Genomic DNA, 144,179 nt, shown 5'->3' on the forward strand with positions numbered 1-144,179 from the left:
CCTGACTAATTCATGGTGTCGTGCCAATGGCAGCCTCACTTATTAACGTTCCACAGGTCTACTTCCCCTTCTGCAAATGTTTTATCATGCAGTTGCCCTATGAATTCTCTAGCTCGCATTTCTTCCTGACCGCTGCTCTTTGCAAAAATAACTGTGATAATATTAAATTTAAGCCACAGCTCCCCTTTTCTATTAATTTCTTGTTCCTGACACCTGGGATTCCAGGTTCTGCTCATGGATTTAATCCTGCCCTGTCCTCCGGGTCCTCAGCAAATGTATTCAACTCCCTCTCAATTCAGTCTCCAGCAGGGAATTGAAAGGGCAGAAAGAAAAATCACTTTTCAGTTTGTTTTCCCAAAGAATAATACAATTGCTATTTATTTATTATTTATTAAGAAAATACCTTCAAAAACCATGTTAGTTTGTGCAAGTGAAAATCCTTATTAGGTTAGAACATATCTAGAATTATATATCATGTATATTATACTAGTTTTAAATAATCTATTTTAGCATCAAGTTCTTATACAACAGATCAGTTTGAAACTGACGTTTATGTTAGGATCAATTTGTCTTGATGTTTTGAAAGTCAGATTAATTTATTTAAATCGCTTTTATTAGAAAACAAAATCCTCACTAAACTATAGGCTTGAACTGCTAAGAGTGAGATTTAAACTCACACTGTTGGGGTGCCTGAGTGGCTCAGTCAGTTGAGCATCCACCTCTTGATTTCAGCTCAGGTCATGATCTCAGGGTTGTGGGATCGAGCCCCATGCCCTGCTAATGTGCTATGTGCAGACCATGCTTAAGATTCTCTCTTTCTCTCTGCCCACCCCCCCCCCCCACACTCATGCTCTCTCTCTTCCTCTCTAAAATAAAAATAATATACTTAACATGAAAATCAGATGTTTATAAGAAAGGAAAATTACATCTATTTTATTTTGATATATGAAAAACTCTGAATCATCATTTAAGTCCTATGTTTAAATTTCCAATAACCTTTATATCGTTAAAATTATTTATCAGTGAAATATGTATCATGGCTCACCTAGGCAAAGCAGTTTCTCCTTTCAGTGTAGCATTTACATTAAAAATTAAGAATAGCATCCCTTTTATGTTAAAAGCATACTATTGTTTTAAAACACAGTTTGACAACCTTAATACAAAGGGTGACTAAAAATTACCCTGAGATCTTTGAATTATCAATGACTTAGACCTAACCAAAATAAATTCTAAAAACGTTAAGGGAAAAAATAAAAGGTATTGCAAAATGGAATTTTCTTACAGAACTGAACAGATGTATCATTGGTATGAACAGAAATTCACTAAAAATGTCTAAATACATCTGATAACCAAGTATTGCTCGAGACTGTTTAATTGGCATAGAGTACAGCAGGAAGCCTGCGGACGGCAATCGTCAGTGTTAGAGATACAGATTCTTAACCTGGTAATAAAGAATCAAGGCAAATCAGAAGGACTGTGATCAGTGAGAACGGCAACTCTACCAGCTGAGGTTAAAACCCAGACTCTGGTCTTTGCAGAACCTAAAACTGGGATTTGGCCAGTGAAGCACCCTGGTCATAGGCAAGGCATAGATGTACAAGTTCAAGTTGAATTCTCACATGAGGCCCAGAGGGCACTCCTGGGGACTCAACCCCACAATCCACCAACTTGGTTGAAGGAACATTTTAGTATTTGCTCTAAATAACTGAACTTATCCTTGAGCAAATGTGTTGTTTACCAATAGGTAGATGGCATGGAAGTAGAAATGTGGGACTCAGTATTCATTCTCTCTCTTTATCTGTCTCTCTCTCTTTGTATGTGTGTTTAGAAAATAAAAATCATGATTTTATCAACAACCTTGCAGCAGAACATAAGGCCTACAGACATCAAGTATTTTCAATATGCAGGGCTTGATATTCAGGCATCTACCGAAATGCTCCCAAGTCATAGCGGCTTGAAAGTTATTCACCATTTCACGAGATACTGGACAGTGCAGCCCCAGAGTATATATATGGTTATCGCAATGTGCACTTTAAAGCAGTAGTGTGTGTGTGTGTGTGTGTGTGTGTGTGTGTCTGTGTGCGCTCGTGAGTGTAAATCAACATTATAATTAAACAGTTTTTTGGGGTATTAGATGAGTGACTTTATTATTTAGCTATTCATTAAACCTATGATTTTCTGATTCCTTGGGAAAGCAGTATCCCAGATTATTTTATTTTATTAATGTACACTTTGAAGACATGTTTTGGATATGACCAGTAAAATTTAACAATAAAGTCAGATATATAGTCACTGATTCAAAAATAGGTATCTATATTTAAATGTTAACAAAAATATTTTGGTTGCTGATCTACCATTACATCAGGATTACTTTTTGATTTTTGTTTTGCTTCATATAATAAAGGTCTTTCGAACTGTTTAACTTTAAAAACAAACTATAATGTCCATGTATAGTAACTTCTTAACCCAGGCTACAAGTTTATAATAAAATGCACATCCAATAATTCTGAATATAAATGTCTATGAAACGTAGAGTTCACACTACTCTTTTAAGAGGAAGCCATGGTTGATTTTTGAAAGAAAAATATACAGAAGCACAAGTAGGCAAGGAACCACAGAAAACTAGAGAGAATACCTAGGCTCAATAATAAAACTCTCGGGTTTTTCTTTTAAGGTTACATATTTTTTATTTTGCATTTTCCATTTGTGCAGGAAAAACATGCAAACTGACGTAATCTGTGGGTATTTTATGATTGCGCAAGATTTCTTTTAAAAACCTTGTTTTTATTCCAGCACTATACTTTAATACCCTAGGATTAATAGAGGTCATGTCCTTTAATCTTTATACCACCATTTCTTATATGCACGAAAGAGGAATGCATGATCAGATGGCTTGCATTATCTTCAGTAACATATATTCGAGCAGAGATGATGCAATATGGGTTATTTGGAATGCTTTTAATACTCTGTATCCTTGAGAAGAAGAAAAGCAGCCCCTCACCATTAGCAACAGCCCTAGCATTATCAAGTAGGCATTGATGTTGCTAGGAGATGGCTAGGGCTCACAGCTTGGTCTTGGCATTCACCTACTGAATATATATGCATTTTGCAAAATAGCAGGATAAGGCAAGGCCACTCTGTGAATATGATGGATCAAGACAAAAGTAAGACTACTCCATAATTATGATTGAACTTAGATAAGGAAAAAACAAACAAACATGGTCTAAACCTTGAACCTAACCAAACATTTCTCTCTCGTGGGTAGGTGACTGCTGCCTCCAGCACATATTATAGTTTTAACCTTACTACATTCCTCCTGTGTTTTAGATAGGATTTGTTAAAATAGGTCACCATAGAATTACCTCTTCTTCCTGACTATATCCAATCCAGAGCAAAGTATCACGTTGTTAAACTGCTCCCCCAAATCACCTAACATAAGGCCAAACCTTTTTTTTCAATATATGAAATTTATTGTCAAATTGGTTCCCATACAACACCCAGTGCTCATCCCAAAAGGTGCCCTCCTCAATACCCATCACCCACTCTTCCCTCCCTCCCACCCCCCATCAACCCTCAGCTTGTTCTCAGTTTTTAAGAGTCTCTTATGCTTTGGCTCTCTCCCACTCTAACCTCTTTTTTTTTTTTTTTCCTTCCCCTCCCCCATGGGTTTCTGTTACGTTTCTCAGGATCCACATAAGAGTGAAACCATATGGTATCTGTCTTTCTCTGTATGGCTTATTTCACTTAGCATCACACTCTCCAGTTCCATCCATGTTGCTACAAAGGGCCATATTTCGTTCTTTCTCATTGCCATGTAGTACTCCATTGTGTATATAAACCACAATTTCTTTATCCATTCATCAGTTGATGGACATTTCGGCTCTTTCCATAATTTGGCTATTGTTGAGAGTGCTGCTATAAACATTGGGGTACAAGTGCCCCTATGCATCCGTACTCCTGTATCCCTTGGGCAAATTCCTAGCAGTGCTATTTCTGGGTCATAGGGTAGATCTATTTTTAATTTTTTGAGGAAGCTCCACACTGTTTTCCAGAGCGGCTGCACCAGTTTGCATTCCCACCAACAGTGCAAGAGGGTTCCCGTTTCTCCACATCCTCTCCAGCATCTATAGTCTCCTGATTTGTTCATTTTGGCAACTCTGACTGGCGTGAGGTGATACCTGAGTGTGGTTTTGATTGTATTTCCCTGATGAGGAGCGACGTTGAGCATCTTTTCATGTGCCTGTTGGCCACACGGATGTCTTCTTTTTTTTTTTTAATTTTTTTTAACGTTTATTTATTTTTGAGACAGAGAGAGACAGAGCATGAACGGGGGAGGGGCAGAGAGAGAGGGAGACATAGAATTGGAAGCAGGCTCCAGGCTCTGAGCCATCAGCCCAGAGCCTGACGCGGGGCTCGAACTCACGAACCGTGAGATCGCAACCTGAGCTGAAGTCAGACGCTTAACCGACTGAGCCACCCAGGCACCCCCGGATGTCTTCTTTAGAGAAGTGTCTATTCATGTTTTCTGTCCATTTCTTCACTGGGTTATTTGTTTTTCGGGTGTGGAGTTTGGTGAGCTCTTTATAGATTTTGGATACTAGCCCTTTGTCCGATATGTCACTTGCAAATATCTTTTCCCATTCCATTGGTTGCCTTTCAGTTTTGTTGGTCAGAGAGGTCTTTTCCTGCTTTCTCCTCTAGGGTTTTGATGGTTTCCTGTCTCACATTCAGGTCCTTTATCCATTTTGAGTTTATTTTTTATTAATGGTGTGAGAAAGTGGTCTAGTTTCAACCTTCTGCATGTTGCTGTCCAGTTCTCCCAGCACCATTTGTTAAAGAGACTGTCTTTTTTCCATGGGATATTCTTCCCTGCTTTGTCAAAGATAAGTTGGCCATACGTCTGTGGGTCTAGTTCTGGGGTTTCTATTCTATTCCATTGGTCTATGTGTCTGTTTCTTTGCCAATACCATGCTGTCTTGACGATTACAGCTTTGTAGTAGAGGCTAAAGTCTGGGATTGTGATGCCTCCTGCTTTGGTCTTCAAAATTACTTTGGCTATTCAGGGCCTTTTGTGGTTCCATATGAATTTTAGAATTGCTTGTTCTAGCTTCGAGAAGAATGCTGGTGCAATTTTGATTGGGATTGCATTGAATGTGTAGATAGCTTTGGGTAGTATTGACATTTTGACAATATTTATTCTTCCAATCCATGAGCACGGAATGTTTTTCCATTACTTTGTATCTTCTTCAATTACCTTCATAAGCTTTCTATAGTTTTCAGCATACAGATCTTTTACATCGTTGGTTAGGTTTATTCCTAGGTATTTTATGCTTCTTGGTGCAATTGTGAATGGGATCAGTTTCTTTATTTGTCTTTCTGTTGCTTCATTATTGGTGTATGAGAATGCAACTGATTTCTGTACATTGATTTTGTATCCTACGACTTTGCTAAATTCATGTATCAGTTCTAGCAGACTTTTGGTGGAGTCTGTCCGGTTTTCCATTTATAATATCATGTCGTCTGCAAAAAGTGAAAGCTTAACTTCATCTTTGCCAATATTGATGCCTTTGATTTCCTTTTGTTGTCTGATTGCTGATGCTAGAACTTCCAACACTATGTTAGACAACAGCGGTGAGAGTGGACATCCCTGTCGTGTTCCTGATCTCAGGGAAAAAGCTCTCAGTTTTTCCCCATTGAGGATGATGTTAGCTGTGGGCTTTTCATAAATGGCTTTTATGATCTTTAAGTATGTTCCTTCTATCACGACTTTATGAAGGGTTTTTATTAAGAAACGTTGCTGAATTTTGTCAAATGCCTTTTCTGCATCAATTGACAGGATCATAGGGTTCTTATCTTTTCTTTTATTAATGTGATGTATCACGTTGATTGATTTGCAAATACTGAACCAGACCTGCAGCCCAGGAATGAATCCCACTTGATCATGGTGAAGAATTTGTTTTATATGCTGTTGAATTCGATTTGCTAGGATCTTATTGAGAATTTTTGCATCCATATTCATCACGGATATTGGCCTGTAGTTCTCTTTTTTTACTGGGTCTCTGTCTGGTTTAGGAATCAAAGTAATACTGGCTTCATAGAATGAGTCTGGAAGTTTTTTTTCCCTTTCTATTTTTTGGAATAGCTTGAGAAGGATAGGTATTATCTCTGCTTTAAACGTCTGGTAGAACTCCCCTGGGAAGCCATCTGGTCTTGGACTCTTATTTGTTGGGATATTTTTGATAACTGATTCAATTTCATCGCTGGTTATGGGTCTGTTCAAGCTTTCTATTTCCTCCTGAATGAGTGTTGGAAGTGTGTGGGTGTTTAGGAATTTGTCCATTTCTTCCAGGTTGTCCAATTTGTTGGCATATAATTTTTCATAGTATTCCCTGATAATTGTTTGTATCTCTGAGGGATTGGTTGTAATAATTCCATTTTGCTTCATGATTTTATCTATTTGGGTCATCTCCCTTTTCTTCTTGAGAAGCCTGGCTAGAGGTTTATCAATTTTGTTTAATTTTTCAAAAAACCAACTCTTGGTTTCATTGATCTGCTCTACAGTTTTTGTAGATTGTGTATTATTTATTTCTGCTCTGATCTTTATTATTTCTCTTCGTCTGCTCGGTTTAGGCCGTCTTTCCTGTTCTGCTTGTATTTCCTTTAGGTGTGCTGTTAGATTTTGTAGTTGGGATTTTTCTTGTTTCATGAGACAGGTCTGGATTGCAATGTATTTTCCTCTCAGGACTGCCTTTGCTGCATCCCAAAGCATTTGGATTGTTGTATTTTCATTTTCGTTTGTTTCCATATATTTTTAAATTTCTTCTCTAATTGCCTGGTTAACCCACTCATTCTTTAGTAGGGTGTTCTTTAACCTCCATGCTTTTGGAGGTTTTCCAGACTTTTTCCTGTGGTTGATTTCAAGCTTCATAGCATTGTGGTCTGAAAGTATGCCTGGTATGATTTCAATTCTTTTATACTTATGAAGGGCTGTTTTGTGACCCAGTATGTGATCTATCTTGGAGAATGTGCCATGTGCACTCGAGAAGAAAGTATATTCTGTTGCTTTGGGATGCAGAGTTCTAAATATATCTGTCAAGTCCATCTGATCCAATGTAGCCTTCAGGGCCCTTGTTTCTTTATTGACCGTGTGTCTAGATAATCTATCCATTTCTGTAAGTGGAGTGTTAAAGTCCCCTGCAATTACCACGTTCTTTTCAATAAGGTTGCTTATGTTTGTGAGTAATTGTTTCATATATTTGGCGGCTCCCGTATTCGACGCATAGACATTTATAATTGTTAGCTCTTCCTGATGGATAGACCCTGTAATTATTATATAATGCCCTTCTTCATCTCTTGTTACAGCCTTTAATTTAAAGTCTAGTTTGTCTGATATAAGTATGGCTACTCCAGCTTTCTTTTGACTTCCAGTAGCATGATAAATAGTTCTCCATCCCCTCACTCTCAATCTGAAGGTGTCCTCAGGTCTAAAATGAGTCTCTTGTAGACAGTAAATAGATGGGTCTTGTTTTTTTACCCATTCTGATACCCTATATCTTTTGGTTGGCGCGTTTAGTCCATTTATGTTCAGTGTTATTATAGAAAGATATGGGTTTGTGGGGCGCCTGGGTGGCGCAGTCGGTTAAGCGTCCGACTTCAGCCAGGTCACGATCTCGCGGTCCGTGAGTTCGAGCCCCGCGTCAGGTTCTGGGCTGATGGCTCGGAGCCTGGAGCCTGTTTCCGATTCCGTGTCTCCCTCTCTCTCTGCCCCTCCCCCGTACATGCTCTGTCTCTCTCTGTCCCAAAAATAAATAAAAAAATGATGAAAAAAAAATTAAAAAAAAAAAAAAAAGAAAGATATGGGTTTAGAGTCATTGTGATGTCTGTATGTTTGATGCTTGTAGCGATGTCGCTATGTGACTTTGTCTCACAGGATCCCCCTTAGGATCTCTTGTAGAGCTGTTTTAGTGGTGATGAATTCCTTCAGTTTTTGTTTGTTTGGAAAGATCTTTATCTCTCCTTCTATTCTAAATGACAGACTTGCTGGATAAAGGATTCTCGGCTGCATATTTTTTCTGTTCATCACATGGAAGATTTCCTGCCATTCCTTTCTGGCCTGCCAAGTTTCAGTAGAGAGATCGGTCATGTGTCTTATAGGTCTCCCTTTATATGTTAGAGCACGTTTATCCCTAGCTCTTTTCAGAATTTTCTCTTTATCCTTGTATTTTGCCAGTTTCACTATGATATGTCGTGCAGAAGATCGATTCAAGTTACGTCTGAAGGGAGTTCTCTGTGCTTCTTGGATTTCAATGCCTTTTTCCTTCCCCAGATCCAGGAAGTTCTCAGCTATTATTTCTTCAAGTACACCTTCAGCACCTTTCCCTCTCTCTCCTCCTCTGGAATACCAATTTTGCGTAGATTATTTCTCTTTAGTGCATCACTTAGTTCTCTAATTTTCCCCTCATACTCCTGGATTTTTTTATCTCTCTTTTTCTCAGCTTCTTCTTTTTCCATAATTTTATCTTCTAGTTCACCTATTCTCTCCTCTGCCTCTTCAATCCGAGCTGTGGTCGTTTCCATTTTATTTTGCAGCTTGGTTATAGCATTTTTTGCTCCTCCTGACTGTTCCTTAGTCCCTTGATATCTTTAGCAATAGATTCTCTGCTGTCCCCTATACTGTTTTCAAGCCCAGAGATTAATTTTATGACTATTATTCTAAATTCACTTTCTGTTATATTGTTTAAATCCTTTCTGATCAGTTCGTTAGCTGTTATATCCTGGAGATTCTTTTGAGGGGAATTCTTCCATTTCGTCATTTTGGATAGTCTCTGGAGTGGTGCGGACCTGCAGGGCACTTCCCCTGTGCTGTCTTGAATAACTTGTGTTGGTGGGCGGGGCTGCAGTCAGACCTGATGTCTGCCCCCAGCCCACCACTGGGACCACAGTCAGACTGGTGTGTGCCTTCTCTTCCCCTCTCCTAGGGGCGGGATTCACTGTGGGGTGGCGTGGCCCTTCTGGGCTACTTGCACACTGCCAGGCTTATGGTGCTGGGGATCTGGCGTATTAGCTGGGGTGGATCGGCAAGATGCACAAGGGCAGGGGTTGGGGGGGGCAGGGTCGGCTCGCTTATCCTTCAGTGATCCTCTTTGGGAGGGGCCCTGCAGCACTGGGATGGGGTCAGACCCATCGGAGGGATGCATCCTCAGAAGCACAGCTTTGGGTGTTTGTGCAGTGCAAACAAGTTCCCTGGCAGGAACTGGTCCCCTTTGGGATTTTGGCTGTGGGATGGGCAAGGGAGATGGGCAAGGGAGATGGCGCTGGCGAGCACCTTTGATCCCCGCCAAACTGAGCTCTGTCGTCCGGGCTCAACAACTCTCCCTCCAGTTGTCCTCCAGCCTTCCTGCTCTCTGAGCAGAGCTGTTAACTTATAACCTTTCAGATGTCAAGTCCTGCTTGCTGTCAGAACACACTCCGTCAGGCCCCTCTGCTTTTGCCAGCCAAACTCGGGGGCTCTGCTTGGCCAGCAGGCCGCCTCTCTGCCCCGGCTCCCTCCCGCCAGTCCATGGATGGCGTACCGCCTCGCCGCCTTTCCTACCCTCTTTTGTGGGCCTCTCGTCTACGCTTGGCTCCGGAGACTCCGTTCTGCTAGTCTTCTGGCGGTTTCCTGGGTTACGTAGGCAGGTGTAGGGGAATCTAAGTGACCAGCAGGATGCGGTGAGCCCACCGTCCTCCTATGCCGCTATCTTCCTCACAACAAGTCAAAGCCAAATCTTAAGATTGCTTTTGAACACCTTTTTAGTGAGCCATTCCCATTGGTGTGTGTTCTCCCTCAATGCAACAGGTCATTCAGCCCCCAATTTTTTTTTCCTTTTTTTAATGTTTATTAATTTTTGAGAGAGAGAGAGAGACAGAACATGAGCAGTAGAGGGTCAGAGAGAGAAAGGGAGACACAGAATCCGAAGCAGGCTCTAGGCTCTGAGCTGTCAGCGCAGAGTCTGACATGGGGCTGGAACTCATGAACCATGAGACCATGACCCCAGCCGAAGTCAGACACTTAATTGACTGAGACACCCACGCGGCCCCAATCATCCCAACTTTTTTTTTAACTACAGGTGTATTTCTGGTAGTCTTTGGCTGGATGCCACTGAAACCTCTTCTGGAAGGTGTTTTGTTTGTTTCTGTGTGTGTGTGTGTGTGTGTGTGTGTGTGTGTGTGTAACAGAACTGTCAAATATTAGATATGTTTACATCTAAGATTTCTTCCATATCTTCTTCCTTAGGCATTTTAGAAAACTGGAATTTTAGCTTTCAGTTAAATTCAAGATTTAAAGTAGTGTTGTTCAGGACATTTCCACAAGTCAAAAGATATTAATATGAATTTTCTCTCTCTCTCAATTGCGGGACTCTTTTATATCTAAGTATGTGATAGGAATTTATATACATTCTATTTTCATTATTCCTAGATTCTATATTTTTGTATTTATCTACTCACTGAAATATATTTGTAATTCTCAAATCAAAATTGTGGCATTTTTATTTACATTTGTGGACAGGTACAGTGCAGCAAAACATTTGAGATGCTTGATAGGCATGTTTCCAGCTAAGGACAACCAAAACAATGCCCTGCCTTATTCTCTCCATTCTCATACTGTAATCAAGTGTCCTTTTGTTGGCTATTGGCTATCACATTATTCTTGTTCTTTGTGCTTTTCGTTAACGATTTTTTTTTTAATTTAAAGTAGTCTTCAAGCATAGTGCTAAGGTGCTGTCTAGTGTTCTTAAGTGCAAAGATGGCTATGATATGCCCTATGGAAAATCTGTGTGTTGGATAGGCTTTGGAAATAAGTTAGAGTGCTGAGGGCCATAGAGTTTGATGTTCACAAATCTGCACTGTATGTTAAATAAGATGTCTTTAAAAAGAAATGTAAATGAGCTGGGGAAAATAAATATATGAAAAGGAGTATAGGGTCTCCTGTGGAGTATGGGTCCTGGAAACAACCCAGGTATTTAAATGAGACCTATGAGATATTGTGTCCTAGGAAAAAATTAATGACTACAAATCTACAAATAGCCCAATATTTATAAAGCTTTAAATTTAGCTTTGAACCAGTTCATCTATTTTGGCATCAATATGATATGCCCCTACACTAACTGTATGTAATATATATAAATATATATACATATATATATGTATATATATACACACAATTTATACAGTTTATCATTAAAATGTCTAGCATTCAATAAAAATTGCAAAGCATGGCAAAAGACATGTACTGAAAATAGAAATGAAACAATAAAAATCAGATAATATAAACAGATTCATGGGTGATCCAGATATTAATTATCAAACACAGGTTACAAATTGATTAATACAAAGTGTATATTTATTACCTTGTAATTTTGAGAAAACTGATGACAAACTTGAGAATTTCATGATAAAATTGAGATTTATGAAGAATTATCTAGAATTCTAGAAATCGTTGAAATACAATTATTGAAATTAAGAACTTAATATATGGGTTTAACAGCAGATTACACTAGCAGAACAGAGTTAATAGAGTGGAAGGTGAAGTTGTTGAAAGTATACAGAATAAAACAGAGAAAAAAGATTTGGAATGAAGGACAAAACAATATGAATCACATAGGAGATGATGAAAAGTTCAAAATAAATGTACGTGGGGTTTCAGAAGGAGAGAGGAGAGGCAGAATTTAAGAAAAAAATATACAAAATGATGAAATGCATCAAGCCTCAAATTTATGACACCTAACAGATTACAAGAAGAATAAATACCAAGAAACCATATTTAAGCCTATCATAGTGAAACAATTTGAAAACAAAAATAAAAAGAAACATCCAGTTCAGCCCCAATGAAATAAAAAGGACACATGACTGTCAAAAAAGCAAAAATTAGACTGATAGCTAACTTTATAATAGAAATGGTAGAAGAAAGAAAACAATGTAGTAATGTGCTTAAAATTCTGAATGAAAATAAGTACCAACATAAAAGCATGTAGTCGACTAAAGCATCCCTTAAAAATGAAATAAATAATAAAAATATTTTCAGAAAAACAAAAATAAGAAAAATTTTCACCCATAGCGCTGCATTAAAGAATTTTCTCTTTCAGGGTTAATAAATCAAGTGATCTCTGATGGACATACCAGAAGAGGAAATAATGAAGACGACTACAAAGGGTAAATAAATGATTAAGTCCAAATGAATATCACCTGCTTATAACGTTAACAATGTTTTTGAATGTTTTAACACATGCAATATTAAAATGAATATTAAAATAGCCCATATTGGAGACAAATTCAAATTAAAAACACTGAGATACCACTGCAGCTCATTAGAATGGCTAAATGAAAGAAAGAAAGAGAGAGGGGAGAGAGAGAAAGACAGAGAATGAGAGAGAGAGAGAGAGGAGAGAATAATATGAGAACAGAAAAGCAATAGTAAGTATTGGCAAGGATAGGAGGATAGCGGATTTCTCATATAGTACTCCGGTGGGTATAAATTGGCAATTGGTAATACTAATTTGGAAAACTTTTCGTCAATATTGATACCGAGCTTATGTATACACAGTGATGTAGAAATCCCACTTCAAGATATAGTACCAACAATGAGTGTGTGCGTGCATGTGTGTGTGTGTACCAGAAGACATGTAAAAAAAATGTGCAGAGCACTACTGAGAACACCTCAAATTCAAATGGTTGCCATCAGTGTTAGAATTAGTTAAATGCCCATCAAGGCTGCAATAGATTTCAAAACGTGATCCATTCCCTCAGAGTGCAGCAATATACATTTACAAAATACTGTTCGGAAAATGGGTAGATGTATCTTCCTAGCATAATGAATGTCAAGAGAAAGTATTGAAACATGAAGAGTACATTCCATGTGACATCATTTCAATGACATTTTAAGACATATAAAAAGGAAAATTTCTGAGGAAAAAGACTAGTGTACATTTTGAAGAGCATAATGACAGTGAGAGGGCCCATGGGTAGTTTCTGGGTATTTGGTAATTAATATCTGATACGCTGATTTGTGTGATCCTGGTGTGTTGTAAGGTAAAAGCCATTGATCTGTCAATGTAAGATTTGTGAATTTTTCTTCGTTATACTTAGACCTGAAAAAGTTACCAAAAAAATCTATTTCTACCAAAAAAATTTAAGATTATATAAGCTTGTATTCAGAAAACTTGTGTTTTTAATTCGTTTTTAATTTTTTTAATGTTTCTTTACTTTTGAGAGAGAGAAAACAAAAACACAAGCAGGGGAGGGACAGAGAGAAGGAGAGGGAGACACAGTCTCTGAAGCAGCCTTCAGGCTCTGAGCTGTAAGCACAGAGCCCGACATGGGGCTCAAATTCACCTGAGATCATGACCTGAGCTGAAGTCAGAAGCTTAACTGACAGTCACTCAGGAGCCCCAGAAAACTTGTATTTTAAAGGTAGCTCCTTGGTGTATGATATTGAGAAATGAACCAGTGTCATTTACTCACTTATTTATTTGTTTATTTATTTCTTTGTTTATTCTTTAGTGTCATCTGTGTTTAATTTGTACTATAAAATCACTAAGTTCTTCTCTTGTTTTAGAATACATGAACATCTTGCATGTGACTATATATAACAATACTTGTTTAAGAAACATATGTCAAATTTCATAACAAAATATTTGAAAATCGAAGCATGTAAATCAAAGAAAAAATATTATACAGATTAATAATACGAAGACTTATCACTAATAATGATTGCATTTGTATCTTGTACCTTAATTGGGAGGAACTTAAATCATTTTAGAAAAATAGATGCTGTAAATCAAGAAACTATCTTCATATCGTTCTTGGGACACAAGTAATTTACTTGATAAAATTGTCTTTAACCGTTTTGCCCCAGTCTATATTTCAATTTATGAATCATATTATGACATACAAGAGACAATCACATTTAAAAAAAAAAGATGGTAATTGTCAATTACTAATTGAGATGTTTCCAGGCCATTGAAGCAAATGAGGGAATGAAATGAAAGGTAGAAATTAAGGAAATAAGGAGCAAAGAGAAGGCCTTTTGTGAATTCTAACACCAACAGATGGAATCCAGCTACAGATAAACCAAACTTTAAAATATCACCAATTAGGGGAAAAATAAAAAAAATAAAATAGCAACAACAAGGGAAAATTGATTTTTTACCTATTGTTTGAAACTCTTGATCAAACAAGATAAAATCAAATTCTTACCCAGCGATCTAAGTGTTGTTCTAGACTGTCATTAATTTCAATCATACTCTTACACTATCATTAAAAATATTCCAAAAATTGTATTTTAAAGCAATTGGTTTTAATTTCTCATTAGTCGAAAACAGGCAGCCCATACAACCATGAAAATGGAGTGTGTTACCCTACATAGTCCTGAGAAGCTATAAAAGTCCAAATGTGACTTCTGCTGAATTGTTCCTTAATCTAGTTGCAGACTAATGAACCAGACTGCCATTGCTTCATGAGTGCTGACCGAAGGCACTACGCTATTGGTTCAGAGACAGAGAACTTTATTACTCATGGCAGAGTAAGCAGGATGCTCATTACATTGTTGGTGCTGTGAACAAAACCCTGGAAAATGGATTCCTGGCATACTCAGCAAGAACGTTCAGGGATGCTCAGGGTCCACTGCCTCTCCCAACAGCCCTCTTGGCTTCCCAAAACATATTATGTTTAACTCTGTGGTACTGTTTACAGCGCATCGCCCTTTTGATGCATTAATTCTTTTCTTCCAACTAGACTGTGAAAACATTGAAAGAAGAGTCCGTGCATTTTTGTGACCTTAGCATCTATGGACATTAACATGAATTTGGTCTTTCCTCTGCTTCTCTATTGCTGTGTAGTGAGTCACTACAAATTTAGTAGCTTAAAGAAATAATAATTTCACTAACTCTCCTTATTTCTATGATCAGGATATCACAAAGGGCTTATCTGCGCAGTGCTGTCTCAGGATCTGAGAAGTTTGTAGCCAGATAGCTACTACTGCTAGTACTCTGTGAGCTGGAGAAGATAGGGACGATCTGGTAGTCTTCTCATTCCATGTAGCATCTGTTTTTTGTTTTTGTTTTTGTTTCTGTTTTTTTTTTTTTTTTTTTTTTTTTTTTTTTTTCCATCTGGTCTCCCATTGGGAGTAACTGTGGCTTTTCACAGCATGGATGTCTCAAGGTACTCGGATTCAGTGCTCCAAAGGGAAGTGCCCCCCAAAGTGAGACAGAGACATTTTTTCTCTCTCAGTTACTTAGCTTTAGAAGACACTCCCTTCCTGTTCAGTAGCCTACCTAGATACAGGAAGAGAACATAGGACTTCTCATAGCATGGCAGGAATAACACGATTACATTTCAACAGAGAAAATATTGTGGTCATGCTTGAAAAATACAAATTGCTATATCATTTTAGACGTTATTGTTGAAAGAAAAAAAAATAGAAGACAGGAAGTATGATACTGCGATTCAAAATAAGAAATACATATTGGTCTTCTCCATTTCTGGCACATAATTCCTAAAACCTTTTGGATTTTTCGAGTGATAAAGTTTTCTTAATATTCATAACAAATCCCTTTCAACTAGACCTGTTATATTAATGAGGTGACATTTGCAGGATTCCTAAGGATGGGGGCTGGTTCCCAGGGGAACCAACCACGGGATGAGAATGTTGGGCCTTTCAGTCCCGCCCACTGACTTCCAGGGAAGGAAGAGAGCCCAAGATTGAATTGACCACCAAAGGTTAATGAATCAATCATGCCTAGGTAACAAAGCCTCTGTAAAAACATAAAAGGATGGGCTTTGGAGAGCTCAGAGTTTGGTGAACCAAAATGATTCCTTGTGCCACTATGCTGGGCCCAAACTCCACAGAGACAGAAACTCCTTTGGTAAAAACCTCACCATATGTATTTCTTCATCTGGCTATTGATTCCTATCCTTTAATATCCTACATAATAAACCAGTAATCTAGTGAGTAAACGGGTTTCCTGAGTCCTGTGAGCTGTTCTAGTATATTAATCGAACCCAAGGAAGGGGGGTCATGGGAACCTCTGATCATAGAAATATAATTATAGTGACAAGGAAAACTATAAAACATGCATAAAATTCCTGTGATTGCATACATTTGATTATTTTATTCATATGTCGAGTACAATCGTCAATAAAATTTATATCAAATGAAGAAACTAATGGATCAATAAAAGATTGAAAATATAATGAAACACGATTGAATGTTTTAAAAAGAAAAATAAAATATGAATCTCCTAATTCTAAAATAAATTCATACATCTTAACATTATTTTACATTTTCCTTCAGGCATTAGTAGCATAGTATTATTTCGTTCTTACTGAATACTGGCAATAACTAGTAGTCCCAATAAAATAAAAAAAGCTGTTTTATTACCAGAACCAATAGAAAGGAATGAATTAGTGGAAGAGAGAAAGAATAAATAAATGAACAAATTAATTAATTAATTAATTAAATAGATGGGCGCACCCAATTTTAAATTTCAATTGGTTAACAGGTTAGACTTTTTCTCCCACACTAGAATGAATTTTTAGTGATTCCAATTGCCTTTATTTCTGAACAAAGGGTTTGTGGAGTTTCTAATACATTTTTGAGTCTTTGAAAAACATCAGAGCTATACCTTAAAATAGATATTGTCTATGTCTTATAACATTGTTGGTCAGTGGGCTTTTTATTACTTTTCTTTTGACCTTTGCAGCTTTTCCTGAGAAGTTTCTACTGTTGTAGACTGATAGGCAATTTACTTACATGTAACGTGACTCTTCCACTTGGCCCTGTAAGCGTCAACTTCTTTGAATGCCACCAGGAACTTCCCAAGTGGGTGTGAGTGACAGGTCTGCTGATAATGGAGGTCATGCCACGTGGAGATGAGGTGTTCTGGCTTTGCAGTCTTTGATGCAGCTTCGGCCTATCAATTGTTCTTTCTGCCTTGATTGCCGAGTGGGAAACCCTGTGTCTATACGGAGATGACATTATCTTGGAGTGTTTTCTGACAATATATTATGCTACAATTATGTCTATTTTTCAAGCATGTCCCTTTCCCTATGCAAACATTTCAATCCCTTTAATCAGTTTTTCAGTCAGCACATTATCTTTTTTAAAATCTAATCAGAGAGTGGCATTCTTTTACAGAAATAATATTTACTTAATTTCATGAAATACCATTTTCCTCTTTCCTCTTCAAGTCATTTTCATATTCCCTATATTTCCAGACGTGATAATAATTAGAAATATTTTGATTTAGATGTTCTTTCTTAAATGGAGTTTTGCTTTAAGGGGTATTTTGGTTTCACTACATGATTCTTTTTTTTTTTTTTAATTTTTTTTTTAACGTTTATTTATTTTTGAGACAGAGAAAGACAGAGCATGAACAGGGGAGGGGCAGAGAGAGAGGGAGACACAGAATCCTAAACAGGCTCCAGGCTCTGAGCTGTCAGCCCAGAGCCCCACGCAGGGCTCGAACCCACGGACCGTGAGATCATGACCTGAGCCGAAGTCGGACGCTTAACTGACCAAGCCACCTAGGCGCCCCTCACTACATGATTCTTAAGGCAATGCTCTTTACGTAGTAAACATAATACTAAACTGGCATCTTTGGCAGCAGTGACTCTCTCAGTATTTCTCTCTTCACCATCTGTTTTCCTGGCCAACTGAACTTCTTTATTCCTGGAAGTTACTGTGTTAGCTTCCGCAGCAGGACCTTCAAGAGGTTCTTCCTTTTTTTTCTGGAAAAATTATTATTCCCTTGACTCCAAGCAGTCCCTAAATACTCCTTCCTCATATGCTAGTTCTCCTCCTAAACATTCTTTTTCTGAAGACTGACATTCGTAGCAGTATATTAGGTTCTGATTCCATGATTCCCCAGAAATTCAAAGCCTCTCTCCCTTTTCTTCCCTTTTCCCCGTCCCCTTCCCTCTCCTTCCATCAAAACTTCCTTAACCCACTCTTACTTGGTAGACTATAAGCTTAGTGGGGACAGAAATCAAGTTTGCCTCATTACCACAGTGCCTAGTTCACTATAGGTGCTCAGTAAATAATACATGAATACATTTGAGCTCAATATTGATCCCTCTTCCTAGCCTGTATCAACATTTTGAAAAAGTGCTCTCTGGGAAAGAAGATAAAGAGGGAGTTGAGGAATTACAAAGAGAAAATGTCAACAGAAAGGAGGTGTCAGAATGGAAGGGAAGGTAGAAATGAGAAATGCTGAGGGAGACAGAATTAAGACAAGTATGTAGTGGTCTGTTCTCTATATAAAAGAAATGAGCTATAATAGGAGTGACTGAAAAGACTTCAGTTTCTAACGATATATCTGCACTTAATAAGACTAACACCAAAGATTATTTACTTTTTAAATTTTGCAGGGTGCTCTGACACATCCAATCTAATACGTCCTTATATAAACAGTGTGAATGAGTTTCGTATTTTTACCTGTGTGATAAGCGTTAGAGGTGAGAGTGAGTCTGCTCTGTGTGAATCGAGGTCTTGGTCCTTGGACGCCCCGTGAGAAAATTTACGTGAGGGTCCATGCTCCAATACAGACAGCCAGAAGGAAAGTAGCAAACACATAACAGTTTATTGAGGAGAAAGTACACTATCAAGGTGGGAGAGAGGGCAGGTTCTGTGAGGCAAAATCGGGCCCTAGGCTCTTTTGGGATTGGTTATAATCTGGTCTTTCTGGGCTGGGAGGAGTTATCGCGCTCAGTGGGTGGCCTCTAATGGACTTCCTATCATTTGGGAAATTCCCCATGCAGGCTGCCAGGGAGAGTTTTTAACCCTACAAAGTTTGTGCTGGGACAGTCAGGGCAGCCTTTCTGCACCTGCCGGGGCTGTGCCCGCATGCATTGTAAGGAGTCCAAGGGTTACCCTGGGGCAGAGGTGGAAGAGAAGAGCGCAGGCGTGCTCTGCACCTGTGACTCTTGGTTTACCCGCCCCCAAGGTCTCCGAAGCAACAATGTCAAGTTGTTAAGCATCCCCACCCCGCCCCCAATTTATAATGTGTAGCTTTTTTTTTTTTATTTAAAAAATTTTTTTTAATGTTTATTTATTTTTGAGAAAGAGAGAGACAGAGCATGACCGGGGGAGGGTCAGAGAGAGAGGGAGACACAGAATCCGAAACAGGCTCCAGGCTCTGCATGGTCAGCACAGAGCCCGACGTGGGGCTCGAACTCACGGACAGCGAGATCATGACCTGAGCCGAAGTCGGCCGCCCAACCGACTGAGCCACCCAGGCGCCCCTATAATGTGTAGCTTTCATCATCGTCCTTACCCCCCAATCCTGTCTCCTTCAAGGACTTGGGACTCTCCTCGGGGTGTTCCTTCTACGTAAACCCTCCTGTCTAGTTTCTACCTAACGTGGGTACAAAGAGTCTCTGAGAGTGTCCTATGCTTGTGGAACATGCTGGTTATCTCCTAGTCCGTTCTCTCCTGCCTGTCACCGTTTCCCCTTGCTTATTCTAGCTATTTACCGTATTGCAAAAAGAAGTTTCAAATAGCTTCCACATGTCTCTTCACTTGCTTTCCTGGCCACTTCATATCTTCCAAGGTGCTTCCAGAGTGCTCTTCTAAAATTTAAAATTTATCATTTCACCCAGCTTTAAATCTTTCTGTGGCTTCCCATCACACTCAGGTAAAGGTTGAGTATAATTTGTTGCCTGTCTTATTTATATTCCATTTTCCATTATGCCTCCCTCTTCTCCCAACACTTTTTGATTATTTATAGATGCTTGAGAATGACCTTCTCTCATACTCCTCTGGGCCTTTATACAAGTTTCTGCTGTCTAGCATGACTTTCTCCCACATTCTGCACTTGTTTAAATGCCACTTATGCTCTAACATGCAGTTCAAGTATCATCTCGGCTCACAAGTCCTTTGTATCTCTTTAACTGAATGAGTTCCCTTTCTTCTTTAGTCTTCCAAAATATGCCCATTATATCCTGCATTATAATATTTTGGTCCTTATTATAATACTCCACTCCTGTACTATACACATTTACTGAGGGCACAGACATTTCTCTGAACATATACATAGTATGAGTACTTGAATCTTGACCTGGCAGAGCACATGCATCGAGAATATGGGCTGACCACAGTGGTTTTAATCCAGATTCTTTAGGGTGTGAATGATAAACATCCATTTCAATGCTGCTTAAATAAAAGTTAACTGTATAAGAAGTGAATTTAAATGTTTGATAGAATCCAAATAAAAGTTGAACAAATAGGAACTTGGAATGATGTTTTTCTTTTCTTTTCTTTTATTTATTTATTTTTTTTCTCCACTTTTCCTTTGCTTCTGGAGTTTTAGTGCTCCAGAGGGCATATGGCCACAGCAAAGCTCCCGGTTTACACTGCTTCACTGGTACTGAGAGTAGTTAATTTGCTTTGCTGAATTCCAATTCCAAATTCCTATAGAAAGAATTATTATGAAACTTTCATAGAGATTAAACCATTTGTCACATGGCCACACTTTGGTCACTTGCTGGCATTGAGGTAAATTCAAGTAGAATTTCTTGGATAGAATCATCCCTGTTGGCTAGAACAGCTCTCTTAGAGAAAAAGGATTATTAGAAACTGAGTAAATAATTTTACATTGGTCACTAGGTTTCTCTTCTCTGCCCTTTTTTTCTTTCTTGAGGTGCCGTTCTGGTTCTTTTATTGTTTGCTAGATTCCTTTTCACCTATTTTTCTCAGATGGGGCAAGCGATACATTTTCAGTGTATATACAAATAAACTTTTTTCACTTTGTCAAATGAGTGACATCATTATTACATGTAGGATTCTGGAGGGCAGCTCTTTCCTTTTGGTCACTGTAAATGTTATTTCCCATCTTTGGGTTCCAGGGTTGGTGAAAAGAAACCAAATTTACTTATCAGGTAGCTTGTTTTCTTCTGAATAAGAGTCCTCAAAATTGTCTTTTAAGTTTTGAATTTCTTAAAGTTTGTGCTGTTTTGTTATCAGTCCTACTCAACCTAATGGCATCGCTTGCATATCCAGATCCTTGTGTATCTTAGGGACATTATTCTCCTTCTGTTGGAACAAATATTATCTCACTTCCATTCATTTCTTTCCCCCCCTCTTGTTATTTGTATATTTCCTGGATTTATCTGTCATTTTTCTTAGTTTTTCTCTGCAATTCTTATGTCTTTGATTTTTCCTCTCCTATGTTTGTCATTATTGTTTTTATTTGATATCCAAAGTCTCTAATTTAGGCCTTGACTGTAATTATTCTCACCTGCTACCAAATATTTTTGTGGGAAAATCACATATTTATATACGTAGATATGTACATATACATTAAAGACATATTGTGTATATGTGTATATACCCAAAATATAAAGATTGTAATTTGTGTTTAATTAAATGGGATTTTTTAATGATATATGTCATCTTTGCATCTTGCTTTTCTATCTTAATATTTCCATATGGAAAATACTAGGTACTTTACGAGTCAACTAATAGAGGTGTTTCTGTGTTTTTGTTTAGAGTTGCATCAAATATCTTGAATTAAGTGTACCTCAGTCTGTTGAACTGTTTGCCTGGCATAAGTCTTTATTTCTCAACTTTGGTTCATTCCTTTTAAATAGGGAGGTATCAGGATAAATTTCAGAATGGCTTTGAAGTGGGTCAAGTATGTCTGTTGAATAGAGCATTAGGCATTAAAAACATATTTAAACAGACATGTGAAAATATTCTTGTTGCCTTTGTATTTGTACAAAACTGACTGTCAAAATAGTCTGTTTTAACAAAAAGACTGAAAATACCATACCCAAATCAAGAAGAAGAAGAAGGAAAAGATTAGAGATAAATTAGAATTAAATCAGTTAAATGTTTAGTTCAGGACAAGTGAGACAGCCCAGAAAATTAACCTCAGGAAAAAACAAAACAAAACAAAACAAAACAAAGAGGAGTCAATGAACATCAAAGTTCATACATGGAAATCATGATTAAAATCACAAACCATTCATAATCAAGATCCCACAAGACAAAGTAGCAAATATTTCTAACACCCCAGTTTATATGTTCTTGAAGGGAATTACTAAATATATTTATAAGGATTAATTGTAGACTCCATACTCTTTCCTTCTTATTCTTAGAGTGGTCATATGCCAGACTAATGTTAGTAATAATATACCTAAGTATTCAATTTTCTTTTCAGTTTTAATTATTACATTGAGGTTTTTGTTAAATTTGATTAGAGGCTTTGTCAGTGTCAAACATAAATAAGAAAAAGAAAATTTTAGGCAATTTAAGAAAATAATCTGTGTTAAAATTCTCAATTTTTTCTGTGTATAAAAAAATAATTACTGTGCCTTTTCTTTTAATAGGCTGAAATAAATAATATCTTTGAGAAGTGAAAAATAATATTAGTGCATCTTGTTATAATATGATAACTAATCTTTGCAGGTTTTTTTTTTTTATTTCATCCTCAATTGGGCTAGAATAGCATACATTTCCTTTTGTAAAGTTCATTTTATGGGTTGGAAGATGAATGTACATTTTGGATTGAATTCAGTTAAAGATACTATGCATTCTAATTTTTGTCCACCAAGGCTGCGTTGATGTATATGCACGTTTGCATGCTTATATCAGATATTTATAATACCATTTATTTATTTGTGTAGTTAGTGTAATTTAGTGTATTTTTTTAGTGTATTAAGCTTATTCCATGTAATTCAGCTTTATTCAATCTCAGCTTTCATGTAGTGCTAGGTATAAAATAAAACTAAGATGTTTGTCCTTCATAATTGAAAATCAGCCATTGAAAATTATAGATATCTTTGGTGGTGAAATGTGGGTGTGACTGAAAAATGAATGACATTTTCTGACACAGTGGGATTATATGTATAGTCCATAGGTCAAATCCCATCAGCTGCCTATTTTCATATATCCTCAAAGCTATTGCTTTCTCATGGGTAAAAAAAAAATGTAATGAAGAATATTATTTCATGATACATAAAAGTTACATGAACTATAAATTTCAGTGTCCATAAAGATTGATTGGAACACAGCCACATTCATTTATATTTTCTTTGGTTGCTTCCATGGTACAACCACAGACTTGAGTAGTTACAGTGAAGGTTGTATGGCTTGCAAAACTACAAATACTTACTCTGTGATCCTTTACAAAAAAGTTTGCTGACCCTTGTGATACAAGATATAACACACACTTTTTACAACTGAAATTATATTTAAGATCTAGCTTTCATTTGAAGATCCATTGCTCACTATTAACCATGGTTTGTAATTCTCTATTTTTTCTCAGTATGAATTCTGAAATGACTAGATGAAGGCAAATTGTATGTATAACAAATGTAGGTTTTTAAAGAAAATTAAGAAATATAATAAACTATAAGCTGGATTTTTGGGTAAAAAACAGTGTATATTGATTATAACTTGTGACATTAACAGAACCTGCATAATAATGCTAGCACCAATCCATTTTTGAATGAGAAAATGTTTGTTCCATGCATATCATATGCAGGATTTAGAAGATGCTGTGGAGAATAAAAGGATGCGTAAGACACAGTTTCTGCCACAAGGTGGTTAAATTCTAGTAAAAAAGATTGTATAAGTGTGATTAATGGATATATAATAAAAATCAAAATAAGAACTACAGGGGCACCCAGATGACTCAGTCGGTTGGGCATCTGACTCTCAGTTTTGGTTCAGGTCATGATCTCATGGTTCCTGAGATCGAGCCGCCCCTCAGGCTTTGTGAGAACAGCATGGAGCCTGCTATGGATTCTCCCTCTCTTTTTCTCTCTGCCTCTCCCCTACTCTCTCTCAAAGCAAATACTCAATCTTAAAAAAATACATTTTTAATGAAAACATAAAATATAAGAAATATATTTATGAAAACATCAGTACTGGGAAATTCAGAGCCTGTTTCTCTATGTTTTGTGGGGTTTATAGAACGTGTGTCCCTGATGAACAGCTTCCATATAAACAAAAGAATAAAAAACACCTTTCCGACTCATTTTGTAAGAAAAAAAGCATTACCCAGAGTGTCATATTGCTTTTATTGAAATAAGAGTTTTTAACAGTCCATATCAAAAGTTCATTATATTTGAATAAAGTGACTCTTGCAAATACCCGATTTTATATAAAGTAAATGACTACAATCTTGGCTTCTATCTTCTCCCTAAAGACTTATGTAGAAAACAATATTAGAAAGTACCAAAGTGTAATTTTTGTGTCCATGTTGGCAAGAAACACTTTTCCAACACTTCTATACAAACAATGCATCTTAAAATAATTATGGTGAATATATTTCACTACTTTTCTAGGAAGACCCTTGTTAATTCAAACAAAATTAGTAAACCTCCACTCTTTACCTCTCATAAATGTCTTGGTTTAAGTGATTAATTACACAATCACTCAAATTATTATAGCAACTCTTTGAATAAAAGATAGTGGGTGGTTTTAATGCTGGAAATTTATTGCTAATATCAAATTTTAATTGCTGTTCTTAATTTTTGGTGGACTTTCAATAGTGGCATTTTTAAAAAGTTTTCATTTATTTATTTTGAGAGAGAGAGAGAAGGAGAGGGAGAGGGAGGGAGGGAGAGTATGTGTGAGTAGGGGAGGGGCAGAACGAGGGGGAGAGAGAGAATCTCAAGCAGCCTCAGGCCACCATGGGGCTCCAACCCACCAAGTATGGTATCATAATCTGAGCCAAAACCAAGGCTCTGATGCTTAACAGACTAAGCCACAAATCCCCGTATTTAGTTGTTTAAAGATGACACAATTATAGTACAATAAGCCTTTCCTCAATCTTGCCATCTGCTTGTCAAGGCAGAAGAAGCTCTTCAACTTTCTTAAAATACAACTCAACATCATACAAAATTAGAGGTATCACTAGTCTTATTTTGACTTCAACCACATAATTTTGCTTATTTTAATGTATGGGTCATTTTTGTAGTAACCATAATGTGATATCACAGTCATGAGGCTAGGTCTGTATATATTGTCCTGTGTATGATCATGTATCTCTTCCTGTGTTTCATAAATTAGGGATATAAGAACATAAGGATAACACCACTTCCCTAATTTTCTTTTGTTTTTGTTTGTTTGAGTGAGAGAGAGAGAGTGAGAGAGAGAGAGAGGGTGAATGAAGGGCGGAGGGAGAGGGAGACGGAGAGAGACAATCTTAAGCAGGCTACACATCTGGCACAGAGCCCTGGCAAGGAGCTCAATGTTGGGCTCGATCTCATGACTGTGAGATCATGACTTGAGCCAAAGTCAACTAATTGAGACACTCAGGCTTCCCCAATCCCTTGTTTTTCTAATTAAAATTAAATTAATTCTCATTTATTTTTTTAAATTCCGGAAGTATATATGAAAATGGTCTTTATTTTATTACTTAAAATAGCTAAATTGTTCTCTTTACTTAAGCTTTAAAATAACAAGTCTCTGAATCACATCTCTCCTTCATAACTGTATGATTTCAAAAATAGGTATAATAAAATGCATTTGCGGCCTATATGAAATTTAGAAGGCATTAGAGGCTATATTTAGATGGAAGGCTTTAATATTGATGTTAAGAATATTTAAAATACAAGATGAAGCAACAAATCTTATTGAGTATCTGGAACTGAGAATCCATAATAATGTATCAAATCATGAGGTTTTTAATAAAGAGATACTTGAATATAAACCATGTTATTTAAAAACTGAAACACGTTGATGGGTGCCTGGGTGGCTCAGTCGGTTAAGCATCCAACTTTGGCTCAGGTCATGGTCTCATAGTTTGTGAGCTTGAGCTCCAAATCAGGCCCCCTGCTGTCAGTGCAGACCCTGCCTCTGATTCTCTGTCCCTGGCCCTCTTGCCCCCTCTCTGCCCCTCTCTGCCCCTCCCCTTCTCTCCAGCATGCACACACACATGGGCTCTTTATCTCTGGGGAAAAAACAAAACTTAACAAAACAAACAAACAAACAAAAAAAACTAAACTAAATCACCTTGAGTAAATTACTGATTAATTTGAGGTTTTGTTTCCTCGCCCCTAAAATTAGGTAGGTGCTATCTAGTGAAGAAGACTGTTGTAACAAAATAATGTAGAAAAATTCTTGGCAAACAATGCTGAGCTTGAAATACTCAAACTAGTGATCTTTGCATGTTATTCTAAATAGTAGAAGTTCTAAGACTTTAATGTGCACCGTGCACCCACTTTTTACCTGGCATTTTATAGAAATGTTTCCATTATTGCCTTTAATTAAACCAGCTTGAACTAACTTGAGAGATAATATTTTATTATCTATGTCTGAAAAGTTTTATTAAGCATATTAATAAAGTAAATGTAACATTAGGATTCTTTTATCAGTGAAGACAATATTAAAGTATTAATCATGGTATCTAACTTTGGAAGGGTCCTTAGAGATCAAGAATCTATCTACTTTATAGATGAATAATAGTTAAATGATATTTCCAAAATCATTTTGCTAAATTATTCTTATGTGTTTATGAATTTTGCATATACAGTAGGCAGATCTTTTTAGTTCTGTGAAATTAAAAAGGAAATAAATAGAAAAAAGAAGTTGGAACTCAGTGAAAGTGAAACAAAGGTAGAGTATTTGATGTGCTTTAAAAAAGTTAAGTCACAAAATGAATATGTTATTGTCAAGAAATGATAGGTTTTCCTACTAGGTAAATTCTCCACTTAGTTTAGTGAACTAAGCTGCTTGCTTAGACTTAAAAGAAGCAATGTCAAATATCTGCCAGCACTCTATATGCTTGTTATATAAATGGGTTAAAGATGGACCCTGTATATTGACCCCATATTGTTTACTTCTTCAAGGCAGACTGAAACCATTAGTGCCAAAACCCAAACTCCAATTTTTACATATCCAGTTGCTTTAAATATAGCTAAAATCAGCAGGTATTTAGACATGTAAAGGCTTCCTTCTTTGCAAACCTCACACACTACACACAACACCTGCTAATCACAGATAAGATAAACCCTGGGACCAAGGAAGACCACGTGCCAGGGCTCCTGGGTGGCTCAGTCAGTTTAATGTCCAATTCCTGATCTCAGGGTCATTAGTTCAAGCCCCGCATTAGGCACTGCACTGGAAGGAAGGAAGGAGGGAAGGAAGGAAGGAAGGAAAGAAGACCTCGTGCCACTGCTGCCCTTCAGAATTCTCTGATTCCGAAGTCTTCCCTGTGCTACTAAACAACGTCAACAGGACATGTAAGCTCCCTGTGTGATCCCCTCCGAACCCAGAGCTCCCGTCCCTTCCTCCCCTTCTGGTTGGTAGTGGCTCAAGCTGTTGCCTCTAGAAGGTCACAGGCTGTGAGGGATTCACCCTCACATGCAACCTCCCAAAGCTGCCCCCAAATAAAGCTCATTATGTGCTATTGCCACCTTTTATCTTGATCAGCCCTAAATTCCTTTAACTCACTACAGAGTAAAACTTAAAAACACAGATCTTTTCACTTATTGAATTAATGAAATGTATAAAAATGTAAATGATATTTAATTTTATTTTTTAATTTTTGAAACTAACTAAACCTAAATAGTCATAGATCACATTCCCCCACTGTTTCTGTGAACCAAAAATTCTCCTGAAATTATTCTGATTTACACTCAAGTGAAAGAAAAAAATCTGATGCAACTGGTTTAGGTAACCAACGATGTAGTAACAATGCACTTGTTTCATAAATGGTATTTTAAGGATTCAGAGCAATAACCCGTAACATACTTTACACATAACATACATAACATGCATTGCATAACATTTCTTATACAATCATCATTCTTAACCCTGTCACTCACCCATTTGGTACACTTGAAGATTATAGAATTGAGAAATTCCATGGTAATAAGAGAAGGAAGGCAATTTCTTCCTTAAACCGCTAAACAAATCTTGCACTTTTGAGTATCAAAAAGAATAAGACTAAAAAAAAGTTGCATAAATTCCTTCTCATTGCAGAAGTCTCACCACACATGTTATCTTCCTTCAGAAATTGTGCCTGAAAGACTTCCTCACTCTGTAAGTTCCTTTCTTATGTTTCCCATTGATTATGGCAGTTATTAAACATTTCTAAGCTATCTATTTTCTGGCTTTTCTCCCTCACTAATTGTTATATTCAGTAAAGTCAATGGTCATGTCTTTTATCTCTTCATTCTTATAATGTGTTACATTTCCTTTTATTGTTTCTGGCATAGAGTGCTCCTTTTTTTCTTTCCTCTTCCCTTCCTTCCTTCCTTCCTTCCTTCCTTCCTTCCTTCCTTCCTTCCTTCCTTCTTTCCTTCCTTCCTCCCTCCCTCCCTCCCTCCCTCCCTCCCTTCCTTCCTTTCTTCCTTCCTTGAACAGATTTTCTTCATTTTTTTTTCCTTTTCACAACGAAATTGAACTTAATTCATTAGAATAATTTTATACAAATATTTAATTACAAGGTAATTGGGCCAACACAATGCCCATCATGGTGAGAGGGATATGTGGAAATTATATCAGAACATCCTAATATTTTAAGAAAATTAAAGTTAAATAGAAATATAAGACTTGATCAATCATAGCTTTCAGTTACGATTTTGGTACTAGGTTATGAGTCATAACAGTCATGTCACATACAGACATTGAGTTAGTTAAGGCATGTATGGAAAAAAGCAATAGGATAGGAATAATGTGACTTTGGAAAAGAATTGAATCGCTAGAAAAATGTATAACCAGGAAAGTGTAAAAAAGAGTAGTTTTCTCTTCCAGTTTTTTATTTTTTATTTTTTTTTTTTTACATTTATTTATTTTTTGCGAGACATAGAGAAGAAGAACACAAGTTGGGGAGGGGCAGAGAGAGAAGGAGACACAGAATCCGAAGGCAGGCTCCAGGTTCTGAGCTGACAGCACAGAGCCCCAGGCGGGGCTGGAACCCACAAACCGTAAGATCATGACCTGAGCCGAAGTTCGACACTCAACCAACCGAGCCACCCAAGCGCCCCTCTTCTGGTTATTTATAGCCATCTCTTGACATGTCCCTGGTTCTGAATTATTTAAAAAAGTCTTTTCATCTCTTCCTCCACAGTTAACTTTTCAAAACCTAGGTCACATAATTTCCCTTCTCAATAACCTCTTATTACTTATCATTGATTAAAGGATAAAGTCCACTAAAGACTTTCCACAGCCAACCATTTTGATCTAATTCATTACATCATTTTACCCACTGGACAAATGTTCAAAATTGTCTTTGTGTGTTGCTAAGGATGAAGTCTAACCATATCTTAGAAACAAACAACTCATCCTATTGGGTTTTCAAGATGTGTGTATGTGAAAAACACAGATACTTAAAACTTTTAAAATGTAAATTCAATTTTTTTTTATTTTTTTAAATTTTTAACGTTATTTATTTTATTTTTTTTTAGTTTTTTTTTAACGTTTATTTATTTTTGAGACAGAGAGAGACAGAGCATGAATGGGGGAGGGTCAGAGAGAGGGAGACACAGAATCTGAAACAGGCTCCGGGCTCTGAGCTGTCAGCACAGGGGCCTGATGTGGGGCTCGAACTCACGGACCGCGAGATCGTGACCTGAGCCGAAGTCGGTGCTCAACCGACTGAGCCACCCAGGCGCCCCTTAACCGTTATTTATTATTAAGAAACAGAGACAGCGTGAGCAGGGTGAGGGGCAGAGAGAAGGGGAGACACAGAATCTGAAACAGGCTCCAGGTTCTGAGCTGTCAGCACAGAGCCTGACGCGGGGCTCAAACTCACAAATCGTGAGATCATGACCTGAGGTGAAGTCGGACGCTTAACCAACTGAGCCACCCAAGCACCCTGTAAATTTAATTTTTAATATCCAAAGAGTTATCATTTAAAATATGCCAATATTTGACAAAAGGAGGCATCTTTGGAATCTAGAATATTTCAGTTTTATTGGCTTGTTAGAATTAAGCAAGTACATATACAGAAAATGCTTAGCTGTATATTTTCATATTAAAATACCTCTTATTTAAAACTGTCATCTTAGGAAATTTGTCACTTGTTTTGAAATATGGCAATGCATATTTCAAATGCTTAAAAAATCTATGTCAGAGTTTCAAATACTGGACTGTTTCATGAAAAATATTATTTGCCATAGAGATATATTTTTCAATTGAAGTGTGTATATCTCTGCAAATTGAAAATGTCCTTTTTAATATCTCAAAAGAAATGTTCCAGAATCTGACAATATTTGCACTTGATTTTAACTTATGACCTAATTTTTCACACCTGCAGTTAATGTCAGAATAATCCCGTCACTGTGATTCATTGATAGAGACCTACTTAATCACATGGTTATATTAATAATTTTTGTTACACTTTATACCTTACTGATTTTAAGAGGTCAACATTTATCATTCTGTATCTTGTCGGGCAACATTTCTCTGAGAAAGGCTAAAAATTGAATTGAGTTTTCAACTTTATTAAGACATGAGTGCCCTGGTAATGCGTAATTGGTCATGCTTGTCTCCTCTTTGCATTTACCTCTGAGTGTTTTTTTTTTTTTTTCCTGTGCGGTTTGCAAAACAGAAATCTGCATTTGCTGTAGATATTGACAGGTTTAGAAATCATCTAGTAGATGTTCTAAATGACTGAGGTTTGAAGATGTCTGGAAACAGTTATAAAAGAGAGAAATGGTTGAAGTAACCAGAAAGTTTGAACTGAGAAGAGAATAATTAAATGGGATTTGGTCATATTTTCGAATATTTGAGAACCAGGAAAATGGAATAGTGTTATACCTTTGATGTGTGGTTATAGATGTACCACAACCAAGTAAGTACCTAGGAACTCACCAACAGAATTTGGAGAGATGTCTCCAGGAGGTACTGAATTGTGCAGAAACATAGTATGTCCCAAGGATAAGAGCTTTCCAAACTTTAATGTCCATAGAAATCACCTGGGTGTCTTGTTAAAATGAGGGCTGTGACTCAGTGGATCTTGGGTGAGCCCTTAGATTTTGAATTTTTAACAAGCTCTTAGATGTTATAAATATTGCTGTTCCAGAAAGATCGCTGAGTAACAAGACCTAAGATAACTGCCAAAGAATTACCACCTATGTTCACCTGTTGGTAGTCAGGGGCAGGGAAAGGAAGTACTCAAAGATTATTAGCACTCTGTTGAAGTCCTCCCAGAAAGAAACTTTTACTGAGGAAGACACCAGGGGAGCTTTCACGGAAGCTTGAGGCTACCTAAAGAAATTTATAATCATGAGAAATCTAGGGTTTGTTTCATTCTGACTGGTGAGACTGAAGGAATAACTAGGATCTGAGTTCATGTAGGTTATTTTGGGGATAAGCAGAAATTGCAGTTTAACTCTGTTACAGATTCAAAGAAGCTAGATATCCACGCAAATATAGAAAACAGCAGTGCCCAAAGCATCCAACTAAATGAAATGAAATATTCAAGTAATCTTGGTTAAAAATCAGATGACATTTAGTATTGCATGAGAAAAAAAAAAAAAAAGTTGTCAGCCTCAGAAACAAAATGAACCTGCTGACAATTGGCAGGATCTAAATTTTGGAGCATCTAACAAAATTAATTGATTTTTCCCCCCACAACACACATACCACAGTTTGTTTATTAAATGAACTATATTATTATTTACCTTTGTATTAGAACATATCTACAGGGGCATCTGGGTGGCTCAGTCAGTTAAGCAGCCAACTTTGGCTCAGGTCATGATCTCACAGTTTGTGAGTTCGAGCCCTGTCTTGGGCTCTGTGCTGGCAGCTCAGAGCCTGGAGCCTGCTTTGGATTCTGTTTCCCTCTCTCTCTGCCCTTCCCCACTCAGGCTTTGTGTCTCTCTCTCTCTCAAAAATAAACATTAAAAAAAATTTTAAAGTATATAGAATGTATCTATTAAAGTCATGGAAGCAGTAGAATTAGGACCAGTAGAAAATAAAACAAAGCCAATTCAGCTGACTATAAGAAATTCTTTTCTTAAAACATAATGAATGTGGGGCGCCTGGGTGGCGCAGTCGGTTAAGCGTCCGACTTCAGCCAGGTCACGATCTCGCCGTCTGTGAGTTTGAGCCACGCATCAGGCTCTGGGCTGATGGCTCGGAGCCTGGAGCCTGTTTCCGATTCTGTGTCTCCTTCTCTCTCTGCCCCTCCCCCGTTCATGCTCTGTCTCTCTCTGTCCCAAAAATAAAATAAAAAAACGTTGAAAAAAAAATTAAAAAAAAAAACCAAAACATAATGAATGTGCTTAAAAACAAAACAAACAAAAAATCATAGTGGATGGCTTTACATTATGGTATACACTGCAGTTTTTGAAAACCATGGAACCACTCTACCCTTAATACATATAAGGATAGGAATTCCTGTTTTAGATTAAAACAAAACCAAAAATATACATTTAAAAATTCTTTTATATTTCTGACTTTAAGAATTTTATAATACTAAGTGAAAGCTATGAATTGTTAAGATTTTTATCATTTTATGGTCCCCACTGATTTCTACTGATGCGCCGTGCCACGATAGTTCATAAAAAAGCACCTCTAAATTGAGAATATCGCCCTTTTATTTTGAAATGTCCAGTAGATCTCTTTTTGACTCTGACAAGTCACTGTAGGGGAGGAAAACTAATTTTCTCTCTGTTATAGGTTCCTTCTCTCTCTCCCTCTCTCTCTGCCCCTACCTCCACCTGCCCTCTCTAAGAATAAATGAATAAACATTAAAAAAATTTTAAAAAATAAGAATATCCCTGGTGATTCGTATAGGCAGTGAAGGAAACTAATTACTCTATAAAGCTTGAGAAACAGCTGAAATGTTTTGTTTCATACCTCATTTATGAGCTTCTCAGTGAAGATAGCAACTTAACACATCATAGCATCATTTCTTTTATTTTGAAGATCATTTTGCTTCATCATATATAAGAAAAATAAAATATATTTTGAAGAAAATCATACAGCAGACTTGGGGATTAATGGTTGACATAAGAATTACCTTATTTAACATAGTTGAAGATATTCTCTGTCCAATTGCATGCAGAAGTCTGCATATTTTAGGACATCTTAGGTAGAGAGGGATGGTAGAAAAAATAGTTTTTCAAATGAAATTAGATTTGTGTGAGCTGGATCATTTAAAGATAATTCGACTCAGCTTTTGAGAAGTGGAATATTTTTAATTCTATTAAATGAAAAAAAAAAGCTAGTCTGGGTAGCAAATGTTGATATATTTTAAGTTAAAGCATGGATTGAGTGAAACATACACATCTTTGTGTATAACCTAAAATCAAATGCGAATTGAAGGGATAATCTATTTTAGGTATGATAGAAACATTGCCATTTATTTGGAACAGAATTTATTGGTCTTGTTTCATATTTTATCCACACACATACTGAATAAATGACACTATTGTAATTTCACCGGTCAATCTAAACAAAGAGGCTATTGCTGCTTTTCCTTTTCCTGACTTGTTTGGTTGTTAATTCCCACAGTTGTATAAAAATAAAAATGTTGTTTACAATCTGAATTGACAGTTTGGAGTGTCATGAGAGTTTCATTTGTTTTAGAAAAGTAGAAAATAGAGAAGATTCCTTTCCTCTTTACCATTTTCCAGCTTTAACTGTTCACGTAATATACCCATGACCGCTTCAAATAAACCCAATGAAAATCTTATTGAAAATAAAAAGTCATCAATAAGAATTCGTGATGTTTGGAAGCAAAAGTTTGGGCAAAATTTTCTCATGCAAAGGGGAAAAAAAAATCTCGTCTGAACTGTGTTAGTTACCTAAATTAAAAATCTCAGTAGAGTCAAATCTTAGTTGCCTAAAATTTGCTGTAATGCAATATTTCAAAATGCAAATACTGATACAACATATTGGAGTCACAGTGTTCCACCTTTGAGTTAAATGATCTTCTCTCTCTCTCTCTCTCTTTTTTAAGAGAGAGTGCATACTAGGGAGGTAGGGGCAGATGGAGAGAGAGAGAAAGAGAATCTCAAGCAGGCTCCATTCTCAATGCAGAGCCTGATGTCAGGCTCGATCTCATGCCCCTGAGATCTTGATGTGAGCCGAAATCAAGAGTTGGATGTTTATTTATTTATTTATTTATTTTTTCAATATATGAAGTTTATTGTCAAATTGGTTTCCATACAACACCCAGTGCTCATCCCAAAAGGTGCCCTCCTCATTACCTATCACCCACCCTCCCCTCCCTCCCACCCCCCATCAAGGAGTTGGATGTTTAACGGGCTGAGCCACCCAGGCATCCCTCTTCTTTTTCTCTACCTGGACTTCTGATTTTGGATACAATAAATATATTAACAAATAAACAGGAATATTACAGTATAGTTAGCAACTTTACTAACCATCATATAAAAATATTGCAAAATTATTTATATAGGTCTTTATACTTGAAAATACAGAGATTCCAGGGCTGATTCAATGTTAGCTGCTATTATTTTTCTGTTTCCTTCCAAAAAACTTTCTTTTTGACAGGAAATACGTATTTCGCTTAGAAGGCAAAAGGAAAACAGCAAGAGGAAATGTATCACTAAAAGTGATATTTTATGTCTTCATTTTGGTTATAAATAAACTCCCAATTAAAGCTCTATACATATGTTTATTCCTTCCTAAAAATGATTACTTGCTGGAATTTAGATAGTCCACAGAGTAAGCCTTTTTCCAAAATTGTAAAAGAATTTCCTTCGGAGAACAATTTGAACTATTGACTGATCTGGCATTATAAGAAGTACTGTCATATTTGACTTTGTTCTATGGGAATAGTTCACCTTTAATTGGTCAACTAAATGAGACGAGATACCTTAGCATGGTACAATCCAGGATAACATTTGATCTATGTTATAAGGTAGGCTTGGAAATAGTAAAAATACCCCAGCTGCTTCTTCTTCTTCTTCTTCTTCTTCTTCTTCTTCTTCTTCTTCTTTTGCCCTTTTCCAAAAACAGATCGAATAAGTGCATATACATTTAGGCTGCATTATCATATTCATGCATTCAGTACATACATTGATTATCTTTCAAATATAACACTTCTAGTAGTGATTACCAAGGGACTGAAATCAACCCTTCTTTGTAACACAGGGAAATCCAAACAAAATGCAAGGGTTTTGCTTAATCACATTTCAAATTTATACGAAGTAAATAATGTGCTATTTTCTTTCTGAATTGTAGTGGGTGTGCCCTGGACACTTAAAAGTTGTTAAATTTATAAAAATTCAATATTCCAACAATGTGCTGCTTCAATCTTAATTCAATCAGGATGAATTTGTATTTCAAGGGAAGAGACGGACTGTAATTATGAAGTTGTTTGATGCTCTTAAATCGATTCAGGGGCTGATGCTTGGAGCTCCAGCTGCATTATCAAAATGTCGTGTGTGGCTCTTGAATTTTCCAGAGTACTAAGGTAGTTCTCTGAAGGACAACAAAGGATGGGAAAGGAGAGAGTGTGGCTGCTGAAATGAATGCAAATGGATCTCCATTCATTTCATTCACAGCAATCTGTCACCTTTTAGTTTCTCTTTCCAGATAGAAATAGGGGATAATGCTGGAAATAGTAATGCATAAGTGGACAGGGCCTGACCATTAAAATGTTTACCGTTTCCAGAATGATGCCTGCAGATGTTACAAAATTGAAACTGGATAGGTGTTAGAATTGCTGCCGGCTTCTATTCATTTGAATGGCAGCAACCCAGAACTCTGTTTTAAGGTTTCATGTGGAGGGGCAATCCATTACCTTTTTTTTCCTTATCTAGGATCAAATAGTATTTTTGTGAGGATTACATCCCTGTGCTAAGCAGCAATAGAACCAATACTATGAGGTTTGAATGTCAGGCTTATTTCCAAATTCAACTCCTTTACAATTGCAGAGTTGACTTAGAAATTGAAATCCCAGTTATGTAATTGATTTTTTAAAGTTTTGAATAGAAAACTCTTCCTTCAAATTAAACACTGAAGAGACTCATAGGAAATAAAAAGTAGCGGGAGGGAAAAATAAATGTTTTTGCATCGTTAGAATTCTTGAAAGATTGTATGGACACCAAATAACCGGTATGATATACCAGTTTACACATACCATTTTGTGCAAATAATTTTATCAGCAGTTTTTGTAAATTATGAAAGTGAAGCATAGAAAAGATAAGTGTATTTTTTCTCCAAAAATTTACACACTTGGGTGGCTTGAGATTATAAAACAGTGATTTTTGGAGACAAAAGTCTACCTGGCTTTGAACGTTGCACTTAATATCAAGCCCAAAGAAAATAGTCATATTTGTAGAAAGACAGATTTTTTTTCTGTAATAAAAGATGGAATGAGTTCAGTAGGAAAAAAAAGTACAGAATATTGTTCTCAGGCATATTTTAAAATAATCTAGAATATTATGCCCAGGAAACAACTCTTATTGACTCATTTGCAAAGGAAGACCAGATTGTGTATGAATGGCTTCACTGTTTCTCTCCAGCCCTCCTTTAGTCCAAATTCTATAAAGAGCTGTTTATACTTACTGGTTTCAATTTTCTTTTTTTTCTTTCTTAAACCCACTTGATTCAGGCTTTTATCCCTAGACATATGTAAATATGCTTGGCAAGGTTATCAAAAAGCTCCACATTGCAGACTCCAGTGATCAGTTCCTAGTTCTCATTATATGTGAGTTAGCAGTATTTGACTCAGTGGATCACTCTTTCCTTGTTCAAACAGTTCTTCTCTTGGCCATTAAGACATCACAAGCTCCTAGGCTTCCTCCTACACAGTAGCCTCTCTTCTCATCCTCCTTGTGAGAGTTTCTCTCGGTTCCCCACCCTCTAAGCAGTTGAGTAGTCTGACTACAATCCTATCTCCGAGCTCTTCCTAGAGATCCTTTTTCATAATGCTAAATGTCTCTATATGTCAATGAGACCTCATTGTTTACCTAACATCCGAGTATCTCCCATTAACACCAGAGCTGATAATTCCATTTGGAGTTCTAAATAGGCAACTCCAACGTAACGTGTTTGGAATCAAAACCAAAATCTTAATTTCTCCCTCCTCCCCACCAATCTTGGTGCTGTTTTCCCCATCACAATTAATGGCAACAACAGCCTTCCAGACATCTGCTCCCTTGTCTTCTCCTTCTTTCTTCCTCTCTGTCACCTTAGCATATCCTACTAGTTTTATGCCTGCCTGTAAATTTCTGTAATAAACAGTACCTTATACTCACATAAAATGGTACTAGTGTTATGTGACCACACATATTGGCTTGACACTAGGCAAATGTACTTAAAGTTCAATGCAAGGCCCTGGCTACGTCTTCCAAGCAGATTGCTGTTCTTAAACTACCTTTAGAAATAGTAGGGAGCGTGTAAGACCATTACAAGTATTCAGAGCCTCAAAGTTTAATGAATACAAATAGTTTCCAGGTCTTTAAAAAGAATAAAAAATATAGATAACATGGTTTAGGATAATTAAATGCATTGCTGAACATCTTCCTATCAGGCAGAAAGCTTAAAAAGAAATAAAACTATCTGCTATTTTCATCCAAATTGCTGATGATAAACAAAGATAGTAAGTCCAAACTAGCTTCTTAGTTAGGAACAATGATACAAAAAGAAACAACAGAATCAAATGGAAGTAAGAGAAGTCATGGTCAGATGGCTTAGGAGGAAAAAAATAACAAGGGGCAATGAGACATCTCAGAATGTAAACTCTGTAGGAGTTTTCTGCTGAATCGACTGGTTTAAGAGGATGCCAGGCACTGGATGGGCATCCAAGTATTTGCCGAATGAATAAAAGTCGCAGTGACCTTTTCCAACCCCTGAGCGTGCATTTTCACATTTGCTCTGGATTCATTTAGAGGAGCTGAGACAAGAAGCAGAATTCAAAGCTGAATTAGGAGTATATAATCTCAAAGAGGATATTTTCAGAAATTTGATTCTTTTTTTTTTTTTTTTATTCTAGTCTGATGTCTTTGATTGGTCTGAAAAGTGTAAAATGTGGCAAAACTGTTTTCCTTTTGGCATTTGTAAGTTATTTAAAAATATAGCAGCTTGGACATAAAATCCTGTTTTTCCCCCTTTTTTTCTCAGGTCTGATGTTCAGTGGTTTAGTGGATGCAACCTGAGTCTCTTCCTGAGTCTTTTTTTTTTTTTTTTTTCATGTAATCTTTGAATCTTAAAAAGTATGTCAAGAATCTTGAAGATTTTAATTTTAAAGTGTCTTCAAACATTGTACACAAACTGTAAGCACTTCCTTGACTAGTAGACATCATTTGACAAGGTGTATTTTTTTTTTTTTTCCTTGATAACTGCTTCTCTAGGCTTGGGCAGGTAATCAGGTTCTGGTAAGCATTTTCTTCCCAACTAAAAATAATAAAACAATTACAATACACATTACTTGCTTCCAGATTGCTCCCATTGAACAGGATGAGGTGATTTTTCCACCATCTGATGTTTTAAGCATCCATGGATAATTGCTCCATAGGCTTATATTTAAATGATCTTTAGAAGATAACACTTTCTAAATCTCCTTTCCAGAATGTTATGCAAGTAGCATTTTTACATAATCTGCATAAGAATATAGAGCCTCACTAAAAGTTGCTGGATACCAAATGTGATGTAAAATGTGTTATTAAAATGTAAGCTCAATTTGGCAAAAATATATTTCATATCTTTTCTTATGGCTTGGCATTTATTTCTTTAGTTTCTAAAAACCTGTTTTCCTTGAGGCTAATCAGGGTCCCTACTTAGAGATGTAAGGAAGTATGTGAGATGTTTACCAAAAGGTGTCTTAATGATCTCAGGGAAATATTGAAAATATCTTTGTAGAGTTGATAGAGATATTACTTTGGAAGACAGTGAACATTTTCTTTGCATTCTCTAATTTAATAATAGACCATTGGAAATGTACAATACCCAGAATGAGGCTTATTATTTGAAGGGATTCTACATTTTGTAGAAGGAATGTGCAGGCTACTGTGTATTTTTGTGAATGATTTACCCCTTAACTGAAAGTTCAAAAATTAAGCCTGTGTTGATCTTAAGGCACAAGTGGTTATCAATCTAAGTACAAGTTTTACAAAATAAGTTTGATTTTTTTTCTATAACCATATAAAGCCTATATTGTCCCCCTAAAAATCACTGTGCAAACTTCACTTCTATGTGTTTACCCTTCAATCCACTTTGATCTTCTAACTTACTCTGAAGAAACCCCAAGTTTTTTTCAAATTATTTTCTTGTATTTGATACAGAGAAGGCAATAAAGTAAATAAAATTTGAATAACTTATTTATTTATTCACAAAGTGTATTGGGCACTGTTGGGGAGCAAGAACTCCTGTCCCCTTCACAGGTCCTTCTGGCTGGACTAAGATTCAAATTGCCGTGAGGCAGATTAACAGAAGAAAATCAAATTTAATAGCATACAGAGAATCCACACAGACATGGAAATTCCAAAGACAGTCATGCAAAATGAAGTACATATGTCATTGTGAACTAAGGAGAAGGGACTGGAGGTCTGGGACTTCAGAGGAAATGAATGTGCTTCAAAAGGTGATAAGAAAAAGAGTGGATATTTGGTAATTGGACATTTGCTCTGCCATACATATGGGTCATTCAGATAAATTTATATCTGCTAACAACCCTTATTCTGGGAAAGACCCCAATTTAGTTTCTTCTACGTAGTTAAGGAAGGCACAAAAGTTTCTCTTGAGCCCACAGGCTTTCAGTTGCTTTCAGGTCAGCATAATCTTCCTGCCAAAGTGGCCCATATTGGGGCTGCAGACTCTCAGTCCTTACAGCACTCTATTTTGCAAAGAAAAGCTTTAGGTCCTGGGGCTACAGTAATAAAACAAACAAACAAACAAACGAACAAACAACTGTCAGAATCTCTGGTTTCAAGGGGCTGACTAATAATAAATATTGTAAAATAATGCTAATGATGATGAATGTATTCAAGAAAAACAAGTAAAAAGTAGAGTAGAGGAGTGACTAGGAGTGTCCTCTTAGGGTGATTTGGAAGAAGTTCTCTGTGGGGAGGGTGTGACATTTTAGCAGAATCCTCACTGAAGCTTGGGAGCTAGCCAAGAATATAGCTGGGGGAAGAAAATGTCCCCTAAATGAAAAAAGAAATGCAAAAGTCTTGAGATAGGTGTATGCTTAGGTATGTAAGAGAGAGCAAGGAAACCAATGAGGTTGCAGAAGAGATAAAAATGGGAGGTAGGAAGCAATGAGCCAATCATACAATGCTTTGTAGCCTAGGATTTTTTTAAGGATTTGAATACTATTTGAATGCTATTGTTAGCTTTAGAAGGTTTTCAGAAATAGTTGTCTATGACCTCAAGTTTGAGATCCACTGACTTTGGGTGCCTGGCTGGCTCAGTCAGTAGAGCATGACTCTTGAGCTACAGTTGTGAGTTTGAGCCCCACACTGGGTGTAGAGATTACTTTTTAAAAAATCTTAAAATTACTGATTTGCGGCTCCCCCAATACAGCTAGTTCATTGATTGCTATTACATGTTTTCAACCTCTTCTAGACTAAGTGTAGCCTTTTTTCACCTCTACATAACACAGAGATAGGCACAATGATGATGATTACCTGAAAACGATATGTAAGAAGCTAAGGCAACTCAGATAAAATTAGCTTTGAAGTGGTGACTCATGAAAAGTGAAAATCGACCAAGATGAAGAAATAACGACATGCTTAGAAGTTGGTGATTTGGAGGGGCGCCTGGGTGGCTCAGTTGGTTGAGCGTCTGACTTCGGCTCAGGTCATGATCTCGCGGTCCGTGAGTGCAAGCCCCGCGTTGGGCTCTGTGCTGACAGCTCGGAGCCCAGAGTCTGTTTCAGATTCTGTGTCTCCCTCTCTCTCTGACCCTCCCCCGTTCATGCTCTGTCTCTCTCTGTCTGAAAAATAAATAAACGTTAAAAAAAATTAAAAAAAAAAGAAGTTGGTGATTTGGATACCAAAGTTACAGTAGGCCAAGGATTCAATATGAGAGCACTGTCAGTAAGTGTAGAGAATATATAGGTTGTAGTTATTAAAGATAACCTGAAACATATTTTAAAAATTAAGAGTTCAAACAAAAACGGATCCTAATCTGGTAGTGCCAACCCAGACATGATTAGGAATGTGACACCAAGAGGAGCTTGGAGAGAGATTTGTAGAGAGAAAAGGTGGAAGCAAAGTAAGAAGATGGTTGATTGGCCAGTAACTTAAAGCCCCGTTGGCTGTTTGTGATTCGTTATCCTTAGGTTTTAGTTTTTCTCACCTTGAAGTGTCATAGGCTTAGGTCTGGGTGCACTTATGAGGGCTACCATAACATCAAAGCCACCTCAGCCTAGTGGCCTCCTGTTTGAGTAGTTTAACAGGTGAATAATCTATTTAATGTTTGATCTATTATTGGAACATCATTATTTTATGTTCATGTTATTTTGTGAAGAGCAGAGTTTTATGTGATCATGGAAATCATTACATAGGTATCAATATACACATTCAGATAACACATTGTTATGGGTATTTTAAAATTCCTTCTAATCTATGGCCATTGTATAATAGTAGAGTGAGTACTTCGTTCTTTGAAATTGCTCTTTGAGAGGTATCTTTGAAATTGCTCTTTGAGAGGTAACAGAGAACGGTTAAGTCTGTTATACATTCAGAACCATATTGTCAGATGGAAGACATGTGGAGTATATTATCAAGCTCTATATTACAGATCTCTCCTAAAATCTGAAGGTAATTAGGCGAAGAAGATAAAGAAGTAAAAACATGTTTATTGAACTAAGTTTACCAAGAATATGGATAAAATTGGAAGAACAATCTGTTCTGGAAAGAAAAAACTGTTACCTTGAAATAACAAACTTTAAGAGGCTGTGAATTTTAATGGACTTTTCATAACTAATGTCTGGTGATCCTAACACAAAATGCTAACTTAGTTTTTCATATATAATGCGCCTAATCTTTTACCTAGTAGTGTTTATTCGTTTGTTTGTTTGTTTTTTAACAGGTTAGCAATTTTAGTATCCAGGAACATAACAAAGGAACTAACAGAAGATAAATCAGTCTTTTATGTTCTCATAAGCAATTTATATTTCATATTTTCCTAATGAGATTAATGGAATCATTGGCCTTCTTGGGTATTACTTCAGGGTATGCCACTTTAATTTACAAGTAACATTATTTTAAAAGAAAAATACTGCTTTTAATATCACTTTATTAATAGCATCTTATTTGTTAAATGTCTGCTGTGTATTTTTCAGTGACTTAAACATATTTTTTAGTTACTTGACAAATGGTGAAGAAATCTGTTATTACAAACATAAGGTAGACATATATACTTCTTAGGCTAAGAAAGCTATAATGATATGTTTCTGTAGCTGAATAAAATTTAATCAATGCTTTTGAAACTAATTTAAAACCATCACTTGAGCTAAAGTGCTTTATGTCTCCAGTTGTTATATGATATTACTTTGCATTGCAAGTGAATTTATTGGTCAAGAAAATGGTATAGAATGGATGCTTACAGCTATCGTTATCTTTATGGATGAAGGTAAAAACCAAACAAAATATTCAGCATAGAATTTTGATATTACAGCTTCTTTTATACTCTGTAAGTTTGAGTCTACCTATGTTCTAGTACTGAATTCACCTTCATTGCATGGGGTGGGAGAGTTACCAGTGGTGGGCTTACTCACGGGTTCAAGATGCCTTTCAATAAAAAAAAAATGGAAAAATTGAACGAATATAGAAATGGAAAAAGAAAAGAAGATGGCTATAACATTTCTTCAAGCTTCATAACGCATCAAGGGTGTTATTTTTTTAAGTACTTTAATGTTTATTTTTGAAAGAGAAAGAGCCCTCAAGCACCAGTGCTCAAGCTGGTGGGGGGAGGGGCAGAGAGAGAGAGAGAGTGACAGAGGATGTGAAGCGGGCTCTGTGCTGTCAGTGAGCCCTATGCAGGGCTCAACTCACCAACAGTGAGATCATGACATGAGCTGAAGTCTGATGCTTAACCTGACTGAGCCACACAGGAACCTCAAGATTTGTTATTTAATAACTATGTTTCCTAAAATTTATTACCAGAAAAATCATTGAAATTAAAATAACACGTGCACTAGTGTCTGGAGTGAAACAAAGCTATTTTTTTTTGGGGTAGAATTCCAAGGCATAGAGGCGCCTGGGTGGCTTAGTCAGTTAAGCATCCGACTTCAGCTCAGATCAGGATCTTATGGTTCCTGAGTTTGAATCCGCATTGGGTTTGGATCCTCTGTCTCCCTCTCTCTCTGTCCCTCCTCTGCTCATGCTCTCTCTCTCTCAAAAATAAACATTAAAAAAAAATTCCAAGACATAACATGCATGGTGACAGATTGAAAGATGAAAGAAAAGCAGTTGGATTTCCCTGGGTCAGGCCACAAAATTTTTTTAAGTATATAAATGTATAATAAATATTTAAACATATCTTATAAAATATAAATAAAAAATGTAAACATAAATATAGGCTTTTAAAGTATTAGGAGTTAAAACTTTTTCATAGAGGAGCAATAGAAACTAAAAAAGAGACTAGAGCCATATGGTTAGCTTACATTAAAAACATTGTTAATAAAAAGCAAAATAACAAACCCCTCCCAAAGCAAACCAGGCATTTGAACATTAGAATTACTCCAAATGATTTCATGAGTAATGCTATTTGAATTTCCAGTGACACTGATGGTGTTCTTATAAATTATTAGAAATCAAGGGCCCTACTGGGGTGCCTGGGTAGCTCAGTCGGTTTAGCGTCTGAATTGGGCTCAGGTCACGATCTGGTAGTCCGTGATTTTGCGTCCCACATTGGGCTCTGTGCTGATGGCTCAGAGCCTGGAGGCGGCTTCCCATTCTGTCTCTCTCTCTCTCTCTGCTCCTCCCCTACTCGCGCTCTCTCTCTCTCAAAAATAAATAAACATTAAAAAAAAACAACAACAAACAAACAAGTGTCCTAGTCTTTGATAACCTTAATATGTCACTGGAAGGACTACAAAATACAGATAAACCATGAAAAATAAAACCAAATACAAACAAACAAACAACAAAAAGAAAGACAATGGGAAAGAGCCAAGTCAAAAAAGAAATGGATTCTATTAAAAAATTCTTGGATGAAAGGGAAAATACAACTGAAATATCAGCATAATGAAAACAATAGAATTTATGGGCTTTAAAACAGTGAGCAGAGGATACTTTATAGCTGTATGTATGTTTGTTATTAAAAATAATAGGATGAAAAATAAAAGGATGAAAATGAGTAAATTAAATCCTCAGATTAAAAAACTCAGAATAGCAAAGTAAGTTGGAAGAAAGAACAAGAAAGACACTGGGGCACATGGGTGCCTTAGTCAATTAAGCTTCCGACTTAATTCAGGTTCACGTCATGATCTCATGGTTTGTGGGTTTGAGCCTGCGTCAGGCTCTTTCCTGACAGCTCAGATCCTGGAGCCTGCTTCGGATTCTGCATCTCCCTCTATCCCTAATACTCTGTCTCTCTCACTCTCAAAAATAAATAAACTTAAAAAAAAAAGAAAGAGAATGATAAAGAAAAAAGCAGAAATTAATAAATTGGAGAATGTAAAAAGAAATCTATATATTAAAAATTTATTGTTTGTTTTTAAACAAATCACTAATTTGATCAAAGAGAGAGAGATACAGATGGACAACATTATAGAGACAGAGAGTAAAGATGTGGCAAAGGGAAAATGAATATTTAAATAGAGAAAATTTAAAGAAATTCACAGAAGGTGCCTTGCAAACGAAATGAAAAATTTCCTAGGAAAAAAGAGTTTATCAAAATTATTCCACACAAAAAAACTTATACAGTCAATTTTTCATAAAAAAAAAAAAAGAGTAATAATGAAATCACCTTGCAAAAAAGAACCAGGCCAAGATATTTACACAGGGAAATTTTTTTTTTTTAACTTCCCAAGACCTCTCAGTCTCAACCATGTTTTAGGTTCTGTGACATATCAGTCATACCATCTTGAAAAAGACAGATTTGGGGATACACTATCCTATGTCTTGAATGTTAATGTTAGTTTCACCGGGATCATTCTGATCCTAGGATAATCTTACCCTAGGATAACATTCACTAGGATATATTCTCATCAAATAATAAATGGGGCTTTTTTGAAATCGGTGCATTAACAGGAAGAGACATGCTCACGCTTTAATGTTGAGGAAAACACACTCCAGACAGAAGGGAAAAAAATCAGCCCTGAACAAAAGATGACGGTAAGGCATACTTCTACTCCTCGGTAAGGGTCTACCGTGAACATTTATCAAGTCTAAATTTAAAGACAAAACATTAACATCTTCACTTCCTAACAGTAGCAGAATCAAAATACAGTCTCTTTCATCCTGGTAATAGAATCTCAATGCAGTTGTTAGAGGAGAGAGTACAAACAGATTATCCCTATGGACTAGATGACCTTTCCTAACCTTTTGATTTCTCTGGGCCTGAGAGTGATACTGGTCCACAGGCCTAAATTCTATCTCTAAACGTAAGATCCTATATAAAAACAAATGAACTCATTTTTCTCAAAAAGTAAAAGAACCACATGCATGTATACATCCAAAGGCTGTCTTCTCATAGAGATTCGAAAATGAGAATTGCGGACTATTAAAATTTGGTTTACAATACCTCCTTGAAATGAAAAGTAATCTACTAAGGCAGCCCTTTAATTCTTTTAATTTTGTCAGAAAGCCGTTCACGTTGTCTTCTGCCTATTTGCCGAAATGAGTGATGTCCCTTAACCTTTTTAGAGCGCTTTATTTCCGCTTTCAGAAGTGTCATTTCACTTTTCGTGGAGCTAATCAACATCCATCACACATTTGCTCTCAGGCTGAAAATATACACAGGGAGTTTTGAATTTTGTGAACTCTTCTATTATTAAGTTTCGTCAATTGTCAGCATCTGTATTCCATTCTGATGATGAATAGAGGCATTATATTTCAGCATTAAAATGCAGTTAGGGTTGTAATGAGCATCATTAGGGACTCTAATGGAAATCAGGACTGTATGTCATTTCATTCAGGTTTATTTTTAAGTTTATTTGTGTTTTATACTATTTTTACATGTTTCTACCAAGCAGGTGGGAGTGGAGCACTGCTGTGATTTTAGATGTACATGTATAAACATCATTCTGAAACATCTACTCAAAAAATACTCTGTTTCTAATCCTATCTAGCTTATTTAGTCTTATCTTCGGTAGCCTTTTTGTGTGGAGCAGGGTAACAGTCCTTCCTAACATCAATATTTGCTTCCAATTCTTTCTTATAAATCAGGTCTGAGCTTTTATTGAATATATATATTTAAATAAATATTGGACATCTGTATACTTAAATCTGAATAGATGACATTATCCACTATAGACATGAAAAGACTTGCTTTGAAGTCTGACTCATAAGTGGCTCTTTGATTTTGCTTTAGAAATTAGCAGATATGTTTGCAGAAGTTCGTGAGATAAACTTTGTAACTCTTCTCAATCTCCTGTGTGATACATTGTGTAGTTCTATACAGATTAAACATGGGTTAATATTCATTGTCAATCTTTGTCTGAAGCTCATTTTCAACGTGTTAAACTTTTTGCTAGCTCTTAGAAATGAAGAAAACTATTCTTTAAAGGAAAATAAGTTTTTTTAAAGGAAAAGTTTTGTAAAGGAAAAATTAAGTTTTCAGAATTTAGTCTTAATTCCTTTATTCTGTAATTTCCTACAAATTTTATGTAAATATAATTTTGAAACTTCTGTGATAAATAATGATGTTTATTAATCAAAAAGGTTGGGTGACCCCTTTCTATTTCATAAACCAAGTTTACTATCATGGTACTTTTAAAGCATTAAAGATCTTAGACTTACTCTGACAAATTAACCCTACTCCTCTGAAAAATAGATTTTAGTGGCAATGAAAGAATAAAAGAACTCCCAAATGAAATATCAGACACAACTTAGACATTCCAATCCTTGCTGCTGTATTGGGAACAGAGGTGAAAATCAATGTCTGAGAGAGCACCAAATGCAAATTACCAATGAAAGAGAAACACTGCTCTGGGTATAACAGCAAAACCAAATAAGGTGACATCTGAGAGGTGACAGACTCATAAAGGACACTTTTTAGATTCTCTTTTGAAGTAAACCATCTGATAAAAGTAGTTTAGGTAGAAATAAGAGATCAAATCTTGATTTCTAACTCACACTGCATAATTCAAAATAGACACAAATTTAAGGACAAGGGATATTTCCCCAAATATTCTGAAACACCATAATAAACCACATGTATTTTTCTTCATAGTTGAAGTTATGATTATTTCCAGTATGATACAATCATTATATTTGAAGCATAACAAGTTGGCAGGTGAAAACAATCTTTAATGAAGAAAAAAACTAATACCAATTTTTATATTCGTTTGATCAATTATATCTTTCTGGTCACTTCAGTAATTTAAAATTTTTTCCTTACAGTTTAATTTTACTGAAAATCTGTTCCTTGAATAGCTGTTACAAATACATATATCATTTTATAAAAACTGTTTAAAATTAATTTTAGAATTGCTATGATTTTTTGTAGATCTTAGCTGTTATCACATCCAGTGACTAAATAGAATGATATTTTATCTCTATTTCTGTGAAGTAACAGAAAAATGTCACACGCACACACACACACACACACACACACACACACACATACACACACACACAGGCAGTCATACATTGTTACAATAATTTTTAGAAGTAAAAAAATTTAAAAAGTAAATGCTGCAAAGTATCTCTATAGGGAAAATTCAGCCTCCTAATGCTGGGACTACAATGGCTATTTTCCTGGCACTGAACTGTTTATTCTAGCAGAGTCTAACAACTGAGTAATTTTATTTTCCAGGAGACTGATCAATGCTAGCCCACCATGGCATCCTTTTTAACCTTTTCTTTTTCTTTTCTTTTCATTCTCTCATTCGTTCGTTCTTTCTTTTTAACGTTGAGCAATAGAGCAAGCTCATGTCTTAAGAACAGTGGTTTTCATTTCCTGTTTGAATAACCACTTTCTTTTTAGATCCTTTTAAATACACAGTATGTGACACATCCACAGGTGATATTAACCAGAAAAGAAAGCAGCCCACGTCTGTTATTTTTATGCACATGCTTTTGGGGCTCATTATTCCATTTATGGAAAAGTTCAGGGAATATGTTATGCCTTAATTAGGAAAGTAGGATGCATGAACATGGCTGAACTAATTCAGATAATTCCTGTGCCTGGCATGAGTATAGAGGTATTTATGTAAGCTTTTGCTTTAGTGTTAGTTATGTAAAATATGGGAGGGGTCATTTTAAATTAATTATCATCTATCTTAAATAATTGCATTTCTAATGAGTTGTTTTAGATAAGCAGTTTCATGCCCATACTTTGTTATGTCTTTTTGGTCCTAAAGGTATGAACCTCTGTTTTTCTTTACTTCCTTAAACTTTTTTTTTCTCATGGACATTTACCAAGACAGTGATATTCTATGTAATTTAGTTAAAGATAAATATTTAATTGCAAAAGCATGATCGAAATCTACATCTCACATAATTACAAACTTGATGAAAGCAATTTGAAGAATATATGGAAATAGACTCATACTAAGTATTTTTTTAAAGTTTCTTTATTTCTGAGAGAGAGAGAGAGAGAGAGAGAGAGAGAGCAAGCATGAACAGGGGAGGAGCAGAGAGAGGCAGACACAGAACAAAGCAGGCTCCAGGCTTCGAGCTGTCAGCACAGAGCCTGATGCGGGGCTCAAACTCGGGAACTGCAAGATAATGACCTGAGCTGAAGTTGGACGCTTAACCGAGCTACCCAGGCACCCCTCATACTAAGTATTAAGAACAACCTTCCAAGAGTGCAAACAGGCATAAGAATTTCTAAAATAGGAGAAATAAAATGATGAATGAGGAGGGTGGGAAACAAGGTACAGAAAAAAACCCAGAAAGAATATAGGAAGTTTTGGTCTTAGAGAGAGACTTTTTAGGTAGGAGGTGAAAACATGTGCACACTACTGTGAGAAATCACTTACAGCTTTTGTTTTATCGCTAATCCACCTATCCCAAAAACATACCTTGTTTATCAAAACCCACCCCATGGGTTAAGCCCCATAACCAAGACCAATAATTTTATCTAGGGTTCTTTGATTTGCACAATGTGTTGAAGCTTCCTATTCCCTCTTCTGGAACTCTAAAACATTGAATGAAACAGTGGTTATTTATTTATTTATTTATTCATTCATTTGTTTTTGAAGGAGAGATGGAGAGCAAGTGGGAGAGGGGCAGAGAGAGGAGACAGAAACCCAAGCAGGCTCCGCCCAGTCAGCGCAAAGCCTGATGGGAAGCTGGAACTCACAAACCATGAGACCATGACCTGAGTCGATGTCAAGAATCAGATGATCAATTTACTGTGACCCCAGGAGCCCCTATGGTGGTAATTTTTATAGCAGCAAAAATACAAGTGCCTTTTTAGCCTTTCACCAAAAATCTTACTATTGAGTAAAAAAAATACTGTGTGCGTCCAGATTGCCTGCTTGTATGGCTGCATTGGATAAATTAATATAAAGAAAACAGTGGTTAATAAATGTACCAGAAAGTTATGTAATATTGGACAGAAGAGCTCAAGACTGAAAATTTCATGAAACTGAATTCAATCATATATGGTACAGAAGACACACATGCACACAATTTAAGCAATATAGAAGATACAGAAAAAGGTCACACAGCAAACTTTTCCCAGAGAAGTTTGTTGCCATGTATGATAACAAATACGTACACAATAAGCTGTATATGAGGTAAACTATTAGTGCTATAAAAATGTTACAATGGGCAGTAGTAGCACAGAGGTGGAAATATAGTAAGATATAAACAAATATAACAGGTCATTCATTATTATGGACATAAGTGTCATCCACATGATGACATTGTGCTCACAAAGTATTTACATATACATACGATACATACATACATACATATACATGCATATCTTCATTCAGATATATAATGTATACACATACATATATACAAATATGTAAGTAATTTTAATTTAATTAATTAAATTTAATTTAATTAATGTATTTTTTTTTTTTTAAAGTAGGCTTCATGCTTAGTGTGGAGCCCAACATGGGGCCTGAACTCATGACCCTGAGATCAAGACTTGAGCTGAGATCAAGAGTCAAACGCTTAACCAAATGAGCCACCAAGGTGCCTCTGTAAGTACTTTTACATGAAAAAAACTTTTGTGTATATATATATACACACATATCTAATTTTATGTTTTGAGCTATATCTTTATCCACATCCGTATCCAAAACCAATGTCCCCTCTATGCTTCAGACCTCCATGCCCAATTGCTTGCACGAAACATCTTGTTGGATATCTCACAGACATCTCAAATTTAACAGGTTCAAAGCTGAGCCTTTAATTAATTATGGCTTCAACAGATTCCCCTCCCTCAGTCTTACTTTCTCACTAAAAGGCACCACTAGTTATTCAGCTGCTCAAGTCAGAACCTACATATCTTATGATTCTTTCTCTTTTCTAATCCCCAACACATAAGCCAAACTGCAAGCACTAATGATAAGGTCTTCAAAACATGGGCCTATTCTTTCCACAGTTAAAGTGTCTTCATTTCACTGCGATTGCTGGCCTTATGGTTCCTGCGTCTATCAGTCCATTCTGTACTCCTAAGGGAATGTGAGCAAAAAAGTAAATCAGATCATGCCACTTGCTAAATCATCTCACATACTTCCTATTTCAGTTTTAATAAATCCAACGGCCTTATCTTAACTCAGCCTATCTCCTAAACTCATCTGTTGTTAGGGTGGTTGTCAGAGACTTTTCAGACTCTCTTTCTTCCTCAAGGGTTCTTTGACCATTCATAACCCTAATTTTCACTTTTTAAATTTCCTTAACTTCATGTTTCAGCCAAGTCACCTTCTGTGAAAAGTTTTTTTTTTTTTTTTTTTCCTGAAAATTCTACCAACATCAGATCTCTAGGTCACTAATCAAAAAGAAAAAAAAAAAGGAAAGAAAAAAAAAAGGAGTGTCATGGTTCCTCTTTCTTTCTTTCTTTCTTTCTTTCTTTCTTTCTTTCTTTCTTTTTAGGTTTTATCATAATTAATGATTTTTTTGTGCATTTGTTTATTTTCCTATTTCTTGGGAAATATGTCTTATTAACTAACTTATCTTTATCACTGAGCTCATACATGTCATAGACTATATATATATATATATATATATAGACATACATAGACATAGACTATATATATATATATATATAATATTGTAATATATATATATATATTAGTATACTAATATATATATTAGTAATCTCTATGCCTAATATGGGGCTTGAACTCACCACCCCGAGACCTAGAGTCACATGCTCTACCAACTGAGCTAATCAGGCATCCCCCAGTATATATTTCTGAATAAATAGATGGATGTATGTAGAGAGACATTCCATGAGTACAGTGAGGAAAAAGTAGATGCTGTAAAATGCATAAAATGTTATCTGGTCAACTGAGAATAAAGAACGTAATGGATGTGTAATAGAGAGATGAGAAATGGGGCTACAATAACGGAAAATGAAATTATAACTAGATTGTGGAGGGCATTGTATTGTATTTTTTGAAAGCAGGAAGTCATCTTGTGAGAAAGCACATTATGAAAATAACTGATGCCAGCTTGGGCAATATGTTGAAAAGAGCTTAAAGTCTGAGCACAGTCCATTTAGGAGGCTATTAGAATCATTCAGATAATTAATGATATTTGTTACTCAATAAGTACACAAGTAGATTTGCTCAACAGATATCAGTCTAGTTGAAGTTTCAGAATATGAAAATACTATGTTATCTATTCACTAATTCATTAATGTATTCACTTCCTAAATGAAGATATTGGTTTAGTTGTTTTTCATCTTAAGAACTGCCATCAGTCTAGATAAGTTCAAGACATAGACGATCCATTCAAACCTTGGCCTCTCAGCTCTTTCACTTCAATGAATTTTCCTTTTTCAGCATCTGCCATCAACTCCCACATTTATATCCTCTAAGTTGTAATCACTCTAAAATGTTCCAGCTCTGACATCAGACACTCTCACATCCGAATAGACTATTTGTTGAAAAACCCCAACATCACCTGTCTTTGACTTTCTGGGAACATCAAGTACATTAACCTCTGAGTGCTTTCCCTGCTTATTAGCACTTTTTTTGTCATCAGTTCTGTTGTAGAATACCCTTGAACAAATTCTCACATGGGGTTAATATCATTTGACATAAACATGTAATGATTTTTCCCTCTCATTCAAATGAGAGGTTAACTGACTGTGATTATTGTCAGTTGTTTTTATTTTTTATTTATTTATTTTTTATTTTTTTTAATGTTTATTTTTTGAAAGAGAGAGATAGAGCACAAGCAGGGGAGGGGCAGAGAGAGAGGGAGACACAGAATCAGAAGCAGGCTCCAGGCTCTGAGCTGTCGGCACAGAGCCTGACGTGGGGCTCGAATCCACAAACCGTTGAGATCATGACCTGAGCCGAAGTCTGGCGCTTAACTGAATGAGCCACCCAGGCGCCCCTTGTCAATTGTTTTTAAACAAAGTTAACCAAGATGTATGAGTTTCTTTGCTGAGAAAATCCATGGGAAAATATCTAAATCTTTAAACCTCAGTCCTTAAACTTCCCACTTTTCAAGTTGCTATAAAATACAAGGAAATGCATATCTTATCATTCTAAGGAAGTAAAACAACAACAACAACAACAACAACAACAACAACAACAACAAAACCAAACATTTGACAGGATATCACTTGGAGCCACATGTTACACCCTCAGGAAAATATAAAATGGATATAAGCACTCTACCTGCTTCTGGTTCCAGGTCTAACACCTTACACAGAATTAGCTAAAATGCTTGGGAGGAAAGCTGCCATATGACCACATGGTTGATACATTCACACCAATTCTGGGGCCAAAAAATATTCAGAACCTTGGAGAATCTCATCTTTATGGTAAGTACTGGAACCAGTGTTAATAGGTTGGTATTATGGAACAATGCATTTGATAGGGAGCAAAGGAAGATGAAGATATTTGCATGATTTTTCTTACTCTTATTCTTTACTCATTTCAGACCAAAAAAAAAAAAATCAAGCACATTTTATTTCCAGAGGAAAACGATTTCTAATTTTTTGGATCCTATAATGTATTATTGAAATATGTTTATATTAAGTTGTCCATAAGTTCATTTATTATTTACCCAATCATGTTAAGTCCTTGTATATGTTAGTCTGTCATTCTTATAAGACTAAAACCTACCTTCTAGAGGATCCCCTAGTTCTATTTCGTCCACACTTGTGTCTGAATTGCCAAGAATCGCTAAAGATAATCACTCGACAAGGCATCTATAAAGTTATCCTTTATAGGATATTATATTTAACAGAAACTATCACACTGCTCAGTAATTCCACAAGATTTCTCTAAATTGGTTTACTCTCTGGTTCTCTGTACTACTTAAAAATATTTGCTCTTTCAAATATCTGATCCAACCTTCTCTTTAATTCTTTGCAAGTTATTGTGTTTCCCAATTTAGAAGGAAAGTGAAAAACCTCCATTTTAAACTACCTCAACTTACGGTCAAATATATACATATTTAGCCTTCCTGCTGTGGTCTCTGAGTTGGATATTTAATTTTTTTTTTCAACGTTTTTTATTTATTTTTGGGACAGAGAGAGACAGAGCATGAGCAGGGGAGGGGCAGAGAGAGAGGGAGACGCAGAATCGGAAACAGGCTCCAGGCTCCGAGCCATCAGCCCAGAGCCCGACGCGGGGCTCGAACTCACGGACCGCGAGATCGTGACCTGGCTGAAGTCGGACGCTTAACCGACTGCGCCACCCAGGCGCCCCACTGAGTTGGATATTTAAAAAAATAATTCATAAAAAAAGGATTATTTCTGATAGTCATTGTCCAAAAACTGCCACTCTTGTTCAGCAGATACTTTGTGACAGTTCACCTTAGAAACCACTGCTCGGAAATGCAGTTAACCCTGGAGCAATGAAAGAGTTAGAGGCAATGGCAGGAGAAATTTCAGGTATAAATTTTGACTCAAAAACAACTACTAATAGCCTACTGTTGACTAGAAGCCTCACCGATAACATCAAAGTCGATTTACACGCATTTGTGTATGCATTATTTACTGTATTCTTACCATAAAATAAACTAGGGAAAAGAAAATGTTATTCACAAAAGTAAGGAAAATACATTTTCGGTGCTGTAATGTAAAAATATGCATATTAAGTGAATCCATGCAGTTCAAACCTGTGTTGTTCAAGGGTCAAATATAGATAGATAAATGGATACATAGATAGGCAGATATAGACATAGACATAGATAGATAGATAGATAGATAGATAGATATAGATACAGATATAGATATAGATAGATATAGATACATAGATATATCCCCCTGAGTTGCTTCATCCAGAGAGATAAGATCATGTCTCACATAGTAAAGTATATTCTTCCTATGCAGTTTTATGAGGGAAATCAAGTACATAAGTTGTGGGAATGGATAAGAAATATTCAAATGCCACTTTCCACAGTAGCTGTAAGATATTGAGCAATTGACCTGCTTGCTGTGTGTTAGGTTTTGAAAATGGAAATTATAGCCATTACCTTTCATGTTTGTCACGAGGATATGCTTAATTCTCACCATGTATCTTATAAATGTGTGACAGAATTGGTTCTCACTATAGCATAGAAGTTATTTCAAATATTGTTATCCGTATGCATACAACTCCCTATAGCTCGGTTCTAAGTAGAACAGTCTCTCTCAGGACAGGGTAGTGTGAAAGGCACCAAGAGCAGTCATAGAAATCTAGTTAGAAAAATATACAAAGACCAAAGTATTTTAATAATAACTGGGATGGAGGGGAGATGGTTGATCAAAATTGTCAAACCCTCCCATGGCCAATTAGCATAACTTGTCACAACAGTTATTTCTATAGGGTCATGAATGATATTTCATCCTATAAGAAAGGTGAGAGGGGGTGCCTGAGTGGCTTAATCACTTAAGCATCTGACTTGATTTCAGCTCAGGTCCTGATCTAATGGTCGTGAGATCGAGCCCTGTGTGGAACCTGCTTAAGATTCTCTCTCTGCCCCTCCGCCTCTCCTGCTCTCTCTCTCTCTCTCTCTCTCTCTCTGAAAAAAAAAAAAAAAAAAGAAAAGAAAAAGAGAAAAAAAGGTGAGAGAGGTAAGCTTTGTCTTTGTAAAGACATCATATTTTTTTTTAATTTTTTTTAACGTTTATTTATTTTTGAGACAGAGAGAGACAGAGCATGAACGGGGGAGAGTCAGAGAGAGAGGGAGACACAGAATCTGAAACAGGCTCCAGGCTCCGAGCTGTCAGCACAGAGCCCGACGCGGGGCTCGAACTCACGGACCGCGAGATCGTGACCTGAGCCGAAGTCGGACACTTAACCGACTGAGCCACCCAGGCGCCCCCAAGACATCATATTTAAATAATATGTATTATTCTTCTCAAAGCAACTCTAAACCAATATATTAGTTACAGCTCTGGTTATCAATTAATATCAACCAACTGGTTCTCATATTAGTTTTTGCTCTTTCTCTTTAATACAATTTGTGAATATGTTGAATTATATTTTAGAAATTAGATTTAATAATAAAGTACCCTGAGACTTTTTGTAGACACTAATCTCAAATTTCATAAATTTCACTTTTGGAATTTGATTAAACTGATTTCTTTTTGGCGTTCTGTTCATTGGGTTTCCCCTAGTTTTTATTGGGAAACAAGGCCAACTCTTAATTTGCACAAGCTAACATTCATTGGATTTAGGTAATATCCCTCCCAAATTTGTATTACAAATTCTAAATATGTTTAAAATATCTAATTATCATACATAATGAGTTTACTTCCTCATTGTTATTTTTTTTTCTAAGTGGGGTTTGTCTTGGAACAAGGTAAAAAGCAGGGGAATTGGTGTTTTAAATTAGTGAAGGAAAAAAATAAAGAATAATTTTTAGATATTTCATTCAATATAGAGTCACAAATCCTGATTAATTTATCCACTATCAAAAAAAATATTATAGGTTTGTTTTTAAACAAACTGAAGTATAAGGAAAGAAAAGATAGTCAGGGAAACTTTTATCCCATATCTAAAAGTAAGAACAGTGATATATCTTTAGTAAAGACAATTATTCATCCTTTTCTTTTTTCATTTTTCAGGTTATATTATTTGTTTACTGACTAGAATGAGAAGGTTTTATGCTTATATTGTGTCTGAGACAATATTACATTTTAACACAGCATTTGAACATTAGCACACAATTTCCTTACCAAAAAAAAAAAAAAAAAATGCGTGTGGTACATTTCTACCATGATTCCAACCTTGGCTTTTATTGGGCTTCTGCTTTGTGACCCAACATACTGTCAATATTGGCAAGTGTTTTATATTATTGTTAGCATATGTTTTAAATCTTTATTTTAATTTTCTTTGTACTATTATTTTCTATGAAGTACATATTAATTTAGGTTTACTCCCGTATTTACCTTTCCCTTTGTTCCTCAGCATATGGTGTCCTGATTTGCCCCATCTTGCTCCTTTCTTTTATGTTGACAGCACTGGATGAAGACTTTAAAAAGAGAACAAAAAGTTCAAGTGGAGATGAGATTCAAGAGAGCCCTATTAATAATGAATCTTTTCCTTGTCACGCCCCGGAATCTCAATTTTGTCCCCTCAATCCAACTAGTCTATTAAAAGCTCTGCTTAGCTTAGAATTTCGCACACAGCCTTCCTTTCACTATGGCAACAGATAACTGTTTCTAGTTGAAAGTTGCCCTAAAAGATAAGCTCACCTCTCTTGGCCTTTCTCCTTTCCTGGACTTGGGATTCTCAAGTCCTCACAGCATTGATTGCTTACTAACACCTTCAAACAGAGTCTTTAAGAAGATACTTTAAACATTTTGTCCATCTCTTCTAGCTGTTAAATGAAACAAGATTGGTTTGAAACACCTATTCCATCATTACCAGAAGTAAAAACCAGAGGTAATTTTTTAAATTTTATTTTAAATCTTTTTTTTAAATGTTTTATTTATTTTTGAGAGAGACAGAGACAGAATGCGAGTCGGTTAGGGACAGAGAGAGAGGGAGACACAGAATCAGAAGCAGGCTCCAGGCTCCAAACTGTCAGCACAGAGCCCCACAGGGGGCTCGAACCCATGAGCTGTGAGATCATGACCTAAGCCGAAGTCGGAAGCTCAGCCAACTGAGCTGACTGAACACTGGTCTGATTTTTTTACAGGGATGTCACCTAATTATTTTCATAATATGGAATTTATAATCCAAGTAAAACAGTAGTATGTCCTAAAAATAGTTTTCACAATTTGCCATTTTTCAACTTAATGACTTTTAATCAATTTTGTTGAAGTTTAAGGATTAGAACCCTGTTGAATTATAATAGCATTTGTTACCGCACCATTATTTTTCACAGCAGCACCACCAATGTTTGTAATTCTTTCTTTGTTTGGTGCCTTGAAGTTTTTTACACATTAGCGCAATGCACTATATTAACAATTGAGAATGCATAAGTTTGCCTTTCTTTTATAAAGAGAGAAAGAAGGATTCTGGCAGGGCAAATGGGAAAGTACAACTCATATTATAAACTTTTAAGCAGGTCAATTTGGGAAAGAATACATATGAAATTTGAGAATCTGACACTAAATACTTGAAAACGAATCCAGGCCTGATAATCCACGGAAAATTGTCATGCACTCCCCTGAGTAATGGTTACCTGATTTTGAAGAAAACTGACAGGTCTCAACATGCTGGAATGTAAGTAGCTTCAGCCCAGGTTCGTCACTTTTTGCCTCAAGATATGAAAAAATAGTGCTGGCTAGGTCTAAATGCCTTTGAAGCAGGGAGAATTTCTAAGATTTTTTTTTTTTGTCATGCACTTCCTATCTTACGCCACTCAACTCATAAATATATTCATATGATATACCATCAAGTATAAGATTACTATTATGAATGTTTCTGGCTTGGATTTCCAACTTTTATGTTTATTATACTTAATTCATGATGCACAACTGGGATCCTTTGAGTGCTGATACATAGTATATTTAACAATCTATGATAGTTAACCCCTGATGCACAAGTATCATCCTGTGAGAGCTGATTTACAATATATTTAACAATTTGTTAAATATTTCTTTTTCCATCACATTCTTCCCTTTCTCCTTTCCCTCTCTCCTTTCTTTCTCTGTTTTTCTTTCCCTGCCTCTTCCCCTTCTCTCTTTCCTCCTTCCCTCTCTCCCTCCCTTCCTTCTTTCCTTCATTCCTCCTCTATATTTTTCTTTTTTTTCCAAAGTTTATTTATTTAGAGAGAGAGAGAGTGTGTGAGCAACGTAGGGGAAGAGAAAGAAAAGGAGATAGAGACAATCCCAAGCATGGTCCATGCTGTCAGCTCAGAGCCCGATGCGGGACTTGAACCCTCAAGCCCTGAGATCATGACCTGAGCCAAAACCAAGAGTTGGAAGCTTAACCAACTGAGCCATCCAGACACCCACTTTTATTTTTCTTTTACAGTGTTTTCCTGATTCAACATTTAACAAGCCAGTAATACACGGACACTTTTTGCTTCACTCTTGTTTTGGATTTCTGTTAAATCAATCTTACGTTTCTCTTCCTCTTGCTTCTTCATATTCCCCCCACCCCACATCTGTTTTGGTGAGTGAGCACTTTCTATAGAAGCTTCCTGAGAAAGGTAACAATTTTTAAAAACCCCCATAACTCCATGTGTATATCTATCAATCTATTGATCTATAGATCTTTATATAGATTAAAGATATATCTGTCTTTTAACATGTATATAGATGTATATATATTTATATATATATAGATAGATAGATTACAGATATATATGTTAAGATATATATGTATGTATATATATATACAAGATAGATGCCATTCTGCCTCTTGATTCTTTTTATATATTTGTTTTTGTTTTGTTTTTCTTCCCTCTTTCCTTTTCTTTCTTTCTCTTTCCTTCTTTTGTTCTTCTTTCTTTCTTTCTTTCTTTCTTCTTTCTTTTCCTGCTCTCTCTTTTCTTTTTATTCTTTTATTTTTCTGTCCTGTAAATTTTTTGGATCTTATCTTTATTCCAGGGTTTTGATTTCATAATGATGCCTAATGTGGCTTTGGGTAAGACTGGCATTTACTGATCTGCCAATTCTTCAGGTCCTTTAGCATTAAAAATGTATCTTGGAGCCCTGGAAAATTTTCTTGAATTATTTCTTTGATCATTTTCCTCCATTTTTTGTGAAGGAAATGTTTTGAAAACATTTTCTTTATTTTCTTATCTTTTCCCATGTATTTTCCATTTGTTTATAATTCTGGTTATTCCTGAATTTTCCTTTGAATTGTTCTATTGAATTTTGTTGACATTTCCCTATAATTTATTTTTCATGTTAGGAACTAAAAAAATATCTTTTTTATTTTGTGGTATCTTGTTCATTTATTGTGTATGCAATATGTTCTATTATATATATATATATATATATATATATATATATATATATATATAAACGTATTTAAAACATCCCTTTTTATAATATTTACATTATAAATATATATGCAATGTATATATGTGTGTGTGTGTGTGTGTATATATATATATATATATATATATATATATATATATATATTCCATACATGAAATTCCACGATGACACTTATAATTGCATGTGTGTATGTATATATACTTATACATAAACTCTATTAGCTATAAAGTATAGCTTTTGCTAGCGGAATTATTTCTGCTTCTTCTGCTTATTTTTTTTCTGTTTGTTTATTTCTTTCATCCTTGACCTTTATGGTAAAAAAACAAAACATTGTTTAACTTTCTGGTGAATCTTTCAATATAGTTTGGAGCTTTATGTACATGAATGAAACTAGATAAAAACAGGGCTTCTTGGGGCACCTGGGTGGCTCTGTTGGTTGAGGATCTGACTCTTGATTTCTGCTCAGGTCATGATATCATGGTCTGTGGGATCGAGGCCTGAATTTCATCTAGCACTGACAGTGCAGAGCCTACTTGGAATTCTCTCTCTTCTTCTTGCCCCTCGTCTGCTCTCTTTCTCTCTCTCAAAATAAATCAATAACTTAAAAAAAATAAGTTTTCCTTTTAGGCAATCTCATAGTAATATGATAATTTCTGGAAGAAATCATAAAAATTTATCCTAGATTAGAAAGTGGTAATTGCCTGCATATTTTGGAAGAGAGTAGGAATTCTAGAATAGACTATATAGACTTAACTGTCACGTATTTAGCCCTACCATTTACCACCCCACCCCCATCCCTTGAGGTATTGATTCCGCCAATAATTGAAACTTTCTGGATTTTCGCAGTGCAGTTCAGTTTGATTTTTCCTGGATTCTCCTATAGTACTCAGGTTTCAATGTTCCCTGGTGTTCTATATTAGTTACCAGTCTAAACTGTTTTACTCTTCTATAATTAAACTCACCTCTCTCATTTGCTGTCATCCCTTCTCCTATTCTGTTTGTCTTTTTTGGCTTATGAAATAGTATGTCTTTAGTTCCAGTATGCTGAAGTTTCATAAAGGAGAAAATATAAATATGTTTCTTAATTCACTCTATTTGTTTTTCAGGAGAATTATAGTTGATTTCGAGATCAAGGGTATTTATCTATTATTGATGTGGAGAGTAAACATTTCATTTTTCAAAATATAAAGAAGTAAATTTTGAACAAATTTATCCTGCCTTCACACTCAGGATGTCATATTATCAAACTGCTTTAATGATGCACCATAATATAACGAGACTGAGAAAAGGGCTATACACTCATTTGAAGTAAAAATCCTAGTTTATCATATAAAGTGCTTATCAATTTTTTAGTATATATTTGCAAAACTATGTTTAGAGAAGAATATAAGAACAAATGAATGGGATATGCTATTTTTTGCATAGATTTAAAAAAATAGCAAATTTTTTTTTGCTACTGTTTTCTCAGATCGTTTCACTGTTATCTTCAAAGTATTTTGTCTTTCTTTTCTTGCTCTATATTTTTTTTCTTTGCAACCTCAGTTGTTTTCACAATTGACCAATTACTGACATGCAAGTAGCATTCAAATTAAAATTTCTGGTCCAGTTCAATTCTCTGAACAGCATAACTACATTCCCCAAATCCCATTTCTCACTGGGTACTTCAACCCTAATATTTTTCATCAACTAATATTAGAAAATGCTGTTTTTGTCACAAGTTGGATGTGACTATAAATAATGAGACGTTGTTTTTCTGTGTCTCATTAACGGTCTTTGAATTTACCCCCAAAAGGGAAACTCAATTTTTCTGCTTCCAGAATTTCAGATGGAATAAATGTCCTTTTCTCTATTTCTACCAACAAGCACAACCAAAGTGTAACTTAACAAGTATATGTGTAAGGCTGATGTGTGAAGCAAACTTTAGAAGATTGAAAGATAGAGAGAAGGCTGATGGGTTAGAGCCAATGGGATGGAGGGAGTGATATGGTGATGAACTCCCTAGGTTTTATTTTTGCTTCATGCAGCTCAGGTTTGAGGCTGAAGAAGCTGGTCACCCCCAAATGCAAGTAGATGCAGACAAAAAAAGATAAAACAAAAGCCTCTCTCTTCAACCCAGCGACCATGAAAGGGGTATCCTAGCAAAACAAACTTTCAGATAATTACCACAATACTCCTGGAAAACACCACAGTCAACCCCTACCCATGCCTGTGAGGGCCAAGCAAAAATCATACATGTCCACTGTTGCCAAGTTGCGACAAGTCACCCTTAATGAGGTTTCATAGAAGGCTGGATGGGGATCCTGGACTTCTATTCCCAACCAGTAGGGAAAAGGCACTCCTCCCCCTCACCACTGGGATAACAAGAGAGGGCTGGAGGAGGCCTCATGGATAGACAAGTTTTTCATCATAGCCCAATAGCAAAGAGGCCATCAGCATCCCTTCCCCATGGCATCAGTGGAAACCATGTAGGAAGCACTGACAAGGCACTTCTCATCAGGAAACTATCAGTGAAGGTTTAATGGGGGAGACAAACTTTTACCTCTACCTAGTAGTGCCAAGTCCACTACTTGAGGTGTTAAAGGTAGTATATGAGGGGGCGCCTGGGTGGCGCAGTCGGTTAAGCGTCCGACTTCAGCCAGGTCACGATCTCGCGGTCCGTGAGTTCGAGCCCCGCGTCAGGCTCTGGGCTGATGGCTCGGAGCCTGGAGCCTGTTTCCGATTCTGTGTCTCCCTCTCTCTCTGCCCCTCCCCCATTCATGCTCTGTCTCTCTCTGTCCCAAAAATAAATAAAAAATGTTGAAAAAAAAAAATTAAAAAAAAAAAAAAAGGTAGTATATGAGAAGGTGAACTTTTGTACCAAATGGCAGTGAGAAAGTGGACCATTCCCTGCCATGTTGGAGCAATTAGCCGAAATATAAAAATCCAAAATATCATAATATAGTGTGTATGATATAATAATAAAATCCAAAATATCATATGGAGATTTCAATAGAAAATCACTCATACAAAGAAATGGGGAGGTTTCAAATGAAATGAAAAAAGGCAATCAATAAATGCCAAACCAAGATGACAGACACAATGGAATTATCTGGTATATTTTTATTTTTTAAAAAATTTTTAATGCTTATTTATTTTTGAGAGGGAGAGACAGACAGAGAGTGAGCCAGGCAGGGGTAGAGAGAGAGGGAGACACAGAATCCAAAACAGCCTACAGGCTCTGAACTCTCAGCACAGAGCCCGAGGCGGGGCTTGAACTCATGAACAGTGAGATCATAACCTGAGCCAAAGTCGGATGCTCAACCGACTGAGCCACCCAGGCAGCCCAAATTATCTGATATATTTTTAAACAACCAACATGAAAATGCTTCAATGAGCAATTACAATCACATTTAAAACAAACCAAAATGTGGTCTCAATAAAAAATAGAAAGCATCAACAGTAAAATAAATGATGTAAAGAGAATAAAATGGAAATTTTAGAACTAGAACATATAATAATTGCTATAAACTGAGGGTTGATGGAAGGAGGGAGGTAGAGAATGGGCTAAAAAGGTGATGGGTATTAAGGAGGGCACTTGTGATGAGCACTGGGTGTTACACGTAGGTGATGAATCACTAAATTCTATACCTTAAACCAATTTTACCATATATATTAACTAACATGGATTTAAATAAAAACTTGAAATAAAAATAAAAAAGAAATTCAAAAGATGGGGTCAATAGAATAGGAAGGATAGAGGACATATGCAGAAATAATGAGCTGTAAGATAGAACAGTAGAAATTACCACTTGGATATCAGAGACAAAATATCCTGAAAGAAAAAAAAAAAGCCACAGAGGTCTCTGTGACTATAAGCAATCAGCACGTTACTATCACTATAGTCTTGGGCGGGGTGGGGAAGGAGAGAGAGAGGAAAGAAATACAAATTAAATGACCAGACTCTCAATGCAGAAAAAAGCATTTGACACCCATTATATGCCTATTCATAATAAAATGTCTCAGAAAAATAGCAAAATGAGAGAAACTAACTCATCTTAATTAAGGAAATTTACAAAAACAAAAACAAAACAAAACAACAAAAACCCTACACCTAACATTATATATAATGATGAGAGACTGGCTGGAGGTCTTTTCTCTAAGATTGAGAAAAGGACAAGAAGATCTGCTCTCACCACCCTTATTTAACATAACCATGAAAGTTTTTGTCAGTGCAATAGTGGACGAAATGGAAAATAAAAGGCATAAGAACATGAAAGGAAGAAAAAAAATTCTCTAGTGTCGATGACCTGATTGTGTAGAAACTAAGAACTTTATACATGTAATTCCCAGAACTTACAAGTAAGTTCAGCAATGTTGAAGGATAACAGACAAATGTTCCAAAATCAGTTGTATTTCTATTATACTAACAATTAGCACATGGACTCTAAAATTAAAGGTGTAACACAATTGCTCAAAAAAATTGAATACTTAGGTGTAAATCTAACGAAAACATAAGATTTGTATGCTGAAAACTAGAAACCTAAGGAAAAACAATTAAAAATATATATATAAAGATACATGCAAACATATGCTCTTGCATTGCAAGACTTCACATAGCAAAAATGTCAGTTCCCTTCAAATTAATATACAAGTGTGACATGAGAAATGCATATTTAGTCTCTGCCTCTGGTTCTTGGCACAGGGCTTCTAAACCCTTGGAATTCTCTGAGTGGTAAAGGGTTTGAGGAGTACCTTTTATTTTTCATCATAATCCCATTCCAACCACAGGTGAGTATGTGCTAATGAGGTGACTCTTGGAAGATGGGATCTGGTTGCCAGAGAAGCCAACCATGTGATTACAGGTTTGGAAATTTCAGCCCTATCCCTCTGACTTCAGGAGACAGGAAAGGAGTTGGAGGTTGAGTTTAATCACCAATGGCCAAGGATTTACTCAGTCATGCCCACATTATGGACCTTTATTAAAACCCTAAGCAAAAGGGTTCAGAGGGTTTCTGGATTGATGATCACATGGAAGTACCAGGAGAGTGGTGCATCTAGGGAGGACACAGAGATTCTGCACCACTTCCCACCTATCTTGCTCTATTCATCTCTTCCATTTGGCCGTTCCTGAATTATATTCTTTATAATAAACGGGTAATAGTAAGTAAAGTGCTTTCCTGAATTCTTTGAGTCATTTTATCGAGTTACCAAACCCAAGAAAGGAGTTGTGACAAGCTCAGTTTATAGCCAGTCAGTCAGAAATACCAGAATCCCAAACTTGTGATTGGCATTTGGAGTGGGGAGCAGTCTTGTGGGATTGACTTTAATACCCTTTACCTCACCTTTAGTGCATCCCTTTAATCTGTAGGGTCTGTACTAACTCCAAGTAGTTAGTGTCAGAATTGAATTAAATTGTAGGACAATAGTCAGTTTCCACCAAGAAGAGAGAATTTCTTGGTGTGGAACAACCCACACAACTGGTGTCAGAAGTGTATGAGTATAGGAAAACACAAGTTTAACTTTTTCCCAACCAAAATCACAGCAATATTTTTGTAGATATACACAAGATTATTCTAATATTTATAGCGAAAGGCAAAAGATCTTCAATCACTAAAACAATTTCAAAAAGAAAGTTTAGAAAGGAATTGATCTACCTAATTTCAAGAGTATGAGATACCTGGAGTACTCAAGAATGAAATGTTGATAAAGGCACTCTGTAGTATTAGTGGACATATAAACATATAGATCAGTGAAACAGAATAAAAACCCAGAAAAGTCCCACATATATGTGCCCAAGTGATTTTTAATGAAAGTGAAAAAATATTTCAGTGAAATTAAGATAACCTTTTTTTTTTTTTTTTTTTTTTTTTCAACGTTTTTTTATTTATTTTTGGGACAGAGAGAGACAGAGCATGAACGGGGGAGGGGCAGAGAGAGAGGGAGACACAGAATCGGAAACAGGCTCCAGGCTCCGAGCCGTCGGCCCAGAGCCTGACGCGGGGCTCGAACTCACGGACCGCGAGATCGTGACCTGGCTGAAGTCGGACGCTCAACCGACTGCGCCACCCAGGCGCCCCTAAGATAACCTTTTTAACAAATGGTGCTGGAGCAAATTGAACATGTGTAGGTACAAAAAAAAAAAAAAAGAAATTTGACCCAAGTTTCATACATAATACAAAAAAAAAAAAATATATATATATATATATATTCAGAATGGGTCACAGACTTATATATGAAATGCCAAACTGTAAAACTTTTAGGGAAAAAAGAAAACATCAGAAAAGTGTTCAGAACTAGGGTTAGTCAAAGAATACTTAGACTTGACACTAAAAGCATAGTGCATACAAGGAAAAATTGATAAATTAGACTTCATCAAAATTAAACTTTTCTCGGTAAATACCTGTTAAAATGATGGAAAGACAAGCTACTGTAGGGCTCAGAGCAAGTCACACCAAGATATGCCACTTTGTCATGCAGATTATTTTGAGCTGCAAAGAAGGTCCAAAGGATGCAGGAAGAACTTTTGACCTTCTTCTAATTGGTTAAAAAATTTAGATAAGGGAACTACTCCAGGAATAGGGTTATCACCATAGATAACTATAGTCTAATATGAAATGGTGGTGCTAGATAGGGAGGGTTGTAGCAAGGGTGATTTGTTAATTCTTTTCTATATCCCACTGTTTCAATATGGCCCAGAAAAAATTTGTTTACCAAACATTTATTCTGTTTCACCTTCCTGGGAATTGCTTTCCTTTCCATTGAAGTCACAGACCCCTAGCCCCTGTACTTAGTTCAGGATGACATGTATACCTCATTTTACTTGACTGTCTTTGGAATCTCATTTTACATGGATTCCCAAAATGTATGAAGTTAAATTTTATTTTCTCTTATTAATATATCTCATATCGATTTGATTTTTAGACCACCCAGAAGAACCTCGAAGGGTAAACAAAAATTTTCCTCCCCAATAATATAGTTTGGGACAAAATATTTACAAACCATATATGGCACAAAGCACTGGTATCTAGAGTATGTAAAGAACTCTCAAACCCCAGCATTGAAAAAAAATTATTCCAATTAGAAAATGGGCAGAATACATGAAGAAATATTTCACTGAAGAATATATACACATGGGATATGTATTAGTCTGCTGGGCTGCCATAACCAAGTATCACACACTGGGTGGCTTAGAAAAAAACAGATATTTATTTTCCCACAGTTCTGGAGGCTAGGAGTCTAAGATCAAGGTGCTGTCAGGGTTTCTGGTGAGGTTTCTTCCTGGCTTGGGGACAGCCACTTTTTCCCTATGTCCTCATGTGAAATTTTCTCCATCTATGTGCAGAGTGAGAGAAAGAACTCTCTTGTTTCTTTTCCTCTTCTTGTAGAAGGATTCCAGTCCTATCAGATTAAGGCCCCACTCTTAAGACCTCCCTTAACATATATTATCTCTTGGGGCACCTGGGGGGCTCTAGTCATTTAAGCGTCCGACCCTTGATCTGGGCTCAGGTCATGATCTCACGGTTTCTGAGACTGAGCCCTGAATTGGGCTCCCTGCTGATGGTTAGGAGCCTGCTTGGGATTCTCTCTCATTTTCTCTGCCCCTTCCCCACTCACATGCTCCCTATCTCTGTCTCTCTCTCAAAAATAAATAAGTAAATAAGTAAATTGGAAGATGATAGATAGGATAGATAGATAGATAGATAGACATTAAGAAAAGATTTATTACCTCTTTATTGATCTTATATTCAAATACAGTCAACTTTGGGATTAGGCTTTCAACATATGAATTTTGGAGGGACACCGTTCAGTCCACAACAGCATATAAGAGCATGAAAGGTGTTCAACATCATTAGCCATCATGGCTTTTAACTTTTAATGAGGTAGGAATAGATATATTCGTGTCATTAGATTTAATGCAGAGAATTGAGTCTCTTTTGTTTAAAAAATGCAAAACAATATTTTGAGCAAAGGCAATACAGTTGAAAAATAAGATCATAGGCTTCAAGATGACAACTTTAAAATTGTAAGTTTATTTACAGCAATGTTTTTCTTACTTTTCTTAAAGTATATTTCTTATTTAGAAGTAAGTTACACAAATAACTTCTATTCATTCCTTGTTTGTCACTGTAGAGATGTGCTTAGATGGCTACAAGAAATTAACGCACAATTTTTTTTCATAAAATTCTTGGTTATATTCACTATTAGGAATTTGTGTTTAGAGTTCTTTGTTTGGGTATAATCATTGTACTAAAATGTAAGAATCAGGTGGAAGCATCAGGCCCTGTTTTATAGCTTTGTAGACACGGAATGAATATTATTACATGCTTTTCATCTTGATAGCTCACAGAACAAGAATAAACACAATAATCAGAACTTTACGTCCCTTTTTCTAGTGATTAACTGTGAAAAATATTGGTTAAAATATCTAGTTTCTACTCTCACTTAAGACATTTACCAATGCCCTCTTAATCAGTTCTGGATTATCATATACACATCAATCACAATTGAAATAATGTCCTTGACCTTAAAGCAAGGATGGTGGGGTATAGATACAATTTAATTACAGTTTGGGACAAATGCTAGGGACTGGATGAAATTTTTGTTGCTGTTGTTGTTGTTTTAATCCCAAGTTTTTCCTAAATATGTTATGTGTTGTACTGAATTTTCCAGATAATTACCTCCATTCTCTACGGGGTGGTTTCTATGGACTTGTCCCTGTGTTTGTTGATTTTACCTACCTTGCTTTGAATGCCTATAAAGAAGTCACTGTGACCACTGAAGCATTAAAGGCCCACAGGTAATGATTCATTTATGTTACCCAGTGAGAAGACACTGCTCTATACCAGTAAACAAGCTACCCACCCACACTCAGCAGCACTTTGCGACTTTACTAATCAAAGCAATAGCTAGCAGTTGTGCATATAAAACTAATTAAAAAATGTACCAAGTTCATTTCTGAAAACTATTACAGATTCAAGGCTGATTAAATTGTATGTTTTTTTCCTTGTGGCTTTAGGAAAGAATCTGTTGAAGTTGAACTAAGTGAGAAACACAATTGTTCCTATTTAGTGTGGTCAAGCTCTAATTTGTAACTAGGATTTCAAATCCTAATTTGGTGGGTCCTAATTGGTGGGTGCATAATACATGTTTTTTAGTCACTCCAAAGTATGGTTGTGGATAGTTGAGGTAACAATCTTTAAAAAGGAAGATTATAGCTATGGTTGAAATGAAAATAAAGAATTTAAAATATTTACTATGTCTACTTAGTTTTCATGCTAGAATACCAAAAATGAATTATTTGTGAGCATAATTTGTGAGAGGGAAATATAAAACTAAACATTAAAAAAGTTCCTTTCTTATGAAGTCTCAAACACTCTTGCATCAGGTTTATACAATGCCAGTCTTTATTCTTGTGGTGACTATATCATTTTTCATTCAATTATATTAAATGTACACTTAAAAAGAACTTAAGAAGAAAGCCAAGAGGCAGTATTATGGGATATTCCTGTTATGACTCATTTCCAAAAGGATTCATTGTCACTTTTAGTTTACAGTTGACCTTTCTTCATTATATGTACCGGGTGAAGTTAACTGACCATGGGTTTACTTGCATAGCAAACTTTGAGATAGATCGTGGAACACACAATGGTCTTCCCTTTTTGATGATGGTGCCATCTTTTTCAAAGAAAAATGTAAAAACCAAACTATTTTTACTTGTTAAAATAGTTGATGAAATCATGTCGGTTGAGACTGTTGAATTACTTTCTAAATATTAGGGAGAAAATATTAAAAATACATCTTTGTTACATGTAAATTTAAACCTTATACAAATGTGAATGGACTAAAAAGAATTAAAGGGTTTAATTAAATAATTAAACAGGTAAATTTAGAATATTCTGAGGGCTACTGTAATTATGACTTCCACAATTTTATTTTTATTTTTTTAACATTTATTTGTTTTTGAGAGACAGAGAGAGACAGAGCAGGAGCAGGGGAGGGGCAGAGAAAGAGGGAGACACAGAATCCAAAACAGGCTGCGGGATCTGAGCTGTCAGCACAGAACCTGATGTGGGCCTTGAACTCATGAACCATGAGATCATGACCTAAGCCGAAATCGGATGCTTAACAGATGAGCCACCCAAGCACCCCAACTTTCACAATTTTTAAGACATGGGGCAATGAACAGACTATTTTGAAATTGAGCTAGGGAGATGGTGTATCCCATGAGTCTCAAGGTCTTTAGGTAGGTCCAGTTTCTTCAGTGGACATTTACAGGCCCTTTTTGGTAATCAGTTGGTACCCTACTTCCATATTGCACAGACAAGCAGGTGTATATAATTTGGCAAAGGATAACAATGACTCTTGCTTCTCCTCTTTCTATAATAGACCTTACTTATTATTTATCTGAAATACATACAATGAAAGGAAAAACGAATCCCATTTAATTTATATCCAATTCTGCAACCCATTTTTATTGGCTCAGGTTATGGACACATATAACATCTGAAGACATATATAAACATTAAGCATTTTCCTGGGTTCATTAAAAGTCAGCAAAATAGTTTACATCAGCTAAGAAAATTAAATTATGACTTCACATTAAAAGGTGATATTTCCTTTGTTCCAGAGAGGCTATAAAATTCTATACTATAGTCACAATCAATCTAAACTTTTGACATGGAATTTTGCTGCTTCGGTTCTTTTCAGACTGTGTCATTAGTTGAAATAACTCCCCAAGGCTTATTTACACTTTAAGGATTTTTTTTTCAATGCTTAAAAAGAACATTTTCTAATAAAATTCCTTACCCTGAAAGCTAAAATAATCAGTGTATATAAATTTGTTTCGACTACATCCATTATTTAAAGCACTGCTACCCAGAATTCCTCACTGGCAATGGGAATTCTCATTGCAAGCTGACTCTGTCCTGGATTTAAAACCTACTGTGGTTTTGGTTATCTTTTGGTTACAGTCTGAAAACTGTTAGCATTATCATTTCACCAGAGTCTTTACCTACACTGTGATCAGAACAATTATAGTCTAAGTTTAAATGGGCACAGTAGTGTTATAGGCAAAAAAAATAAATAAATAAATAAATAATAAGGTTTAATATTCTTATTTTATTGACAATTTGATGTAATGTGTGTTCTACTTTGACCATGTCACTGGCTCATAGGCCACTCATATAAAAGAAATACCTTGCCTAGAATAATGGACATAGTATTTTCAAATTTGGGTTTGAATACTTGTTGATTCTTCGTGTATAATTTATAATTTTACATACCTTAATTGAGAGATTTAGAAGAATCATGAGAGTGTGAATATTGCCATTCTCATAATTACATTTCATGCTATTGAATTAGTAATCTTTAAAAATGATAGCTTTTATTATATGCTAGCCAGAAAAGCACAATAGCTTTAAACATATTAAACAATAGAACAATTAATTAAAATATGTTCAAACACAACATCTAGTACTGGGTGAGGAGTATTTACCACCTTCTTATAAACCCTTTTACAAATATGGGCACATGGAGAAAAAAAATGGGCCAATAGAGTTGTTATGAGTTAATTGTCAGGCCACATTTGTGACTTTTCTACCCATAGCTTAACACTCAATAAAACTCTGATCTTTGAGCTTTTTTTATTATATGTTAGGAAACTTGTTTTTTTTTTTTAATGTTCATCTTTAAGAGAGAGAGAAAGAGAGCATGAGTGGGTGAGGGGCAGAGAGAGAGGGGAAAACAAGAATCTGAAGCAGGCTCGAGGCTCCGAGCTGTCAGCACAGAGCCTGACATGGGGCTGAAACTCACAAACCACGAGATCATGACCTGAGTCGAACTTGGACGCTTAACCAACTGGCCACCCAGGTGCTCCATGGAATTGTTTGACTATCTATGTACCTACTGATTGTCCTCCACTACTTTTGTAAATTGTGCAGCATTTTTCAATACTTTAAATATGTCAGGAATGAATTGATGTGTCATGAAATTATTTCATTGTCATCCGTAAGAAACAGTATGGAATAATTTCAGATAGAGCCTGTGATTGTGTCAAGCTGTTCAATATTTAAATTAAGAAATGTCTTTTGAGCATTCCTGAGACTTCTTCATTAAATGACTTTCCAACCTGTCCCTAGGTTTCCTTATTTAAATATCAAACTCATGACGTTGAAGAGGCTTAAAACAAAATGTTATTTAATTTCTTACCTTTTATTCATCATCTCTGCTTATTAAATAAGTTTAGCACTATACTTCATCTAATCTTAAGAGTGCAAGTCAGTTAATCACAACATATCAAACTCTTTAATTAAATTTATTGACAAGACACATGAACCTGATCCCACTGGTGAATAGAGATCAAAGCGCTGACATCTTACAACTGCACTAATTTTCAGAATACTAGGGGAACTTCTCTGCAGTTATGAAGTGACATTCACTGTATTTTATAGTTTAGTTAAATTGTCATAGGTGAAAAGAACTGAATTAGACTCCTTTACCATTCTTAGTTCAGATAGCTGAATATCAGATAACACTGGTACTAGAATAACATGTTGATTAAATAACTTGCAAATTAACTTAAACATTGATAAAAAGCAATGTCAAGTATGCAAAAAGGAATACACAGTCCTGATCCAATAATAGGGGATGCAGTAAGATGTGGTAACAAATAGCATAAGTGGTAAAAATGAACACTGCCAGGTAGTCAGCTCCTGCTGTAGACTGAATGTGTTCCCCCCAAATTCATATGCTGAAACCTAACCACAAAGAGATGATATCAGGAGGTGAAACCTTTGGGAGGCATTTAAGTCAGGAGGGCAGAACCCTCATAGAAGAACCCTTATAGAAGAGACCCCAGGGAACAATCCTTGTCCCTCTGCCTCACGGGGACCCAGAGAGAGGATGGCCATCTATGAACCAGGAAGTTGGCTTCCACCAGATATCTAGTGTGTCTGCTTCTTGATCTTGGTCTTCCTGGACTCCAGAACTTGTTGTTTGAGTCTGTGGTACGTTTGTTACAGCAGATGGAATGCACTAAGACAGCTTCTCTGTAGCTGTTTTCAACCGGTACATGTTGAATTGCCTGTGACTCTGGAGGCTGGTCTTGAAGTGTTAAAATTTTCAAAGTTGTTCATGTAATCTTTGCTGAAATCCTGATAGTATTAGTATGCTTTGTCACAGGAAGGAGATAATTCAGCACAGATAATAAAATAGGAGATATCCAATTATTATGTTGGCCTATAGCCAGATTTTTTGTCCATTGTAGGTTTCACAAGAAAAAAAAAATAGCACTTGTTTTCTTGCTGACATGGTAATGTCTGTTTAACTGACCTAGAAAAGAGGAAAGACATCTGTATCTTTGAAACTTTGATAATTTTGTTGTTCACTAAGTTACTGTGATTAGTGTGACATTTTTGAATAATTTATAGAGTCTTTCATTGTCACTCTCTCAAAATAATGGTTTGGTTCAGTGTAGGTTTGATGCTAAGTGATTTGTTCTCATTTGAAAGCATTAGTTCAACTCTTAAAGCATTAATTAGTATTTTATCAAAATGTGTAATTGGAGAGGTTGGGATCAGATATTAGTGGCCACTTAGTTATTTTAATTTCTTCATGCAGACTTGGATTGTGACTTCAATCCTTCCCATTGCCGGTGAAACATTTGATGATGGGACTGTGACCCAGAAACCCTAAAAAATGTATGTTATACTTGATTCCAGAATTTGTTCTTATTTTTACACAATTATTCACACACACGGGAAAAGTAAAATCAAGAAAATTCCTAAAACTTAGGAATTTGAGAAAAATAGAAAGTGTATCCACTTCCTCAAAATGCCCACTCTCCTGCCCCAATGCAATAATTAATATTCCTCTCCCGACATAAAACAATTCAGATGGAATCTCACATCATTAAAGAGGTGTGATGATAACATTGATATATAGTGTTCTCTGTTTTAATTTAATCATACTGTAAATAACTCAAGATCAAAAGGAAGTGAAAACAGAAAACATATGACTTGAACCACAGACAGCAGACTATTACATCTATAAGCAAGAAAGAGAAAAAAAAATACAGGAAATAAATAAATAAAAGAACCCCAAATATGACAATTATATTTTTAATAGTGTTGTATAATTGACACACAAAGTAATTAGATAAGTGTAATATACTGTAATATTTCTTCCACTATTGCCTGTGAAGAAGGACTGGAAAGGCACAAGCTCAGTCATTGCTTTAATTATCAGATATTCTCCAGCTCAAGTAGATTGAAATGAAAACATAAATACATCCCTCATGATACTACACCTCACTTAAATACCTTCAGATAGCATGGGTATATCATTGTGTTACATGTTGAAAGAAAATTTCAATTGAGATGTGTTTTTATAATGGTTATGGTTCTACAGGGCCAAGGAAATGTCTGGGCTATTCTTAAACTTTAACTTCAGATTTAGGTGTTTGCAAAGAAGTCTCTTAAGTACATCTTCTTAGTTTATTTTACTTTGGTATATGTAAATGTTAACAAGATAAAATTCATATGTATATCTTCAAATTTATATAATCTTATGAAATCATTATTTTAAACAGAGAAAGTATATTGGCAGGTTCTTATGTTTATCCCTTGTCTTCAGGAAGACTTGTAAATAGAGTCTTATTTCCTGATCTTTTTTTTTAAATAAAACTTTTGGGAAAAAACACACATTTTATCATGTTTTTTAAAAGCTTATTCCAATGGTTAGCCATCTTTGCCAGCAGAAAATTTCAAAATTAATATAGCAGTCTTGCAGCATAATAAAGTCTGCAAACTCTTCTCTACACAGTTTAAATACAGAATGAGTTTAAAATACAGAAGGAGACATTTCACATGTCCTGACACATTATAAGCATGACCATATCAGACACAACCCCAGGTGAAATTGTAGCATAAAAAAATCAGAATTGGTTTTAGACTCACTGCTGGCTGCGTACCTCAGGCACCCTGGTTCCGTATACTTCAATCACAACCCTCAGGAGGTCAAGCTTCACTGCGGGATTCTTTGTAGACCTTCCCTTTCCACCCGGTGCTGTGTATGAGATATTTGCAATTTCATGAAGCAAAACTGACATTTTTTCCCTTTTATTTGCAGAGCCCTGAGACCACAAATTCTTTAATTTTATAAAGTAAACTGTGACAGTGTGTTAATGAAGCCTGAACCATTTGTATATTTTAACAGTGATTTTCTGAAGATAATTATTTCACCTCCATTCAAAGAAGTGCCTCTAGCTATGGGAATTTCACCCCACTCGTAAACAGAGCAGGGCCCCATGGTAATCTGAAACTCTCACTTTTCTATCATCTTTGTCTGTATTATTCGCACTTGTTGTTCTTTGTTCAGGGTTGGAGACAGTAGACTTGGGGATTGTGAAGGGATCTGATATTATCCAAAGCACTTTCAACTCTGTTGGCAAGACACTTAACGTTAAATTGGGGACTCCAGTAGTGACTATTCTTTCTTTCCTGGGCCACCATTACAATATGAAAAGAAACTCAAATTTTAAGCATAATCTAACCTTTCAATCACTTTCCTTTCCCTTCCTTCTCCCTCAAGAGGATGCTTGGCCATGCTTTAATCAGACTTTAATTCTGAGCAGCAAATAATGGTGGAAGGAAGGCAGGCATACTTGTCGACCTCGACTCTTGTTTTTTCAATTCTGTCCAGACTGTCATGTGATTACAAGCCAGTCAATGTTTTTTAGTCGTCAGAGCTAAAAAAAACAAAGATTTATGATATTTAGTGAAAATGGAAATAGGGGAATTCTGATACTTTTAAGGTCCCCTATACACGTGATTTTATAGTGAATGGATTAGAGGACATGGTATGAAAATGATGTACCAATATGATCTCTCAGAAAAAAAATTAATAAAAGTCTGCATAATAGCAATGCTACCTACTCAGCATGGGGGACTGTGTTGAAGAGGAAAATTATCAGGAAAGGGGGTGGGGTTAAGCTCAAAAGGATAGAACAGAAGAGTGGTTAGGACAGCAGAGGTGTATATAAATATTAGCAGAGGTAAGATCATAAGAACATAGGCCCTTTATGAAAGGACATGGCTTCGGGAAACCTATCTGGAAGGAATGAATAGGAAGTAGGTCCACACTGCAAGAAGGAAGACAGATAAACCCTATCTAATCTCTGTCCTGGAGCTCTACGCCCTTCTCCCCATGGTTTCACATACTCACACTATTTAGATACTTCCAAATTTCATATTTTCATGCAACAAAAGTCCAGAATCAAACAAAAACAAAAACGGAAACCATTGGTATTCTAGTTTTCCCAGCAAGAGATCTAAAGACCCTTGAGTTATGCCCTATGAACTCCCAAATCAATCTCTAAAAGCCAGATGATATTGCTATTCCCACTCGACAGATGAGAAAACTAAGAATGAAAAAGTAATAAATAAAGGATTCATGTTTCTAAACAACCATGAGGTTTGTTTTGCATGGGGAAGGGAAACTCCTTTTAGGATTAATAATCAGAAATATTTGTCGAATAGCTTAAGAATTATTCACATTTATACACCTAATCAATTTTATCTTTACTATTTCAGAAGATAACTGTTTCAGAAGAAATGCATAATATTGGTAAGACTGTGAAGTTCATATGTACCATTGCATTTTTTTTGGTATTTATTTTTCTCTTGTGATCAAAGAATAAAGTAAAACATACAGTTACAAATACCAACTTTTAAAACCACTGTTAACCGGCTAAATATTAGAGAAATATTTAATTTGAAGGACGCATTGCTTTACTCATGATGGCCTGTGTGAGGAATTATCTCATCGCTTTGGTTCTTTCTGTCAAAACAAAATGGGAAATTATGTATTATAGGAGAATCATAATGCCATACAAATCCTAAGTTATAGAGAGAAAGTAGAAAATGATATGCTGCTAAAGATAAATTTTATAATTCTAATGCTAAGGCATAAACTCACAATATCAATGAATGTTGAGAATGTCTGCCAGCATTCAGTTTTCACATTAATAAGTATTAAACATCTCCATATTCTTTTACTCTGAGTTCTGGGAACTCAGTTGTATTTCATATCTAATCTATGGCATGATTGGAAGAAGGATATATAGTGCAGCTAAAATGAGTGGTGGTGATGCTGGTCTTAATATCTGTAAAAAGTATTAAGTTACCAGTATATATCTCAGAAGATGTATACATACATAGAGTATATGATTTGAAATATCTATCAATACACCTTAATCGTCATAATATTGTCATTTATGTAAATTCAGGTTTGCACTTAATTTTCTTTGTTCTCACTCAGAAATCAGGATCAGGTATCTGTTATTTTCACAAACAGCAATAGTGTGCTTTATTAAAATAGTTTTAATGGTTATTAACACTGTCTCATTTACAGATGTGTCTGTTTTATTTCATATTTTTAAAAAAATTACATTCCCAGATCGTTTTAGTGCTCAAATATTTTCTAACACACACATTTGATTACTAAAAGTAACTTTGGTACCTACTTCCAACTATGTTCTAATAAGCATCATTTTCCTTTTTTTTAATTAAAAAAAGTTTTTCTTAATGCTTATTTCGTTTTTGAGAGAGAAAGAGTAAGCGGGGGGAGGGGGAGAGAGAGAGAGGGACGTAGAGGATCTGAAGCAGGCTCTGTGCTGACAGCAGAGTCCTATGCGGGGTTCAAACTCGCAAACTGTGAGATCATGGCCTGAGTCCAAGTTGGACACTTAACTGATTGAGCCACCCGGGTGCCCTTAGCATCGTTTTCTAAATAATACTTTCTAAAACCAGCTGACTGGGTGAATTTATCAGTATCGTTTCATCTTAGAGGCAAATCTTTTATTAATCACACAAATATTTACTGAACACCTGTAATTATAAACATTCTCCAGTCATTAGGAAAAAGTAGTGACAGAGGAAATTGACAGAGGGAACCTCAGCCCTTAAATAGCTCATATTTGAATGAAACAAAACAGTCAACAAAGAAATATCTAAATAAATAAGTAACACCAATTCATCTAACATGGGGAACACATAATATGACTTAAGGAGATAAAATAAAATTTGCGATGTGGAGTAAGGGTGTGGGGAAGGGAGTGTGGGAAGCATTTTCTCTTAGATATGAGGACTGGAAAGAGGTCATTGCATCACTTGATGAGAAAGAAAACAAGGATATTTTCTATAAATTAATACTGAGAAATGTGAACATTTGATAGAAATTCAAGGATCCAAAAATTTCTTAAATAATCTGTGAACAACACATAAAAGACCATCATTTTGGGGTGAGTATTTGATGATGGAAAGAAGTCAATGTGTCACCAAACTCCAAGCTTTCCATTTTAATGTCATAGCAAACATAGGAACTGGGCAATACTGCATAGAGGATTCAGGAAACTATTTTGACTGCCTTCCTTTTAAGTACTCTAAAATGACTCTGTTCCTTTCCAATGAGGCTTACTTGAAAATGCAACCTAATTTTGTCTTCACTGTTCTTTGTTTTAATGTATCAGTTTGGCAAAATGACTTGTGTGTTGGTTAGAATCAGAAAACCGATTAAAATTCCTTTTCTAGATCAGAAAAACTCTACCTAACAGGACCACAAGTACAGACTTACCTTGAGTAACCTGATTCAAGACTGTTGTTTGACATAATTACTAACGGTGTTCTTTTCACCCTCAAACTATACTGATTTAGACGATACATTTGACAGTCACCTCAGCTATACAAGTCTTTATCCTCTGTTGAGATTATGGATAGACTATGAATAGCCCTCAATTATTTATGCGGTTAAGAACATTGAATTTTTTAAAAATAAAGAGCAGTTAGTAAGAAATGTAAAACTATATCCAGTATGAGACTTTTCGAGAATGCAGTTATATAAAATTATGCCATTTCTTAAATTTTCTCATTTATTCACTCTTTGAAAGTACTTTGAAAGCATTTTTCTTTTCAATTTGCAGCCTATTCACAGTTATCAAAGCACCTAACATAGTTTCTACAGATGATGTGCATTCAATAAATCTTTTTGAGTGAAAAAATAAGTTAATATAGAGAAGGTCATTTCTTGAGGATCAAAAATCTAACATTAAGAGATGATATAAGTATATACTATATAACCAAATGTTTATTAGTTCATGTGTTTATTATGAATATTAAATGTGTAAAAAACAAAAAAAAATGAAAAAAGACAAAACGTTACAGGGACGAAGTTTTTCTCGTCCTGGATTTTCTTCATCCTGATAAAGCTAAAGAACTTACACTCTGTGAAACAAGTAGGTAATGTATCTTTGTTTTTTTTTTTTTTATGATTATTTATTTTTGACAGAGAGAGCATGAGCACGGGAGGGGCAGAGAGAGAGAGGGATACAGAGGGTCTGAAGCAGGCTTGGTGCAGACAGCAGAGGACCTAATGTGGAGCTTGATTGAACTCACAAACCATGAGATCATGAGGTCGGACACTTAACTGAATGAGCCACCCAAGCATTCCAGGTAATGCATCTCGTTCAGTTATTCATAGACAGAGTTGTAACTTATAACTATTAAATGAGTTTTTAGTAGCCAAACTTCATATGCACAAGCAAGCAGACTGAGAGTTTGAATAAATAAAGATGAGTCTAATATTATGGTGTTATGGGAGCAATATAATTTAAACAAAACCACTTTTAGGAAATGAGAAAAAGCAAATCAGTAAATAATCAGGGAATATATTAGAGGAGGAAATATAAAATCAATCAGATGAATGAATGTATAGTAAGACATGATATGTCTTATGTAGAAGTCTGATTATTTCAACCATAATATAGCCACATGATAATAAACTCATTAGTAACTGAGCCAACTTCCCTGAACTATCATATCTAGAAAGCGAGTAAGGACTGATGACCATACCTCAGTATATTTATATTTCTTTTTACTCTGGTAATACACTGGAAAATAGAAATCTTTCTACTTTATTGGGGCCCATGACTAAGGGAAAATTGGGTTAAAAATAAACATTAGATCTTATTCTCCTCCTTGGAAGTTAATATGCCATAGATTATCATAGAACCTCATAGATGAAAAAAACTTATAATATGAATTTAAATCAACAGAAGACTCAACAATTATTATAATTTGATGCAAGTGAATAATTTTATCCATTCCTTTGAATAATCAAAGTAACACCACAAAAGATATTTACTCAATGTTAAAGATGATTTACATGCTCCTTTAAAATATATGTTACATATTTAATCAGAAATGAATGAAGTAGCTTTCGTTCAAAGCAGTTTGTATTGGTTCATTTATTTATTTATTCAGGAAAATGTTCATAGCTGATAATAAGTGCACAGAATTTCAGTTTAAAACCTTACAATAAAAATAAAATATCACCTTTCATCTAAATATCAGATTTGTTACTGTTTTCTAGGAAAATCATGGGAATTTTTAAACTTACAACTTGTTTTTCCTTGTCAAGTTGGATGTTAGATAGTTCTTCATTCTGTGACAGTTATTTCTTAAGTACAGACCGCCTCATATTATGCAACTTGTATATCAAACTATCCAAGCTTCATCTTCTTTTCCTAAAGTTATTTTTTTCTTTTGCTGATTTCTAAACACATTTCACTTTGCTCTATACTGTGTGCCTATTTATAAGCTAGCTTTTGCTATTTTCAAACGCGTCACAGTGCAAATTTTTGCAAAAAAATGATTAAGTACAATAAACAGTAAATATATGATTACAGAAAACAAGAAAAGTACTTGGTAGAGTGTGTTTCAACCTCAATCACATCCTCCTAGTGTTTCTTCACTCCTGCAGAATCGCAAGGAGGTAGCCTTGTTTTGTGCATCATGGTTCACTCCCCACCTTCTCACATCTTGCTCTCATCACTGGAATTCATAAACCTTTGTTGTTTGATAAGTAGAGTTAACGAAATGTATCCTGTGCCTAAAGTAAGCCATTTTAATTTTAAGTAGAACACACATTACATGGTTGATTCTTTTTAGGTTATCAAAACAGTTAGGGTGGCCTCCCAGAAGGGTTTGCACTCTTGCTGTACAATGAAATAGGTTGCTTTGTGTCAAATTGTTCAAAGCATGTGACTTTTCTCTCCTTCATCCTTTATTCTCTGTATGTTTGATTATGAGGAGAGCATCGTCACCCTATATTCATACATAGAACGATGGAGGTCAAATAAAATTAAATAAACTAACTTGCAGAATAATAAGAAAAATGTGATTAGAGAGATACAGATTTGTATTTTTCTAACTTTCTTAAAAAATGCCTTTATTAATATAAATAATTTTTATTTTTGGGGTAGGTATAGGTTTCTTACAAGAAAAAATTTCCCCACAATTCATTACTGAAGTTTAAGTAATTTCTCACAAACAACATTTATTCATTCAGCCCGATATCACTTATTGAAGATCTGCTCTATTGTAGACGATTTTGGGGTGGGGACCTCTTACATCTTCACATACTGTTTCTACTCAGTCTAGCAGATGAGGCCCAACTAGAGTCTACATCCTCTAGTCTTCTAACGAGTTACATGGAGGAACCAACACTTACATGGCAGGAAATATGTCCAGCTTATCTTACCTCAACCCTGAAGTTCACAAACCAGGCTGAAGGGCAACCAGTGTCAACAGATATTGTCAGTTCTGAGCTCATCCCTCTCGAGGCCCCAACCCAGCATGCAGCTTACTTTGATCTCTTCCCCAGAATCTCCCCAGACCACCTTGATACCATAGTCTGGGATGAAAGAAATCATACCTGATATATAGCAAGGGTCCTTGTGGACCTGCTGGGGCATGACGGCAGGTGTCCACTCTGATTGTCTTGTTGTCTATAAGATGCTAAGAGTTAAAAATGTTGAAAACAACCCCTAAAAAGAAGTGTTGCTCATTTGTTTGCTATTTAACTATATCTTAATATATTTATAAAATATGCATATAAAGAACATGACCATAGTTATTAAATAAAATGTTTCCTCAATTTTTTCATAACATTCTTCTCCTTAAACATTGTTATGTGTTTATTGGAAAAATTTCAGCTTTACGCTTTAAAATATACTCCATGTTTGAACAGGTTTCATTGCTTTTGGAAAAGACATGATAAGCAATAGATGAAGACAAAGACAAAAACAAATTTTGCTTTAAAGTAGAACTTGAGGGAGCTCCTGGATGGCTCAGTTGGTTAAACGTCCAGCTCTTGATCTTGGTTCAGGTACGGATCTCATGGTTCATGAGTTCGAGCCCTGCATTGGGCTCCATGCTGACCTTAAGGAGCCTGCTTGGGATTCTCTCTCTCTCTCTCTCTCTCTCTCTCTCTCTCCATAAATAAATAAATAACAACAACCTACAGAGTTGTTTTAAGTGAGACAAACAGCTAAATGTACATGTCTGTACAAAGAGTGCTAACAAGAGTTTGCATAAATGTTATTACTACTCCATTGAAAAATCAGCTTGTTAATTTTCATATTCTCCCTCCCATGCGAATATTGTTCCTACTCTAAGGAGTTTACAGTCTGTTGAGGGTAGGGGCATACTGCTAAATAATTGCACAAAAAAGTGTCATGTTCAACGATGACAAGTGCTCTACAAAAAGTACATAAAAAAGAAGGACCAAAATGAATAAAATCACAAATAAGGAGGATAAATCACAACCAACACCACAGAAATAGAAACAATTATAAGAGAGTTTTATGAAAAATTATATGCCAACAAATCTGGCAATCTGGAAGAAATGGTTAAATTCTAGAAACATATAAACTACCAAAACTGACACAGGAAATAAAACAGAAAACTTGAACAGACTAATAATAAGAAAAGAAATTGATATCAAATTCTCGATTTGATATCAATTCAAATTGATATCAAATCAATTGATATCAATTCTCAAATTGATAATCAAAATTCTCTCAACAAACAAAAGGCCAGAGCCAGATGTCTTCATAGGAGAATTCTACCAAATATTTAAGGAAGAGTTAATACTTATTCTCAAATTATTAAAAAAAATAGAAATGAAAGGAAAACTTCAAAACTCATTCTATGAAGCTAGCATTACTCTGATTCCAAAACCAGATGAAGACTCCACTAAAGAAGAGAAATATAGGCCAATATCCTTGATGAATATGGATGCAGAAATTCTCAACAAAATACTGGCAAACTGAACCCAACAGTACCTTGAAAGAATCATTCACCGCAATGAAGTGGTATTTATTCCTGTGTTGCATGGGTAATGGTTCAATATTTGCAAATCAATCAATGTGATACACCACATTAATAGCAAAAGGATAAGAACCATTTGATTCTCTCAATAGATGCAGAAAAAGCATTTGACAAAGTACAACATTGACTCTTGATAAAAACCCTCAACAAAGTAAGGATAGATGGAACATACCTCAACATTATAAAGGTTATATATTAAAGGCCCACAGCTAATATCATATTTGTTGGGGGAAAACTGAGAGCTTTTCTTCTATAGTCAGGAATACCACAGGGATGCCATCTTTCACCACTGTGATTTAACAGAACTGGAAGTGTTAGCCTCAGCAATCAGACAATGGAAAGAAAAAAAAACGGCATTCAAATCAGCAAGGAAGAAGTCAAACTTTCATTATTTGCAGATGCTATTCTTTAAAGATAATCCAAAAGATTCCACCAACAAATTGGTAGATCTGATACATGAATTCAGCAAACTTGCAGGATACAAATCAACCCACAGGAATCTGTGGCATTTGTATACACCAATGATGAAGCAATAGAAAAAAAAAATCAAAGAATTAATCCCATTTACAATTACACAAAACCATAAGATACTTAGGAATAAACCAAACCAAAGAGGAAAAAGATCTGTACTCTGAAACTATAAAACACTATTGAAAGAAATTGAAGATGACACAAAGAAATGGAAAAAAAAATCATGTTAATGGATTGGAAGAACAGATAGTGTTAAAATGTGTACACTTATCCAAAGTAACCTACACATGGAGCGCAATCCCTATCAAAGTACCACCAGCATTCTTCACAGAGCTGGAACAAACAATCCTAAAATTTGTATGGAACCACAAAAGACCCTGAATAGCCAAAGAAATCTTGAAAAAGGAGAGGAAAGTTGAAGACCTCACAAACTAGACTTCAAGTTATATTCCATAGCTATAGTCATCAAAACATTATGGTACCTGCACAGAAACAGATCCATAGATCAATGGAACAGAATAGAAAACCCAGAAATGGACACACAACTATACGGTTAACTAATCTTTGACAAAGCAGGAAACACTATGCAATGGAAAAAAGTCTCTTCAACAAAAGGCATTGGAAAAACTGGACAGCAACGTGCAAATAAATGAAACTGAACCATTTTCTTACATCTTACACAAAAATAAATTCAAAATGGAGACAGGAAACCATCAGCAATCTTAGAGGAGAACACAGTCAGTGACCTCTCTGACATCAGCCATAGCAACTTCTTTTTAGACACATCTCTAGAGGCAAGGGAATCAAAAACAAAAATGAACTACTGGGACTTCAGCAAGATAAAAAGCTCTGCACAGAGTTGGAAACAATCAAAGGCTAACAAACAATCAAAGCTAAAAGGCAACCTTCAGAATGGGAGAAGATATTTGCAAATTACATATCTGAAAATGGGTTAGTATCTAAATTCTATACAGAATGTATCAAACTCAGCACCAAAAAAAACAAATAGTCCAGTTAAAAAAGTGGGCAGAAGACAAGAATAGATATTTTTTCAAGGAAGATACATAGTTGGCTAACAGACGTATGAAAAGATGTTTAATATCACTCATCATCAGAGAAATACAAATCATACTTACAGTGAGATACCACCTCAGTATGTCAGTCAGAATGGCTAAAATGAACAACACAAGAAACAACAGATGTTGCTGAGGATGCAGAGAAAGGGGAACCCTCTTACTCAGTTGGTAGGAATGCAAACTGGTGCAGCCACTCTGGAAAACAAGTGTGGAGGTTCCTTAAAAATATCAAAATAGAACTACCCTACAATCCATGAACTGCACTTCTAGATCTTTACCCGAGGGATACAAAAATACTATTTCCAAGGATACATCCCCTCTCCCCCGATGTTTATAGGAGCATTATCCCCAAGAGCCAGATTATGGAAAGAGCCCAAATGTTCATCGAGTGTTGACTGGCTAGTGTCTTTATGTATCGATCTTCAATCAAAAGTCCTGTCGCTTTTTTGTCTCTAGTTTTAAAGTAAAACAAACTCATTGTTTTGAACCAGCACTATTATCCTGTTGCCTATAACTCAGAGTCATTATTTCAACTCATCTCTTTTTTGTTACCCTTCATTGTTTAGTTTATAGAAGAAGCTCTCATGGAGGTTGCATTTCCTTGACTCATTGATGGTTGAGAATTTCTGCCTTATGTCTTTACAGAGCAGGGGCAAATTGCCCGATTATATAATACTCTAGATTTTTCCTCAGTATTTCATGGCTGGTTTGCATTTGTTTTCTCATGTTAATGTTCGTGTCTAGAGGCTTATGTTTTTCTTATCTGGGTGGCAGAAGAAAATATCTTTATAGTTGAATAATAATATAACTTGAATGTGCTTTGAGGCTGGCAATTTTGAATCAAATTATCCCCTTATAATTTAAATTCAATCAAAGTATTCATTTATTCCTTCATTTCATAAAAAAAACTTGCTATTATGTATTTGAATTTTCTATTTTGTTTATTGATTTTTTATCACTTGTCACAAATTAACTTTGTATTGAACTAGTGCTATCTGTTCTCCTTATCTATGATTTTAATCATCTTGTCTTTTTCCTGCCTCTGCATTATTCCATGCATGACATTGATTTTGATTTATTCTTTAGAGGCAGTGTACCATGGTGGTACTTTGTTAAAAGCAGTATCTCTGGAGACATACAACAAAGATTTGTATGCTTCCTTTATAATGCACTATCCTAAGGAAAACTTAGGAAAGTTGTGTAGCCAACTTGTGCCTTATGTTTCGTAATCTTTAAAATGGAAAGACTAGTATTTTGAAGTATTACTGTGAGGACTAACAGTGGTAACACACGCAAGAGTTCTTGGCATATAGTAGTTACTCAATATATATTAGGTATTATTGTTATTTTTCAAGTTTATTTAGCAAGTGAATGGTGGTTCAATAGATTGTTCTCAATTTATTTCCCTAGTTCAGCTCTCTTATTCCATTATTTTATCATCTCCTTTTTGATCCTATGCATAATGGAATTAGTAAATTCTTCAAAACACTAGGGAAATCAATTTCAGCCTTTTGGAAAATATTCTCTTCCAATGGGAATTATTCATCTGCCTTTTATATTCTTTTTAGCCTCTTTTTAGCTTACTATTGTGCTTACACAATTTTCAGGCTATTTATTTTATTTTATTTTATTTTATTTTTTTTAATTTTTTTTTCAACGTTTTTTATTTATTTTTGGGACAGAGAGAGACAGAGCATGAACAGGGGAGGGGCAGAGAGAGAGGGAGACACAGAATCGGAAACAGGCTCCAGGCTCCGAGCCATCAGCCCAGAGCCTGACGCGGGGCTTGAACTCACGGACCGCGAGATCGTGACCTGGCTGAAGTCGGACGCTTAACCGACTGCGCCACCCAGGCGCCCCTATTTTATTTTAATATGGCAAAATGTGACTAACTTGGTCCTGATATTATACTTACATTTCAATGTTGTGGGAAATTCATTCTGATACTTCTTCCATCTTGTCTGGGATTAGTTTGCATTGGCTCAGGGAACTTTACCAGGATGAGAGGATCCAAGATGGTTACATTCACATATCTGTCTTAGCTGGGGTGGGTAGAATGGTTGGGGCTGGTTGGACCTCTTGCCTCTCCTCATACTCTCTTATTTTATTTTCCAGGGTCTTTCTGTAGTCACCTGGCTTTGCTCTCCAACAGAGCAGTGGGCTTTCTTAAATGGCAGCTGGTTTCTAAGAGCATTAAGTCATAAACTGTCTCAACCTTGAAGCAGATATTGCCACTTTTGCTTTATTCTATTGGTCTAGCAAGTCACAAAGCCAGCCCAGTTATGGCTGATGGACATAGAAGCCACTTTGTGATAGGAGGGAAACCATTTTTTTTACCAAAATAGAAATAATTGTTTTTCAGTATTTTATGTTCTTCAGGTATTTTATGTTCTTTATAACCATGCTGGTGCATTGTATTGGCACGTATTTACTGAATGGAAAAATGAATATCTCCTTCAACATTTTATGCAGTTTAAGAATATATTTAAGAACATAATCATTTCTTCTTCCTCTTCCTCCTCTTTCTGCTTTGTCTCCTTCTCCTTACCTCTTACCCCTCATCCTTCATTTTTTCCTCCTCCTCCTCCTTTTTCTTCTTTTACCATAGGAAACTATTATTATGATAGAAAATATTAGAATACAGTGTGGGAAATGTTGCCTTACATTATTATTATTATTCTGAAATATCACATTGCCTTTTAAATAATTATATGTAACAGCACAGAAAATGTTCAGATTAGTGTGTTTTTGTGTGCTTAAAAATTAGTAAATATTTCATAAATATGAGGCATGCTGATTCAGATGATTTTTAATTGGGAGATTTAAGGATCTTGTTGTGTGCGCGCGCGCGCGCGCGTGTGTGTGTGTGTGTGTGTATGTATGTTGAGAGCCTCCTGAAGAATCTCAAAGTTTTTTTTTTTTTCTATTTTTCTTTAATCCCTTCTTACACATTCATGCAAAAACAAGGTATTTTACTGTACTATAGCCTTTGCAATGTGGTCTGTTTTTCTCTTTGGGATTTGTTTCTTGAGATTTTTTCCCCCATGTGATACGGGATGCAGAAATGAACTTATTTGTTGTTTCTGTGGACAAGAAGTTGGCCCACATGCTCACTATTTTTTTTTTAATTTTTAATGTTTATTTATTTTTGAGAGAGAGACAGAGCATGAGTGGGGGAGGCGCAGAGAGAGAGGGAGACACAGAATCTGAAGCAGATTCAGGTTCTGAGCCGTCAGCACAGAGCCCAACGCGGGGCTCAGACTCACGGACCATGAGATCATGACCTGAGCCGAAGTTGGCCCTTAACCAACTGAGCCACCCAGGTGCCCCCCCCCCCATGTGCTCATTCTTTATTTTCTTTTTGTTTTCTGCTTTTGGATTAAACTTTTAGTATGAGATGGAGAAGTAAGAAGCAAAATTTGGATGCTGTCTCTTTCTTCTTGATATTTCTCCCATTTTTTTCTCTCATCCATTTTATTGGCAGCTGAAACAGGCCTGTTATGCTGCCATTTAGTGGTCCGTCAACCTGACAAGTGGTGGCATCTCCTTGTGTTTATCTTGCATTCTCTGTCCAGAATCTCTTTTTTTTAAAATTTTTTTTAATGTTTTACTTATTTTTGAGACAGAGAGAGACAGAGCATGAACGGGGGAGGGTCAGAGAGAGGGAGACACATAATCTGAAATGGGGTCCAGGCTCTGAGCTGTCAGCACAGAGCCCGATGCGGAGCTTGAACTCACAGACCGTGAGATCGTGACCTGAGCCGAAGTCGGGCGCTCAACCGACTGAGCCACCCAGGTGCCCCATGTCCAGAATCTCTTTTATCTTACAGTTGGTTAGGCTGAGAACAGGTAGGCCTGGTGCTAGCTGCTTTCTGAGAAACCAGTACTTGAAAGATCTTGCTTTGGCATTATCTAAGCATTATAGATTTTTTTTTTTTTTTTGCACAACTTATTCTTGCTTATTATCAGTGTAGTGAAATATAAAAGCCTACACGTCAGGTGTTTTTAGATTTGTTTATTTGTTTGAAATTTCTGATAGGAATTTATGTCTCACAAGAAGGTCAGGGGAAGGGAATGCATTGGTTTCTAAAATAAATACGAAAGTATATTAATTTAAAATTAAATAATGTTAAAAATAGCTAGGCAAAAGGTGTTCTATTGTTGTTTTCCACCAAGCCATCTCTGAAAGTTAGCTGTATGTATTTAACAGTGTTTATTAAATAAATTTTTCTCTTTTTGTAGTTCTCATATTAGGGTTCTCCAGGGAAAGGGAATCAATAGAAGATCGTGTAACAGTAGTTGCTATGGCAGAATTACCTAGAGAATATTTTCAGTAGCTAAAGTGAAGCAGGACTTCTGAAACTATAGAGTAAGGAGTTCAGCAAATCCTCTTCCTCTAAACATCAATGCTGCAGGTGCCTGGGTGGCTCAGTTGGTAACTATCTAGCACTTGGTGTCAGTTCAAGTCATGATCATACCGTTTGTGAATCTGAGCCCCCCTGATGGTGCAGAGTCTGCTTGGGATTCTCTATCTCCCTCTCTCTCTGCCTCTCCTCTGCTCTCTCTCTCTCTCTCAAAATAAATGAATAAACTTAAAAAAATTAAAAAAAATAAAATCAATGCTGAAATTAGACAACAGTGTGAAAAACAGTCTTATCAGGATTTTGGAAATGAACCCAAGGTATAGAACAAATTGCGAAGTAATCGTTCAAGGAAAATGACAAAGCTCAGGTAAAAACAGCTACAGCATGCAGTGTTTTATTTCAAGCTAGCCCCCCACCCCTTCCAGCTACATCAGCATGGAAATTTTAGGAAGGCAGGGCAAGTCATGAAAACCAGAAGTTTTGCATCTGAGGCTGACTTGATTTGGAGCAGTGCATGCTAAATTCCCATGTTCAAGGGGGATGTTAAAAAAAAAAAAAAGAAAACTCTCAATTCAGCAACAAATATGTGGGGAATACCAACATCACAGCTCATCTGTGGTTGTGATATTTGTTCAAACAGGAAACACATAAACAAACTAGGAAGATACTTAACAAAGAGAACTGGAGAACAATATAGCTATAGTGGAACTTGATAATCTCATATATTAGATCCTTGTAAATTGTAAGCCAGTTGGGAAAATATCTGTCTTCTATGAATTTAGACTATACAGTGCCAACAGCACTCTCAATGCCTGAATATGGGTGTGTGTGTGTGTGTGTGCGCGCTTTTGTGTGTGTGTGTGTGTTTTCTCATAATTACTCAAAATGATCTACAAAGACTTCATACTTTGAGGCTCTATGTGTCTTAAAAATATCTGGTATCTCCTTGTCCATCACTGAAGTTATTTGGGATGCTACTCAAAGCTAAATGTATCAAATTTAGGGATATATGCTAATTAAGTCATTTGTGTATTGAATATATGAAGATTGTATATATTAGGAAGTTGGATCTTGGAGCAATTATTAGTATCCCTACTGATAGGTGCAAATTAGAAAAGTAGTGATTAGAATAAGTAAAGTATGGGAAAGATAGAGACCTAGGTTAAGGAAGCCTGGTTAGCACCAGTGGTAACCTGGCAATGGTAACCTATTTTCCCTAGACTTGCAAAATGTTATATTTAACATATAGTTATGAAATTTCTGCTTCTATATTGCAGTTGTTTTTGTTGTTTTGTTTCAATTATCTCAAATCCCTCAGTTAAATTTGATACAATTGCCTGTCAGTGTTGTGGAAAATAAACACAGAGAAGGTGAGGAAAGTCCAGTTTATTCTATGTCAACTTACTTTCTTACTTCCACTAAGGAAGCAACATCTAATGGAAAATTGTGTCCAGGAGTTCCAAGAATAGCATTAATGAAGGGAAAGGCAGAAAAAAAAAGGAGTAGAAAAGAAACACACACACAAAATAGAAGAAATATCTAAATAGGAGATTCAAAATTAATGTGGTATGGTACCTCATTTTAAAATATATACTGGAAGAAACTCACGTTAGGAAAATTAAAGGAGCAGCTAAGGAGTTGAATAGCTAACACTAATAATGGTCCTTAACTGGATAGATCTCTCTCTTTTTTTTAAGTTTAGTTAACATACAGTGCAATATTGGTTTCAGGAATAGGATTAATTGATTCATTACTCACATACAACATCCAGTGCTCATCACATCAAGTGCCCATCTTAGTACCCATCACCCATGTAGCCCATCGCCCCACCTACCTGCCTCCATCAACCCATAGTACCCATAGTTTGTCTTCTATCAGTAGAATCTCTTGTGGTTTGCTTTTCTCTCTTCTCTTACCCCCCTTCCCATATGTTTATCTGTTTTATTTCTTGAATTCCACATATGAGTGAAGTCATATGATTTTGTTTTTCTCTGTGGATACATCTTGTGTCTTACTTCAAATTATCTCTGACCGTCTCCTATATGAATCGTTTTTGGGAATACCAGGTTGGAATAGTTGTAACTTGACTGAAGATCTCCTCAAAAATGTTACCTTATGTTCTACATTATGTCGTGGGACTGCTCTGATAGACTATGAGAGCCTGTTTAACTACCCAGGCATGTGCAAATCTGAAAGTATAAGGTATTAACACTTCACAGGGTGACTTTCGACCAATGATGAATGAGATTTGGTGGGTACATTTTCACTTCATTTATCCCTCAGGAGACAATTCTGTGCCATGTTCTATGGGGGGGGGGGACAATAAGACATGGGCTGCCACAACTGGTGCATCTACAGTTCAGCTTCCCAAAAGAACAAGCTTATGACTTGTTTTGTTTTGTTTTATGTATCAAAACTTGTGGGTCCTTATGTATCAAAACTAATTTGTTAGAAATGACTGATAATGAAATATGATATTGCAATTATACAATTTATTAAATACATCAATAAGAGAGGTAATAGGACAGCAATATTCTAAGTAGTTCTTAATTTATATACTTATTTTTACAAATGTGTACATTTACCTGATTTTTTTTTCCTTTGGTCTCTCTTTAAATTCTAGAACAAAATTTTCACTTAGTATTTGTCCGTTATAGTCTATTTACTCTCATAGATAAAGAGTGCTGAATGGCATATTTATGCACTGGTATTAACATGGCATTATAATAGAAGAACAGGTTGGTTTGGCATTGAAGGCTATGTAGTTTGGAGCCTGTTGTGATAGTAGCTAGTCCTGAATCAAGCACTATTTCAGATCTTAACCTCAAGGGCACATAGCGGATTGGATGTATATACTCTCAGTACTTGTTAGATGGGTAGGTTGGGAGGAAGGCACAAAATTAGTTCTGGTTGTTTGTTATATATACGTCAAACACTTATTTGCAAGTGTGAGATCTTTCAGCTTTTTATACTCATGTCTAGAAAATGGCAGCCAGAGTGGCTATTTCATCAACCTTGAGTCCTGAGTGACTATGATAAGCAGAAAACCCCTAAAGATCTGATAATCTGTGATAAACATGTAGATTGGTTGAAAAATTAATATTTTTTGTTTAAAATTGCTAAGATTCTGGTCTATTACTATCATGTAACCCAGACTGAAAAACCTGTAATTTATTCCTTAGTGATAAACTTTATTATTTCACATTGTTTGTAATTATTAGTATGCTTTTTTAAATAAAACTATGAACAAATCACATATTTCTTTTCTGTTTTGACTTATAGATACAAGTTGTCATTTAAACGCCTATTTTTTTGCTGTAGAGCTCTAGTAGGTTTTTTTTTTTTTTCTAATTCAATTCTCCAGATTAAATATCTCATTTCAGATAACTACTTGGTAGAAACCAGTTCACTGATCTTTTCAAACAAATACGCCAGAGGTTATGGAGAGGCATTTGTACATTTTCTGATATCTGAACCCAAAAAGAAGAACCAACATATTTTATGGAATTCAGATATTTAATTTATGTATTTATTGTGTGTTGTCATTTTACTGATATTATTTTCCAAAATATAAATGCTTGCAATTCATCTCTCGATTATTTAGTAACTCAAGTCCAATGAATGCTAATGCCCAGTATTAAAATTATGAGTTAGGCTTACAAATAGATTCTTTCTCTTATTCTGTATTCAATTTCATTCATATGACAATAATTATCCCCCAGCCATATTTCTCTAATTTTTATTTAAATGTTCTTTCAGTGAAAGGATACTTGCATTCAAATCATTTATGCATACTATTCAAATCAAATCATTTTCAACCCAAGTGATTACATTTCTTTATACCACCAGCAACAAATCACACTTGGAAGAGAAGTAACACAAAAAATATGTCAGTATAGGTTCAAACATTTTATAAAATATTGAAAGAGACTGCCCTTCATCTAGTCATTTACACAGAATTCACTGAGAATTCAAACTAGAGCTACTTTAAGAATAAATTCAAACCATCTATTGTTTCATTCAGTTTCCCTTTTTTATTCATAAAAATCAATTAATAAGTAGATATATTTTAATTTATATTTTCTGGAAATTAAAAAACATTTTATATGATCACCACTGAAAAAGTATTATAAATGAAATTTCAATAACTGTAATTTATGTTCTTTGAATAATTCTAATAGAATAACTTAACAAAAATGAAAGATAAACTCTTCAAAAAGAATACATGCACAGATATTTAACAAAGTGTATATGGATATTTAAAGGAAAGGTAATAGTAAAATAACTATAATAATAATTATGAAAAATATAAGTTTAATGATATCCTTATGTTAAGAAAACACCACATATTCTGATTGTTACTTATGTATTAAATATATATGGAATTTAAGAAACAATGAACATTAAGATGATTTTTCTCTACAAATAATTTGTTACTCTTTTTCTGCCTTTGATTTGAAAATGATTGGTATTTACAAAATGTTCCAATAAAATATTCTTGGAACTTCTTAGCATAATATAACAATATAACATCAGCAAGCTCATAATTTTACTTTCTATGATTTTCACAATGAAACTTAGAATGCATTGTTTGCTAATTTCCTGATGGTAGCCATCAATAAAAATTAACATTATGTCTCTGAGAGGCTGATGCTACTTATTTTGGGAATCAGTATAAAGGGATTTGGGGAATTTCTAATATGAATTAATGGTGCTTTTTCTATGGATCTCATTATGGTCATAAAGTGAGTTGAAATTTAAATCAAGGATAAATAACACATTAAAACAAAATATATAAAGCTCATTAAAATTTAAAGTTGAAGAACTATTCAAAGGAATACATTATTTTGTATCTGAAAGAATAGATTTTTGTCACAATAAATAGAAAAATATGTCTAAATTTAGTTTTCATATGTAACAAACATATATTACTCTTTTTTAAATTTATTTATTTTGAGAGTGAGAGAGAGAGAGCACTCACAAGTTGGGACGGTCTGAGAGAAGGAGAGACAGAATCTCAAGCAGGCTCCAAACCATCAGCTAAAAGCTTTATGTGGGCTCAAACTCCTGAACTGTGACATCATAACCTGAGCTAAGATCAAGAGTTGGACGCTTGACTGATTAAGCCAGCCAGGTACTTCAACATATACTGTTCTTTAAGCTTGAGTCATATTCTGCATATACATGTTGATTTCTGTATGCCTACTATTATATGCATATCATATATATGATAAGGGATTAATATCCAAAATATATAAAGAACTTATATAACTCATTAGCAAAAAACCCCAATCTGATTAAAACATGAAAAGTACTGAATAGACATTTTTCCAAAGAAGATGTGCAAATAAACAGGTACAGAAAAAGGTGCTTAACATCATTAATCATTAGGGAAATGCAAATTGAAACTACAATAAGATATCACCTCACACCTATTAGAATGGCTATCAGCAAAAAGGTAGGAGATAACAAGTGTTGGTGAGAATGTGGAGAAAAGAGAACCCTTGCTCATTGTTGGTGGGAATGTAAATTTGGGCAGCCACGATGGAAGTATAAAAAAGTATTAAATTTCCTCAAAAAATTGAAACTAGAACTACCATATGTTCTAGCAATTCCATGTCTGAGTATTTATGTAAAGGAAATGACAACAGTATATGGAAGAGATATCTGCACTTCCATATCACTGCAACATTATTGACAATAGCCAGGATATGGAAACCACCTAAGTATTAGTCAGCGGATGAGTGGAATATTATTCAGCCACGAGAAAGAAGAAACTCCTGCCTTTTGCAACATGGATGGGACTTGAGGGCATTATGCTAAGTGAAGAGAGTCAAACAAAGACCAACACTGTATAGTATCATTTACATGTGGAATCTTAAAAAAGCTGAATTCAGAAATAGGGAATAGAATGGTGGTTACCAGGGGCTGAGGGGTGGGAGAAATGAGTAGGTCAAAGAGTACAAACTTCTAGTTGAACAATGAATAATAAATAATGTACAGCATGGTGATCATAGTTAATAATATTGTTCGACATACTTCAAAGCTGCCAAGAAAGTAGATCTTAAATGTTCTTACCAAAAAAAAAAAAAAAAAAAAAAAAAAAAAAAAGTAGTTAGGTGATGTGTACCAAATGTTACCTAATGTAATGGGGGCAATCATTTTGCAGTATGTAAGTATATTAAATCAACACTTTGTACACCTTCAACTTACACAATGTTTTATGTCAAGTATATCTCAATAAAGTGGGAAAAATAATTCCAGATGTAGTGTGAAATTTCCAAAACTCAACATTATAAAGGGATACAGTACTCCAAAAGTATATATGTATCTATTATATATGTAAGTGTGTAACTTAAATTTTAGAAAGAGATGAATAGGATATTTCTCTTCAACTAACATGATGTGAAATGGCTTGTTACATATGGAAAACACTATGTGATTTCAGATAGTCTGAAAGTTCAGTATAACCTTCCCATGGAAAGCATACAGTAATATATTTTCTATTATAAAAGGAAAACATTTAAATGAGGTGATTTGGTTTCTAAAAAATAGAAGCAGTTTTGAATATTATTCATATTATGATAAATACACTTTTTGAAATATTGCCAGGGTAAAAGAAGTTTACAATATTTTGGAATATAGAAAAACCTATTGTTTTCCCTTGATATCCAAGGCAAAACTTGACGAATGTCATACAACTAAAGTATTATTTTCCTGCCACTATGCTGTTTTGTATTTTTCTGTTCCCTCTGCATGGTATGTTTTCCCTGGTTTCCTTTCATAGCAAATGTTTGTGGTTCAGATTTCAACTGACAAATATTATCTTGGAGATTCCCTCATCTAAAAGATCTCCCATAGAATCTTGAAAATATTATCCCAGCTACTATTTTCAGGCCGCTAATGTAACTCTCGTTATTTAACTTTTCGTTTGCCCCATGTTTGGTGTCTCACGGAAATACAACCCTCAGGAGGACAAGAGACCTTTTTGATGTTATTCAGTTGTATTTTTAGCACCTAACATATTGCTTAGAACTGTAATTTCTTGTGATATTTATATTTGTTGGGTTAATAAATAGGCTTTCATCCATTTCCTAGTTAAAAAAGAGGGTGACGGGATGCCTAAATAGATAATATGTGTGACAAAGACTGGATTATTTCTCTCAAATCCTGTGTCTTCCTCCTGGACATATGGGAGACAATACTTCCCAGAACTGCAGTTCTACTGTGGTTCCTTTCTTCCTATGTGACTTGCCAAAGGACTGTGAGTAGGAGGTATTTACACACTCAGAGGTTTGGCCACAACGGATTGTTTCTATCATAGGCTTTCTTTTGTTTATGGTTATTTATTTTTTTACTTACTTATTTTTGAGAGAGAGAGAGAGAGAGAGAGAGATATCACGAGCAAGAGAGAGTGCACGTGCACAAGGGTGGGTAAGGTGCAGAGAGAGGGGATAGAGAGAGATCCCAAGAAGGCTCCATGCTGTTAGCACAGAGCCTGACATGGGGCCTGATCTCACAAACTGTAAGATCATGACCGTAGCCGAAATCCTGTCAGCTGCTTAGCTGCCTGAGCCATTCAGGAGACTATCTATCAAAGATTCCCATTGCTCATTGGCCAACTGTATGCAGAGGATCCAGTGGAATGATTCTGAGGCAGACCTTAGATGGGGATGATGGAGCCACAAGATACACGTAGCTTGGGTATCTGGATCCTTCTTGGAGGACAGCAGTACTGTAAGCACACCTTAATTGTGACGGACTATAATGTATATGAGAGGTAGACTTCTATTATATTCATTCGCTAAGATTTTGTGGCTGTTCCTAGCCATTAGGAATTATTATCCTGCTTATAAAGTATGCAATCATATAGAAAGGTTTTCTGGGTAAGGATGTTCAAAATAATGGTGCCAGATATTTAATAATGCCATAAGTTTCAATTTATTCTATTTTGATTGATCAACTTAAAAGAAAAGCAGTATTAATTTATATGTATAATTAATTTATATGAGTTTTGTTTCTTAGATTTCAAATGTCCAAGGAAGTTCCTAAAAGCATTAAAAATATAAATTTTAGAGAATTTTAAAGCTGGTTGCCAATTACAAGTAATAGGAAATAAAAGTAGAAAGTGTAACCATTATACTTTTAATATTTTGGCTTAAATGTTATTACATTCTTGGCATGCACTTGCCTGTATAAAATAAGGCTTAATAACACACAAATGTGACCATCATTAATGCAATTCAGAAACCCATACCAAGTGATTAAAGCAACTCAAATCGCCCTTGATCATATTTCTGACCACTTATCAGAAGTGTCTTTATACTGTCATTAGCTGAGTTTCTCCTTTATGATTTTCTATGTCCTTGTCAAGTAATTGCTTCAGAACCAGATCAATGAGAATCTATAAAAAGAATTAAGATCAAACTTAGCTTAAATATCCTTTTCAATGTGGAACTGTCCTCCCTGAAATTAGCATGGAACAATTAATATACATACATGTTTAGCCTCCCCCCATACAATTCCCTCTGTTGGACAAAATAATTTTAAAAACTCAAGATTCTTTACAGACTTCAACATAACCTCCAGATAAAGATAGAAATGTGCTTATGGCATCTCAGACTCTACCAGTTCAATGCGTTTCCTCGGAAAGATTATAAATGTTTAATGGTTGATGTGCCTGAAGAACGTTCTGCATGATGGGAAAAAAGTAATTAAACCTAGTAGCGGTTTCTTTTGCAAGCTGTCAAGGTGAAAGGCTAGAACTTACAGAACAGTGAATAAGTGCTGATCAAATATCTATTGAAATTTATTCAGAAGTAGTAGTCAATATATTCAACTTCAATAACAACAATTATTGGCTGAGAATATAGTGTGAGTGGGTACCCATAGGAGGTACTGCTGTCACTGTGTTAAATACATTCATGGTCTGGTATGTATAGTCCACAAATAAGTAAAAAAAAAAAAAAAAAAAAAAAAAAAAAAAGTACAATGTGGAAACGTTAGAGAAGATGTTCAAATATGTGCTTGACCAAGGAACATTAATAACTTGGGGTGCCTAGGGGCGCCTGGGTGCTCAGCCGGTTAAGCGTCTGACTTCTGCTCAGGTCAGGACAGTTTGTAAGTTCAAACCCCGCCTCGGGTTCTGTGCTGACAGCCTGGAGCCTGCTTCAGATTCTGTGTCTCCCTCTCTCTCTGCCCCTCCCTTGCTCGCTCTCTTTCTTTCTCTCTCTCAAAAATAAATAAAAATTAAAAAAAAAAAAAACTCATAAAATATGGAGAACAAACCGAGGGTTACTGGAGGGGTTGTGGGACGGGGGATGGGCTAAATGGGTGAGGGGCATTAAGGAATCTATTCCTGTTGCACTACATGCTAACTAATTTGGATGTAAATTTTAAAAAATAAAAAAATAAAATTAAAAAATAAAATAAAATAAAAAAATAAAAACAAGCAAAAAAATAACTCATTGAAAATATTCGTCTGAGTTTTAAATTTATTTGCCTTTGAATTTCTCTAGTTAAAAAAATGTGTGCATTTGTACAGATTCATTACAATCTCTTGATTTCATTTTTCACATCCATTGTTATTTTATTTTCCTTTATAGTTCCTTATAGGCTCACTTTTTTGAAACACATTATTGTTCATTACGTACACCTACCAAAACCACAATCATGGTTTCCACAGTGGGCAAATCTGTGTTGAGACCTCTTTAGTCCATCCACATTGGCTCAGACAGAGTGTTGAATGTTCCAAGAAACCGTCAATTATATTATGTTTTGAAAAGGTCAAATATTTGATTGAAAAACAAATTGTCAAAATTGTTTTGGAAACGTGATTTTAAATGCCATACATGCATAGCTTTAAAACTTGTTTATTTATTTATTTTTTTAATATTCATTTTTGAGATACAGAGAAAGCACAAGCAGGGTGAGGCAGAGAAAGAGGGAGACACAGAATCCAAAGCATGATCCAGGCTCCCAGCTGTCAGCACAGAGCCTGATGCGGGGCTCAAACTCACAAACCAGGAGATCATGACCTGAGCTGAAGTCGGGACGCTTAACTGACTGAGCCAAGTAGGTGCCCCAAAACTTGTTTCTACGTAGCACAATTTTATTTGAAATGAAAATAACTTGTCACCACTCTTGAGTCAAGTTTATAAGAGCTGTTTCTGGTTAAAAGGGGAGAACCACATGGCAAATTTGGACAACTTTATATAATCCTTCGAACGTGGTGATCAGAATTGTAACTGAAGAGCAGATTTCATTATATTCACACCTTTCAGGTAAAACTTACGATGTTTTTGCTGTCAACGTTTTGGAACCATTTCTCTTTTAAAATATGACCTAACAAAGATGGTTTTTCATTAACAATTAATTTATGTCTTTTTCCTATTAATTGTAGAATGTAAAAAAATAGTTTCAGTATATACGTATTTATTCTCTTTTAAAAATATTTTAGTTCAGAGAATAAACTGAGGGTTGATGGGGGTCTGGGGGTGGGGGTGGGTCAAATGGGTGACAGGCAGTAAGGAGGGCAGTCTTCCGGATGAGCACTGGGTGCCACATGTAAGAGATGAATCACTGGGCTTTACTCCTGAAGCCAAGACTACACTGTATGTTAATGAACTTGAGAATAAAAAAATAAAAATAAAAATATTTAGTGAATTCATTAACAAGCACAGTTAATATACCTATTTACATATATTTTCATTTTGGCCTTGTATATTTCTGAGTAAATGTTATAAAGTTCATATCATTTTTTCATAAGACAAGATCTATAGTTTGGGATAGAATGTGAATTAGAGTAAGAGGCTCTGAGTTAGATTTCTTCGGGTGAAATTGAGCTACTCCTCATGCTGAATCTGTTACATTGGGAAAGCTATTTACCCTTATTAAATATCAGCCTGCTTGTTTGAAATCTATGATAAGAACAACCTTAGAATTGTGCTCAATGGTTGAAATAATACATGAAAAACACTTAGCACAGTACTTGGCAAGGAGGTGATTGGTAATTAGTAATCAACACTAAGATTAGTATAAGGAATAATACCGTAAGTATTTAATGCATGAGAAACTATTTCTAAACCACACAAATGTCACTTATTTATTTTTAAACTAATTACATTTTATTATAAACACAATATTTATCTCATTTTAACCTACATATTAAATGGAAAAATAAAACTAAGTAGTTAATGTTATATGATTTAAGAACGAAGTGGAGTAAATAAATGTGAAATCAAATAATATGAAATTAGAAATGAATGCTTCATATCTGATGTTTAGTCTTTCCTCTATTGCATATAATATTCTCACAAAGGCATTATTTTCTCAGTCATAATTCTGTCTTGTTTCATTTTTAGTGGTGGGGAGAAACCTAAAAAAATGTGTTCTATTATTCATGTATTCCAAAGTACTATCCTTTATGTCATTTGTATATTTTTGTGCATTTAGTTCATCTAAACCAAATTTTATCTATTCATAATTGAGTTAGTGATATATTTCCATTGATTGCATACCATAAATTTGGCAGTATTCACTACTTGCATCATTTGACATCTTTGGATTGCCTTTCCCGTGTTAGCAGAAGATCACACTTTGCGAATCTGAAAGCACTAATGAGTGCAATTTCTTCTCACTTCTGAATTTTGAAACAATTGAGAAATTCAGGGAGATGAAGAGTAAACTATCAGCTTTATGACTAAGTATTCAGACAATGTGTTATAGGAACATCCAAGTTGGTTAAATGTGCAACTTCCCAAATATCATAAACATATCCTTCCTAAAATTCTTCCTACCCCTCAAAAGTTAAATACCTTTAAATACTGAAATGAAATATTAAATTAAAGGAAATGTGTACCTGAATGCATCCTGACTGTAAGCGGTGAAAAGCCAGGAGATACTGGGCCGCCCATGCTTCCTTTATGAGAACTGAGAAAGGCAGAAAAAACCCGGGTAGCATACAAATGGGGAAGTATATCCTCTGGAAAGATTGGAAGAGACTTGATGTTTTCGTTACTGCCTACATTTTTAGCTATTATATGTGTCATTAACCAGATTAGTAAGAGTATTGTACTAGAATCATTTTTTCATTCATTTGATAGTGTATTTGCATATGATTTGATTACAAATAAATGCATAAATAAGAACAATGATAGTCAACCATAAAAAGCAGTAACCATAAAGGAAATGTCATAAATTAAATTACATTAAAATTAAGAAATTTTAACACAATTTAATTAGTACATATCTTTTATAGTGTGAAGAAAAAAACTGTTTCACTCTTCTTCAACTATAATCCATTTTTCATATATTAGTCTCAATGACCTAAAAATAATTCATACCTATTGAAAGCCTGCAAAATAGAACTTTTTTTTTTTTTCCATCCCATTCTCTTCTTTCCAGTTGTTTGCTATATTTCTACTTAGTTTCAATTCCTCAAACTTTGTGTCCTTAAGCAAGGATTTTCCCTTACCCACGTTTTCATCTCTAGCCAGTGCTTTCTGTCCTCTGTTTGCTTGGATTGAATCATATAGGTTTTCAGGTGGCAGGTCACTGTCTTTGAGAAGCCAACTTTCACCACCTAAGTGAAAGCAGGTTCCTTTTGCCATCATCTCTCAACAACTGGTATATTTAAATGTTTGATTTGCCTTATAAACTACAAGCCCCATGTGGGTCCTGTTACCTCTAATAGCTCAGTATCTAGAGTGAAAGAAAAATAGTAGATACTTGAAAACCAACTTTCTGAATGAATGAATGAATGAATGAGTGAATCCACTTAACCCTATCCCCACTGCTAGCAGCAAAGGTAACACATCTTTGTTTTTTTTTAATTGAATTATTAAAATAAACCTAAATATTTCTTTGCATCTACTTTTGTCTTGTACTAATCCATTTTTCATCTCCACTTTGCTAAAAAAACCCATCTTGTTGATCTTAATCACATCTCTTCCTTAAAATACTCCATTATTTTTCATTGTATTTAGTATAAAGATAAAAATACCCTTCATGATGTACAAGGTCTTACATGACAGGTTCCAGGTCAAGCCATATTTTCTGGTATTTGTTCCCAGATCACTAGACTAGAATCTCATGAAACTTCTTTTATTTTTGATCACACCTAGCTTATTTCTGCTTCAAGAATTTCACACATGATGTTTTCTATGCCTGGTCACAACTTCAACCCTTGACATTAACATTAACATTAATAATTCTTTTAATATTAATAATCCTTGAAGTTTCAGAATAAATTTTACTTTCTCTGTGGGGCCTTCTCTATGCCCCCAGGAGAAATAAAATGTGCCAATCTGTTATATGAACAGTAATAGTTAAAAACACAATAGTTGGTTTAACATATGTTTTTCCCCATAAAATTATATGCTCCCTGAAGACAGGCCATGGCTCACCATACACATTGTTGCAGTACTATTCCAGGCACATGATAGGCAACCAATAGGAATGTTTCATAAGTTAATAGATTATTAAACAAAAATAAAATTGGGTGAGATTTGTAAAAGATAATTCATTGAATTATTCATTCAATTATTTTTTTATATTTATGAATATTTAAAATATTAACCATAAAATAATAATTACAGATAATATAATATTAATCATAAATAAATGCTTGGAAATACCTACTTTGATTCAGAAACTGTTGTAAGTACAAGGAATGCAATCAGGTAAGAGATAAAATGCCTGGCATTTGGATTGCTTATATTCAGGTAGGGATAATACATAATAAACAGAATAAACTATAAAATATAGAGTAGGATGGAAGGTAAATGCTAACGAGAAAAAAAAATGGAGAAGGCATCAGGTGTTGAGTAGTGTTCTCCACTACTTTGGAGAAACATCCAAATCTTTTAATAGGGATAAGAACATAGACATTGTAGGCCTTGAATTAATTAGTTCTTCCTCCTATTCATTCAGGACACCACAGAGACTTTGCTGAGCCTTACTGGAACCCATCTGGTGTAATCTTTCTGCTGTTAATGAGGCCTTTTTCCCCTTTCATTTTAACCTTGAAGAGTTTACCATGAGCAGAGAAGGTAACACTGAAAGGCAACAGTAAGCCTTAATGCAACAAGTATCACTGATACAGTGTGATAATTATTTAGGATGACCTGACTAAAGGTCCATAATGTTCTTGCATAGTTTTTGCAGGCTGCTATATATTTGATAGAGATGTATCAAAGATAATAGACTCCCCTCCTTTTCCATAGATGCTTTGATTAAACAAGCTGTACCTGGAAGAAGATACAATGTATAAGGAAAAAATAATTGCTTTTAGAATCAAGGAAGCCATACTCTCATTTCAGCTGCTTAACTTTTTCAATGTATCATCCTCTCTGGACCTCTATTACTCTTATTGTTTAATTGCCTGCCTCACACATCGTGATTATTCAAAAAGGTCAAGTAGTTAGAACTCATTAGCCAATTTTAAAGTAATAAAGTAATAAATAAATGTAAATTGATATTATCACTCTTACGGAACCCTTTAAAGGTACATAACTAAACTATATTTAAGGAAAATATGTAATTGAAAGTTTCGGGTTATTAATTCATGCCTGAACATCTAAAAATTTTTCTCTGAAGATTTATCTGAGCCTACTAGTGTTGTTAGGAATGATAACTTGAATTCTATGTATACATTAATATGACATTTTATATTAAATTAAGTGAATTATGAATACCTTAAAATTACCTTCAGGATACAATGAAAGAATGTATGAGTTTGTAGTCTTTAGGGATGTTTCAATATTTACCAAATTCGAGTATTGCTTGAAGTTTTCAAATGACTAGGCAATACATATTTAAAAAAGAAAACATTTTTATAATCCTTAGAAGCTTCACTGTAAAGAGTAGCGGTAATCTTTGAAGATTTACTGGAACACCAATATTTTATTATCTTGAATTCTGAAATGCAGTTTCCAGCCAGATGCATATGTTTAATCAATATCTCATTGTCATTGTATTTTTCAAGAATGTGTGAAATTTCATACCTATTCACTTGATCCTGGAATCATTAGTTTTACTCTGAAACCATGGAAACTACTGAGTTCCTATAATCCTGTATTCTTCATCTGTTTTTATAAAACTCTGTAAAGCTAGTGTGAAAGTATGTTAGTTACTATAGATGTGACTTGTAATTTATGGATATCCTTTTACCATGTAAGAACTAAGTAGCACGATATTAGTTTTAAATAGAGTCATTTCATAGAAAATATATATCTATGTTACTATGATTTTCCTTTACTTATAAACATTATGCTATTGTTTGCACTTGTTGTCTGAGAATTTTCTTTGCCTTTACTAACAGAAGGTTCACACTGACAATCCTGAACTTATCACAATAGTATTAATCCCAACTCCTTTCATTCTCATGAGAGGATGCTAAGTAGTTTTCCAGATATAGTTATTTCTATTCATGCAGAAAGTAACTAACTATCTGCTATCCTGCGCAATGGATAAGTTATCTGACAATAGGTTCTCTCTCAAAGCAGGTGATTGAGGGTAATTAAGCTTAGTATTATCTGATGGACTATATAGCACAATAAAGTGGTCATATTGGTTTAAACATGTGGTCCTTTCTGTGCACATAGTAGAGATTGCCCTCCCAGTGTGTCCCTCCTTCTGCTCTAACTGGCCGGTACGTTTCCACATGTTTCTTTTGTGTGGATGCTTACTTCCATTTGTAACTTGTGAAAATTGTGGACATGATCAACCGTGGCAATAGAAGACAGAGATTAAGTATGTGCATGGTAGCCAGAGACTGCTGGAGCTTGAATCCTAGGTCTCCTCCTAATTTGGTATGTGCTGTTGGGAGAGTCACCTAACCTTTATTAGTAGGATTTTGTCTGATATTGTATGTTGTGAGAATGAAGTCACTCTACAAATGCAAAGCATTTTAAATGGTATAAAGTAAGTGTCATGTAACTGCTGGCTATTATTTTGAAATGGTGGCTATTGCTGTCTTTCCTCTCCTTGGCTTTCCACTTAGAACTAGGTCAAGTGTTATCTTTTCTGTTAATTATTTTACAACATTCTGTGAAAAATTTACTTTTCTCATCTATTTTTTCGTAGCACTCATACTGTGCACTTATGACACGTAATATGATGGGTCAGAGTAAGTTGTATGTGTTTATTTCTACTAATCTGTGAGCTCACTGAGAGCATCAAGTTATTTATTTCCATTTTCGCTGTATTTAGTATAGAGTTTGCTTATAGTAACATCTTAAAATATTTGTTGAAAAATAAATTTAAAAATACATATAAGTATAATTGTTTGAAGAATTCCTTTTAACAAAAGAATTTAGTTAAGTGTGATGGTGTTTGATTTGCTCACTTAATAAATGATTAACTGTAATGTACTTAATACTGTTTAAGTATCTGAAAACTACAAAGAAATTTAATTTTAACTTCAGATCTGCTCCCAAGACATATTTCAAGTCTTTCTCTTTATTAATTTCTTCGCAAATTTCAGTAATTTTACATGTGCTTCCTCATTAGAGTCTCCTAAACATTCTGTGTGTTTGGCAGAACAGGTGTTGTTAGTCCTAATTTTTAAAATGAAATGATGGTTTAGAGAGATTAACTGACATGTGCATAGTAAAAAACGGAAATATAACTGTAAGTGCAAAGGCTATGAATTTTGTTTCTTCACCATAGGCTTTTTTTTTTTTTTTTCTACTCTACCCATGGCTCTGCTTGAACTCCAATGGGAACTAAATTCAAACAACTTACATACCACTTGTTATCCGTTTAACCTAAATGGCTTTATGCTGTTCATAGTGAGCACTGAAAACAAAGAGCTAGAATAATCAACTCAAAGTTCAAGTTACGAGTTTGACAACAAGCTCTTCTCACTCCTATTTTATTATTTTTAGGATGTCTTCAAATATTGTCATGCAAATTCCATTAATTCCTTAGGGAAGTGAGAACAATTTTCAGCTCTGTCACTGAGCAGTGCTTTCATCAGATAACCTGGGTTCTTGTTGTGCCTCCTTTTTTAAGAATTTTATATTTCCTGTAAATATTTCCACATAGAGACTCACAAATCTTCATGGAAATAAGCATGATGAAGAACAGATGCATCATTGATTTGTGCTTTTTCAGATAACTTCCAAGCCAATTTAGAGAAAAAGATTTTTTTTTTTATTGCGCTAAAACTTAAAAATGTATATATGTTACTTCGTATTAAGGAAAATATCAAGTTCAATGTTTTTTTTAAAATTCATCCAAACATTTTGCTTTTTTATTTACATAATATTTTTCCTTCATCCCTGAGGAGATTTGTAAATGGAAATGTAACTAGTTTTTCCCAGCAAAGGAATTGAAAATTGAATTCTTCTTCCACAAACAACCAAATGTGTTTATGATTTGCATGAAAAACATTAAGAACTAGCTCTTTATTCCTTGTACTCTTGTTAGAATTTTTTTTCATTGTAGAATGCTTACATTAAAAACGTAAGTAGGGGATATAGATAGACATATTTATATAAATAAAAGATATAAATAGATATATTAAGATATTAGATCTTAAAATTAAAGGCATGTACATGCTAACGTGGATGATGAACGATGCCTTCTCTTGCTCAGTATCATAATAGATGAGGCATTTGTAAATCTGCTGAAGAAATTTACTTAGAACAGGAAATATAAATTATTTCAGTTATGTTATTCATGAGTTTGCCAAAACTAGAAAACGAACAAGGCCATCACCCAATCAACAACAACAGTGACAAAAACAACAGAAGGAAACATTAAATCAAAGTGAGGGCCGTGTTGGAGTCAAATACCAGTGTTAGCATTAGGGTTGATGACAATAGACTTTGCTTCTGATATGGGTATGTAAGTTCCTGTTGGACAGACCCTCCTGCTGGTAACAGCTACCAATTTTGGACAAACAAACTCCATTCCCCTTCCCCCCTTCCCTCTGCCCCCAGAAAAATAAAAAATAAAAAAAGAAGAAGAAAACAAAACAAAATAAAACAAAACACCTGAAAGCATCGGAGAGCAACAAAAAGCAGGTACTTCGAAATAGAAAATGGTTTGGGATAAATTTTTAGGGTTGTTAACCATGGTCAGCAATGTGGGACTGGCTAAATCTCTGAGAGATAGCCCACTATTTTTGTGACCTAAAGAACGACACTCAAAGTGGGGGTAACCAGGCTCGTTGGATCATGTAGGGGACACATAAAGGAAAGAATCAAGAAGATTCTGACCAAAATCTCTCACTGGCCAGTAAAATATGTATGGATTGGGCAGATTCCAAGCAGCGCAGCTAAGAATAAAATAAGTGAACCTAGGTTTGACCTGTCGCTCAAAATATAGAGATTATAGCTTGAGACAACCAAATTAACTGCCCCATAGAACAAAAGAAGCAGGACAACTGGATGGCTCAGTTGGTTATGCATCCGACATTAGCTCAGATCATGATCTTGTTGTCTGTGAGGTCGAGCCCAGAATGGGGATCTGTGCTGACAACTCAGAGCCTGGAGCCTACTTCCGTTTCTGTGTCTCCCTCTCTCTCTGCCCCTCCCACTCTCATGCTCTATCTCTGTCTCTCTCTCGCTCTTTCTCAAAAATAAACAAACATTAAAAAAAGAACAAAGGAAGCAATTTAATAAATGCCCAATATTCTTTCAAGCAATATAACATCATCCAGATTGTCAAAATAAATAATACCCTACTATCCTGAATGTATTCCAGATTATTAAACATATGAAGAAACGGGGGAAAAAATGAATTATTCTCAAGACAAAAATGGAACAAAACAAAATAAAATTGGTTGATACTAATTCTTCAATGACAGTGGTTAGTGATATATAAGGAATAGTTAATAATAATTCAGCTATTATTATTATACTCAATGATAGAAACAAAATTTGCTTGAAGTGAAAAACATAGAGGCATAGAAACTATAAAAATAAAGATAACAGATGGTATTAGAAGGAAATGTTTACCCAAGCAATTGTGGAAAAATAGAACTTAAAACACCCAGGTAAAACTAGGATGTAATTTATGTTCAGTTATAGGGTGAGCAAAAAAGTAAATCTATTTATGGAAAGAGTGATCCCAACATAAAATGTCCAACTTCATACCAACACTAGGTAGAAAAAATATAATCATATTTCTCTTCCTTGAACATAGGCCAAAGATCATTTGTATGGTATTCAAAATTATAGAGCCAGTGTCGTTAAAAAATTGCAAAGAACAAAAAGTAAATAAAAAAGGTTTCTATATTTGCAACCCCTTATGTTCTTAAAAAAGCAATAATTTCTTTTCTAGACTAATGTATTAAGAATATTCAAGACCATTACAGGGGCGCCTGAGTGGCTTGGTCAGTTAAATGTCTGACTTCAGTTCAGGTCATGATCTCCAGGTTCCTGGGTTTGACCCCTGTATCAGGCTCTGTGCTGACAGCTCAGAGCCTGGAACCTGCTTTGGATTCTGTGTCTCCCTCTGTCTGCTTCCTCCCCCACACTCCTGCTCCCCCACACTCTCTCTCTCTCTCTCTCAAAAATAAATAAACATTAAAAAAAATTTAAAAATGAGAATGTCTCTTCAGATAGCAACATTATTGTAAATTGTAGTATTTGAGAGATTTTGATATATGCAATTGTAGACAAAATAATGAGTCAAACAGCGATAAAAGAATGATACGTGGGGAGCTTGGGTGGCTCATTCGGTTAAGCATGCCACTTCGGCTCAGGTTTGTGGGTTTGAGCCTTGCATTGGACTCTGTGCTGACAGCACAGAGCCTGGAGCCTGCTTTGGATTCTGTGTCTCCCTCTCTCTCTCTGCCCCTCCCCTGCTTGCGCTCTCTCTCTTTCTCTTAACAATAAATAAGCACTAAAATCATTTTTTTTAAAGTATACTTTTACTTGAACCCATGATATATCACAGATATAACATGACAAATCATTGGGTATAGAATTGAATAAATAACAAGTAATTCTGGGGTATTTAATTGTTTGTGAAAAATATGTTGATGTTAGCTCATGCTGTTAAAAAAAGTTTTACTAGATTAATGAATTAAATATGAAAATTATATTTCATATTCTGTAAAAAACATAGTACGGCATTATTATGACCTTAGGAATGGCATCTCTAACATTATGATGAAAATAAGGGACTTAATTATAACCTTAGGACATCGAAAGACTTTGAAACAAAACATAGTTAACATAATTAATACGTTAAATAATTTATCTTTAACTATAAAAAAATATTTACAGCCACCTGCATGGCTCAGTCGGTTAAAGAGTCCAACTTTGTCTCAGGTCATGATCTCATAGTTGGTGGATTCGAGCCCCGCGTCAGGCTTTGTGCTGAGTCTGCTTCAGATTCTGTGTTTCCCTCTCTCTCTGCCCCTTCCCTGCTCACACTCAGTCTCTCTCTGTCAAAAATGAATAAACATTAAAAATTAAAAAAAAAAAAAACAATCCACCAGACGTCTGTTGATTGGCAATCCTGGTAGTAGGCTTATGTATTTTTTTATATTTGATTCATTGATAGAGTAAAAGTATTCTTTTGAAGAGTGAATTGATATGAATCATATGATTACTCATTCACAAATTGGTTTATGAAGGATAGCATAGAAAGGTAGTGTCAGCCTACTTTCTTAAGGTGGAAAATTTCTTGTCTGTGAAGAGTTTGGAATTTCCTTAGATAAGGAACCGGCTGCTCCCAGATGTTGCAGATGCCAAAATGGCTATTTGTACTCTTGAGCTGCGTTTGAAATATTCATTTATTTCATCTATGGAAAACTTTAGATTTTCTGGATGAGCATGGCATCTTTTCATTAGGCTTAGCATTTATGTGACATACCTTCTCAGCAGTGGATTAATTTGAGTCATCATAATAAGTAACAGAACAATGTAACATAAGCTACATTGGTGTTTTCCTTTGTTAAAAAATAAATTCAGGGGGCGCCTGGGTGGCGCAGTCGGTTAAGCGTCCGACTTCAGCCAGGTCACGATCTCGCGGTCCGTGAGTTCGAGCCCCGCGTCGGGCTCTGGGCTGATGGCTCGGAGCCTGGAGCCTGTTTCCGATTCTGTGTCTCCCTCTCTCTCTGCCCCTCCCCCGTTCATGCTCTGTCTCTCTCTGTCCCAAAAATAAATAAAAAACGTTGAAAAAATATTAAAAAAAATAATAAAAAAAATAAATTCAGAAACAAACAAGAACAAAACTATTCCTCAAAGTTATAGACCAGACTACTTTTCATGGTGGAACATCATCAAGAATCCAGTATTCTGACCAAAGTTGATACTATCACAAAATGATTTATAAAGGAATATCAAATATACAGTCCTGAAAAATTTATTACTTCTTGAGACAAATGAAAATGGAAATAAAACATACCAAGACTTATGAGATTTAGCAAAAACAGTTCTAAAAGCCATGTTCATAGGATAAATGCCTATATTAAGAAACAAGGAAAATCTCAAAAAATAACCTAACTTTACACTTCAAGGAACTGGAAAAAAGAAAAACAAGGGAAGTCCAAGGTTAGTAGAAGGAAGGCAATAAGTCAGATCAGAGTGGAAATAAATGAAATAGAGACTCAAAGACAATACCAAAGATCAATAAAACTAAGACCTGGGTTTAAAAAAAGATAAACAAAATAAACAAATGTGTAGCTAGATTTACCAGAAGATAGAAGTCTTGTAAATAAAATTAGAAATGAGAGAGCAACCATTGCAATTGATACCACAGAAATACAAAGCATCATAAGAGACTGCTATGAACAATTATATGCCCACAAATCAACATCCCGTAAGAAATGGATACATTCCTGGAAACATACAACCAAAACCAAATCATGAAGAAATAGAAAATTGAGAAGACTAATTACGTTAAGGTGACTGAATCAGTAATCAGAAGCCTCTCAAAAGAGAAAAGTTTCAGCACTAGATGGACCAACATTGAAAGAAGAATTAATGGCAATCCTTCTCTAACTGTGCCAAAAAAAAAAAAAAACAAAAAAACAAAAAAAAAAAAAAACAAATAGAAGAGAAAGGAACACTTTTAAGTTTTATGAAGCCAGCACTACCCTGATCCCAAAACTAGAAAAAGAAACCACAAGAAAATTACAGAGTAATATCTCTGATAAATAAAGATATGAAATTTCTAAACAAAATATTAGCAAGTTGAATTCAATAGGATTCAATGAATCAATGAACTAATTCAATGAATTAAAAGGATCATGCACCATATTCAAGGGGAGTTTGTTTCAGAAATTCGAAGATGGTTAACATCAGCAAATCAATCAATGTAATATTCTACCTTAACAAAATCAAGGATAAAAATAATATGATCATCTCAACAGATACAGAAAACAAAAACACTTGACAGGATTCAACATCCATTCATGATAAAAACTCTCAAAAAACTGAATATAGAGGAAACATACATCAAGATAATAAAGACCATATATGAAAAGTCCACAGTTAACATTGTACTCAATGGTGAAAAGCTGAAAACTTTTCTTCTAATTTCAGGAACAAGAAGCTATGCTCACTTTCATCACTTTTATTCAACATAGTACTAGCCATAGCAATTCAATAACAACAACAACAACAACAACAACAACAACAACAAAAGAATTTAAATTGGAAAAGGAGAAATAAAATTGTCTGTAATTTCAGATGACATTATATTATATACAGAAATTCTGGATACTCCCACAAGAAAATTCTTAGAACTAATAAATGAATTCAGTAAAGTTTCAGGATACAAAACCCATATACACAAATTAGTTGCATTTCTGTACATTAATAATAAACTGGCAGAAAGAGAAATTAAAATAACAAACACATTTATAATTGCATCAAGAAGAATAAAATACCTAGGAATAAAGTTAAACAAGGAGGTGAAAGATTTTTTACTGAAAACTATAAAATATTAATGAAAGAAATTGAAGAAGACACAATAAATGGAAAGATATTCTATTGTCATGGGTTGGAAGAATTAATATTGTTTAAAATGTAAATTTTTTCTCAAATCTACGGATTTAAAGCAATCTCTATGAAAATTCCAACAACATTTTACATAGAAATATTACAAACAATCCTAAAATTCACAGAACTGCCAAAGATCCTAAAGAGCCAAAGCAATCCTGAGAACAAAGCCAGAGGCAACATGTGTAATTATTTTACCATATCGCAGACCTATAGTAAACAAAACAGAATGCTACCAGCATCAAAACAGACATATATAGCAATGGAACAGATAACCCAGAAATAAGCCCATGCATATATGGTCAATCTATGGCAATGGAGGTAAGAATATACAATGGGGAAAAGACAGTCTATTTAATATGTTTTGCTGAGAAAACTGGACAGCCACATGCAAAACACTGAAACTGAACCATATTACATCATACACAGTAAACCTCTACATGGATTAAAGACTTAAAATTGAAGGCCTGAAACTATAAAACACATAGAAGAAAATAAGACGTAAGGAACTTTTCATCAGTCTTAGCAATGTGTTTTGAATTAGACACTAAAAACAAAAGCACAAAAAAACAAGAACAAATAAATAGGATTACATGAAGCTAAAAAACTTGTGCACAGCAAAAAAAGAAACTTGACGAAAAGAAAAGGCAAGCAAGCAACACATGGAATGGGAGAAAATATTGGAAATCATATATCTGATAAGTGATTGGTATACAAAATATATAAATAAATAACAAACTCAATAGAAACAAATGAACAATTCAGTTAAAAAATGGCAGAGGATCTGACTAAACATTTTCCCAAAGAAGACAGATGACCAATAGGTACATGAAGAGGTGCTCAAAATAAAATCTCTAATCATTAAAGAAATCAAATCAAAACCACAGTGAAATGTCACTTTGCACCTGTCAGATTGGCTATCTTCAAAAAGATGGGAGATAACAAGTGTTGGCAAGGATGTGGAAAAAGGGAACCTTTGTGCACTATTGTAAATTGGTGCAGCCACTTTGGAAAAGAGTATGAACATTCTCTAAAAAAATTAAAAATAGGAATACAATATGATCCAGCAATCTCACTTCTGGTATATATCCAAAGTAAATGAAAACATGATATCAGAGCTATGTCTGCATTTCCATGTTTATTGCATCATTATTCACAATAGCTAAGAAACAACGTAACTGTCAATGGATGAATGGAAAATAAATGGTATGATGGAGTACCATTCAGCCATAAGAAAGTTGGAAAACCTGTTGTTCACAACATAGATGAACCTTGAGGGCATTATGCTAAGTGAAATTGGTAGACAAAGAAAGACAAATACTGCCATGATATCATTTATATGTAGAATCTAAATAAATACTTAAACTCATAGAAACAGAGAGTAGAAAAATGGTTACTGGGGTGTGGGGGAAATAGGGAGAGGTTGGTAAAAGGGCACAGACTTTCAGCTATGGGAAGAATAATGTCTGATAATCTAATGTATAACATGGTGACTATAGCTGATAAGTCTGCATTGTAAGAGTGAGATTTGTTCAGAGAGTAGAACGTAAATGTTTTCACCCATACAAAAAGAAAAATATGTGAAGTGATGGTTAATTTATAAATGGTAGGAATCGTTGCATAATGTATATGTATAGTATATCACAATTTACACTCTAAATATCTTATAATTTTATTTGTCAAATATAAGCTTAAAAAGAATTATGAGGGGGTATTAAATAAATAGTCCTGATAATTTTTTTAATTTTTTTTTTAACATTTATTTATTTTTGAGACAGAGAGAGACAGAGCATGAACGGGGGAGGGGCAGAGAGAGAGGGAGACACAGAATCGGAAGCAGGCTCCAGGCTCTGAGCCATCAGCCCAGAGCCCGACGCGGGGCTCGAACCCACGGACTGCGAGATCGTGACCAGAGCTGAAGTGGGACACTCAACCGACTGAGCCACCCAGGCGCCCCAGTCCTGATAATTTTTTATGGGGGGAGGGGGAGCTAAGATGGTGGTATCATATGAGGATAGTCGATTTGCTTCATCCCTCAAACACAGCTAGATAACTATCAAATCATTCTGAATACTAAAGAAACTGACCTGAGGACTGACAGAACAAACTGCACAACTAGAGGGAGAGAAGAGGCCAATTTGAGGAAGATAGGAAGTGCAGAGACTTGGCTGGAGGGAGAAACAGGTCACAGGTGCTGTGGAGGGGAGGGAGCCCAGGTCACAGAGAGAGGTGAACATAGGGAGGGGCACACAGGGATATGCGCAAGAATATTTCCCCAAAGCCATTGGCTGGGAAAATGAAACCAGCTGAATTTTGTATTTTTGCAGCCAGGAGAGCTCAAAGACTGGATTTCTAGAGGTTCACAGTGTTTATACTTTTTGGAGTGCATCTTTAGGAGATAGTATTGCCTCTGGGGACAAAGCAATCAGTGGACACCATTTCCCTCCTCTGCTCCTCAGCATTAACCAACTTTAGTAAACATCACAGCCCTGACACTGGCTGCCTAATATGCTTATACCAAGTGCCGGCCACCAGTGCTCCGCTGATTTTGCTTTTCCTGGGTAACTGTGACTGAGGACCAGTGCAGTGGGCCCCTTCTCCAGAAGACCAGCACAAACTCCCACACACAGCATACCTACTGACCAATGTTCTGTAAAGTTCAGTTCTTTCACAAGCAGACCAGAGCACATCTAGTTAAAACTCACCACACTCTGGTAAGACCCAAATATTGCCCACTGCAGCCAAGAAGAAATTGCAGAGGCCTGACCTAAGGGATAGAGTGGCCAAAACACAGCAGCAGAGTGCATACAGCACAACAGAGACCCTTCTAGATGTGCCAGGCCCTGGATATTATATGACCTCTTTTTGATGAAGTCATTATTCTCAAGAGGAGAAAAGAACAACAAATGAAGTCTAAGGCCAGCAGAAGAAGAGACATAATAAACAATAAACAGACATAAACTGTATAAAAACTAAAAACAACAACAATGACAACAACAACAACAAAAAGAAACAAAAACAATAGAACATATCGATGAAACCAGGAGCTGGTTCTTCAGGAAAAAAAAAAATACAATTGATATACTCCTAGCCAGACTTATCCAAAGAGAGAGAGAGAGAGAAAGGACTCAAAGAAAATAAAATCACAACTGAGAGAGAAGAAATCACAGTTAACACAGAAATACAAACAATTATATGAGAATAGTATGAAAAATTATATGCCAACAAATCAGGCAATTTGGAAGAAATGGTTAAATTTCTAGAAACATATAAACTACCAAACCTGACACAGGCAGGAGTAGAAAATTTGAACAGATTGATAGCCAGTAAATAAATTGAATCAGTAATCAAAACTCTGTCAACAAACAAAAGGCTAGGGTCAGATTCAGATGGCTTCACAGAACATTTAAAGAAGATTTAATACCTATTTTTCTGAAATTATTCCAAAAACTAGATACGGAAGGAAGACTTCCAAACTTATTCTATGAGGCCAGCATTACTCTGATTCCAAAACCAGACAAAGACTCCACTAAAAAAGAGAAATACAGGCCAATGTCCCTCATGAACATGGACACAAAATTTCTCAACAAAATACTAGCAAATTGAATCCAACAGTACTTGAGAAGAATCATTCACCACAATCAAGTAGGATTCATTTCTGGGTTGCAAGGGTGATTCGATGTTCACAAATCAATCAACATGATACACCACATTAATTTAAAAAAGGACTGTGTGATCCTCTCAATAGATGCAGAAAAAGCATTTGGCAAAGTACAGCATCGATGCTTGATAAAAACCCTCAACAAAGTAAGGATAGATTGAACATACCTCAACATCATAAAGGTCATAGGAAAAACTCACGGCTAACATTATCTTCAATGGGGAAAAACTGTGAGCTTTTTTTCTACAGTTAGGAACAAGACAGGGATGTCTACTCTTACCTCTGTCATTTAATAGTCCTGGAAGTGTTAGCCTCAGCAATCAGACAAAAGAAACAAAAAGCATCCAAATCAGCAAGGAAGAAATCAAACTTTCATTATTTGCAGATGATACATACTTTACTTAGAAAGAAAATCTAGAAGACTCCACCAAAAAATTGGTAGAACTGACACATGAATTCAGGAAGTTTCAGGACACAAAATGAAGATACAGGAATATGTTACATTTTTATACACAAATAATGAAGTGATAAGAGAAATCAAAGAATTAATCCTATTTACAATTACACCAAAACCCATAAGATACCTAGGAATAAACCTAACCAAAAACGTTAGAGATCTGTACTTTGAAAACCATAAAATACTTATGAAAGAAATTGAAGATGACCCAAAGAAATGAAGAAATATTTTATGTTCATGAATTAGAAGAACAAACATTTTAATCCATCTATACTACCCAACGCAATTTACACACTTAATGCAATCCCTATCAAAATGCCACCAGAATTCTTCACAGAGCTAGAACAAAAAAATCCCAAAATTTGTATGGAACCACAAAAGATACGAATAGCCAAAACAATCTTGAAAAGGAAAGCAAAGCCAGAAGCATCACAATTCTGGATTTCAAGCCATATTACAAAACTGTAGTCATTAAGACAGTTTGATTCTGGCACAAAAATAGACACATGGATCAATGGACCAAAATAAAAACTCAGAAATGAACCCAAAACTATTTGGTCAACTAATCTTTGACAAAGCAGGGGAAAAAATGCAATGGAAAAAAGACAGTATCCTCAACAAATGGTGTTGAGAAAACTGGACAGTAACATGCAAAAGAATAAAACTAGACCACTTTCGGGGCGCCTGGGTGGCGCAGTCGGTTGGGCATCCGACTTCAGCCAGGTCACGATCTCGCAGTCCGTGAGTTCGAGCCCCACGTCAGACTCTGGGCTGATGGCTCAGAGCCTGGAGCCTGTTTCCGATTCTGTGTCTCCCTCTCTCTGCCCCTCCCCCGTTCATGCTCTATCTCTCTCTGTCCCAAAAATAAATAAATGTTGAAAAAAAAATTTTTTTTAAATAAAATAAAATAAAACTAGACCACTTTCTTACACCACACATAAAAATAAATTCAAAATGGATGAAGGACCTAAATGTGAGACAGGAAACCATCAAAACCCTAGGGGATAACACAGGCATCAACCTCTTTTACCCCAGCCATAGCAACTTCTTACTAGACACACCTCTGGAGGCAAGGGAAACAAAAGCAAAAATGAACAATTGAGATTTCATCAAGATAAAAAGCTTCTTCACAGAGAAGGAGACAATCAGCAAATTGAAAGGAAACCTTTGGAATGGAGAAGATATTTGCAAATGACATATCTGTTAAAGGATTAGTATCCAAAATATATAAAGAACTTATTAAACACCCTAAAACAAATAATCCAGTTAAGAAATGGGCAGAAGTCACAAAAAGACTTATTCCAAAGAAGACATACTGATGGATAACAGATACATGAAAATATTCTCAATATTACTCATCACCAGAGAAATACAAATCAAAACCACAACGAAATATCACCTCACACTTGTCAGAATGGCTAAAGTTAACAACACAGGTACCAACAGTTGTTGGCGAGGATGCATAGAAAGGGAAATGCTCTGGGGCGCCTGGGTGGCGCAGTCGGTTAGGCGTCCGACTTCAGCCAGGTCACGATCTCGCGGTCCGTGAGTTCGAGCCCCGCGTCAGGCTCTGGGCTGATGGCTCGGAGCCTGGAGCCTGTTTCTGATTCTGTGTCTCCCTCTCTCTCTGCCCCTCCCCCGTTCATGCTCTGTCTCTCTCTGTCCCAAAAATAAATAAAAAATGTTGAAAAAAAAAAAATTTAAAAAAAAAAAAGAAAGGGAAATGCTCTTACACTGTTGGCAAGAATGCCACAGGTGCAGCCACTGTGGAAAACGGTATGGAGTCTCCTCAAAAAGTTAAAACTAGAACTACTCTATGATCTAGCAATTGCACTACTAGGTATTTACCCAAAGGATACAATAATACTCATGCAAAGGAATACATGCACCCTAATATTCATAATAGCATTATCAATAATAGCAAAGTTATGGAAAAAGCCCAAATGTCCATCAACTGATGACTGGATAAAGAAGAAATGATGTATATATACAATGGAATAGTACTCAGCCATAAAAATATAATCTTTCTATTTGCAATGATGTGGGTGGAGCTTCAGAGAGCATTATACTAAGCAAAATAAGTCAGTCAGAAAAAGACAAATACTATATGATTCACTTGTATGTGAAATATAAGGCACAAAACAAATGAACATCAGGGAAAAAGAAAAGAGGCAAGCCATAAAACAGACTCTTAGCTATAGAGAACAACAGGGTTGCTAGAGGGGAGGTCCAGGAAGAATGGATTAAATGGATAAAGGGGCATTAAGAATGACACTTGTGGTGATGAGCACTGGGTGTTGTATGTAGGTGATGAATTGCTAAGTTCTAAAACTGAAACTAATATTAATTACACTGCATGTTAACTAACTGGGCTTTATCTATTTATTATTATTATTATTATTATTATTATTATTTAGAGAGAGACAGAGAGAGTGTGGCCTGAAAGAGAGAGAGAGAGAGAGAGAGAGAGAGAGAGAGAGAGAGAGAATCTTAAGCAGGCTCCATGCTGAGCACGGAGCCTGACACAGAGTCTGATTCCATAACCCTGGGATCACGACCTGAGCTGAAATCAAGGGTTGGAAGGACACTCAGCTGACTGAGCCACCCAGGCATCCCTGCTAATTGGAATTTAAATAAAACTTGACAAGAAAAAAAAAAATGTTGTTTGGTTCCCTAAGTTATTTTTTTTCATTCTCATTAAGCATTTATCATGGATAGGGAGAAAAAGTACAAACATAATTTCTAAGTTCTAAATGCCCAAAATAGTTCTTTTTCATAATTTATAATGGTAAGCCAGCAAAGTATTTCATTTTACTTAGTTTATTTATCTTCTGTTTTATTCTTTCTCCATATTTTGCTATGTCAGTGACAAAGCAACACTTTGAAAGTATTAGGTTGGATATTTTTGAAAGGAAAGCTACAAAATAATGTGGTTTAGTTTTAAATAGAAAAACTGAATAGTAAGTAATAAGCTTTCATTACTAGATAAGCACCATAATACCGCCTACCTTGAGCTAGAAGAATATTGACATCCAAAGTTTTAATTATCAAAACTTAAAGATGTTTGTGCTTGGGAAATAGGTGTTTCTTTGCAGCAATACAATAAATGAGATTTTGAGCTGTGACTAATAAACATTTAATAATGATTATATTAGACTTTATTTTCCTTTGAGTGTTCTCGTGATGTGTACAATCTAAAACAGGTGCCAGATTATTCTACAGATACCAGAGTTTAATAATTTTTTCTGAGCTTGACATTATTCATCTAAAATCAGGCCACTTGTACTGCTATAGCTTTGGAAAAAGTAATTAGGAGTTAGGGAATTTGAAGTGCAAGTAATATAATATAGTTCACTCATGATGAAAAATTATTGAGATGCATTGTGTCGAAAATATGAATATTATACATTCAATGTTTTGTGATTTAAAAATAATTTATTAGAACAGGGAGAGGCACATGTGACCAAAAAAGAAAAACAAAAAAACTCTAAAGACTTTTGCCTCAAGAAGTTTTGCTAACTTGGCAATTTAGTCTTCTGCCTACTCTTTTAAAATCATGGTAATAGAAACTATACCTGTTACCTTATCAATAAAACTCTTCTTAAAACCAAAAAAAAAAAAATCTCAGTTCTTGCTGAGTTCCTCTTTTTCTTTCCTTTAGTCTTGGAAAAATTATATCTTTAAAACATTTTCTTACAAATATGGAAATTAGCTGTATTTTAGTCCCTGTAATTTTCTGTCTAAGCATAGGTCTGTTTGGAGTTGTAACTGCAGAAATTTCTTATACCAGAATCACGTTTTTACCTACCTGTAGTCCAATCTCCATATCATCATCGAACCTCATCTCTGAGTGAATATGAAGCAAGCTTTCTAATAAAGTAGACACTACTGAATGAAGCTTGCCTTCTCTTTTACCCTGTTATATATGTTCTTTATGCTTCAGACCTGACGTTTCCCCACCCTTGTAGGAGACTGTAGGTGTAATAATCATTGGTGATCTCTGCAAAACTTTTCTTTCAGTCAATTTCCAGGCTTCTCTCAGATATGCATGCATAATTCCATCTTCTGAGATGTCATGGTCCATTATGACAGAGTCCATTTATTTCAAGTTTTGTTAGTCTGCTCATTTTTTTTTTTTTTTTTTTTTTAAATTTTTTTTTCAACGTTTTTAATTTATTTTTGGGACAGAGAGAGACAGAGCATGAACGGGGGAGGGGCAGAGAGAGAGGGAGACATAGAATCGGAAACAGGCTCCAGGCTCGGAGCCATCAGGCCAGAGCCTGACGCGGGGCTCGAACTCACGGACCGCGAGATCGTGACCTGGCTGAAGTCGGACGCTCAACCGACTGCGCCACCCAGGCGCCCCTCATTTGTTTTTGTTTTAAAAGCCATAACTGTATCAATAAGCATTTCCTCTTACAAAAGTAGGGGGAGATACCTTAATCCTTTCTGCTAAAGGTGGTCATTATTCTATTTTCTTTTCTTAATTCTTCATATACTAGACAGAGCGACATATTCTGTCCCATTGAATTCTCTAGCCCTAAATTTGTTCTACAAGTCCCTTGAAACCTTTTGACTTCTTGAACCCCATTTTGGTTATTATGGATGTTTGCAATTTCTGTTGCAAGACAGAGGAGTTTGAGTAATATGTCTCTAACCTTGCCATCCTTTTCACAAAATTGTTAATGTCCCTAGGGGTATTGAAACAAAATCTGTGCTAAATGTTAGAATTCCAAAGCCATACAAAACAATGGATCATTTACATGATCCTATTTTCCTCAAAGAAATGAAAGAAAATCTTGAGTCATGCCTTCTAGACCAATGTAATCTGAGAAGCTGCCCTGAAAACAGTATTTCAATGAATCGCTAATATCCTGACTTTCATAGATTGTGGGGAGAAAGTAAATATCTGTGCTCTTGTTACAATCTGTTCTGCCTGTATAAATCATGGCATATAATTATATTAGATCATAAATAATGTCTATCTATTGATAAACATTCATTTGTACTTAAAGTGAAAAATGCTTTTTAAAATTTACATCACTTCTCTAAGTCATTGCTTCTAACAAATTTTATTCATGAAGATATCTATTCATGAAAAGTAGACAATTAAAATTAAGGCTGCATTTAAAAAAAGTTTTGCATCTCATCCCAATTCTAGTGTTGCCTGTCTTTCATTACTATAAAAGATGCTTTCATTACTGTAATATGATGCTTTCTCCCAAAATTTAATGTTTTAATTTAACAAATGGTTATATATTATTTTTAAAGTCAGTCACTATCTTTCACAGATAAATTACAAAGACAAATATTCTTTTACATATCTAGAGATTATAAGTATTGGGTTGGGTAAAAATATGGCATGTTGAGGCATATTTTTAAAGCATTAAGGTGTGAAATCTTTGCCTAATATTTCACTTTCAGCAGGTCAGAATTTTAAGCATTAAATGAAATATGTAGTTTACTTATAACAATTCCTTTGTAGGTTTTCTATGTGAACGATTATAAAAAAGATATTTTTTATGAATGGTGTTCATATGGTTAGTATTTCAGCGATATAGATATACATAGATACGAATACATATTTCAAAAGCATTTTATAGTTATCTAAGCAAGTATACATTTGTTAATTTTTAGGGAAATTCATAAAATACATCATTACTAATAAAAAACAACTATCATCATTACAGTAATTATACTTTTGAAGGGAATAATATTACAATCTTATGACCTTTAAGACTCAAAGGTCTGGATTGATTCAAATCTGGTCCTAATTCATTTCAGTGGACCAAATTCTACTGAGCATAAACTAGGTACAAGACACTATGCATACAATCTTGCATGTAGATGATATTACCTATATATTGAGGAAGTTGGTAAAGAAGCCGAATCTTAAAGGAACTAAGCCTCTCACTCAAGGTCACTCAACCAAGAAATGTAGCTCGAGTTCAAACATACACTCATGTGACTCTAATTCATGGACCTTTTCGAATTTGAACAAAAAGACATTTTATTCTAAAAATTAAGTTTGAAATTTGACATACAAAAAAAATAAAACTTCGTCTTTTATTCAAGCAATACGACTAATTTTTTTTGAATAGGGAAAGTTTTCTTTGCTCTGAAACGTGTGGGAAAATACACTTATAACGATATAAGAAAGCACTCTGGAATATATATATAAAACATGGGACAAGATGGTGAGTCTATTAGTTTATATAGCATCACAAAGAGAGTGTTAGGGATCAGGTTGAGTGGGCTATAGTGTAAAATGTCCATATATATATATATATATAACTCCAGGAATAAAATCTGTGTCAATGTACATGAGTAATTTATATTATAAAAAAAGTCTTGATTATGTGTGAAGTAAGAGTTTGAACAAAGTATTGCATGCTTGTGGAGTTCTAAAAGCTACAAATTACTTCACAGAGATTATTTTTACATGTACTTGAAATTACAGAACTAATTTTGCTGCATGAAACAACAATTACAAATTTACCATTAAATAAAACAGCAATTATTTTGCTAGCTGGTGACTTTTAGGGGAAAAATAAAAAGAGGGTGGGAGCTTAAGAGTTATATTTTGTCCTCCAAAATATTCATAATTAACAAAATAAATATTTGAAATGTCTCTTTGTTCTATATTAAGCACTGTAATGGACTGAATGTTTGGGTCCATAGAAAAACTCATATACCAAAATCTTTTTTTTTTTTTAATTTTTTTCAACGTTTTTTATTTATTTTTGGGACAGAGAGAGACAGAGCATGAACTGGGGAGGGGCAGAGAGAGAGGGAGACACAGAATCGGAAACAGGCTCCGAGCCATCAGCCCAGAGCCTGACGCGGGACTCGAACTCACGGACCGCGAGATCGTGACCTGGCTGAAGTCGGACGCTTACCCGACTGCACCACCCAGGCGCCCCTCATATGCCAAAATCTTAACTCCGAATGTGTTCGTATTAGAGGAGGGGCATTTGGGAGATAATTAAGTCATGAGAGTGGCACTGTCATGAATGGAATTAATTCTCTTTATAAGAAGAGTCATGAGAACTTCTGTTCTCTCTCCCAGAGTTGTGAGGATACAAGAAGAAAATGAACATCTGCAAGCCCAGAAGAGGCTTGTCAGCCCACACTGGTTTGTTAGGAGCTTGATCTTAAACTTTCCAACCTCCAGAACTGTAAGAAATAAATTGCTGTTCTTTAAGCCACCAAGTCTGTGGTAATTTGTTATAGCTGTCCAACTGACTAAGACAAACACTTCCTCTAAAATGGACACTACATTTCTTACACAAGAAATGTGATTATTTTGCATATTCAGCCATTGTAGAACAAACAATTACACCTTAAATATATTAGGGGTTTAATTAGATTTCAAGTAAGCAATTATTTCTTAACTTTCCTTAGGCATAAAGTTTGTCCTGGACTATCGCAGAATTGTTGAAAGATTTAAACATGATTTTGCTATTATTGATCACTTGCTTACTAAAGGTTAAGGTTATCAGGAGTAGATTCTTTGCTTTTAATACTGTAACACATATGACGTTAGGTGGCCAAAGGTATATGAATAAATTCATGTAAAGGAATGAAGAAAATTGACTATTTTTATTTCCTCAATTTACTTAAAAAATATGTTAACATCTTAAAAATGTATTTTTCCTTTCTATTTTATTGTTGTGGGAAAATTTGTTCAGAAATGAAGGAGTTTCTATTTTATCATTAAGTTTTGATAACAAAACAGCATTAATTTCCTCAATAGTATTAGCATCTTTGATGTTGAAGAAGCCATAAATCATGTTCATGAATTTTATGTCTCTATTTAGTCATGTATTCAATACACATAAATGTGCACATAATATATTGTATATTGATTGAATTATAATTATTTTTAATTGTTTGGAATTGAAGATAATAATTACATAGCAAAAATATAATATTTCTTATTTTCTTTCTTTTTAATATCCAAAGAGCTGATGTTATTACTATTTCAGTGTAATGAAACTAACATGCAGTCACGGGAAATTGATGAAAGACACCAATTTGAAAGAAATGCATTTGAATTTCATCTTCTCTATCACATTAAATTAGTGTTCAGTTGTGAAGTTTAAATATCAAAACAACACATGTATTTTTGCCTCTATAATTAAGTATTTTCCAGACTCAAATTATGTTAAAAGTAATCGGTCCAGAGCCATTGCAATTTAGAAGTAACAATGAGTCAAATATTCAACAGACCAAGTTATTATAATTAAAAGACAATTTTTTTTTCCTATTAGGCTAAACTGCTGATTCTGCTAAATAACTACTTAGTGGTAAAATCTGATACAGAATTACCTTAGTAATGCAATTTTCACTTAGCACATCCAGTTTTTCAATATAATTATTTTCCATGTATTATTATTTCAGTTCAAGAATATTGAAACCACATATACTGTCAATCAATATCAAGGATAAATTTATATTTAACTTTGAACATATTTCCTTCCTAATTGATCCAAAGGTATAATTTGTATGGATCAGTCTTAAATCTTGTAAAGTCTAATTGAGGGTTGCTTAAAAGTATTTTAGTAATAAACCCACCAACACATAAATTGCTTTTACAGCACAACATCGTGGATCTTGATAACATTGGTTACTATTCTTGGTTATTTTTAATGAGGTGAGAACAGCAGAAGGGCTATGTACAGATTAAATAAATACATCAAAGGGTATTTGGAAGTTAGCTATATATCTAGGATGATTATGTTTTCCAAAATTAATAAGATATTTCATAAGAGTAGACAATTGAGTGACAAGTCCCCCAGATATCCTGTGAACTCCTTAGAATTTGTTTAATATAAAAAGAAGGAATATCCTATTTTCATAATTCTCTCAGGGCATTTCAGTACCTCAGAAAAACTGGGGTGACCAAATACTCAGGCAATGTAGCTACTGGGTAAGACAGAGGCTACATTTAGCTGGTCAGAGGCTTCCTGTAGATATATATCCAACACCTGAGTCAACTCTTGGTGTATTGGCATCCTAACATGTTTTCTGAGCTTTAGCAGATATCTGGTACATGTTCATTTTCATTCCCACTAGAGAAAGAAGGAAGACTCTGGTTAATAAAATCAACAACTATACAAAAGAGTTTCTAAATCAAGGAATCATCATATTTTAGCATTTTACCAGTAATTGGAAATTTGGTTGTACAATGACATTTCAGGTCCAAAAACACAATAGCTTATATTTAGAAAAAAAAAAAAAAAAAAAGGAATAAACGTACTCCAATATTTCTCCAACAGTATACAAGTTTCAGTCAATGGTTTGGTTCAGAGACAGTATCTTTGTTATACAGAGAGAAGCCAATTAGCTCTACATGCAAAGGCTGCTATTTAAATTTCTTTTAATGTTTTTATTTATTTTTGAGAGACAGAGAGACAGAGCACAAGCAGGGGAGGGGCAGAGAGAGAGGGAGACACAGAACCTGAAGCAGGTTCCAGGCTCTGAGTTGTCAGCACAAAGCCGGACGTGGGGCTCAACCTCACAGGCAGCGAGATCATGACCTGAGCTGAAGTCAGATGCTTAACAGACTGAACCACCCAGGTGCCCTCAGGATGCTATTTTTATTTTTTTAAAATTTTTTTTTCAACGATTTTTATTTATTTTTGGGACAGAGAGACACATAGCATGAACGGGGGAGGGGCAGAGAGAGAGGGAGACACAGACTCGGAAACAGGCTCCAGGCTCCGAGCCATCAGCCCAGAGCCTGACGCGGGGCTCGAACTCACAGACCGCAAGATCGTGACCTGGTTGAAGTTGGACGCTTAACCGACTGCGCCACCCAGGCGCCCCAGGATGCTATTTTTAAAACTACTTACAAATAGATATTGGTCCATTAGTCTTAAGGGTTTGGCTCTGGGATTGACATTTTAAAAGACTTGACTCCATTTCCTATAAAATAATTTATCAATTTTTAAACACAAATGCCGTTTGCTTACTAAATGTAAGACATCTTGGTGGGTAGGGACTAAGGATTGAAGGACAAAGGATAAAAGATAGATATTTGTAAATATCTCACAATTCCAAGAGGAAGGGGGAAAAGAAGGTAACAACAGTAACATATGTAGCTAGTAAAATATGAAGATTATCAAAAAGAGATGATAATCAATATAGGAAAAAAACAAAAATATTCTGTTTCTAACCCAAAGTAAAGCAAAAAAATAGATACATAATAACACTTGAAGAAAATGGGAATCATGGTAATTTATAATGGAAATAAAGCTTAGGGATCATTTAGTTTAAACATCTTGGTTTTCAGGAGAGAAAAAAAAAAACAACTATGGTTTTACAAGTTCAAGTGAACCGTACAAACTCATACCAGCTTTAGTATTTAATAAACTGAAAAACTTTTTTTAAACGTTTTTTTTTTCAAGAAAATCCATATAGAGTGTCATATTAGGCTTCATCTCTACTAACAATATTTGATCTCTTTGCCAAGCAAAAGCAATATTCTCAATAGCATTCTTTTTATCTGCCAATTGTAAGAGGATTTCCTTGTGTGCTCAGTTAAAAATTTCCAGAAATATCAAGGTGCTATGACCATGTCTGCATGGAACTAATACGGGCAGCTGAGGCAATGGGGTGCACAGTCTTATTGCAAAGTAGCTCTAGTTTCTGTATCTACCAAAATGGCCCTGTTCCAGGACTGGGGTGTTGTGATTGAGAGCAGGATGGTGATTCTGATCATGTCATAGGTTCTTGTTCTTCCTACTAGTCACCTTCTACTTTTTTTTTTTTTTCTTTTTTAATTTTCCGCTATAGTGACTATATTTGGTCTTTGGCTTTTCCATTTAAATTTTAGTATTAGCTTTTCAAGTTTTTCAGGTAAACAATCCCGCTATAATTTGAAAAAAAAATTAGCATTTTTATTTATTATTGAGAGACAGAGAGACACAGAGTGTGAGTAGGGGAGAGGTAGAGAGAAGACACAGAATCTGTAGTAGGCTCCAGGCTCTGAGCTGTCAGCACAGAGCCTAACATGGGGCTCGAACTCATGAACTGTGAGATCATGACCTGAGTCGAAGTCAGTTGCCTAACCAACTGAGCCACCCAGGCGCCCCAGTCCTGCTATAATTTGTATTAGAATTGTTATAAACTTATCAAATAATATGTGAAGAATTAGAATTAGAAAGTTTTGTTCTGTTTTGCTCACTGAGATATCTCAATTCTTTGGAAGGGGACGTAACATTTAGTTGGCATTTAACAAATAGCTGTTGGATCAGTGGATGAATCTTTATGGCTAATTTTTTCCTACCCACGAACATGCCAGATCTCTTCATTTACTTACAGAGATTTTATATCTTTAGTTAATTATATATAAAAGAACATAGAGCATGTTCTCAGATTGCTGAATTCTCTCCTGTTCAACTTCATATTCTACTCCCCTTGATCTGCTTCCTTGCAGGATTTAGCCATGTATTTACTATCTGTCTATCTATCTAGATATCTATCTAGATATCTATCTAGATATCTATCTATCTATCATCTATCCATCTGTTTAGAGACTGAACACAAGTGGGGAAGGGCAGAGAAAAACAGACATGGGATCCAAACCAGACTCCAGGCTCTGAGCTGTCAGCACAGAGCCTGAACCTGGGCTCAAACTCACAGACCTGAAAGATCATGACCTGAGCCAAAGTCGGCACTCAACAGACTGAACCATCCAGGTTCCCCTGTATCTACTCTCCTAACCACTGTTATTATATGCTATCTAGGTTCTGTGGCTACTTTGAGACATAGTCTCTGTCTCTTTTTTTCTCTTAAAAAATCCAACTTCTATTCAATGGAATTATCTTCTGACATTGCTAGTTATTGATAGAGTAACCAGGAGGGAAGTGCAGGTATATCTTAATGGGATATACTGTTGTATTGTAAGGCAGAGTCCTCTTTGTCATATTCAGGTAAAAGGTAGTTTTAACAGGGAAGAGTGGAACAATTCTGAATGTGCAGAGGTTTTAGGTAAATCTTGGAACTGAAAATTTCCAAATGTGTTGGCCCAAATGTTCCTACCCCCGATCTCATAGAGAGATTTGAAATTCTCATGAGATCAAGAATTCATCCTTGTCTGGAGTTCTGTTACTCATTTATATAAGTCCAGGGCCTGGTCATCATATTTGTCTGCCCTTGAGATTCAGGTGATAAAATTCTATTTATATGATTCCAAAGAATTATTTAGCTGTCATACTTAAGTTTTTATTAGTAACTAATCCTCCTCAGCATTTTTTGGTCATTTTCCAAATCATCAATTGTTCCCATACGAGCATTACACTTCATATTCCTTATAATTATTATTGCTCCATATTTAATAAATTCCTGATATACTCTACCCACAGGTCCATCCACTGTTTTGCCAACCTGGCTCACCTCTGGTGAAAATGTTCACAACTGTAACACTAGTGGATGCCAGGACTATCTATATGCACCTATTATTCTTCACCTATAATGTGCTACTTTAAGCCAGCTGATAAGCAATCAAAATCCTGGTTTATGGTTTACTGTCTCAGACCTTTTCCAGTGAAAAATACTACAAGTCAGATACTGCAAATGCATAAGTTTAGCTAGATATTTGGGTTTACAAAAGTTACTCAGAAGAGTTTGGGGAACCAGTATCTGTGGGAGAATAAAGAAATAGGATTGCGGAGAAAATACAATTTAAACCGTGGTAACAGATACCTCACTGTTCCTATGGGAGCTCTGGCGCTGGATTGATAATATGGATTGAACTGTGTTCCTCCCCCAATTCATACTGAAGTCCAGACCCACATCACCTCAGAATCTGACCTTATTTAGAAATGGAATCATTTCAGATGTAAGTAATTAAGATGGGCCAGACTGGATAGGGTGAACCCCTAATCTATTATGACTCATGTCCTTACAAAAAGTGGAAATTTAGATATCGAAAACACATCGGGAAAATGCTATCAGAAGTTAGAGGTCAGGATGATGAAGGAAAAGTCAAGGGACACCAAAAACTTCAAGTCAACCACCTGAAGCCAGGAGAGAGGCCTAGAACAGCTCTGTCTCTCATGGTCCTCAGAAATAAACCACTCTACCCTGCTGCCATCTTGGTTTCAGACTTCTAGCCTCCAGAACAATCAGACAATACATTTCTGTTGCGAAGTGCCCAGTTTGTAGTGTTTTGATACAGCGGCCTTAGAAAATGAATAATTCTTTTCAGAGTTGTCTTAAATTGGAACTCCAGGTCTAGATATTTGTATCTTTGTATCATCCAATCTCTTGATATGAATTGCTCTAATAAGGAGGGAGGAGAATGGCCTGAGGCTTTATTCATCCAAAGCAATTCCCAGAAACGGATTCATCTGAGAGTTCTTGAGGGACAACACTCCCTGCATTTAGAAAAATGAGTACTTTAGCCTTGGGCCTAAGATTATGGAGTATGGAACAGGGAGACCCATGTGGTGTATCAGAGCATCTATTACATCTGACTAAGAATTAATTTCATTATCAGAAAAGTGAGTGTTCAGTAACACTGATAAGCACTGTATAGTTTAAGTTCTTCACTGGTGATTAAAGTTTGTTCATTTGTTTTAATCTGTCCCAATCAGAATAGAATTATTATGTCATCAGTGATACTGAGTTTGTTAAAATGCATATTCTGACATTCAGGCATTTGTTCCTGGGCGGTAAGGAGACACATTCGCGTTTTTGAAAAAAAAAAGACAAGGTGATAGCAGGTGGCACAAAATTAAATGAGAGAAGGGGAAGGAGAAGATAGTGTGGGACATTTTAGGTCATGTGTAACATTTTATGTGATGAGTGGTATTACTGGAGTGTCAGAAGACTGCTCTGACTGCATTGGTCAGAAGACATTGGAGCACAGATGGTAAGAACTTACTGACCAGCTAATGTGGGATTCCAGCAGTGAGATGATGTAGAATTGACTTGTATACTAAAAATCAAGATGAAATGATAGTGACAAATTCAGGATAGTCTTAAATTGTTACATTTACAGGAGGTAAAAGTACACTGAGTATGGCTGGCAAGGGATGGGGAGAGCAGTCCCTGGGTGGTGCTGGATGGTGATGTTAACACTGACATAGTGCCATTAGAAGAGGGCACTGGAAGCATGTGTGTGCATGCTTGATGAAGGAACTAGAGAAAATAGCGTGCTTGTAACTAGGGCCTGTTTAATGAAATGTGCCCCTAAGAGAGGCAAAAGAAATTTTTAACATAGCAGTTTGATAGAAGATGCGTGGCTTGGAGGGGACACCTCAGCTGGAGGTACAGAGTTTCAGTCATCTCTGTATATGTGCATTTTGATACATAACCATGGATGAGATGGCTTAGGGAGGGAATGCGAAGTGAAAACTAAGCAGGATCAGCACGTAAATTCGTGATGCTTCAACATTTAATAGCTGGAATAAGGAAGATGAACCTCAAGAAACACTGTTGAGAACAAATTGTCCAGAGACGTTAGGAACATCAAGGTGGTGTGGAGTCAGTCACTTTTAGCAAGAGAAGAAAACTTCCTCAAGCAGGGAGAGGAGTGATTGGTGAAGTCAAATTCTGCTAAGATGTCAAGTTGGAGGAAAACGGGAAAAAATGTTTCTTTGATTTAACAACGAGAAAATTATGTGTGGACTTCGCAAGAACTGTTTCAGTGAATGATTTGAGAAAGCATGGACTGGGCTAAAGAAAAAGTGAAAGAGAAAGCAATGGAGGCAGCAATTTTAGGAGACATTTTCAGAAATCTGCATGTGAAAGAGAAGAGGACAAGAATAGTGATTGCATAGCTGGAGGATAACATTCGGTCAAGAGAGTTTTTGTTTTGGGGTGTGTGTGTGTGTGTGTGTGTGTGTGTGTGTGTGTGTGTGATAGGTTTGGGAGGTAGGGAACATTTCTTTGGTTTACTCCACAGCACTTCTTTCGTTTTTTAGGGTAACAATACCCTGCACTGTTGGCAGAATGGCCACCTCTTTTGTCACGTTTCCAATGGCGCCTGACTAATCAAAGCATCCTAATTCATGACCACATTGATCCAGGTAATTAGTCTTTGTTGTTGTTGTTGCTATGGTGGCGTTGGGGGTGGTTATATGTGTGGGTTGTGAGAGGGATTTTTCTATTTCCTTGGGTTTGTTCAGTAGAATAATGTAAGCCCGGCCCGAGGGACTCCTGCTTACTTCCCAAATGCACAAACAGGTGGGATGTCAAACTTAGCCACAAGTCTTGACACGGGGCTGATTCCACCAGAGAAAGGCACGCTTTGCTATGATGGATGATGATACACCCCATATGGCTAGGTCTATTTTGGAGAAACATGTTTTGATAATTAGTTTACCTACCCAGATACATTTTCCATTTCACACACACACAACACACACACACACACACACACACACACACACACACACACACAAGTTCCATATAGGCCCATCAGTGGCAGGCGTCCTTCTAGTTACCTCTGTCCATTTCCTTGGATTTTATACAGAATCAAATCTTGGATTTTATACAGAAAACAAAGTTTTCTATCGGGTCTATATAGAGTGAGAAGGAAATATCAGTGACAACACAGAGCAAGAAAAGATTACAGAGAGAGAGAGAGAAAGAGAGAGAGTGAGAGTAGAAATCTGAACTTATATTTTGTGTCCCTCTTGGCTGTGAGACCCATACCACACATGGACTTCCAGTTATAACAATTCATTTCTTTTTAAAATGTTCTCATATCTGACACTAGTTTGAGCTAGGATTTTGCCATTTTCAATGCAAGCATTCTGATTGATATACTGCTTACCTTGTACTTTAAAAAAAATTGCCATATATTCCTTGATCTATGAAAATCAATTGTTGAGTAGCTTGTGGTAAACCTATATAGAATCAAAATCAGAATCACCTACGTCTTTTTCTTACATCTAGAAACATATTCCTCATTTTCTTGGCATCACAAAATTCCCTTTATGCCATGTGGAGGATAGGCTTCTTCTTTCATTCTCCTGGGAGAGAAACTTCTTGTTAGTTACCTGGTTGCCACAGTGACTTCTCAGCTGTGGTCTATTTGTATTCATGGCCAAAACTCCTTCTGTTCATGGCCGGGGTCACTTTAGGCCCCCTGTAAATCAAATGTTTTTCAGTCTCCAGGTTCAATCCCATGACTACTGATGGCAAGCACTGTTGGCCAGTAGCTGTGTGAAGATGAGCTGCACCAGCCTCACGATGTCCTGGAGAAGAAATTCTCTCTGACCTGTACTCCAACTCTATTAGCTCCCTCCTTTCTTTGTTTCTGGACCAGGGACTTGATTACAATAATACTACCAATCAGCATGTCTGCAAGGGTGTGGATAAGGTGGTTTTTTCCAGGGGCTCTCCTCTGGTTTCCACGAAGTGAGGTTTCTCTAAGCACTTCTAGCCTCTAGCCCCATTTCCACATACTCTACCTCACAAAGGAAGTTGGAGTAACTTTTGGGTTTGGAAGCTTGAAGTCCAAAGAAGTCACATTTTCTGCTCTAGTCTATCATGCTATACGCCTTCTATGAATTAGTGCCCTGTGCAGAAAGCCTATAATAACTCTTGTGATTAAATAAAGAAGACTCTCTAATTTTGGAGTTTCAGTAGTAAGATGCTACCGTAGGCCTAACATCCATTCCAGGTTAACTCAGAAATAAAGTAATCTGCTTGACTCTTTTCTTCTGTCTTACTTAATACTGAATATAGATAGAGAAAAATGGTGCTATATCGTGACCTCCCCACATTCTAAACAGGTTCTCATCATGTTTTCTAAGTCTTAATCCCTGACTTTGAAGCCTGTACTCCTGCATCATATTATTTATCATCATTTCTCTATACTTGGCCAGAGTCCCGGAGTTATAACCAGATTCTTTGATGCTTTCACAGATCCTGGCTCCTTGTACCCCAGCTACATCTTCTTGTACTATCCTCTGCCCAGTTGTTAGAGTGTCAGCAGTTCGCTGCTGTGCTTATCTCGGGGGTATTGCCCTTGACCTATGTTACATTTCTTGACCTTCCAGTAACTCTTACTTAGTCTCCTTGGCTAGATCCTCTTTTTCCCATCAACCTTTAAATAGCAAAGTTTTCACAGCTCTGTTCCAAGATCTCTTCTCTCTCCACATTCTCTTGTAAGATTATTTAAATGATGTCTTTATAAGGCTGAACACTACATGTGTATCGCAGAGCAGATCACTGCTTTGAGTGCCCTATTCTTACATCCGCCTTTCTAATTTACATCTAGAGTGGAATGTCTTTCAAGAATTTTTTACTTAAACACATCCAAAATTGAGATCTTAATTTCCTTTCCATTCAAATTAATTGCTCCCTCTGTTTTCCTCACCTGCTCAGATATTATTAGCATTCACCTTAAAAGGAAGTTTGGAGGTCATTCTTACCACTGTCTGCTCCTTCATGTCTTAATTACTTCCATATCCAAATTCCATAATTGTCTCACCTCATTTCTCATAGTCATTCACTTGTTTTCATTGCAACTGCTACTCAAGAGACCAAGGTATCTTGTTCTCACAAGAGCACCGATATAACCTTCTAGCTGGTGTGAACTGCAAACGTGTTTGTGAAACTGCTTCAACAGTGTTCTCGTTGCCCTTGTAAGACTATCTAAACTTTTAAATACAGCTTACAAGCCCTAGAAGACATGATCTATAGCGTCTGTCTCCTATTTCATTTTAAAACAACCATATCCTGCAACACACTCTAAACACATTATTCCTCTTCTTTTTTTTTTTTTTCATAAAATATTTTATTTTTTTAAGTAATCTCCACACCCAATGTGGGGCTCGAACTTAACAACCTTGAGATCAAGAGTTGAATGCTCCACTGACTGAGCCAGAAAGGAACCACCATATTATTCATTTTTTAAAGTTTATTTATTTATTTTGAGACAGACAGAAAGTTCAAGTAGGGGAGGCACAGAAAGAGACACAGAGAGAGACAGAGAGAAAGAGAGAAAATCCGAAGCAGGCTCTGCACTGTCACCATAGAGCCCAATGTGGGGCTTGATCTCACAAACCATGAGATCATAACCTGAAATCAAAAGTTGGACGCTTAACTGACTGAGACATTCAAGCACCCCTCTTCCTCTTTTAATTCTCAAAATAAGTAAGCTCTTTTTTGGGGGTTGATCTTTAGTATTTATAGTGCACTCTCCCTGGAAATAATTCCCTCAAATATTCACATGTCTGGCTTCTTTGTATTATCAGGTCTTATCTAAAATGTCAGTTCCTCCAAAGGGCTTTTCCACAGTATTCACTAAATAAAGACACTCCATAATGTTCTGTGATTGGGGCTTTTTCTTTCATTGTTATTACCATAATATCTAATGACATATTTTTCTTTTGTTTATTAGTTTATTTACTCACCTGTTAGATAGTAAACTCTGCAAACTTGGGATTGAGTCTGACTTGCTGATTACTATATACTCTGTTAGCGCTCAGTGTTAGAGTAGCTCAGTGTTAAAGTAGGTTCTCAGGTAAGAATTTGTTGAATGAATTAACAAACGTATTCAAGAATGAAGCCTAAGTAACTTTCATGAAAATATTGAAATGCAGTGATGTGTCTATAAGAGTATAACAAAAATTTATCCTGACACCTCTCCAAATGATTCTATCTAGCAGAAGCTATACCTAAATTGGCAATTTAAATTCCTTTACCAGTTAGACTAATTGTAGTGCATATATACCTCCAGAATACTAGTTAGATATTTCACTAGATGCTGGTTCATGTTCCAAAAGGCATAGTACCCTTCAGATTCAAACACTAATGACTAGCACTTTTAAATGTTTTGGCTTACTACTAGATGACCTTACATGCTCTTAAAATGAAGACTACTATTTTTTTTAAGTTTATTTAATTTATTTTGAGAAAGAGAGGGGGGAGAGGCAGAGAGAGAGAGAGAGAGAGAGAGAGAGAGAGAGAGAGAGAATCCCAAGTAGGTTCGGCAATGTCAGTGCAGACTCGATGAGGGTTTGAACCTATGAACCATGAGATCATGACCTGAGCTGAAGTTTGACGCTTAACTGACTGAGCCACTCCGGCGCCCGAGACCATCATTTTATTACACTACAGTGGTTCAGAGTGGATTGCAAAAGTGAAGAACTAAGGAGTGGATGATATATGGCTACTATGTTGATTCTCATTATTTTGCTCCCTCTTAAATTTATTTAAATGTTGTTAGTTATTGCTTTCTCAAAGTTCTCACCTCATTCCATCAAAAGGATATTTGTTTGGATTAGTAGAATTTTTTCTAAATTTTAAACATTTATTTTTTGAGAATCGTGGCTGTTGGTTAGGTGTCTCTGTATAACCTGGCTTTTTGTAGGATGAACAAGAAGGCAAGGAGAGAGATGGGAGAGAAGGAAGAAAGTAGTCTAAATGAAGAGGAGAAACACAGGTGGACTTTAACCTCCATCGCCACCCGTTCCCTCTTTTTTTCTTGTCATGGTGGCCACGGTGTCTTTCCATATGGTTCCTTCAATACTTATCCCTCCAAAGTATAACTCATTTAAGAGAAAATAAGTTGATTACATAAACGACACCTATAGAAATTGTATTCTTTTTTTTTTTTTTTAATTTTTTTTCAACGTTTTTTTATTTATTTTTGGGACAGAGAGAGACAGAGCATGAACGGGGGAGGGGCAGAGAAAGAGGGAGACACAGAATCGGAAACAGGCTCCAGGCTCCGAGCCATCAGCCCAGAGCCTGACGCGGGGCTCGAACTCACGGACCGCGAGATCGTGACCTGGCTGAAGTCGGACGCTTAACCGACTGCGCCACCCAGGCGCCCCTATAGAAATTGTATTCTTAAAATAGTTTCCTTCACTTAGGAAAAATTGCTTTCAAAAAATATCCTTAAAAGTGTTTTTTTTTTAATTTCTAATAATAGAATCAAAGAAGAGTTTCCTGACAATATGAATTTCACTTTGTTTTTCAAGGTATCAGTAATGAGAAAAAGCCTTGTGATTTGAACAGTGAAATCCTACATGATTTTTTAAATAAGTTCATTTGATTCAATAGGACTTCAGAAAGGAGTGGGTAAAGACACAAATTAATTTAATGAATGATCCAGCAAAAGTCTGATTAGAAGCTGGTTATCGACACTTCTTTAACTGATTCTAAGATATACCCAATAACCAGGGGTTAACTGGAAACAGAGACAACAGGTTTTCTGTCAAGACTCTGTTGAAAATGAACAGAGAGTGTGAATGGTCACCTTTATCTTAACATACTCATTTTGAATAGTACATTAATAATTAAACCTTTGTGCACTAAAAATACAGGCGTAATACCAAGGCTGAGTCACTGGTAATCAAATACACGTCCCAGAAACTGGCAGCAAGTCCTTTGATTGGCTATTGCTGGTGCTTTACAAGGAAAAATACATCCCCTTGATATTGTTGAATTTAATTACTTTTTACAAAAGGTAATTGTTCTTTGTGATTCTGCATACAATTAGGACTTAACGTCATGATTTAAATTTATTTAAAACGTGGATTAAACAGGTACAGAACGTATGCATATATTCAAAACATATTTAAAATCTATAAAAAAGATCTCTGCTGATAATGCAATAAAAACTTTAGAGTCTAAGGTATTTAATCTCAAATACCTACCATGCACCAATGAATGACCTATTTGATTGATACATAAAAATTCAACACCAGTGTATTTCTGAATTATTATGAATTATGATAAGCATCCTGTTGGCATATTACTTTCAGCTAATATGATTCTTTCTAATCTTTATGAGATGACTTAAAAAAAATAAAAGCTTTTATGTCTTTTCAAAGCCAGTTTCTTAAATCTTTCTTTCAATTGTTCCAAAGTATTATTAAATTACTACTTAGCTTTGGGTAATATATCATTGAATAGACTGAAGGAAATTTGTGAGCTTGTAGATTTAATTTTTCATGATGGTTCATAAACCTGATTATCTTTCTTTTTTCAACACTGAATTGGGCGATCAATTTTTCTTTGGCTTCCATGTGGATATCACTTAATTACACAGTGGTACTAATCTTTTAATGTTTATGCCTGTAATGAGAACAGAAATTACCCCAGTTTGTGTTGTGGAGCATTGAAAAAAAATGATGAAGGGAACTTTGAATTTGATGCACTTTGGCCATACTTTTTGGCTTTACCCTCCATTCTACCTGCCCCTGTTCATGTTCTCCACCCTTCTCTCCTCGAGGGATCAGTAAGACTAACCACTTCTCTCACTATGTACTTCCTTGATTTTCTTGTCTTTTTTTTTAAATTTTTTTTTCTTTAACGTTTATTCATTTTTCAGAGACAGAGAGAGACAGAGCTTGAGCAGAAGATGGGCATAGAGAGAGAGGGAGACACAGAATCCCAAGCAGGCTCCAGGCTCTGAGCTGTCAGCAGAGAGCCCGACGCGGGGCTCGAACTCACAAAACTGCGAGATCCTGATCTGAGCCAACATTGGATGTCCAACCAACTGAGCCACCCAGGTGCCCCTGTACTTCCTTGATGTTCATGTTCTCAGAGCTAAGTCGACTAAAACTTATCTCTCTGTGATATAGGTATAGTATATCCATTACACACAAAATCTGTTTGTACAACTTAGAGAAACAGCTAAAACAAAAATAGTCATAAATGAAAATCTTTATACCAATTTAAAAACCCCAAATGCTACTACTAGTGTAGAACCCCTTGCGCTGTCTTCCCTTATCTCATCCAATTTCTACCACCCGTAGGGTTCAAAACTATCCTAAAGGTGGTGAGCAGTTCCTTGACATTCTTTTCAAAATATTTTTATCATCTATGCATGTTTCCTTAAAATCTCCATTGTTCAATTTTGCAGGTTTTAAATTTTATTTAAATGTAGACATATGGTGTATATTCTGTGATTTGTTTCTTTCAGTTACTCTAACATGTTGTAATGCAATTATATCAATGTTTGTAGCTGGGGTTGCTTTCTTGTCGCTGGTGTTTGGTTTAAGGATTAGCCCCGATTCTTTACTGCTTCCCATATCCATATTCTTGCTAAGGCCTTATCGTGGACAAGTATATTTTCCTATCCATTGAATTTGGGCCAGACCATGGCATGCTGACATGTTTTGGCCTCATATTGGACATAATTGTAAAATAGGTGGCACTGACTTTGCAGAAATGGTCAAGCCGAAACCGTCACGACTTTTTGTTAAGAACTTTACAAGAGTTGTGGTGACAACCTGTTATCGTTTCAACTAGAAATGGACTTCAACAAAGGTAAGAAAATAGACCTACAGAAGCTTGATGTGTTCAAAATATCTCTACTTGATGCTAGAAAGAGAGGCACTTCTTTAAAAATCTTTGTGTGTGTGACTTTTGGCACACTAACTTGATTAAAATAAAATATTTTTAGAGACAACCATATTGGCAAAAGCATTGACAGCCTAAACCGAAAGGGAGTGAGAGTCCATGATATAAGACATCTGAACCCCCAGCTCTCTACAGGCCAAGCTGGAGCAGGATGTGCAAACAGCACAGCACCAAGGTTAGAAGAGACACTCCCAGTTTGTAGAATGGGAGCCTAAACAAGGTACTTTTCATCAGCTAAGTAGAATACTTATCAACATTTTCTCCATGGAAATTCAGAATCTCTATGCACTAAAGGCTACCACAGCCTTCCCATCCTTCCCTTTTTAACAGGAGTGTTTATTGTGGTTTTCTTGTCAGACTGTCACTGTTTGATGATTTAAGGTTGGTTGTGCGCAGAGCAGATAAGTTTTTAGTTCACAGGGCTCTGGACCAAAAGTAACTTCAATCAAACCCGAGGGCCTCACGTATTTAAAGAAATCTCAGTGTCCGAATCAAAGGAGGCTTACAAGGTCCTAAAATGAGGGTGAGTGCTATCTGCCAGTGGGAGGATTATGAATAATTGTGGCCAAGAGAGAATACTATAGCAAATTGAACTAACAGCCACGATCTGTTCTACCCATGGCACCCACAGGCTTGACATTACCTCAGGAAAGAGGAGTTGGTGGGGTGTACTTTCTGACCCCTCGTCTTTGGACTCGGTTGTGTGATTTGCTTGGGCAAATGAGATGCGGTGGGAGCGAAAGTGCAATTCCACGCCTAGGTCTTAAAGGAATTTGAACTTAACGAAACTTTTTCCAGCTTGTCCTTATGTGCTTCTGCCATCACTAATATTGCTGCTGTTCCTGCAGTCTGGACTCGAACACAGACCCGACACAGCTAGACTTGGACACTGAAGGAGGGTCACCTCAGTGAAGCCTGGGTCAACCAACTCCTAGCCCTCGCTTAGATAAAGAGCTCTCCTGCTGACCTGTGAGAAAGAATACCTTTTCATTGTCTTCCACTGAGAACGCTGTTGTGTAGAATAGTTAACTGATTCAGAAGTATAGCTTATTAATTAACATACTGTAGTTTTGTAGTCGTTAACTCAACCATAGACATTGAGGTTATTTCAAGTTTGGGCGGTTATTAGGCTATTATTGATCCTTAACCCCGAACATCATTCTCTACCTTCCTTTGTGATTCTGGGCTAGACCTTCTGCAAATCACATTTCCACTTTGTGAGCTGATTCCTGGTTAGGTTTCATCAGTGTGGGGTGTTCTAAGGAGACTGTGAAACCAGGAGAAAAGAAAGGAAGGAGAGAAAGAAGGAGGCTTCTTCCTACCTGCCTCCTGTTGCTTCTGTCAGCTTCCTTTGAGAATCATTCCAGCAAACATTTCATCTCAGCAATATGAGTTCCTACCTATAGCAACATTTTGATCCGCTTTGTAGTTTCGCGCAAATTCACAAAATCTTATTGTGCCCTTACCAGAGACACCAGCACTGGATAAGAAGACTCTAACTGATGCCTCTTACCTAGAGGTTTGTTTGCAAGCCCACCACTTCTTTCTTAAAGGTCTTGGCTACTTTTCAGCTCTGCAGGGCTTTCTCCCCAAACCTTTGTGTTTTAATACTTTCAATCTTTTCCATTTCTTCCCCCCTACCCTTAGGGTTGTTAGCGGCTTCCAGCAGTTTCTAACTTATGGAAAACATTCTGTTTTCTTTCTGACTTTTCTGATATGTACTTAGGAAACTTATATTATTAACACTTTTTAATGTTTAATTCCCTCTGTAAAAAAAGAACAACAACAACAAAAAAAAAATGGAGATGTTTCCAAATCCTTACGGAATCTTCACTTTTTTTTGTAAGTTATTAGGAATATTTTCAAGCATTACTATCCACACACGTATGTAAGAATTTCTCTAGCTGGATACCCCTAACCATGGAATTGGATGATAAGCTATTCACATGTTTAACAATGAGGCAATTCCCACTCTCTCCACAAAGTGCTTATGCTCATTTATACTCACAGCAGTAGTAAGTGAGAGTTCCCAGTATTCAGCTTTCCCATCAACCCTGGTAGTCTCACATTGTTCTCCTTCTAATAGTTACGAAATATATCTCATTGTCATTTTCATACGCACTTTTAGATTACTAATGATTTTGAACGTCTTTCTATATGCATAAAACCGTTTAATGTGGTGGTGGTACTCAAAACTAAGTGATGGGTGCATTCATGGGAATTGCATCTGTACTCAAGCCACCCTATGTCCAAGTTCAGAGCTGCAATAGAAGCATCATTATAAAGGATGAGTGATTTTCTTAGACTTTCACACAATGCAGCAAATGTAGGTTCAATGCTACGTAAAAAGAGAAGGTAGGATAAAAGTGAAGCAATCGTAGAAAAGAAGACTCTAACATGGATAGAGCAAAAACTAAAAAGACAACCTCATCCACCTTCCTCAAATGTACAACCACTTAGGGACCCTTGCAAGGCAGGGACTAAGCTGCTCGATGACAATTTTAAAGCACTCCTCATTTGAACCCATAGGCAGTATCTCCAGAGCCCATGCTTTGTGGAAAATCGAGGCAATTGTCTTGCTCTTGTCAGTTTTAACTAAGTATGTGCCTGTTTACCCAATATTTTTAGAAAAAACATGTGTGTCTCAGTTTGCATATGGCCACTATTAAAGGAAATGCAGAAATGGGTTAGCAGTGAAATTGTGTACCAAAAAGACAGGTAATGCAGCCAGAATCATGATATCAATACCTCACCATCTTGTTTTCTCTACCTGATTAGATTTTGTGCTAATCTTATAAAGGTGAAATACTTTTTGTGTATTGAAATCAATGAAGAGTGGGCATTAACTGCACATAGGCATTGTCATTACATGTGTCTACCACACATGAAATCTCCAAATGGATGCGTGTCCTCTATCCATGCAGGTCTCCTTAAACTCAAAATGCAAAACAAGGGAACGGGGTCTGCATGTACCTGACACAAGGGTTTTTCATCCAGAAAAATCAGTTACTGTTTCTAATGCAATTTATAAAAGCGTACCACAAACAAAATACACAGAAGCCTTTGGAGGTTCAACTGCATGTTCAGACATTTTGGTAAACTAGTTACAAATCTTCTTTGAGATGATAGCCATATCTAAAGAGCTAAGAAACATTCATTTTGGAGATTTTAAATTCTCCTACAGATTTTAACTACAGTACACAGTGACAAGAAAAGTTACAACGAAAAAGAAAAATACGGCTAACTATGGAGCCTGAGTATTAAAAAAGTAAAAACAAATCAAACATTTACCGTGATAAGGAGCTTTAATTATGGCATAGATTCTCAATTTCCAGGGATTATATTGTGTAAATGATGCTAATGTTGAGGCAGGGCACATAGATTTTGAGAGCGATTTGATCTCAGAAACACAGTGATATCATATTTTCTATTGTTACTGTCGTCTTGGATCCAGGTATTCTCTATGCAGCCGGACCTTTCATGTCCTCGTTTCCTTCCAACTCATACCTTTGGGAAGCTCACCTGTATCACGTTCATCCTATGGTTTACCACGATTATCTTCTCTAAATGACAAACAGATGTGACAATAGCTTCCTTATTCTGTAGAAATCTATAATAAAAATACGCAATTTGGCAGAAACTCTCCAAACAGCTTGCCTCAAAATTGGCAGATCTTTTGTTAACACAAGTGGCATCCAATTAAGTTTCCACTTGTAGTGTGAATGCTGGATGATCTCAGGATTGTCCATTGCTCTCTTCTGACAGACTGAAGATGTCCTCTCGAACAGCAGCTTTGGAATTGTGTCCTCATTGTAAATCCAACAAACAAAATTCTGAGCACTTTTGACTACTTATGCTTCATCGGTTTTAAGTCAACCTAGTGTTAAACATCGGCTAAAAAAATAGGTGCATTTTCTTCCTGTTCAGATTAAATATGTGATGCCATGGTAAATTTTGATTTCCTTTTTGCAAACTAAAATACACCCAAAGTAGTTTGTTATCTCTTATTTATATTTCTGTTCATTCCTAGTTGTTAAGAAGACTTCAGAACTTTGGCTGGGAAAAAATAAAAACCTGTCATAGAATATAATTAAATTAGCTGATCATTAAGCTTGTGGATCTAACTGGTATAAATGAACAACAGAAAAAAAAAAAGTATAAGTTTAGCACAAAACTGACATAGTTTTGTTATATGGCCACAGATATTCTGTGTGTGCAAAACAGAGGCTTATGTCTATACCTCTAGTATTTGTGTAATGTCTGTAAGTGTATACATATATTGTCTCTAGGTGTGTTTAGTGACTTTTTCTCTTATACACACTGTTGATATTTTAAAAGTACGTCTGTACATTTTGTATTGTATCCTCCAAATTATCTTGTGAAGTAGGTATGCTGTATCCACTTTGTAGATGAGTAAATAGAGCTACCATTAATTTGAGTAACTTACAAGAAATGTCTTAAACCCAAGCCCGTTCTTCTTCTTAGTATATATCTCTTTTTATTTTTTTTAATGTTTATTTATTTATTTTGAAAGAGAGAAAGTGGGAGAGAGGCAGGCGGGGGTGGGGGGAGAGAGAATCCCAAGCAGGCCCCGCACTACCAACATGGAGCCCAACAAGGGACTTGAACTCACCAACCGCGAGATCACAACCTGAACCGAAATCAAGAGTCGGATGTTTCACCCACCGAGCCACCCAGGAGCCCTAATACCAAGGTCTTTCTTAAAGATAGTATTTATCTGTGACAGTTTCTTCCTTAGCCAAAGAAGAATAATGTGCAAAATTAACACACTGTGTGTTACTCATAATTTTCTAAAACACTTAAGGGTTAAAACAATTGTTTATATAATAGAGAAAGAGAGAGAGAGAGCACATTTTACAAAAGAAATCTGTTCTAATTAGATGTTGAGATTATTTTAATAGAAGAGAATGCATTTTGAAGTAATTTCCCATCTGATTTAGAAATATTTTAAGAGAGGAAATGGGTATGTTGTGTTTTTCAGTACTCTTTTTACTTTCATTAATTAGAGTTCAGATAAATACAGCTTTTTAGGTTATTGGCCATCTTCAACATTGTTTTTATTATATAACATTCTTAATATAATTTACTGTAATTACACATCAAAACCTGGATTTACTACCCTTGAGATTAAATATGTGAAATATGAGATATTGAAAAATGTTCCCTATGAACTGAGGCTATTTCTCTTTAACAGCATATAGCAACAATAAATAATCCAATTGTAATTAAACAATTGCTTTAATAAACACCATTGCTATCTAAATAATCAATGAGCTTTTAGGATAATGCACAATTATTATAAGACTAGTATTTGTATGCACAGTACTTTTCCCATCAAGTAAATAATATTCTTTGTCCATTCATTCTGTAGTTTCTACCATATGGACATAAACACTCAAATAATGTTATATGAAAAATGTATTAACTAAAGAGGCACTTTTCTTAAAAAACTACATTTTTCTGTGTTTTAATTTCTTCATTAAAATTATAAGTATAAAATTCAGTTAAATTCATAATGATTTAAATTATTAAATATGTTATTTATTTATGATCATTCTGGTGTAAAGTATATATATTATGACCAAAAAATATCTCAGATTCACACATTTTTAATTTGTCTGTTCTTCTGATATTTTATTTACTGACAAATTTGCTTAAGAAGCTTGAATTAACAAGAATATTATATAGTTGCAAAGGGTACTAATTTAAATATTTTTGAGTTCACTAAGATAATGGATAATAGAAAATAATATATTATGTGTATTTGAAGCTGAATCTGAGGTTCAATTCTACTCTAAAGTATAACACCAAAGATATAGTGAATAGCTTCTTGTGAATAGCCCTTTGAGTTATGGTTTTTATAAAAGTAATTGGTTATATATAAAATATGTTAAAGCGTCCTTAAATCCCTTCCCCAAATAGTTCAAAATCAGATAAGAAAGTACTTACAAAATGCATTTTCTTTGATTAAAATAATAAAGCAGTATTTAAGATTCAACACTTCTTTTATCCTTAATCTCATAGACATTTTTTTAGATAAAAGTGGCCCACATAAAT

The sequence above is a fragment of the Neofelis nebulosa genome, chromosome 3, assembly GCF_028018385.1.
Source record: "Neofelis nebulosa isolate mNeoNeb1 chromosome 3, mNeoNeb1.pri, whole genome shotgun sequence".
Lineage (NCBI taxonomy): Eukaryota > Metazoa > Chordata > Mammalia > Carnivora > Felidae > Neofelis > Neofelis nebulosa.